General features: G+C 43.4%; 6 protein-coding genes, 1 long non-coding RNA gene and 1 pseudogene across 9 annotated transcripts; 3 read left to right on the top strand and 5 right to left on the bottom strand.

Annotated features, from left to right (window-relative positions):
- The first annotated feature begins 4,477 nt into the window (after positions 1–4,477).
- Positions 4,478–7,190, top strand: LOC121550369 (ferritin, middle subunit-like). Its single transcript, XM_041862596.2, has 4 exons — positions 4,478–4,783; positions 5,304–5,450; positions 6,258–6,383; positions 6,702–7,190. Exons 1-4 carry the CDS (start codon positions 4,682–4,684, stop codon positions 6,855–6,857), a joined length of 531 nt encoding a protein of 176 aa, XP_041718530.1. The 5' UTR covers positions 4,478–4,681; the 3' UTR covers positions 6,858–7,190.
- A 487-nt stretch (positions 7,191–7,677) lies between these two features.
- On the top strand, positions 7,678–26,570 carry LOC121550368 (synaptotagmin-2-like). Of its 2 annotated transcripts, XM_045210756.1 has the most exons (10): positions 7,864–8,006; positions 21,650–21,813; positions 21,954–21,968; positions 23,146–23,324; positions 23,524–23,613; positions 24,261–24,428; positions 24,591–24,758; positions 24,881–24,998; positions 25,554–25,687; positions 25,898–26,570. In XM_045210756.1, exons 2-10 carry the CDS (start codon positions 21,660–21,662, stop codon positions 26,105–26,107), a joined length of 1,236 nt encoding a protein of 411 aa, XP_045066691.1. In that variant the 5' UTR covers positions 7,864–8,006; positions 21,650–21,659; the 3' UTR covers positions 26,108–26,570. The 2 variants fall into 2 exon arrangements, with proteins under 2 accessions (XP_045066692.1, XP_045066691.1); XM_045210757.1 differs by lacking the exon at positions 21,954–21,968 and having other exon boundaries at positions 7,678–8,006.
- Positions 26,571–45,077: 18,507 nt separating this feature from the next.
- On the top strand, positions 45,078–46,494 carry LOC121550375. Its single transcript, XM_045210755.1, has 3 exons — positions 45,078–45,600; positions 45,846–46,064; positions 46,159–46,494. Exons 1-3 carry the CDS (start codon positions 45,398–45,400, stop codon positions 46,364–46,366), a joined length of 630 nt encoding a protein of 209 aa, XP_045066690.1. The 5' UTR covers positions 45,078–45,397; the 3' UTR covers positions 46,367–46,494.
- LOC121550376 (G2/M phase-specific E3 ubiquitin-protein ligase-like) lies at positions 46,489–49,613 on the bottom strand. 2 transcript variants are annotated; one of them, XM_045210753.1, is made up of 4 exons: positions 49,523–49,613; positions 48,796–48,968; positions 47,432–47,646; positions 46,489–47,356 (listed from the first exon to the last, which is right to left on the bottom strand). In XM_045210753.1, exons 1-4 carry the CDS (start codon positions 49,562–49,564, stop codon positions 47,121–47,123), a joined length of 666 nt encoding a protein of 221 aa, XP_045066688.1. In that variant the 5' UTR covers positions 49,565–49,613; the 3' UTR covers positions 46,489–47,120. The 2 variants fall into 2 exon arrangements, with proteins under 2 accessions (XP_045066688.1, XP_045066687.1); XM_045210752.1 differs by lacking the exon at positions 49,523–49,613 and adding an exon at positions 49,198–49,515.
- Positions 49,614–49,667: 54 nt separating this feature from the next.
- On the bottom strand, positions 49,668–53,030 carry LOC121550374. Its single transcript, XM_045210754.1, has 9 exons — positions 52,775–53,030; positions 52,490–52,669; positions 52,069–52,375; positions 51,902–51,981; positions 51,408–51,460; positions 50,295–50,331; positions 50,149–50,216; positions 49,937–50,026; positions 49,668–49,837 (listed from the first exon to the last, which is right to left on the bottom strand). Exons 2-9 carry the CDS (start codon positions 52,529–52,531, stop codon positions 49,756–49,758), a joined length of 759 nt encoding a protein of 252 aa, XP_045066689.1. The 5' UTR covers positions 52,532–52,669; positions 52,775–53,030; the 3' UTR covers positions 49,668–49,755.
- A 796-nt stretch (positions 53,031–53,826) lies between these two features.
- On the bottom strand, positions 53,827–60,127 carry LOC121550874 (troponin T, slow skeletal muscle-like). Its single transcript, XM_041863270.1, has 10 exons — positions 60,093–60,127; positions 56,789–56,810; positions 56,598–56,658; positions 56,321–56,437; positions 56,033–56,110; positions 54,934–55,047; positions 54,649–54,761; positions 54,408–54,498; positions 54,234–54,274; positions 53,827–54,082 (listed from the first exon to the last, which is right to left on the bottom strand). Exons 3-10 carry the CDS (start codon positions 56,652–56,654, stop codon positions 54,037–54,039), a joined length of 657 nt encoding a protein of 218 aa, XP_041719204.1. The 5' UTR covers positions 56,655–56,658; positions 56,789–56,810; positions 60,093–60,127; the 3' UTR covers positions 53,827–54,036.
- A 15-nt stretch (positions 60,128–60,142) lies between these two features.
- LOC121550875 lies at positions 60,143–69,029 on the bottom strand. Its single transcript, XR_005996995.2, has 4 exons — positions 68,925–69,029; positions 60,975–61,007; positions 60,787–60,803; positions 60,143–60,167 (listed from the first exon to the last, which is right to left on the bottom strand). It is a non-coding gene; the product is annotated as an uncharacterized LOC121550875 (long non-coding RNA).
- Positions 69,030–73,813: 4,784 nt separating this feature from the next.
- LOC121550808 lies at positions 73,814–81,678 on the bottom strand (annotated as a pseudogene).
- Between the last annotated feature and the right edge of the window lie 62,111 nt (positions 81,679–143,789).

The raw sequence follows: 143,789 nt of genomic DNA, 5'->3' as shown, positions 1-143,789 counted from the left end.
CTGCCCAATACCATAACCCCACCGCCATCATGGGGCACTCTGTTCACAACTTTAACATCAGCAAACCGCTCACCCACACAATGCCATGCACACGGTCAGCGGTTGTGAGGCCGTTTGGACGTACTGCCAAATTCTCTAAAACAATGTTGGAGGCAGCTTATGGTAGAGAAATGAACATTAAATTCTCTGGCAATAGCTCTGGTGGACATTCCTGCAGTCAGCTTGCCAATTGCCCACTCCCTCAAAACTTGAGACATCTGTGGCATTGTGTTGTGTGACAAAACTGCACATTTTAGAGTGGCCTTTTATCATGGCCAGCACAAGGTGCACCTGTGTAATGATCATGCTGTTTAATCAGCTTCTTGATATGCCACACCTGTCAGGTGGATGGATTATCTTGGCAAAGAAGAAATGCTCACTAACAGGGATGTAAACAAATTTGTGCACAACATTTTTGAGAAATAAGGTTTTTGTGGTATGGAACATTTCTGGGATCTTTTATTTCAGCTCATGAAACATGAGACCAACCCTTTACATGTTGCGTTTATATACTTGTTCAGTGTATAACGGACAAACATTGGAATTAGAGAAAATACATAACTTGAAGCAACCACATATTTAGCCATGAAGCACATTCTGATTGGCCAGTAAGGGGCAAGCCTCGACACACCCACAACTGGTTTATTCAGCCCTTTCGTGCAACTGCCAGCATCACGGCGATCATTTTTGGTTGTGAAAATAGCAAATATATTTCTGACACATCCCCAAACCTATAGCACTACCGCCAGCGCTTTATAGTACCATTGCATTAGGTTTGATAATCGATTACAAATTACCTGACCCTCTCCTGGACTAAATAAAAAAATACTAAACCCTCCCCCTCACTGAAATTGAAAAAGCATGACCCCCTCCCATTTTCCTCCGGGTAACAATTGTGTACATTTTGACCACTCCCCTTGTCTTTCCACTGGTCCAAAGTTGGCATCGATTTGATTTATATTGTTTTTCTATCCTAGTTCACTTTCACTACAACAAAGTAATCAGCTTCTCTGTTTCCAGGTAGACCTACACAATACTTGTGAATCTTCAGCCTATCAGGACTGGACATGATTTCCTACATGACTAATGTATATATACTGCATATACTTTTTTATGGATTGATACTGTAATTAAAATGTGTAACCAAGTCAACAGTTTGTTGACTTAGATTGCCTCGACTCCTTTTAAGTTAATTGGGTTTTAGAAATTAGCAATTTTGTGCCAGGTCCTGGTCTTGTGGTAGCGCTGCTGACTCCAGACCACGCATTGCCCTTTGAGGCCCATGGGTTCAAATCCTGCCTGTGCCCTCATATCTGTATGTCTCTCATTCATAACTGTATATCTCAATAAAGAGAGAGAAAATACTAATAAATATATATTTTAAAAAACATTTAATTTCAAGACAATGTACTAGGTAAATGTGAAGGGGACAGAAATAGAAAACTGGGTTTTGACATTTAAATGTTGTTAAATTAGGAGTTTGGTGGTGACTTTCTGAATTGTTAGAGTTAGACCAACAGTTTAAAGAAATACAGAAAATATTGGTATTTGAGTTGTGATTGTGGTATATTGACCAAATTATCAGGAAACTTGTTGATGTATTTTCCCTCCAAAATTAAACAGAAACAATCATTTCAGAGCTATTTGTTAAAAAATGCCTTACACAGTATATAGAAGTTGCATAGTATAGTATATGTTCCTGCTGTTCCCTTCTTCCCTTTTTCAATTTCTTCAAATCTGGTCTCAGCCGGTCTTCACCCTCTCACCACCTACTCACCACCGCTCAAGTCGGTTTACGCACAGTCATGAGACCCAGCCTCCTTCCACCATTGTCACGGTGATAACAGAATAGAATGGCCTTGAGACCAAATATGGTGGATAATGAAGATAGTTCACTCAGGCCGTTTATCGTTGTCTGCTTAAGGAGGTGGCTGTCCCATAGATACCAAACAGAAAACATTAGGGAGTGGGATGTTTCACTTCCTCTTCCGTCTCTGCTTGAGACTCCAGAATGCTGAGTCACAATGACAAGGCAGAAATACAGCCAGGGCATAGCCTGAGTCAGTCCACACTGTAGTAGAACAAACAGGAGGTTATGATAGGAAAAATAGTGGGATGGAGGGAGAGAAATAGGGAGAGGGGGGAAAAGTACAGACTAAAAACGTTGTGTCACCCTTCAGAACTGAAATAGAAATAGTTTTGTAATGGTTAATCATTTACTGTATTGGTATCACTTCTGTTTATAACTTTGTGCGGCTGGTCACATGATGGACCTGGTTGTGACTTTAACAACTTAACACAGGTCCCAGGGGTTTTAATGCTATGTTTGCCCTTCTGCTAAAACAAGGTCACTTTGAATGAGTGAGGGTTGCTGCTGACTAACAACAGTTCATAAGGTTTGCTGCTGACTAAAAACAGTTGACATGACAGAAATGAGAGGGACATTTGTGCTTTTGTGACACTATGAAAATGACTCTCAAAATCCTCCTGATCTGAACCATGGATTACAGTCTTTCCTGTCCCATAGACTAGGTCTACTGTCAGGGTAAGGATTTATATCTAGGCCTATATGCTTGACTATTCGCAAAAAAAGGAATGCTAAGTATGTCACAGCCCTTTTGTAACACCGGTTTAAGCATACGTCTACTGTCACTCCCAACACTCTGAAGGGGCTTTGTCTCATTGTCTCCTAAACGTTGTTTTCGCTCATAATGAAAACATAAAGTGAGGTTCAGTCTAGAACAGGTTGTCAAACAGAGAGCACACACTTCAAGGGATATCTATGTTCAAAGACCCTTACCCCATTTGAAGCAGCTTTATCATTTTTCAACAAACAATAAACCTAGATAGTAGCGCCTGATAGATAGAGCCTGTTTTGGGTTACATACTAGGAAAAGGGGGTTCTGTTCTCAAACAATTGGAGTAGAGTTGCTACCTTACATACTAGGCCAGTACAGACCAGGGTCCGTATAACATTTAGCAAGCCTGTTGTCAGAGTAGGAGTGCTGATCTAGGATCAGGTCCTCCCTGTCCACGTACTCTTGGGTACATTACCTGTAAAAAATATTATGTTTATATGACTCCATTTCAAACTGCCCCTTATTTACCACTTCCTTGCAGGTATACACTTTTTATACATATCAGTGGGTAACTGGCAAATTGGGAGGGGTGGGAGCAGGGGGGTGTTGTTAAACCATGGGGGCTGTTTGCATCAAATTAGGGAGATATTAAACAATGGAAATGTTAATGAATTTACCAGCAAAAAAAGCAGAGAACCATTCACACAGACCTGATACCTTTATTTTGGTTACAGGGTCTGTGAAAATGCAGGATTCATGACTAGGTCTTTAGGTGGGTTTTATTTTTCCTTGTTTTTTTACCACCTACCCCGTTCACAAAAAATCAGGCAAAAAGGAGCAGACATGGTCAATTAGTGGGATTCGGTTTATGTATGAAAGGGATATTATTCAATAAGATCTAAAAGGCAAAACTGATCCTAAATCAGCAATCTTACTCTGAGATGCTTGATGCATACTGCCCCAGAAGACCTAGTTCTTATGAATCCCAATGATGTTGCAACTACATGGCTGTATTGAGCAATAACCCAGCACCGTGAAAGCACCATGTCAGCAGTTGTGGAAGATCAGGTCATGTGAACTGAAGTTGTTAGGAAGGTTACCTTATTACTGTGGTCTGTTATTTCATTAGCTGATAACTGTTTTCCACTTCACCGTTTTAGCTTAATAACCTGTGTATGGTTATTGGTATGGTACTAATTTTGTGTAGTTATTGGAGGCTAATGTGATCAACTTTGATAAACCATTTGTCAACTACAATATGCCATTTCAAAACCGAAAGGTGTATTGTCGAATAAAATGTATACAAAAGCCATCATATCTGTCCCTTTCCACGTACTGTATTCCCATACTTCATACTGCAAATTGAGTTTATATAAAAAAAGTGTGATAAACCCTACAGTTTTTATTTTGACTGCATTCTGAAAAAGGTAACTAATTAAGCTACATATGCTATTGAAACATGCGCAATTACAGAATGAAACAGAAGTTTCAGAACTGCGTCACAACCATAGAGGAGCAAGTTCAATTCCTTTCATAGCCTAAATATTTATTAATTAGCCTATTATCAGAAATAACTGTCAAATTACTACTATTTTCTTCAAAGGATATAATACACACACATTTTGCAACAATAACAGCTGTATTTAAACTGTAGCACTGCTTTTGGTTGATACTGTTTTAGATGTTACTAATAAAATGTTACTTTGTAACAAACATTGATTTGTGTATGAGTGGGTGAGATCATCGTCAAATGATCCGCCTATTTGCTGTTGAAATTCTAAACGTGATTGGCTGCGCTCTGTGAGACTCGATTTCACTGACGCATTCTGTTTGGAACAATAAATAGAGCGAACAAGGCTCCTTCCATTTCACAACTCTGGGAAGACGCATCTAGAAGTTCTTGCTTCAACAGTGATTGAACGGAACTCTTCTGCCATCCTCCAGCACTATATAACATTCCGGATTTATAACTTAACACGTACTTGAACTCTAATAGCAACATAGTCTAAGAAACTCTATTTTTGTACCGTTCAGTTTGATATAAAATAAGAAAATCTGCCAAAATGGAGTCTCAGATCCGTCAGAACTATCACCGCGACAGCGAAGCTGCCATCAACCGGATGATCAACATGGAGATGTTTGCCTCTTACACCTACACTTCAATGGTAAGGAGACTACAATTGGCTACCAAGAGGACAGTTTTCTTGCTCTACGCAGTATTGTGTATTGCGTCTGGGTCTAAACGTTATTTTATATTGACCTGTCTGTAGGCCTAGGCAATAGCCAAGTAAAACTGAACTCTGGAGTACACCCTTACGAAAAAAGATTGCAGTGCAATACACTGCTCTTACTGCGTCTAAAATACCACAGTCGAGAGCAGTTACTGCACTTTTACTGCAGTTAAAAAATGTGCCATCTTTTTTTTGTAAGTTGTGTGGTTGTTTTAGTTGGCTAGACAATTATCAACCTTGAGGTAGACCTATCCATTCAAATTAAACTGAGATCTATCCTAGGACGGAGTGTAACATCTTGACAGGTTAATTGGCAGGTTACCAAGTAGGCTAATGACTTTTCGGATCGTATTGCTGTGTTCGTCATGCTTAGTTGCCACAACAAGAACGGAATGCTGAGTCATGTTTTGGCATGTTTTTTTCTAACCACACTGTTTTATGTCTATCCACCCAGGCTTTCTATTTCTCCCGTGACGATGTGGCTCTGCCTGGCTTCGCTCATTTCTTCAAGGAGAACAGCGACGAGGAGCGCGAGCACGCCGACAAGCTGCTCTCCTTCCAGAACAAGAGAGGTGGACGCATTTTCCTCCAGGACATCAAGGTGAGTGTTGAAACACTAATTTACATTGTAGACTGTTAGATGGGCAAAAAGGGTTCTTCAACTTCTACATAGAGGGTTGTCTGAAATCTTCTCTATGGTAGAAAGAATCCTTTAAGAACAAGATCTCAGTTGAAAAGGTTTTACCAGGAACCAAATGGTTAATCTAGAATCTATAGGGACAAGCTGATGAACCCTCTATGGCTCTAGATATAACTTTTTTCTAATACTGTAGACTTTATGTATTGGTGTCATTGTTTTGAGTGAGTATTCGTGTTAATGCAGAGTTCATTGTAAGGCACGCCCTATGTAGCTGCCCTGGTATTACAGCAAGGTGCTCAGATGAGAAATGGCCTGACTGCGTATGTCTAAATGCACTGCCTCCATAACCACTGAATTAAAACAGCCTGAGGGGTATAACTATCCATGACTCTGCCAATGTTAATATATAGGCTTACTCCATTTAGGAGGTGCTTTTTTCCAAAGTGACTTAGTCATGCGTGTATACATTTTACATATAGGTAGCCCCAGCAGGAAGTGAACCAATTACCTTTGGCGTTGAAAGTGCCATGCTCTACCGACTGAGCCACACCGGATCTGTGATTTGTGCTTCATAAACTCAAGCATGGGGTTTTTCCTATTGACTGTGTTAAAATGACCCCATCTTGACTTTTTGCTTCATTGGTTCCAGTTTGTTTTAGCCCCCTATGTGCCAGATATACTGGCTAACTGTGGTGACTGTTAGTAGGTATACATAGGAATGTCTGCTAGTAGTCCCTAACCCTCCTGTGTTCCCTCTGTCCTGTGTAGAAGCCAGATCGTGATGAGTGGGGCAATGGCCTGGAGGCCATGCAGTGTGCTCTGCAGCTGGAGAAGACAGTCAACCAGGCCCTGCTGGACCTGCACAAGATTGCCTCCGACAAGGTCGACCCCCATGTAAGTAATGTCCCCCTCTTTATGGGGGAACTACACGTCACATGTATACATCACATAGAATACTGTACTGTCCCAGGAGCTGATCAGGTTGTTGTAGCTCTGCTAACTAATGACACAGGCTTGTGTGACCTGCCTCTTCACCCAAACACAATAGCCCACAGATGTACAAGAATGCCTACTATACAAAAAATGCAGCAAATACATAAGTTGGACAGCTGCAAACACTTACTTGAATTGTCATTACCACCAGGCTGTGATACTGCATCTACAGTAGTGTCTGTAGGCATTCTCTTGTCTGACGTGTTTTCCCTCCTTTAGCTGTGTGACTTCCTGGAGTCCCACTACCTGAATGAGCAGGTGGAGGCCATTAAGAAGCTGGGCGACCACGTCACCAACCTCACCAAGATGGATGCTGTCAAAAACAAGATGGCAGAGTACCTGTTTGACAAGCACACCCTGGGAGGCCAGAGCTAAACCACATCCAGGCTACAGCCTCCAGCCTCATACAAGGACTCCTGGCTTCTCTGCTCTATTCTGATGCCTTTGCATCTATAAGGAGGAGAAGGCGTTGAACTGGGACAGAGCAATGCAGCTGTTAAATTTGACTACACTGTACTAGGTTTGGGAGGCAAGGCATGTGAAACAAATGAGTAAAAAGATCACAAAACTATTGCTGTGGAGTAATGGATGTTGTATCAGTTTATTCTGGTGCTTTGTTTAATACCCAACACAAGCATACTTTTCACTAAGTATAACTGGTCATTTCAATCTGCCCTGAATCTGAAGAATAAAACATTTTGAGCTGGATTGACTGTTCGTTTAATGCAAATGCTGGTTGCCATGAGCCCAAAGCGTACTTCATGAGTGTGCATTTTTTTCTTCATAGAAATGATAAATACTGACAATTGTAGGCCTACTACAGTGACTGAGGGTCATAATGGGGAAAGGTTGACATTAGGTTTGTAAGGGACACTCCCTCTGATGACCACAGAGGGGCGCCATTACATATCGTCATAGTGTGTTAATACAGGGCCCATAAAACAACCGTCAACTAGGGTAACCACATTTACTAGAGCACCTAGTGGTCTGTGGAAACGTATATTACATGCATAAAACAATTTGACAACTATATATTTACATGATACCAGACATCCTTTGAAATTGGCTATCAATAACTTGGGCTCTTTACCCAATTCATTGGTTCCCACAGTCTGAAGATGAACCATGACACAGTAAGGATGACCATAGACCAAGGAAAAAAAGCCCAGACTGACAAATGGCCTTTGAAGTAGTTTTGTTCTCTTTCAAAGCAATGGATAGTAGTTTCCAGGCATTGCACGCGATAAATAATAGCCAAACAGATGGGGATGGAAAGCTTAATTTGAGTGAAGTCGGGTTTTGGTGTTTCACATGCGTTTCAAGTGAGGGAGAGCAATGGTGACCAATGGATTATAACGTGGATGGTAAGTAGTTGGCACGGCGAGATTAACGGACAGGGGGAGGGAGAAAGAGCGACGATAGTGGGTGGTGCGCAGCGCAACAGTTCTCTCCAACACGGAGTCCACAATTCATCGTTTTTAACAAAAGGAATACGTTTGGGTTTAAATTGGGGATTTCAATCGGGTGAGTTCTGTTGGTGTATGTTCGCGGCGTAGCCTATACTCTACACTGCATTTTAAAAGTGTATAATTAGATGGCCATTCAAACCCTTGCTATGTTCGGTAAATCCGCAAGCGAGCGGTTATGGCGCATGGGACGTCCGGGGTTACCGGTTGATGGGCACAATATTTGCCATATCTGATTAATATATATATTTTTAACTGACATATGCTACTGCTTCTTTGAATTAATACTTGAGTAGCCTACCATTCACATTCTATTCCATATTCTGAGCCATAGGCCTATCCAAGCCTTTACGCATAATATGCTTAGCCGTTTCCACTGGTCCAAAGTTGGCGACACTTCTTTAATTGGATTGATCATGTATTTTTATCCCAGTTTACTTTCACTAGGTGAAAAACAACTCTGAACAATTATTTTACCGTAGCTACCTCACCTCTGATTTTCTGTCTGCATGTGTCTAATGTCCACCCCCTCCCCCCTCCAAAGCTCCCTGCGTGCGTGACAATCAGCCAATATGAAATATTGAAGTTGGCGCTTATTTTGGGTTTTAATAATTTTGGACGGGTACATTTGTGTCTTGTGCCATGTTTGCTTGGTAAGCCGTTAAATCCCGTAGTTGTATCTGTTAGTGGGGGCAAAAGCACCAACTTAGAGGAGATGTACAGCTATGATGTTGGATACAGTTTGCACCATGCATGCGCTGTGCACGAGGCAGGCTTGATGATGATGACAATGGTGATGATGAAGATGAGACAGTGCATTCCAGTCTCAGATGGTCAACTTCTATTTTATTTCACTGACTTGCACAAAAGAGAGGGCCATACAGTCAGCCATAAACATCCTGACCATAATGGAACTGTCTTTAGATCACCACATAGGTCCTCCTACTAAGCCTTGAACCCTCTCAAAATCCCACTGCCAGCTGTTCACCTCTCCTGTCATCTCTCTAACAAAACTACTAGGCTACTCTGTCCTCAGTTTCCATGTTTGTACCTACTTGTTTGGCATTGTCTGGTCTGTTCTCCCATGGAGATATGACCCAAATCACTAATCCCCAAACTAGTCCCTCCCCCTGCAGTTAAAAGACAGCTGGATGGGTGTAAACAATAGCAGCATCCCCTATACCAGCTGTCAGTAGCCTGGGGACCAGGGTACCTGAGGACTAACCATATCCCTGATAGCCATCCAATTCTTTCAGGTCTGCAGAAAGGTGTCGGTAAATGCCTATTATTAGGGGTGAGGAATCAGTTTGGGATTGGGCCTAGGATGTTACCACCTGTAACAGATGGCCCAGTACAGGCCTACTGCAGTGTTTCCCAATTCTGGTCCTGGGGACCCCAAGGGGTGCACATTTTAGTTTTTGCCCTAACACTGCACACCTGATTCAAATAATCAACTCATAATCAAGCGTTTACAACATGTAAAGTATATACTTTAAAATATATTTTGAATTGTTTAACACTTTTTTGGTTACTACATGATTCCATATGTGTTATTTCATAGTTCTGATGTTTTCACTATTATTCTACAATGTAAAAAATAGTAAAAAAAAAAAAACTTGAATGAGTAGGTGTGTCCAAACTTTTGACTGGTACTGTATGTATATATAGTATGTCATGTGAGGTATTGGTCACAATATCAATCTTCGCATCCCCAATCCAAACCTTAACCTTTGTGAACTACAAATTTACAGCTGAATCTAGACAGGCACTTTCCAACATGAGTTCATCAATCCAAATTCTTAAGGAGATTATTTTATCTGAATTTCATTCCAGAATAACTTTAACTGCCTATTGCCCAATAGAATCAACCATTAACCTGTTTAGCTAGGCCTATTCCAATGACCTTGGCCAGCACAAACCAATGCAAAGGCTTATACTAGTATGTGACCATAAAACCCTTGGAATAACAGTGACTTTCGCCAAGACCGGAAGTGAAGAAAGAACCCTCCAACAGAGTGGTCAGTCAGGCATGAAAGCCCCAAATCACTGACACAGTGATCTACCAGTTAACCCGTATTTAATCATTAAGGTCCGGCCCTGACTCCCTGCATTCTGCCACCATGATCAGCTTAAGGGGGTATACCACAGTGAGTGAGAAGTATGCTACTCAACCAAGCTAGCCCCCCTCTCACCGCACTGTGCGTTTGTGTGTTAGCGTGCGTGCGCGTGTGTGTGACCTTCACCGGTGAAGTCACAAGCCTATTAGCCAGCAGTCTCTTATGTTTGCCTCCCCTCACTCACCGTCACATAGCTGTGCTTCCTAATCCTGCGCTTATTCACTCTATCTGCTGGGATTTAACAGGTTCATTTGACAAGCCACAAATTAGATATTGTTATGGAAATGTGATTGTTGGTTGGATAACTAGGTGGGATCTGTCTGTGTGAAGCAGGTGATGTTGTGGGGGTTAATGGTAGTGGCTTAGGATGGATAAAGGATAGTAGTGGATAGGAGAGGGACGGGAGTAGAGAGCGAACTGAACTGTCCCTAATTGAGTTAAGCTCTGGGATTTGGGGATTACCTTTGGCAATTCATCTTGTTACGTGTCTGTGCACAGTGAGAGGAGGACAGCAGATGTAGCAGGGTCGGAGTGTGTGGGGGATTAGTGATGGACACAGTGGGCACAGGAAGGAGAGTTTCACTGTACCTCGACACACTCACGCCATGAACCAAGGGAGGAAGGAGGGAGGGAGGGAGAGAGGGAGGGAGAACGAGATAGAGGGACATGGAAGGGAGGAGAGCGATAGAGAGCGTAACTGATGAAAGGAAGGGGTGGTGAGAGGGAGGCATGGAGGGAGTGAGGGGATAGGGGACACAGATGGGAGGAGAGCGAGGGAGTAGATAGAGAGAGTAACTGGTGAGAGAAAGGGGTGGAGTGAGAGGGAGGCAGTGGGTGAGGATGGGGGAAGAAAGTCTCAAAAGGGATGAGTATGTAACACTCTGGCTCTATGGACGTTTATATTGAGCCAGGGTTGTTCATTTTCTTGTGTTGGGTGTATTTCATTTGGTGGTGTTGGGGATGGGTGAGTTTCATTTTGTTTGTGTCATGTGGTGATTGGTCGATGACTCCCAATCAGAGGTAACGAGTGTCAGCTGTCGGCTCGTTGTCTCTGATTGGGAGCCATATATATTCTGTGTGTTTTCTCCTTTGTTTTGTGGGTTATTGTTTCTGTGTTGCTGTTAGTGTGGTTCAGTATTTGAACTTCACGTTTCGTCATTTGTTGTTTTCTTCGTGGTTGCTTTAATTTAATAAAGTCATCATGTTCACTCGCAACGCTGCGCATTGGTCTCCTCCTTCAGACGATCGTGACAGAATAACCCACCATAAAAGGACCAAGCAGCGTAACAAGCGGCAACAGGACCTACCTACACAGGAGTTATGGACGCCTCCTAAGGATTTTTGGACATGGGAGGAGATTCGGGCTGGAAAGGGTCCTTGGGCACAACCAGAGGAATATCACCGCCCTCGTGAAGAGCTGGAGGCAGCCAAAGCCGAGAGGAGGTGGTATGAGGAGGCAGCAAGAAGGCGAGGCTGGAGGCCTGTGGACGAGAGGCAACCCCAAGAAATTTTTGGGGGGCACATGGCTTGGGCGACTGGGCAGCAGGAGGCTGCCACAGGGAGAAAAGGAGAGAAGGCTAACGGAGTACGGGAGCCATTGGCGAGTGGAAGGAGGGAAGTTGTTGTGGCACGGCATGAGAGACTGAAGTGTGTTACCAGTCCGGTCCGGCCCGTTCCTGATCCGCAGTTAAGGCCATTGGTGTGTGTTCCCGGTATGGACCGGCCTGTTCCTACTCCACGCACCAGGTCCACGATGTGCGTCGCCAGCCGGCCAGAGTCTGCCGTCTGCCCTAGGGCGTCTGAACTGCCCGTCTGCCAAGCGCTGCATAAGCCGCCCGTCTGTACTGAGCCTGCAAAGCCGTCCGTCTGCCATGAGCCTTCAGAGCCGTCCGCCAGATCGGAGCCGCTAGAGCCTTCCGCCAGACAGGAGTCGCTAGAGCCTTCCGCCAGACAGAATCATACACCTGCTATGGAATCAGCAGGAGCCGACGCAGCCCATACTAGACTGGAAGCTCGGGTTCGGGACCAGAAAGAGCAGCTCCTGCAGATAGGAGCCGCCCTGCTGGAGGTGATGACTGCAATCCGAGGCTGGGGTCCGCCTCCACCGCCAGCCTCCCAGCCAGCACCATCAGCTAGCCATGAGCAGCCAGACCCGTCAGCCAGCCATGAGCAGCCAGATCCGTCAGCCAGCCATGAGCAGCCAGACCCGTCAGCCAGCCATGAGCAGCCAGATCCGTCAGCCAGCCATGAGCAGCCAGATCCGTCAGCCAGCCATGAGCAGCCAGATCCGTCAGTCAGCCATGAGCAGCCAGATCCGTCAGCCAGCCATGAGCAGCCAGATCCGTCAGCCAGCCATGAGCAGCCAGATCCGTCAGCCAGCCATGAGCAGCCAGATCCGTCAGCCAGCCATGAGCAGCCAGATCCGTCAGCCAGCCATGAGCAGCCAGATCCGTCAGCCAGCCATGAGCAGCCAGATCCGTCAGCCAGCCATGAGCAGCCAGATCTGTCAGCCAGCCATGAGCAGCCAGATCTGTCAACCAGCCATGAGCAGCCAGATCCGTCAGCCAGCCAGGAGCAGCCAGACCCGTCAGCCAGCCATGAGCAGCCAGATCCGTCCAGCCAGCCATGAGCAGCCAGATCCGTCAGCCAGCCATGAGCAGCCAGATCCGTCAGCTAGCCATGAGCAGCCAGATCCGTCCAGCCAGCCATGAGCAGCCAGATCCGTCCAGCCAGCCATGAGCAGCCAGATCCGTCAGCCAGCCATGAGCAGCCAGACCCGTCAGCCAGCCATGAGCAGCCAGATCCGTCAGCCAGCCATGAGCAGCCAGATCCGTCAGCTAGCCATGAGCAGCCAGATCCGTCAGCCAGCCACGAGCAGCCAGATCCGTCAGCCAGCCATGAGCAGCCAGATCCGTCAGCCAGCCATGAGCAGCCAGATCCGTCAGCCAGCCGCGAGCAGCCAGATCCGTCAGCCAGCCGCGAGCAGCCAGATCCGTCAGCCAGCCACGAGCAGCCAGATCCGTCAGCCAGCCATGAGCAGCCAGATCCGTCAGCCAGCCATGAGCAGCCAGATCCGTCAGCCAGCCACGAGCAGCCAGATCCGTCCAGCTAGCCACGAGCAGCCAGATCCGTCATCCAGCCAGGATTCGCCAGAGCCGCCGAGCCAGGATCCGCCAGAGCCGTCCAGACAGGATCAGCCAGAGCCTTCCGCCAGACAGGATCAGCCAGAGCCTTCCGCCAGACAGGATCAGCCAGAGCCTTCCGCCAGACAGGATCAGCCAGAGCCTTCCGCCAGACAGGATCAGCCAGAGCCTTCCGCCAGACAGGATCCGCCAGAGCCGTCCAGCCGAGATCCGCCAGAGCCGCCCAGCCGGGATCCGCCAGAGCCGTTCAGCCGGGATCCGCCAGAGCCGTCCAGCCGGGATCCGCCAGAGCCGTCCAGCCAGGATCCGCCAGAGCCGTCCAGCCAGGATCCGCCAGAGCCGTCCAGCCAGGATCCGCCAGAGCCGCCCAGCCAGGATCCGCCAGAGCCGTCCAGCCAGGATCCGCCAGAGCCGTCCAGCCCGGATCCGCCAGAGCCGTCCAGCCCGGATCCGCCAGAGCCGTCCAGCCCGGATCGCCAGAGCCGTCCAGCCAGGGATCCGCCAGAGCCGTCCAGCCAGGATCCGCCAGAGCCGTTCAGCCAGGATCCGCCAGAGCCGCTCCAGCCCCGGATCCGCCAGAGCCGTCCGCCAGGATCCGCCAGAGACGTCCCGGCCAGGATCCGCCAGAGCCGTCCAGCCAGGATCCGCCAGAGCCGTCCAGCCAGGATCCGCCAGAGCCGTCCCGCCAGGATCCGCCAGAGCCGTCCAGCCTGGATCCGCCAGAGCCGTCCCGCCAGGATCCGCCAGAGACGTCCCGCCAGGATCCGCCAGAGCCGTCCCGCCAGGATCCGCCAGAGCCAGCCAGCCAGGATCCGCCAGAGCCAGCCAGCCAGGATCCGCCATCTAGTCAGGTGCTGCCCCTTAGCCCGGTGCTGCCCTTTAGCCCGGTGCTGCTCCTTAGTCCGGGTGCTGCCCCTGAGTCCGGTGCCGCCCCTTAGCCCGGTGCCGCCCCTTAGCCCGGTGCTGCCCCTTAGTCCGGTGCTGCCCCTTAGTCCGGTGCTGCCCCTTAGTCCGGTGCTGCCCCTTAGCCCGGTGCTGCCCCTTAGTCCTGTACTGCCCTTTAGTCCGGTACTGCCCCGTAGTCCGGTGCTGCCCCTTGTCCCGGTGCTGCCCCTTATCCCGGTGCTGCCCCTTATCCCGTGCTGCCCCCTTAGGCCGATGCTGCCCCTTAGTCCGGGGTTGCCCCTTAGTCCAGGTGGGGTTAGGTGGAGGGTGGTCATTGGGAGGAGGCTACCGAAGCAGGTTGTGACTGTGGTGGGGTGGGGATCACGACCGGGGCCAGAGCCGCCACCATGGACAGACGCCCACCCAGACCCTCCCCTAGTCCTGATGTTGGTGCGCCCGGAGTTCGCACCTTTAGGGGGTACTGCAACACTCTGGCTCTATGGACGTTTATATTGAGCCAGGGTTGTTCATTTTCTTGTGTTGGGTGTATTTCATTTGGTGGTGTTGGGGATGGGTGAGTTTCATTTTGTTTGTGTCATGTGGTGATTGGTCGATGACTCCCAATCAGAGGTAACGAGTGTCAGCTGTCGGCTCGTTGTCTCTGATTGGGAGCCATATATATTCTGTGTGTTTTCTCCTTTGTTTTGTGGGTTATTGTTTCTGTGTTGCTGTTAGTGTGGTTCAGTATTTGAACTTCACGTTTCGTCATTTGTTGTTTTCTTCGTGGTTGCTTTAATTTAATAAAGTCATCATGTTCACTCGCAACGCTACGCATTGGTCTCCTCCTTCAGACGATCGTGACAGAGTAGGAAGTTTAGTATCGGAGGGGGGAAAGAGTGTATAGGAAGTTGGGAGGTAAAGGGAGAGGGAGTATGAGGAAACAGAGAGGAGAAAGAGAGATATGTTGATGAGCTGGATAATGGATTGCAAGAAAGGGGACCGCAGACTAAAAAAATCATAGAGAGAGAAGGAGAGAGAGACAGAGAGGGAGATTTTATTTAGGATCCTACTTACTGGGGTCTGACACATAATGAAAAAGACATTACAGACAAAAATACTTTACAATCTAGGTACATTTAAAACCATTAACATGTAGACATTCCAGACGTGTGTGTGTGTATCTATCAGTTACACATACATGTCAGTATATACACACAAATAGTAGGCGAGAGAGAGATAGAAAGAGAGCTGGAGGGAGACAGATTGGAAGCCAAGGCAAAGCCTTATCCCTTAGGCTTTGCTTTAAATGAAGGGACAACACGAGCGCGAGAGATGGTTGCCTTACAATTGTACGTTGAATCAACCTCAATGCCATTTTGTTGAGCAAACACACAATCCTATTGCAGCTGGTTGCCTTACACTGTACATTTATTCAAACCTCAATGCTGACTTGCAAAGTCATGTGTAGTTCCTATTGAAATCTAGAGTGAGGATATCCAACAACTGGAATGTTTAATCACCCGCAACCTACATTGAGAATGACTGCCGGGGTAAGGAAGATTAATTATTGACACTATCGAAATCATCTAAACTGGAACAGCCATTTCAGTGACGGGTGCAAAAAGTCCAACTACTAACAGATTTAATTAGTTTAGAAAAATGTACACTGCTCAAAAAAATAAAGGGAACACTCAAATAACACATCCTAGATCTGAATGAATGAAATAATCTTATTAAATACTTTTTTCTTTACATAGTTGAATGTGCTGACAACAAAATCACACAAAAATTATCAATGGAAATCAAATGTATCAACCCATGGAGGTCTGGATTTGGAGTCACCCTCAAAATTAAAGTGGAAAACCACACTACAGGCTGATCCAACTTTGATGTAATGTCCTTAAAACAAGTCAAAATGAGGCTCAGTAGTGTGTGTGGCCTCCACGTGCCTGTATGACCTCCCTACAACGCCTGGGCATGCTCCTGATGAGGTGGCGGATGGTCTCCTGAGGGATCTCCTCCCAGACCTGGACTAAAGCATCCGCCAACTCCTGGACAGTCTGTGGTGCAACGTGGCGTTGGTGGATGGAGCGAGACATGATGTCCCAGATGTGCTCAATTGGATTCAGGTCTGGGGAACGGGCGGGCCAGTCCATAGCATCAATGCCTTCCTCTTGCAGGAACTGCTGACACACTCCAGCCACATGAGGTCTAGCATTGTCTTGCATTAGGAGGAACCCAGGGCCAACCGCACCAGCATATGGTCTCACAAGGGGTCTGAGGATCTCATCTCGGTACCTAATGGCAGTCAGGCTACCTCTGGCGAGCACATGGAGGGCTGTGCGGCCCCCAAAGAAATGCCACCCCACACCATGACTGACTCACCGCCAAACCGGTCATGCTGGAGGATGTTGCAGGCAGCAGAACGCGTTCTCCACGGCATCTCCAGACTCTGTCACGTCTGTCACATGTGCTCAGTGTGAACCTGCTTTCATCTGTGAAGAGCACAGGGTGCCAGTGGCGAATTTGCCAATCTTGGTGTTCTCTGGCAAATGCCAAACGTCCTGCACGGTGTTGGGCTGTAAGCACAACCCCCACCTGTGGACGTCGGGCCCTCATACCACCCTCATGGAGTCTGTTTCTGACCGTTTGAGCAGACACATGCACATTTGTGGCCTGCTGGAGGTCATTTTGCAGGGCTCTGGCAGTGCTCCTCCTGCTCCTCCTTGCACAAAGGCGGAGGTAGCAGTCCCTGCTGCTGGGTTGTTGCCCTCCCTACGGCCTCCTCCACGTCTCCTGATGTACTGGCCTGTCTCCTGGTAGCGCCTCCATGCTCTGGACACTACGCTGACAGACACAGCAAACCTTCTTGCCACAGCTTGCATTGATGTGCCATCCTGGATGAGCTGCACTACCTGAGCCACTTGTGTGGGTTGTAGACTCCGTCTCATGCTACCACTACAGTGAAAGCACCGCCAGCATTCAAACCTGCAATAGTGACCAAAACATCAGCCAGGAAGCATAGGAACTAAGAAGTGGTCTGTGGTCACCACCTGCAAAACCAGTCCTTTATTGGGGGTGTCTTGCTAATTGCCTATAATTTCCACCTGTTGTCTATTCCATTTGCACAACAGCATGTGACATTTATTGTCAATCAGTGTTGCTTCCTAAGTGGACAGTTTGATTTCACAGAAGTGTGATTGACTTGGAGTTACATTGTGTTGTTTAAGTGTTCCCTTTATTTTTTTGAGCAGTGTATGTTATTTATGTTTGGGTAATCAACCAATTAATGTATATGCAAAAACACAGGTATTGAAACAAACAATTCTGAAAATCAACCTGCAATAGAGCATGCTGGAAAACATAACGATGGTCGTGGTTTTGAGCAAACATACTGTACATTTGTAATCTTACTCAACAAGCTTTTTCAAATTCAGCTCACTTATAGAAACGTTTGTAGAGTGAACAAACGTTCACATATTAGCTACATTTCTTGTCCACCCAACTCACAGAATAATGCTGATTAAGTTAAGTTGGTTTTTCTACATTGAAGACAAACATGAATTTGTATTTTGACTCACACGTTAGCTCAATTTATTGTCTTTCTTATGTCCACCAAACTCACAGAATAATGCTGATTAAACAATTGGTTAAGTTGGCTTTTTTACAGTGTGTTACAAGTACAACCCCTGGACAGGACGCTATTCTATCACAGGGCCTTACCTACCAATCTGTCTCTTTAAAGCTGAGTGCCAAGCAAAGGTGCATTTGGTCTGACTCAGTTTACTTACTTACTTACCATGTTCCGGGAAAAATGGCATGACTCAGCAGGGTACACTCTTTAAAATAAAGGTGCAAGTTGGAACCAAATAAGGTTATTGAGAGCGATTTCATAGGGGAATTATTTTATGGTCTCTAGAGAACCATGAATTTGATGGTTGTTTGAAGAATCATACAAAAATCCAAATCAGAAATGTTTCAGCCCTCAAGGACCTGAATTGAATAGCCCTGCTGTAGGGTTTAAGACTTATTTCCCAGGGTGCCTTTCCAGTGAATTGTAGTTACCAGTACCACCTATGACGGTGTTTGCTGGTGACAGAGACGTGGTTGTTGCATTCATTAATTTTCAATCCTGTGGCCTTCAACAAGTGAGATCCTAAGTTAATATTTTGTCATTAAAATACAATTATTTAAGACATAAGAATACGTATTTCATAAGGTTTTCTTCTGAAGACCTAGTTTTATCCTAATAAAGTGGCCTAGAATTCATTGTTTTCAGGCCACATCAGGCCTGCATGACACATTATGCTGCCTTGCAAAGTGATGTGTAATTCCTATTGGAATCCAGCCAGACTGAGGATATCCAACATTCCAATCCGCAACCTGCATTCAGAATGACTGCCACGGTTGGGAAGACTAAGATATGAGACTACCTTAAACATCTAAACTGGAACAACCATTTCAGTAACGGGTGCAATAAGTCCAAGTAACAGATTGGAATAGTTTAGAAAAATGTATGTTATTTATATTTGAGTAGCATAAGATTAATTAATTAATCAATGTTCATGCAAAAATGTACCTGCAATAGAGCATGCTGGGAAATATGATAATAATACCAACACTGGGGTTCCTTTACACCACATATGTCAGAGTCAAGGCCCGCGGGCCACATCCGGCCCGCGAGAAGGTTTTTTACGGCCCCTGGGATGATCTTGATTTATTATTAGAACCGCCCGCAGACCGCAGCAAGCCGGCAGCCCGCAGATCTTTTACACGCACCAATACTACATTTCCCACAATGCAACGGTGACGTTGCATTTCCCACAATGCAACGGTATAATCTGAGACGACATTATGAAACGAAACACGCGGACAAAAACAAGAATATGGACATGGAACAAAGGCTACAAAAGGCAGAGGAATTAAAACGAGGCCTCAAATCTCGACAGGCTCTGTTCAAAAAGCCAAATCACAAGGCCAGGCTGCTGTCAAGGCCAGTTTTATTTTGGCAGAAGAGATCGCTAAATCAGCCCGGCCATTTACGGAGGGGGATTTCATCAAAAACTGCATGATTAAAGTTTGTGACGAAGTTTGCCCAGAAAAAAGGCAACTCTTTTTAAATGTGAGTCTGAGCAGAAACACCATTGCCGAGAGAGTAGACCAGTTGTCCATCAATCTAAAAGAGCAGCTTGTGAAAAAGGGAAAAGATTTCATTGCATATTCCTTGGCTGTGGATGAGAGCACCGACATTTCTGACATTGCCCAGTTGTCAATTTTCATCCGTGGAGTGGACTCCAGCCTAAAGCGTGACAGAGGAGTTTTTGGCTTTACGTCCTATGCATGGCACAACTACGGGGCATGATTTGTATGAAGAGGTGTCAAGATGTGTAAATGAGATGGAGCTGCCTTGGGAAAAACTCGTGGGTTTGACAACCGACGGAGCACCTGCGATGTGTGGACACAGGAGCGGACTGGTGGCGAAGATACGGGAAAAGATGCAAGAGGAAAACGCGACAGGTGAGCTGACAGCTTATCATTGTATCATACACCAGGAAGCGTTGTGCGGTAAAGCCTTGAAAATGGAGCATGTAATGAGCATCATCACGCGCACAGTTAACTTTATCAGAGCCAAAGGTTTGAATCACCGCCAGTTCAAGGCATTTCTGACGGAGTTAGAAACGGAGCATGGTGATTTGCCTTATCACACAGAGGTGCGATGGCTAAGCCAGGGAAAGGTGCTTCAAAGATGTTTCGAGCTTCGTGAGGAGATTTGTCTGTTCTTGGACAGCAAAGGGAAAGACACAACACAACTCCGAGACGAAATGTTTCTATGTGAAATGGCTTTTCTGTGTGACATTACGAGTCATCTGAATGCAATGAACTTGCAGCTGCAGGGTCGGGATCATGTCATCTCTGATATGTACAGTACAGTGAAGGCATTTAAAACCAAACTGACTCTGTGGGAGACGCAGATGCGGAAAGAAAATTTGAGCCACTTTCCCAGCTGCCAGACCATGAAAGAGAAGCTCTCTACCAGTGCGTTCCCGAGCGCACAGTTGGCTGATAAAATAGGTATGCTTGCCGCTGACTTTCGACGCTCGATTTGCTGACTTTGAAGCACAAAAAAGCAGGTTGGAACTGCTCGGTAACCCATTTGCTGTTGACGTGGAAAGCTCACCACCAAACCTCCAAATGGAGTTGATTGACCTCCAATGCAATGATGCACTGAGGGCAAAATATGCGGCAGTGGGTGCTGCGGAGTTCGCCCGTTTCCTCCCGACACAATGCCCCAGCTGCGCATCCAGGCTGCTCAAACGTTGTCTATGTTTGGCAGCACATACCTGTGTGAACAACTGTTTTCTTTGATGAACCTGAACAAAACATCACACAGAAGTCGACTTACTGCTGAACACCTCCACTCAATTCTGAGGATTTCCCTCAGCTCAGAGCCTTACCCCGAACATTGATGAACTTGTGGAAAAGATGGGACACCACCAAGTATCACCCTCAACCTCAAACAAGTGAACATTACTGTGCAATCACATATTTAGAGTTTTTACTCAGTTCAAGTTTAAAAGTTAAAGTTTAATATTTGTTTTCACTGCATGTTACTTCTCCTTAAACAAAGTGTTGTTTTTGATTAATAGATTTTTGCACTTTATTTTATTGTATTTCAATCCAATTATATTTTAAAAATATTTCAGTTGAGTGGATGATAGAAAATTGCTATTATTGTTTTTTTCTTTGAAGTAAATTTAGCCCACTTTTGCTAAAATAGAAAATATAGGCTACTGATGGTGCCTTGAATACCGGTTTCTTTCATTTAATGTTCATGTTATGGGGATTTTTATATAAAGGAAATTTGTCTTTTGTGTCTGTTGAAAATTAAAGATTACTGACAGAGCCATAAGAAAATATTGCTTTATTTATCTGATCATATTGGAATATATTTGTTAGGTTTTCAGTAGGTTCAATTAGGTTCACTAGACTATATGCGTCATTTAAAAATTTTTCAATGAACATTCGAACAGTCCGGCCCTCGGCTTGTAGCTAAATTTTTTATTTGGCCCTCCGTCCATTTGACTTTGACACCCCTGCTTTACACCAATGAGTGTTAATTTAACTCTTGAATCAACACTAGAAATGTTACACTGGAAAATAAACAGTTAGTTAACACTAACCAATTTGCTGTGAATGGGACACATCTGCAGGCTTCCACACATTTCAAGAACCTTTCAGAATTCTGAAGAACTGTAGATGCCAGGTCAAGGACCCCACACTTGACTCAAAGGTTCTTTAACAGGCAAAAGTTCTCCAAGGAACCTTAAGAGCTGAGGAAGAACCATTTAAAAACCTTTATTTTCTTCAGTGTATCGAACTCCCAACCTTCCAGTCTCAGGGCGGACACTCAAACCACAAGGCCACTGAGTTGGTTAGCCGCAACCCTAACCCTATCCAGTTTACTTACTTACCAGGATGTTTAGAATTCATGGCATATTAAAATATTTCTTACACTGCTCCAAAGTGATTGCTCTTCTGTCTCCTCTGCCTTTTAGCTAAGCTGCGATGCGATTGGCCAGTGTGCAAGCGCGGGCCCGTCGGGCGGCTGAGGAGAGAGAAGAGCCGCCCCCAGGCCCCGCCCCTCCCTCCACCCACCACTCTGACCACCAGTTCAAGAACATGAAGAGCAAGTTCTTCAACGAACTCACCCACATGCCAAGTGAGCCCTGAACACAATGAACACACACACACACACACACACACACACACATTCTGTGTGTGTCATTTCATTTCACATAATGTCCTCTCATCATTTACTCTCTTTCATTTCATCCCCTGCTTTTCCTCCACTTATCACAGATCATAAACTCAAAAGTAAGTTAATATTGTTTTACCATTGCTTGTTCTCTCCTTTCCATCCTCAAAATAACATCTCAAATATTATTATTCCATAACATAAGGCTACACAAGGCCTATGTATGTTGTGTTATACACTAAGTGTACAAAACATTAAGGACACCTGCTCTTTCCATGACACAGACTGTCCAGGTAAATACAGTTGACCGATATGATCCCTTTGAATGTTTGTAAGTTTTACAAAGTCTTTATATAATGTATAGTCTGTATTCCCTGACTGTTGTTTGTAATGTTTGGATACTCTGTAGTATACTCTTGTTTGTTTTTCTATATTGCACATTTTGAATTGCTTTACCAAAAAATAAAAATAAGCCATGATCCCTTATTGATGTCACTTGTTAATTCCACTTCTAATCAGTGTAGATGAAGGGGAGGAGACAGGTTAAAGAAGGATTTTAAAGTATTGAGACAATTGAGACATGGCTTGTGTATGTGTGCCATTCAGAGAGTGAGCAAGACAAAATATTTAAGTGCCTTTGAATGGGGTATGGTAGGAGGTGCCAGGCGCACCGGTTTGTGTCAAGAACTGCAACGCTGCTGGGTTTTTCACACTTAACAGTTTCCCATGTGTATCAACAATGGTCCACCACCCAAAGGACATCCAGCCAACTTGACACAACTGTTGGAAGCGTTGGAGTCAACATGGGCCAGCATCCCCGTGGAATGCTTTCAACACCTTGTAGAGTCCATGCCCCGACGAATAGAGACTGTTCTGAAGGCAAAGGGGGGGGTTGCAACTTAATATCAGGAAGGTGTCCTTAATATTTTGTACACTCAGTGTATATGTCATAACGCTACATAGGCCTATGTATGTTGTATAATAGATGTCATAAGGCTACATAAGTATTATATGTATGTTATATGTATGTTGTTATGTATGTTGTATTATAGATGTCATAAGGCTACATAAGTATTATATGTATGTTATATGTATGTTGTTATGTATGTTGTATTATAGATGTCATAAGGCTACATAAGGATTATATGTATGTTATATGTATGTTGTTATGTATGTTGTATTATATATGTCATAAGGCTACATAAGTATGATATGTATGTTATATGTATGTTGTTATGTATGTTGTATTATAGATGTCATAAGGCTACATAAGGCCTATGTCTGTCTCTCCCCCAGTGCCCATGTGGGCAATAGGAGCCATAGTGGTGGTGGTGCTGGCTCTGGTGGCCTGTCTAGGTTTCTGTATCTGGAAGAAGTGCATCAACAAGGGCAAGAAGCCCAAGAAAGTACGCGAGAGGAAAGGAGGCCGAGGCAGAAGGAAGAAGGAGGGAGGCGGAGAAGGAGAGGAGGGCAAGGTGAGAGGAGACAGAGGGAGGGAGGGCAATATAGTGGGTGGTGTAATGGGTTCAAGTACCTAATTTGCAACTGGTTTTCAAATTATCTGAAGTGATTTCCAGATGTAGTGACAGTATCTGTGTGAAGGGAGGGACTAATGCAGTGGCTGTGTAATGATACCTGTGATTAATGATTGATGTGATGTTCTCTGTCATGAAGGATGGAGAGGGTAAGGAAGGAGAGGAGGAAGAAAAAGAGAATTTTGGAAAACTGGAGTTCACCCTGGACTACAACTTCACTGACAACCAGGTGTGTGTGTGTGTGTGTGTGTGTGTGTGTGTGTGCCGTTCGTGTGCGTGTGTGTCTTGTCCTCCCTGACATTTGACCTTCTGGATGCGAAGTGTCTGACTATTGACATGTCTAAAGGCTCTCTGATCTCTGCTCTTTGTCTGCTCAGATCTCAGCTTTAACCTCTGACCTCTTATTTGTGTCTTCAGTGACCTTTGACATTTTCCTCTTAATGGCTCAGCTTTAAGCTGTGACCTTTACAGGGGACATTTTCTATCTGCTAAAACGCAGATGCGCAACATACCTGAGATTTTACCAAACACAAACGTAACACTTCAAAACAACGGCACAGCACTTGAGTTTGGAGTGCTGCTGCAGTACACATCTCATTTGCCACATATATGCAATGTTTACCGGGATTCAATTCAAGCCGCATAATAGCGCAGTGCACTTCAACTGACTTTTAAATGTAATTTCCGATTGAGACGTCATTTGTTGCGTTTATCATTCCCTTTAAAAGCAGAATCGCAATAGCCCTATATGGATTGAATCCAGGCCTACATTTGCCTAAATGATCACTGCGTTCAGTTCTTACGGACATTGTTAAAAATATTTGGAAGGCCATTGCTTACCTCTGACCTTTTACCCTTCTCTGCCCCCTCTTCCAGCTGATCGTGGGCATCCTGCAGGCTGAGAACCTGCCAGCCATGGACATGGGCGGCACCTCGGACCCTTATGTCAAGGTTTACATGCTGCCAGACAAGAAGAAGAAGTTTGAAACCAAAGTCCAGCGCAAGAACCTCTGCCCTGTGTTCAATGAGACCTTCATCTTCAAGGTCAGTCTGTGGTGCTGGAGAACAGATGGCGATAGTGAGATGTGGTATTCATTCATGTGTATATGTAAAAGCCTTAGAAAAGCACTTACAGTACTGAGGTTTCTGTAGTCGAGAACTCTCTGTCCTGACCGTCATCTCCCTGTTCTGTGTGTCCCTCCACAGATCCCCTACCAGGAGCTGGGCGGTCAGACTCTGGTCCTGCAGGTCTTTGACTTTGATCGCTTTGGTAAACACGATGTGATTGGACAGATCTCCATCTCCATGAACAGTGTGGACCTGGCTCAGCCACTCCACGAATGGAGGGATCTGGTTGGAGGAGAGAAAGAGGAGGTGAGAAAGGATGAATACAGTCTGTTTGGGTTTTGGGTGCATGTTTTTTTACATCTACCTGTCTGTGTCTGTCTGTCTGTCTCTGTATACCAACCTATAACTGTGTGTTTGTCTGGTCACAGGTAGAGAAGCTAGGGGACATCTGTATCTCTCTGCGCTACGTCCCCACAGCCGGTAAATTGACCATCAACATCATGGAGGCCAAGCACCTGAAGGCGATGGACTGTGGAGGCTTGTCAGGTGACCCTCTATTAGTCCTTACACTCTCCTAGTCAATACTAGCCATGCTGTGATATTACTGTCTCCTAGTCAATACTAGCCATGCTGTGATATTACTGTCTCCTAGTCTATACTAGCCATGCTGTGATGTTACTGTCTCCTGGTCAATACTAGCCATGCTGTGATGTTACTGTCTCCTAGTCAATACTAGCCATGCTGTGATGTTACTGTCTCCTGGTCAATACTAGCCATGCTGTGATGTTACTGTCTCCTAGTCAATACTAGCCATGCTGTGATGTTACACTCTCCTAGTCAATACTAGCCATGCTGTGATGTTACTGTCTCCTGGTCAATACTAGCCATGCTGTGACCTATTAATGACATCTGGTTGCCTACATTTTGTTGAAGTAATTAAACTTAAACCACTGGGAAGCATTACAGAGTTGCAGACGGTACAGATTAATCTACTGTACAATCATTTGACCGCAATCTTCTTCATCGAAGTGGCTCGCACTCTGTTTGACCTCTGTTTTCTGTAACTAACCTTCCTCTCTACCCCATGTCTTCTCCGACCAGATCCCTTTGTTAAAGTGGTGCTGCAGCACCAAGGCAAGCGGCTAAAGAAGAAGAAGACGACAGTCAAACAGAACACTCTGAACCCCTACTTCAACGAAAGCTTCAGCTTCGAGATCCCCTTCGGACAAATACAGGTATGTACACCAAACTTCCCATAAGACATCTTGGGGTCGTGATAACAGGTTTTCCTGTGGGTCGGGCGACCTGTGTTTGAGGACTCTCCCGTCGTTTCTCTAGAACATTGCACTCTCCCGCCATTTCCTGCTGTATGCTGAACAGCACTGTACATTTCAGCTGACTTTTTTAACTTGACGCTTTTTCCACTCTTCCTTTTCCTCTTGCAGAAAGTCCAAGTGTTGATCACGGTGTACGATTACGACAAGCTGGGCAGCAACGACGCCATCGGGAAGGTTTGGATCGGCTTCGGCGCCTCTGGGGTGGGCCTCCGCCATTGGTCAGACATGCTGGCCAATCCAAGACGTCCCGTGGCCCAGTGGCACGCCCTGTGTCCTGAGGAGGAAGTGGATGAGGCCCTGAAGAAACCTATCCGCTGAACGCACACCCAGCCACTGAACATTCCTGTACATGTTAAAACAAACAACATAAGACCTGAAAACTAAACAACAGTGGATAAGCTCCACCCGAAGACCACAATAGTGCTGATCATGACACAACACACTTCTCACGTAGAAACTCCAAGGAAACAAAATGTAACTACCGCCCAAACACTACAATCCACCTGTACATCGCTGCAGTGCTGGAATGACATTTCTGATACGTTTTTTGAGTACTCTCTCCTTCCTTATTATTCTCCATAGAAAATCTTTTTTGGCCTATTAACTAATTGTACTGTATGTTTTTACTATTGTGTCCATTTTGATGTTAAGTTATGAGTATGGCTGACTGTTTTCTGCTTTTTTTTGTGTTAAACCGTAGTACATGAAAGCTTTCTCTGTTTTACCTCCTGAATGTAATGTGAGTGGTTGTAAATAGCTAAATAAATATTTCAAAAAATTACCAGATGGATTGTCAGATAGATTTGGAAGCTTGAGTATTTATTTATTTAACCTTTATTACAGATGAGCGAGCCCTGAATTACATAAATGACAGAAAATACACATCAAAATATAAAAACAAAATGCAAGCAGAAAGAAAGGAAACCACAAGAGTATGAACACACGCTCAAGGTCACGCACACACCCCTTACGGAAAAAACACATGAATTTCACATGTGGTCTCATGTGATCTCGTGATCACATGTGATTTTAGGTGAAGTTAATGTGATAACGTGAAAACGATAGCACATGTGAAAAGATGATCTCATGTGAAATAAATGTGACAACATGGGGATGTAACATTTGAGCATATGTGAAAACCCAGATGTCAAATGTAATTGAGAATATTTTACATTAAAAGGCATCATTTAGTGTTGTAGGAGTTTAAGCTTTTGATGGTTATGCCGATGCAAGTTGAGCACATCCTTTGACACTGTCTGTGCTGCAAACTTTGTAAGAGCAGAGGTTAATGTGTATTTTCCAGTAATTTAACGGTAAGTTGTTGCTAGAAGTTGCTGTGAATTTGTAATTTCTTTAACTGGAAACCATTTCAAATCAAATCAATTTGTATTAGTCACATGCGCCGAATACAACAGGTGAACAGTGAAATGCTTACTTACAAGCCCTTAACCAACAATGCAGTTTTAAGAAAACTAAGTGTTAAGTAAAAAAATAGATCAGAGCAGTAAAATAACAATAGCGAGGCTATATACAGGAGTTACCGGTACAGAGTCAATGTGCGGGGGCACAGGTTAGTCGAGGTAATTGAGGTAATGTACATGTAGGTAGAGTTAAAGTGACTATGCATTGATAATAAACAGAGAGAAGCAGCAGCGTAAAAGAGGGGGTGGGGGGGACGACAATGTAAATAGTCTGGGTAGCTATTTGATTAGCTGTTCGGGAGTCTTATGGCTTGGGGGTAGAAGCTGTTAAGAAGTCTTTTGGACCTAGACTTGGCACTCCGGTACCGCTTGCCATGCGGTAGCAGAGAGAACAGTCTATGACTAGGGTGGCTGGAGGCTTTGACCATTTTTAGGGCCTTCCTCTGGCACCGCCTGGTATAGAGGTCCTGGATGGCAGGAAGCTTGGCCCCAGTGATGTACTGGGCCGTACGCACTACCCTCTGTAGTGTCTTGCGGTCGGAGGCCGGGCAGTTGCCATACCAGACAGTGATGCAACCAGTCAGGATGCTCTCGATGGTGCAGCTGTATAACTCTTTGAGGATCTGAGGACCTATGCCAAATCGTTTCAGTCTCCTGAGGGGGAATAGGCTTTGTCGTGCACTTTTCACGACTGTCTTGGTGTGTTTGGACCATGATAGTTTGTTGGTGATGTGGACACCAAGGAACCTGAAGCTCTCAACCTGCTCCACTACAGCCCCATCGATGAGAAAGGGGGCGTGCTCAGTCCTCGTTTTCCTGTAGTCAATATCATCTCCTTTGTCTTGATCACGTTGAGGGAGAGGTTGTTATCCTGGCACCACACGGCCAGGTCTCTGACCTCCTCCCTGTAGGATGTCTCATCGTTGTCGGTGATCAGACCTACCACTGTTGAGTCGTCGGCAAACTTAATGATGGTGTTGGAGTTGTGCCTGGCCATGCAGTCATGGGTGAACAGGGAGTACAGGAGGGGACTGAGCACGCACCCCTGAGGGGCCCCCGTGTTGAGGATCAGCGTGGCAGATGTGTTGTTAACTACCCTTACCACCTGGGGGCAGCCCGTCAGGAAGTCCAGGATCCAGTTACAGAGGGAGGTGTTAAGTCCCAGGGTCCTTAGCTTAGTGATGACCTTTGAGGGCACTATGGTGTTGAACGCTGAGCTGTAGTCAATGAATAGCATTCTCACGTAGGTGATCCTTTTGTCCAGGTGGGAAAGGGCAGCGTGGAGTGCAATAGAGATTGCATCATCTGTGGATCTGTTGGGGCGGTATGCAATTTTCTAGTGGGTCTAAATGGTGTTGATGTGAGCCATGACCAGTCTTTGAAAGCACTTCATGGCTACAGAAGTGAGTGCTATGGGTCTGTAGTCATTTAGGCAGGTTACCTTCGTGTTCTTGGGCACAGGGACTATGGTGGTCTTCTTGAAACATGTTGTTATTATAGACTCAGTCAGGGACAGGTTGAAAATGTCAGTGAAGACACTTACCAGTTGGTCAGCGCATGCTCGGAGTACACGTCCTGGTAATCCGTCTGGCCCTGCGGCCTTGTGAAAGTTGACCTGTTTAAAGGTCTTACTCACATCAGCTACGGAGAGCGTGATCACACAGTCATCCGGAACAGCTGATGCTCTCATGCATGCTTCAGTGTTGCTTGCCTCGAAGAATGCATAAAAGTAATTTAGCTTGTCTGGTAGGCTCGTGTCACCAGGCAGCTCGCGGCTGTGCTTCGCTTTGTAGTCTGTAATAGTTTGCAAGTCCTGCCATATCTGACGAGCGTCGGAGCCGGTGTAGTACTATTCAATCTTCATCCTGTATTGACGCTTTGCCTGTTAGGTGGTTCGTCAGAGGACATAGCGAGATTTCTTATAAGCTTCCGGGTTAGAGTCCCGCTCTACCCTTTAGCTCAGTGCGGATGTTGCCTGTAATCCATGGCCTCTGGTTGGGGTATGCACTTGCGGTCACTGTGGGGATGACGTCATCGATGACCTTATTGATGAAGCCAGTGACTGATGTGGTGTACTCCTCAATGCCATCGGAAGAATCACAGAACATATTCCAGTCTGTGCTAGCAAAACAGTCCTGTAGCTTAGCATCTGCGTCATCTGACCACTTCTTTATTGACCGAGTAACTGGTCCTTCCCGCTTTAGTTTTTGCTTGTAAGCAGGAATCAGGAGGATAGAGTTATGGTCAGATTTGCCAAATGGAGGATGAGGGAGAGCTTTGTACGCATCTCTATGTATGGAGTAAAGGTGGTCTAGACTTTTTTCCCTCTGGTTGCACATTTAACATGCTGGTAGAAATTAGGTAAAACGGATTTAAGTTTCCCTGCATTAAAGTCCCCGGCCACTAGGAGAGCCGCCTCTGGATGAGTGTTTTCCTGTTTGCTTATGGCCTTATACAGCTCATTGAGTGCGGTCTTAGTGCCAGCATCGGTTTGTGGTGGTAAATAGACAGATATATATGAAAAATATAGATGAAAACTCTCTTGGTAAATAGTGTGGTCTACAGCTTGTCATGAGATACTCTGCCTCAGGCGAGCAAAACCTCGAGACTTCCTTAATATTAGATTTCGTGCACCAGCTGTTGTTTACAAATATACACAGACCGCCACCCCTTGTCTTACCGGAGGCAGCTGTTCTATCTTGCCGATGCAGCGTATAGCCCGCTTAGCTGTATGTTGTCCATGTCGTCATTCAGCCACGACTCGGTGAAACATAAAATATTACAGTTTTTAATGTCCCGTTGGTAGGATATCCGTGATCGTAGTTCACAATAACTTTTACTGGCAAAATGTTGCCAGTAACCTACAAGCAACTTGGTGCCACTAGCAATACATGCCAGTAACCTACTGTGCCTTCACTGACTATTCTGTTGACAACATGCAACATTACTTGCTAATTGGCAGCATACTGTAGCAGCTGCAGCCTATCAGAATATTGCAGGTGTATCTTATTGGAGGCGTGGCTTCCAGATAGCTCTTTTTGGTCTCCCATGAGAGGGAATGTTATCCAAGTTAATGTGATCTCTTGTATTCTGGTCAAACAATACACCTGTACAGTGGAAGTTCTCAAGCCAATTCAAAGGCTGATGTAAGTGCATATGATATAAAAAGGCCAAACGATATATCTGGTCACCATGTCATTGTAATACACACTCAACTCAGTGATCATGACAAATTAGCTACAGTAAATTACTATGAACTTTACAGTAACTGACATACAGTAAGTTAATCACTTTTTTACATTAACTTTCCTTCAATCAGCTGCCATTAAACTACTGGAAAATAAACAGTAACCTCTTAACAGTGCAGCTTTTGATTGTCACAAGTTCTTACAAAGATTGCAGCACTGACAGTATAAAAGAGGTGCTCAACCTTCATCAACATAAAGGTAAACAACTTAATCTCGTACAACATTTCAGCTGACGGTTGGCACAAAATATAACATATGCCAGCACATTGCCCTCACCTACATTTGAAGTTCAGTAATGATTGTACCTTATATTTAATATAATGTGTAGACAAATTTACCATTATACTAGATTATCTGCACATGTATCCTTAAAGGTACCGACCGGTACCATGTGAATCCCTATGTGTACCTCTGAAGGTACCTTATGTGTACCTTTGACATTTTTGTAAACCAGGGAACTTTATTGTACCTTAACCATGCTCCTATTTTCAAGAGTGTGTGGATATATGTTCTTGGTAACAAATAACCATCTAGTGGCACTGCTGAGACATTAATGCCTGGACCAAAAGGTTGCAAGTTTAAATCCCGAGAACATTTGGGCACACTTAATGTCAAGTGTCCCTGAGCACTGCTACATTTTCGTTGGTGTTGTCAGATAATCACACAATTATTGAGTCGATTCTGGGCAACTTTTAGAAATGCAGAAATGTATTCTTGCCAATAAATCTGTGGCCGATCTCTGTCATGGCCACAGACCTGGTGGCATAGCAGGAAATTCAGATTGCTGGCATCCATCTTAAGGAAAAACCACATGATTTCACATGTGTAAAATCATAAGAAAATGTGGTTTGGAACACCTCACGTGAAATTTCACATGTGAAATCATGTGATTTTCCACATGTGAAATCATGTGGTTTTGGAACACATCGAGTGACATTTCACATCTGAAATCATGTGAAAACATGTGGTTTAGGAACACTTCACATGTGATATTTCACATGTGAAAACGTCTTTTTGGGAAACATCACGTGACATTTCACATGTGAAAACTTGGTTTTGGATCACTTCACATGTGAAAACATGTGATCATGTAAAATGTATGTGGTGTTTCCGTAAGGATGAGGAACATGTTACAATGTTTGTAAGAGCTTCTCAAGACATTTGATTTACCAGTCGTCAGGATTTGAGGTGCACTGATCTTTCTGCTGAACCCCAAATTCTGTAGTATTCCCATACACATTCATTACCATATGTAATTTACATATAATACATTTACATTTTAGTCATTTAGCAGACGCTCTTATCCAGAGCGACTTACAGTTAGTGAGTGCATACATTTTTCAAACTGAACCCCCATGGGAACTGAACCCACAACCCTGGCGTTGCAAGCGCCATGCTCTACCAACTGAGCAAAAGTGTGCCATCTGCACTGCTATTTTAGTTATCAGTTAATCAGACTATTCTCTCATCATTGATTTCATTTACTTGTTATTTCAGCAATTTGAGAGTTTTCTGTATAGTTGTCTAATATCAGTGGGGCATATTATTTTGTTTAAATGTTACTCCTGAATCAATATGATAAATATAATCGTTTTTCTTGAGTTTATTTTTAACAAAGCTGAGATTCACTTTGAAGCCTAAAGTGTAGGAATAGAGGTGTAATGAGTCATTAACAGAGGCGTGGTGGTGTAGCAGAAAGATCAGACTGTACAGTACCAGTCAAAAGTTTGGACACACCTACTCATTCAAGGGTTTTTCTTTATTTTTAGTATTTTTTTACATTGTAGAATAATAGTGAAGACATCAAAACTATGAAATAACACATGGAATCATGTAGTAACCCAAAAAGTGTAATATAATATATTTGAGATTTGAGATTCGTCAAAGTAGCCACCCTTTGCCTTGATGACAGCTTTGCACACTCTTGGCAATCTCTCAACCAGCTTCATGAGGTAGTCACCTGGAATGCATTTCAATTAACAGGTGTGCCTTGTTAATTTGTGGAATTTCTTTCCTTCCTTCCAATACACCTCCAGGCTGTGTAAGGGCTCTTTGACCAAGAAGGAGAGTGATGGAGTGCTGCATCAGATGACCTGGCCTCCACAACACCCCGACCTCATCCAAATTTAGATGGTTTGGGATGAGTCGGACCGCAGAGTGAAGGAAAAGCAGCCAACAAGTGCTCAGCATATATGGGAACTCCTTCAAGACTGTTTGAAAAGCATTCCAGGTGAAGCTGGTTGAGAGAATGCCAAGAGTGTGCAAAGCTGTCATCAAGGCAAAGGGTGGCTGCTTGAAGAATCTCAAATATAAAATATATTTTGATTTGTTTAACACTTTTTTGGTTACTACATGATTCCATATGTGTTATTTCATAGTTTTGATATCTTCACTATTATTCTACAATGTAGAAAATAGTAAAAATAAAGAAAAACCCCTGAATGAGTAGGTGTGTCCAAACTTTTAACTGGTACTGTATGTCAAATGTGTAAGTCGAAAACACTGTGTGTATCATAATGACATTTTCTCATGTGTAGTGTTCCAAAAACATGTTTTCACGTGTGAAATGTCACGTGAAGTGTTCCAAAAACACGTTTTCACATGTGAAATCATGTGTTTTTCTGTAAGGGGACACACAACACGCGCACACCCGCAGCCACACATGCACACGCTACACTGACATTGGACCAATCGCTAACGGGGGAACATTGCCTTTAAAAGTCAATCACGCTGTAACGCTGAATTCCCGCGATACGGATTGAATAGAGCCCGAATTTTGATGGATGGTTCAATCCATATCGCGGAAGTATTGCGGAAGATCCGCGTTAACATTTTAAGATAATTTCATATTATGCCGACTTATGCAGCCTTTACCATGAATGCAATCTCCACGAATGCGGGAACATTGCCTTTAAATTTCAATCGAGCTACAACACAGATCTTCCGCGATACTTCAGCGATACGGATTGAACCCAGCTCTTAATCTCACTGAAATAGAAATGATGTTCAAACTTACATTTGATCCAATCCCATATCATCATTATATTACTATTTCTCCTCTATTTCTCCAAGTAATCCCACTCAGATCAAAAAAGGAGGGATACCTCAACCAAAATGACAGCATTAAAACAATTTAGAAAGTGTGTTCAGTGCTGTATCTTATAGTATTTTCTATCTTGTTAAAAATGGGTGGTGAATTTTCCACAGTGGTCAAGTTGTATTTACAATTTAAGCAGCTGAGCGAAATCTGTGGGATGGCTGCAGGGGAGAGAGAAAAGACTGGATTATTTCTGTGTCCTCTTTGCTCTCTGTCTGTCTGTCTGTCTGACGCGCTGGACTGGCCTCAGCCAAACATGTGAGCAGGGATTTAGAGAGAGGGGGAGAGAGAGGAGGGAGGGAGGGGGGAGGAGGAGCTAGGGGGAGAGATAGAAATACCACGCATTCGGAAAGTATTCAGACCTCTTGACTTTTTCCACATTTTGTTACTTTACAGCATTATTCTAAAATTGATTAAATTGTTTTTTGTTTTCCCCTCATCAATCTACACACAATAACCCATAATGACAAAGCAAAAACATGTCTTTATAAATTGCTGCTAATTTATTACAAATAAAAAACTGAAATATCATATTTTCATAATTTTTTATTAAATTTTTTATTTAACCTTTAATTAACCAGGTAAGCCAGTTGAGAACAAGTTCTCATTTACAACTGCGACCTGGCCAAGATAAAGCAAAGCAGTGCAATAAAAACAACAACACAGAGTTACATATGGGGTAAAACAAAACGTAAAGTCAAAAATACAACAGAAAATATATATACAGTGTGTGCAAATGTAGCAAGTTATGGAGGTAAGGCAATAAATAGGCTATAGTGCAAATTATGTACAATTAGTATTAACACTGGAATGTTAGATGTGCAAGAGATGATGTGCAAATAGAGATACTGGGGTGCAAATGAGCAAAATAAATAACAATATGGGGATGAGGTAGTTGGGTGGGCTAATTTCAGATGGGCTGTGTACAGGTGCAGTGATCGATAAGGTGCTCTGACAACTGATGCTTAAAGTTAGTGAGGGAGATAAGAGTCTCCAGCTTCAGAGATTTTTGCAATTCGTTCCAGTCATTGGCAGCAGAGAACTGGAAGGAATGGCGGCCAAAGAAGGTGTTGGCTTTGGGGATGACCAGTGAGATATACCTGCTGGAGTGCATACTACGGGTGGGTGTTGCTATGGTGACCAATGAACTAAGATAAGGCAGGGATTTGCCTAGCAGTGATTTATAGATGGCCTGGAGCCAGTGGGTTTGGCGACGAATATGTAGTGAGGACCAGCCAACAAGAGCGTACAGGTCACAGTGGTGGGTAGTATATGGGGCTTTGGTGACAAAACGGATGGCACTGTGATAGACTACATCCAATTTGCTGAGTAGAGTGTTGGAGTCTATTTTGTAAATGACATCGCCGAAGTCAAGGATCGGTAGGATAGTCAGTTTTACGAGGGCATGTTTGGCAGCATGAGTGAAGGAGGCTTTGTTGCGAAATAGGAAGCTGATTCTAGATTTAACTTTGGATTGGAGATTCTTGATGTGAGTCTGGAAGGAGAGTTTACAGTCTAAGCAGACACCTAGGTATTTGTAGTTGTCCACATACTCTAGGTCAGACCCGTCGAGAGTAGTGATTCTAGTCGGGTGGGCGGGTGCTAGCAGCGTTCAATTGAAGAACATGCATTTAGTTTTACTAGTGTTTAAGAGCAGTTGGAGGCTACTGAAGGAGTGTTGTATGGCATTGAAGCTCGTTTGGAGGTTTGTTAACACAGCGTCCAATGAAGGTCCAGATGTATACAAAATGGTGTCGTCTGCATAGAGGTGGATCTGAGAGTCACCAGCAGCAAGAGCGACATCATTGTTATACACGGAGAAAAGAGTCGGCCCAAGAATTGAACCCTGTGGCACCCCCATAGAGAATGCCATAGGTCCAGACAACAGGCCCTCCGATTTGACACATTGAACTCTATCTGAGAAGTAGTTGGTGAACCAGGCGAGGCAGTCATTTGAGAAACCAAGGCTATTTAGTCTGCCAATAAGAATGCGGTGGTTGACAGAGTCGAAAGCCTTGGCCAGGTCGATGAAGACGGCTGCACAGTACTGTCTATTATCGATCGCGGTTATAATATCGTTTAGGACCTTGAGCGTGGCTGAGGTGCACCCATGACCAGCTCGGAAACCGGATTGCATAGTGGAGAAGGTACGGTGGGATTCGAAATGGTCGGTGATCTGTTTGTTAACTTGGCTTTCAAAAACGTTCGAAAGGCAGGGCAGGATGGATATAGGTCTGTAACAGTTTGGATCTAGAGTGTCACCCTCTTTGAAGAGGGGGATGACCGCGGCAGCTTTCCAATCTCTGGGGATCTCAGACGTTACGAAAGAGAGTTTGAACAGGCTAGTAATAGGGGTTGCGACAATTTCGGCAGCTAGTTTTAGAAAGAAAGGGTTCAGATTGTCTAGCCCAGATGAATTGTAGGGGTCTAGATTTTGCAGCTCTTTCAGAACATCAGCTGTCTGAATTTGTGAGAAGGAGAAGCGGGGGGGCATGGGCAAGTTGCAGCGGAGGGTACAGAGCTGGTGGCCGGGGTAGTGGTATCCAGGTGGAAAGCATGGCCAGCCGTAGCAAAATGCTTGTTGAAATTCTTGATTATTGTAGATTTATCGGTGGTGATAGTGTTTCCTAGCCTCAGTGCAGTGGACAGCTGGGAGGAGGTGCTCTTATTCTCCATGGGCTTTACAGTGTCCCAAAACTTTTTGGAGTTAGTGCTACAGGATGCAAATATCTGTTTGAAAAAGTTAGCCTTTGCTTTCCTAACTGCTTGTGTATATTGGTTCCTGACTTCCCTGAAAAGTTCCATATCACGGGGGCTATGTGATGCTAATGCAGTACGCCACAGGATGTTTTTGTGCTGGTCAAGGGCAGTCAAGTCTGAGGAGAACCAGGGGCTATATCTGTTCTTAGCTCTGTATTTTTTGAATGGGGCATGTTTATTTAAGATTGAGAGGAAATTACTTTTAAAGAACAACCAGGCATCCTCTACTGACGGAATGAGATCTACAGTATATCCATCCAGGATACCTGGGCCAGGTCAATTAGGAAGGCCTGCTCGCTAAAGTGTTTTAGGGAGCGTTTGACAGTGATGAGGGGTGGTCGTTTGACTGCGGACCCGTTACGGACGCAGGCAATAAGGCAGTGATCGCTGAGATCCTGGTTGAAGACAGCGGAGGTGTATTTAGAGGGTAAGTTAGTCATGTTTACGGATTTAGGGTTGTACCTGGTAGGTTCGTTGATAATTTGTGTGAGATTGAGGGCATCTAGTTTGGATTGTAGGATGGTCGGGGTGTTAAGCATATCCCAATTTAGGTCACCAACAGTACGAACTCTGAGGATAAATGGGGGGCAATCAATTCACATATGGTGTCCAGGGCACAGCTGGGGGCTGAGGGGGGTCTGTAGCAAGCGGCAACAGTGAGAGACTTATTTCTGGAAAGGTGGATTTTTAGAAGTAGAAGATCAAACTGTTTGGGAACAGACCTGGATAGTATGATAGAGCTCTGCAGGCTATCTCTACAGTAGATTGCAACTCCACCCCCTTTGGCAGTTCTATCTAGACGGAAAATGTTGTAGTTGGGGATGGAAATGTCAGAATTTTTGGTGGCCTTCCTAAGCCACGATTCAGACACTGCTAGAACATCAGGGTTGGCGGAGTGTGCTAACGCAGTGAATAACTCAAATTTAGGAAGTAGACTTCTGATGTTAACGTGCAGAAAACCAAGGCTTTTACGGTTACAGAAGTCAACAAATGATAGCACCTGGGGAGTAGGAGTGATACTGGGGACTGCAGGGCCTGGGTTAGCCTCTACATCACCAGAGGAACAGAGGAGGACTAGAATAAGGATACGGTTAAAGGCTTTAAGAACTGGACTTCTAGTGCGTTGGGTACAGAGAATAAAGGGGGCAGATTTCCGGGTGTTGTAGAAAAGATTCAGGGCATTATGTACAGACAAGGATATGGAAGGATATGAGTACAGTGGAGGTAAACCTAAGCGTTGGGTAACAATGAAAGAGGTTGGGTAACAATGAAAGAGATAGCATCACTGGAGGCACCGATTGAGCCAGTCTCGGCGTGTATGGGGGGTGGAACAAAGGAACTATTTGAGGCAGTTTGAGAGGGACTTGGGGTTCTACAGTGAAATTGTATAATAAGAACTAACTGGAACAGCAATCGGCATAAAGCAATCACAGGTGTTATTAGAGAGAGCTAAGACAACAACTGGTAATGGTGATAAAGTTTGGGCTGAGGCTAAACAGAATAAACAGGACAGGGTACCGTGTAAAGGAACAGTCCAGCAGGCATCAGCTGTGCAGCTGAGTGATCATAAGGTCCAGTGAACAGCAATATGTGAATCCGAGAGCAGTTCAAATTGGTGCTTCAGCACAGCGAGCAGGAAGCACGGTTGTAGTTTGCGTGTGCTAGCGGGCCGGGGATAGCAGATGGATCTTCGTAGTCGTCGCAACGGGAAGCCTGTTGAAACCACAGACGATTACGTTGGCAGACCAGTCGTGATGGATCGGCAGGGCTCCGTGTCGACTCTAGGAGGTCCCGTCCGGTTGACAGAGAGGTAGATAGCCGGGAGATGTGCTTGACTCAAGGCTAGCTCAAGGCTGATTAGCCAACAACAACGTTCATTTGGTTGCAGCTAGCTAGTTGCGATTATCCAGAGTTAAAGGTCCAGTGATTCAGTGATTCCGGCAGAAAATCCGATAGGTTCTGGGTCGATAACTCGCTGTGCAGACAGTGCAGACTGGCTGATAATAGTCTAGGCTAGAGCTGACTGGTAGGTAGTGCAGGCCACGGACAATGGAGAAAAAGCTGCTAACGGTGGCTAACAGCAAGTAGCTAGTTAGCTGGTTAGCTGGCTACTCCCATCCGGTAGACAGAGAGGAAAATAGCCGGGGCTAGCTCAAGGCTCAAGGCTAACTGGTGCTACGGGGGCAGTAGTGATTAGCCTACAGCAACATCCATTCGACATACATTCGGTTGCGGCTAGCTAGATCCGGTGTTAAAGTCCAGTGATTCAGTTATTCCGGCAGAAAATCTGATGTTCTGGGTGAAAACCGCTAACGGTGGCTAATAGCAAGTAGCTAGTTAGCTAGTTAGCTGGCTGGCTAGTTTCAACTGGAGATTCTAGATAAAGGTGAGTAAATAATATAATCCGTTCCACATTGAGTGAGGCGGGTTGCAGGAAAGTATATTTAGTAGAAGGATGAAAAGTGTGATATATATATACGTAAAATACAAAAAAAATACAAAAAACTGGCTATTTACATGGACACACAAGAGAACACGACCGCACTGCTACGCTATCTTGAAGCAGCTTTGACAGCGATTACAGCCTCGAGTCTTCTTGGGTATAAAGCTACAAGCTTGGCACACCTGTATTTGGGGCGTTTCTCCCATTCTTCTCTGCAGATCCTCTCAAGCTCTGTCGGGTTGGATGGGGAGAGTCGCTGCACAGCTATTTTCAGGTCTCTTCAGAGATGTTCGATCGGGTTCAAGTCCGGGCCACTCAAGGACATTCAGAGACTTGTCCCGAAGCCACTTCTCCGTTGTCTTAGCTGTGTGTTTAGGGTCATTGTCCTGTTGGAAGGTGAACCTTCACCCCCAGTCTGAGGTCCTGAACACTCTGGAGCAGTTTTTCATCAAGGATCTCTCTGTACTTTGCTCCGTTCATCAGTCTCTCAGTCCCTGCCGCTGAAAAACATCCCCACAGCATGATGCTGCCACCACCATGCTTCACTGTAGGTATGGTGCAAGGTTTCCTCTAGACGTGACACTTGGCATTCAGGCCAAAGAGTTCAATCTTGGTTTCATCAGACCAGAGAATCTTGTTTCTCATGGTCTGAGAGTCCTTTAGGTGCCTTTTGGCAAACTCCACACGGGCTGTCATGTGCCTTTTACTGAGGAGTGGCTTCTGCCTGGCCACTCTACCATAAAGGCCTGATTGGAGGAGTGCTGCAGAGATGGTTGTCATACTGGAAGGTTCTCCCATCTCCACAGAGGAACTCTGGAGCTCTGTCAGAGTGACCATTGGGTTCTTGGTCACCTCCCTGACCAAGGCCCTTCTCCCGCGATTGCTCAGTTTGGCCGGGTGGCCAGCTCTAGGAAGAGTCTTGCTGGTTCCAAACTTCTTCCATTGAAGAATGATGGAGGCCACTGTGTTATTGGGGTCCTTCAATGCTGCAGAATTATTTTGGTACCCTTCCCCAGATCTGTTCCTCGACACAATCCTGTCTCTGAGCTCTACGGACAATTCCTTCGACCTCATGGCTTGGTTTTTGCTCTACATTCACTGTCAACTGTGGGACCTAATATAGACAGGTGTGTACCTTTCCAAATCATGTCCAATCAATTGAATTTATCACAGGCTGACTCCAATCAAGTTGTAGAAACATCTCAAGGATGATCAATGGAAACAGGATGCACCTGAGCTCAATTTCGAGTCTCATAGCAAAGGGTCTGAATACTTATCTAAATAAGGTATTTCTGTTTTTTATTTGTAATAAATGTGCAAACATTTCTAAAAACCTATTTTCGCTTTTTCATTATGGGCTATTGTGTGTAGATTGATGAGGAACAAACAATTAATTTAATACATTTTAGAATAAGGCTGTAACGTAACAAAATGTGGAAAAAGTCAAAGGGTCTGAATACTTTCCGAATGCACTGTATACATATATATATATATACACACAGTGGGGAGAACAAGTATTTGATACACTGCCGATTTTGCAGGTTTTCCTACTTACAAAGCATGTAGAGGTCTGTAATTTGTTTCATAGGTACACTTCAACTGTGAGAGACGGAATCTAAAACAAAAATACAGAAAATCACATTGGATGATTTTTAAGTAATTAATTTGCATTTTATTGCATGACATAAGTATTTGATCACCTACCAACCATTAAGAATTCCGGCTCTCACAGACCTGTTAGTTTTTCTTTAAGAAGCCCTCCTGTTCTCCACTCATTACCTGTATTAACTGCACCTGTTTGAACTCGTTGCCTGTATAAAAGACACCTGTCCACACACTCAATCAAAGAGACTCCAACCTCTCATTTACATTTACATTTACGTCATTTAGCAGACGCTCTTATCCAGAGCGACTTACAAATTGGTGCATTCACCCTATAGCCAGTGGGTTAACCACTTTACAAATGTATTTATTTATTTATTTTTAAGGGGGGTAGAAGGATTACTTTATCCTATCCCAGGTATTCCTTAAAGAGGTGGGGTTTCAAATGTCTCCGGAAGGTGGTGAGTGACTCCGCTGTCCTGGCGTCGTGAGGGAGCTTGTTCCACCATTGGGGTGCCAGAGCAGCGAACAGTTTTGACTGGGCTGAGCGGGAACTATGCTTCCGCAGAGGAAGGGGAGCCAGCAGGCCAGAGGTGGATGAACGCAATGGCCTCGTTTGGGTGTAGGGACTGATCAGATCCTGAAGGTACAGAGGTGCCATTCCCCTCACAGCTCCATAGGCAAGCACCATGGTCTTGTAACAGATGCGAGCTTCAACTGGAAGCCAGTGGAGTGTGCGGAGGAGCGGGTTGACGTGAGAGAACTTGGGAAGGTTGAACACCAGACGGTCTGAGAGCTGTGTAAGGACATCAGGGATAAAATTGTAGACCTGCACAAGGCTGGGATGGGCTACAGGGCAATAGGCAAGCAGCTTGGTGAGACGGCAACAACTGTTGGCGCAATTATTAGAAAATGGAAGAAGTTCAAGATGACGGTCAATCACCCTCGGTCTGGGGCTCCATGCAAGATCTTACCTCGTGGGGCATCAATGATCATGAGGAAGGTGAGGGATCAGCCCAGAACTACACGGCAGGACCTGGTCAATGACCTGAAGAGAGCTGGGACCACAGTCTCAAAGAAAACCATTAGTAACACACTACACCGTCATGGATTAAAATCCTGCAGCGCAAGCAAGGTCCCCCTGTTCAAGCCAGCGCATGTCCAGGCCCGTCTGAAGTTTGCCAATGACCATCTGGATGATCCAGAGGAGGAATGGGAGAAGGTCATGTGGTCTGATGAGACAAAAATATAGCTTTTTTGTCTAAACTCCACTCGCCGTGTTTGGAGGAAGAAGAAGGATGAGTACAACCCCAAGAACACCATCCCAACCGTGAAGCATGGAGGTGGAAACATCATTCTTTGGGGATGCTTTTCTGCAAATGGGACAGGACGACTGCACCGTATTGAGGGGAGGATGGATGGGGCCATGTATCACGAGATCTTGGCCAACAACCTCCTTCCCTCAGTAAGAGCATTGAAGATGGTCGTGGCTGGGTCTTCCAGCATGACAACGACCCAAAACACACAGCCAGGGCAACTAAGGAGTGGCTCCGTAAGAAGCATCTCAAGGTCCTGGAGTGGCCTAGCCAGTCTCCAGACCTGAACCCAATAGAAAATCTTTTGAGGGAGCTGAAAGTCCGTATTGCCCAGCGACAGCCCCAAAACCTGAAGGATCTGGAGAAGGTCTGTATGGAGGAGTGGGCTAAAATCCCTGCCGCAGTGTGTGCAAACCTGGTCAAGACCTACAGGAAACGTATGATCTCTGTAATTGCAAACAAAGGTTTCTGTACCAAATATTAAGTTCTGCTTTTCTGATGTATCAAATACTTATGTCATGCAACAAAATGCAAATGAATGACTTAAAAATCATACAATGTGATTTTCTGGATTTTTGTTTTAGATTCTGTCTCTCACAGTTGAAGTGTACCTATGATAAAAAATTACAGACCTCTACATGCTTTGTAAGTAGGAAAACCTGCAAAATTGGCAGTGTATCAAATACTTGTTCTCCCCACTGTATATATATATATATATATATATATATACTACCAGTCAAAAGTTTGTACACACCTACTCATTCAAGGGTTTTTCTTTATTTTTACTTTTTTCTACATTGTAGAATAATAGTGAAGACATCAAAACTATTAAATAACACCTATGGTAACCATTAAAGTGTTAAACAAATCAAAATATATTTTATATTTGAGATTGTTCAAATAGCCACCCTCTCAACCAGCTTTTGTTTTTCAACAGGACAATAACCCAACACACCTCCAGGCTGTTTACAGTTTTTCTCGATTGCTAAGACACATTTCTTGAAAGCTGCTCTCCTTTTCTCCTTTTGTGAACACAAAACCCAATTTAAGCTACATTCACAAAACCTCAGACTCTTCTTGCAAAACCAAACTTTCACCTCAAAACAGTTCAATCTGTGCTCAAAACTGAACTATGTTGTCAAATCGTGCCCCGAGTCAATCAAAATAAAAAACACTACTGAACAGTCACTAAACACTACGTAGAAAAATAGAAAACACAATGCTCAGGACATGAAGCTGGAGAAATAAATGTTTATTGTTCACTGTAGGCTAAATGCATGTTGCAAAACAAAAAAAAACTGTGCATTTAGCACTTGTACAAAAAGACAAAACAGAAATCTTGTGCATTTACATGTAGCACTTGTAAAAACAAACAGAAATCTTATGCGTTTGCCACTTGTGTACAGTAAGCCCATGTAAAAATAAAGTACAAAAATATACAAATAAGTGCATTACTCAGCCACAGCATCATGTCTCCGTACTGGGTCAGGCCACAGGACTTCATCCACATCACAGGCCACATTTTGTCTGGCCAGGCAACGGGGAAAAAAACCCTGGCATGCCGTATCCAGGCTTGGCATGCCTCCACACCTATGTCACCACAGGCAAGTCCCATGGCTTGCAGGAGATTTACCCTGGTGTAAGGTTGGCGTTCATATACCTTCCACCGCCATGAGGAGAATAATTCCTCAATGGGGTTTAGGAAAGGGGAGTACGGTGGAAGGCAAAGATTGATAAAACCTTGGTTCATATTGTACCACTCTCTAACCTGGAGGGCTCTGTGAAAACTCACATTGTCCCAAACAACAACATAGGTGGGATGCTCATCCTGCTGCCCTAACAAAGCATCTCGCATGTGATTGAGGAAAATGAGGAGCTGGTGAGTGTTGTAGGGCCCCAGGTTGGCATGATGGTGGACAACCCCATGATTGCTGATGGCAGCACATAAACAGTATATAGTATGTCATACAGTAATTGCTGTCAACATTTACATACTGTACTATAATGTCAAAAAAAGGTAATTACCTGTTCTCTTCTCTAAATCTTCGGATTATGGTGGACACAGTGAATCTACTGATGTTTGGTTGTACCCTTTGTCCAGCCTCCCTCATGCTCATACCATGGACAAGAACATGGTCAATCACAGTAGCTCTGATTTCATCAGATATTACTGTTCTTTGTCTTCGCTGACCACCTCGACCACCTCGACCTCCTCTCACACAAACTCTTCCTCTCAGATTTCTATCCATTGTAGGGCCTCACAAACCAGTGCTCTCTGAACTGGCTTACTGTATATGTTCCCTCACATCATTAGCCACAAGTGTGATCAATTTTGAGTTGTTGTGTTCAAGTGGTGACACCTGTGCTCTAATTGTGTTTGTCTTTTGTCACCTGTGCTCACCATTATGCAGCACGGGTGCATCACAATGAAAATGTGTTGGCAAGTTATGTCTAAACAGGTGAAAAGTGCTTATGGTTTTGCCAAAAGAGTGATTGATTCAATCAGTGGGTTCAGGCAACTGAGCATTTGGTTCAGACAATAGGGTTTAGTGTTTTAGCAATTGAGAAAAACTGTAAGGGCTATTTTACCAAGAAGGAGAGTGATGGAGTGCTGCATCAGATGACCTGGCCTTCACAATCCCCCGACCTCAACCCAATTGAAGAGAGAGAGAGAGAGAGAGAGAGAGAGAGAGAGAGAGAGAGGAAGAGCTGGATGAAGAAAAGATGCAGGAGAGAGGAGATAATCGTTACTGTAAGAATGAAAGTAAAAAGAGATATGAATGAAGTTAGAGGGCAAATGGTGCTGTAGTTTCCAAGCTAACAAGTCATTCAACAAAACCACTGCTACTAGCATTCAGCAGTGGCAGTTTGGTGACAAGAGTTAAGGCTCTATTCAATCCGTATTGCGGAAATTCAGTGTTACAGCGTGATTGAAATTTAAAGGCAATGTTCTCGCGTTAGCGAAAACTGCATTCACGGTAAACATGTCGGCTCAATCGGAAATGACCTTTACATTTCTATTGCAGAATATGTTACTATGGTGGCCGGGAAGTGCAAAGCAACATTACAAAGAATGAAACACTTTTACAAAGCTCGAGACAAATTTACATTTTGGAAAACAAATTTACATTTTGGAAAACAAATTAACATTTTATAAAACAAATTAACATTTTAGAAAACAAATTTACATTTTAGAAAACAAATTAACAAGACGCAAAACACTTTTACCAGCCGAGGGATGTTTTGCCCGTTTTGTGGCAAACACATGAACAGCTTAACGCGGTTTTGCTTTACGTGTGGTCGGTGTTTGGAGTTTTTAAAGGACGCGGACCAGACGGAAACACCAGACATACTGCATCATTGCGTTCAATATTTTAACGAGGGTCACTCAGATGCGCTGTAATCGTGGACATGATGTCAAGTCTACACGGTGTAAACATCAGCTTGAGGACTCTTAAAAGTAAACTGAACGAAGCCGGGTTGTACCGCAGAAAGGATTATTCCTCGCCAAACGCCGTGAGTAACGCCATCAGATTTGAACTTCGTGGACCTGGACAACTACTCAATGGGACCTAACTATATGTGGCACGCAGATGGTTATGACAAACTTAAGCCATTCGGTTTGGCCATTTCGGGATGCATAGATGGATTTTCACGTTAAGTATTGTGGCTTCAATGTGGACCAACAAATAATAACCCAACAGTGATTGCTCACTATTTCATGTCATGTGTGCGAAACCTCGGTGTCATCCCCATGAGACTGAGGACTGATTGCGGCACTGAGAACGGCATAATGGCTGCAATTCAATGTACCCTACGCCACCATCACAGTGACCACTACTCTGGAGCGTCCAGCCGCATGTACGGCTCATCTATAAATAACCAGCGTATTGAGTCCTGGTGGTCTATATTTAGAAAGGGAAGGTGAGTTGTCTTCATAAAGGGTCATTGCATCTTTTGGTCATTCGATTTTCTTCTCAGGAACGATTAATGAAAAACGAGCACAATAATTATCAATACAAATTTGTAAAGCAAATCCTGCCCGTCAGGAAAAGTAGCTGTTCCTGAAAAGAAAATCGAATGACCAAAAGATGCACAGACCATACATTTCATTATAACTAACCTTTATTATTTATAGTATAACTAAACATTTGTATCCATTTCTATAGGTCTCAGTTCTGGATGGAGTTATTTGCCGACCTTAGAGATGCCGGATACTTCAACGGGAGTCATGAGCATCAATGCCTATTGAGATATTGCTTTGGTGATGTTATTCAGAAGGACTTGGATGAGTGTGTGAGACTGTGGAACAGCCACAGGATTCGCCCTTCCAGAACAGCAGCATGTCCAGGAGGAGTGCCCAATGAACTCTACTACTTACCACACAGGTGATACATTGGTGATAATAAACAGATAAAAGCATTAATGTAACGTTTTAGCTTAAATGAAAATAAATGCAATTATGTATTCTATTTAACATAGGTTTGGCTCCAGAGACTGCGGATTTCAAAGTGAACAAGCTGAACTGGATGCCCTTCCTGAGGCTAGCCTGTCAATGACTCCTTGTGGGGACCCAAACATGCAGGAGTACTTGGACTTTGCCATGGAACACAATCAGTTACAGGAGCCAGACAACTGGGAGTCTGCATCCGAACTGTACATGAAACTAAAAGAAATGGCTCAGCTATGAAATGATCAAAAAGGGAGGGTTTTTTGTAGTGGTGGAATACTGCTGTCTGTCTGAACACAATATTTATGAATCTGTCACCCAAAGCTTAATTGTTTTTAAGTGTGAAGTAAATTAATCAAAAATAGTAATCAGTATTTATTACACTTTTGTAGTATTGAGAGTAATGGATCTAAAACATTTTCAAAATGTTTACTGTGAGAAAAGAACATGCTCACATACAGTAACATTATAAAAACAACTTTGGCAACTGCACTTTAAAAGTGCACCTTTAATAGGGTTGGGCATCAAGAACCAATTCCTACTTGGAATAGTTTTAAAAAATTACGATTCCATCGGAATTGTTTCTTTATTGGAATCGTTTTGGAGGATTGGGTTTCAAATCTGATCATGTGTTCCAAATTTAACATGCGCAAGTTTTGGTTTCTGTAGCGGCCAGGTGCTTGTTGTGTTGCAGCCATGGAGCACAGTAAGCGGTGCTCTAGTGTGGCTTTATTTTACATTGAAAAAGCCCCGTCAAACTGCAACCCACCTTTGAATCAAAATAAAACTTTCCTCTTATTTGTGAAATAAGCATGTGACCCGTTTCAACTCCACCACTCAAAGAATCGGAATCGAGAATCGATAAGAACCGGAATCAAAAGGAAGAATCGGAATTGGAATCAGAATCGTTAAAATCTAAATGATGCCCAACCCTAACCTTTAACAACAACAACTTTTTCAGAGTCTTAACTCTAGGGGTCATCCATCATATAGCTTAGAAACAGCCGAATCCTGGACTATTTTGAATTCCAAAGTCCATTTGTGACTTAAACAAAGTGTATGAGTCTAGGAGTGGTAATCTCAAGGAGTTTGAACATGTATTTGCCATTGGGAACGAAGAGTCCTCCAGGAACTCTATTTGAGGCAGTGGTTCCAAGCCAGATGGGGGAAGTGAAAACAGCCCAGTAGCAAACATCAAAACATCTTCCACAGACACAGCAGCCTGGCCTTCTGCAAAGAAAAACAATTCAGATACATCACTGCCATGTGTTTTCTTAACTAGTTATAAAAAACAAACTAACAAACCTTCACAATCAAGGAGATAGTCTGCCCAGTAGGCCATGGTTTGACTTTCTTTAAGTCTTCGATTACTCCCCGAAGGACTGAGGTCAGGTTTGAAGAGTCTCTCAAGTTCAAAAGCAGTGAGTCGCCTTTCAGAGTGGCACATGACAGGGGCCAGCAAAGTAGGGTGTTGCTGTAGTGCAGTCAAAAACTCCAGGGTTGAAAGACCATCTCTGAATCTACAGAGTGAACACAAACATTGTTTCACTGCTGTGTAGTGCCAATTGAATTTAAAATTATCTAAAGAAAACTATTAAATATTCTCTTCTCTACAATTACTATCCACCTTAACATTGTTGAAAATTGATTTCAAAAACCCTATTTTTGCATTGCACATTAAACGTTAAATTGTTAAACTGTAAGTATAACACACAGAAACAAAAGACTGGAATGACACAGACGGATGGGTGGCTTGAGCACTCACACGATGCCTTCAGAAAGTCTACACACCCATTGCACTTTTTCACAACTTTGTTTCGTTATAGATTCAATTTAAAATAGTAATATTAATCTTTTTCCTCATCAGCCTACACACAATACATCATAATGACAAAGCAAAAACAAGTTTTTAGAAATTGTAGCAAATTTAATAAAAATTAAAAACTGGAATATCACATTCGCACAAGTTAATTAACCATTTTCTCAGTACACTGTTGAAGCACCTTTGGAAGTAATTCCATCCTGGATTCCTCGTGTATGAAGCTACAGGCTTTACACACATCACCACACTCTTTATATCTGATTTTCAGGGACATTTACAAGAGATACTAAAACCTCTCTGCATGTCAGGATCTCTATGAGAACTGAGGGCAGAAATAGATCCATATGTAAATGACACTGCTACAGTATGGAGCAGGTGGTTGGATAAACAGCAGCAAGTCATCAAGGGTTTGATGGGTAAAGTGAGCCTCAAACCATCACTCTGCTGCCAGATGTACAGCAGAGGTGGATGGATCACTTTAAGGGGTAACTGGACTGATTTTCCTCTATGGAAGAGTTAGTCAGGAGGAGAAACCTAATATCTAATTTCTGTTTTTGCTTTGTCATTATGATGTATTGTGTGTAGATTGATGAGGAAAAGGATTTAAATATATTTTAAATTGAATCTATAAAGGTGTGCAGACTTAATGAAGGCACTGTAGTTTGACACAGAATGAAGTGACATCACATATCCGTTGAAATACACTAAGGTACAAATTCTGATTAAGGACAAATTGATAACAGATATACATACTTGCATAAACCAAAGATGGGGACCATGAGGCATTTCAAACAAAAAATTCATACATAAATAAATAAAAATCTCATCACTACAAATATCATCTTACCTGTCAATTACAGATGAGTTGCGGTCAATGATATACCATTGGAGGTAGTCTGACACGATTTCTTTATTTTCTTCCACAGTAGCCACATGTCTCAGACAACCTGCTGTCTGTAACATTGTGCTGTGTCTCATCATACATTCTTGCAGAGCATCCAATGAAGCAGCATTCTCAATCTGAAAGACATGAAAATGGGCAAAAACACCCCAGTCAATAACTGTATGCACTGTATCTCCTTGCCTATTTTTTTAATAACGTACATAGCAAGGTGTAATCTTACACTATCAAAAACTAATAAATTAATTAAATATATTCCGTACGTGATATAGGAAGTAAACATTGTCTCAAAAACACTGCAGTAAGTATGAAAAACTCTGCCCTACCATACCCTTATGCTATTCTCACCTCTTGCAAAGCTTTCCCTATTTCTTCATCAGTTATTAAATTATTTGTTGCTTTGAATGAAGGCTGGCCTGCAAGATAATGTACAAGATCTTCTGACAGGAAATGGGGTCCTGGACCTCCATGCACAACTGACACAGCAATCATCTTTCCTGCCAAGTAGTATTCATCCTCCCTAACAGCTGTGAATGAATTCATATTGCAAAATTAAAACAATGCATTACTGTATATACTGTAATATGCAAGCATATGTCATGTGATATATATGGTCAATGAGCATTAACCAACCATTAGTAGCCTATAGTACACATCCAACCAATATGCATACCCTTTGCATTGTAGACCAAGAACCGATGTCCTTCTGGTCCATCAAAAATGGGCCGGTCTTTTAGGTGTTTCATCAGTAGAGTTAAAAACTCTCGTCTTGGACCACCAGTGTCAATTTCCTCTTCCAGAACACCAGTATCATCAGTAAATTTCACCAGCATGTCACAGGTTTCAGAATATGTTGTACGCTTGAAACCTCTGACTGCCCCATCCCAAACATTATCCCTTGAGATGTTAAACCGGCTGACTTTTTTTATGATCAATAGGAAGAGACAGGTTTGCTAAGATGTCAGGTAATGCAATGTCCGTCTCCTCCCTGTAATGACAAAAAGTTAATTCATTTGTGGATATTCCAGATATACAAGAACTATTGTACAGTGAAAAAACTGGAGTGCTATAGTCAAAAGCATATTACATTGCTGTGTGTTGGAAATTCTTCACATTGACAGCAACCGGCTCTTCGTCCTCCTGCTCAACATTTGGTGAATACAGGTCTGTGTATTTACTGTTGGGAAATTGCCATTTCCATGTTAAAACATCTTACAAACAAAAATGTCTTCCCCATGTAATCAGTTCAATACATTTAAATTATGTCAGTCATTATCTTTTCTTTTTTTTTTTACTTACCTGTAGCAAGACATTTTTTCTGGATTTGCTTCCGGTGGATCCAGATCCTCAGCATCAGATATTACTATCTGAAAAAAAGATTAAAATGTCTGAAACAACAACACTGAAAGCAAGAAATATCATGCTGCCACACTCTGCCTTATTACCTGTCCAGGCTGAATTGTTGATTGTCCTGGTGCATCTCTGAAACATGATAAAACATATTAAAATGATTAGCTCCATGATAAAGGCTATAATGTAGCTTTGAGTAGCATGTAGTAGTAGAGGGAACAGAAAGATGTATTTTAAAAAAAGATTATTTTGAGAACATGTGGATAGGAGCGCTTCCTGGACTCAAATCTGAGTTAGTTTGAGTTTCTTTTTTAATGGAAAAGGTATAAAATAAAAGAAAGCTCAAACTACTATTTTTTAACTATTAAAATGCTTGTATTGCAAGTGGCCAAGCCATACAGAACCAATTTAAAAGAACTTTAATGCGTTTTTGCATCTAGCCTTCGTCAGCGAGTCAAACAGATGAAATGAGAGACAATGGGTCTTTTCTAGTGTCCAAGGTGTTCTGGGCTAGAGTAGGTGTTGTAGACATCTTAAAACCAGTAGGTGTCCTTCAGGCCTACAATAGTCAAATCATGTAAACATTATGTATATGGATGTGTCCCATGTTTCCTATTGGTGGATTACCACTAGAAAAAACCCAGTGTCTCTCATTACATCTATTTGACTCCCTGACAAAGGCTAGATGCCGAAACGTGTTGGAGTTCTTTAAGTTGGTTCTGGATGACCGTGCCACTTCAGTAAAGGCCTATAGTACCTATGCAGGATCGACAGTGATGTGGGACATATGAATGGAGAGTGGATACCCCCCACTTCATTCTCACATGTTTTTTTTAATGGTTTGGTAAATTTTTGTTTATTCAACTGCAAGAGCAACTGTATTTCAGTGGGTTTATTCTGTAAAGCTCTGCTCACACAGGCAGCTGTGGGTCCTTTAGGTAGGGAGCGAGGGGGCACCGCAGTCAGTTACAGAAACAGCTGATAGCATGTAGCAACGTTGAGCTTATGTGCAGCAATATAAATGTATGTATAATGTGTATGTGAATAAGTAGTGAAATATCTGCTAGTAGTTTTATCAGTTTTGTGAGTTAAATAAAAAAAAGGTGAAATTGCACTTTACCTGGTAGTGAAAGCACTGTAGCCCAACAAAATATGAATTATTATTGCACGTGTGAAAATTCCTTTGTGTCCAAGTGTGCAACACCTACCTTTCATCGTCCAGCTTGTGTTTGGGAGTACTTCGATTTTGTGGTTCAAAAACCTGAGAGGAAACGGATAAAATGATCAACAACTTTCAACAGGTTCCATTATTTTTCCATTACCACATACAGTATATATCAATGCTGAATGGTTGTCTGTGTTACTGTATAATAGTTACTGCAAAATAATCAAAACAAGCCTTTTTCCACTAAAATATTGACCAGGACATTGATTTTATGCTTAAAATCCAATGTAATATAATAATATAATATGCTATTTCGCAGACGCTTTTATCCAAAGCGACTTACAGTCATGCGTGCATACATTTTTTTTGTGTATGGATGGTCCCGGGGATCGAACCCACTACCTTGGCGTTAAAAGCGCCGTGCTCTACCAGCTGAGCTACAGAGGACCACAATGTACATCTAATTAATAAATTATATGAAAATTAATAAATACAAACATACATAAACATTTTAAAAAAGAGAAATAACTGATGTACCAAAGTGTCAGCACGATTGAGTTCAGCTGTGCTCCTTGTTGTGATGACAATTTCAGAATCAGAGTCTGAGGTATCATCCACTGAAAAAAATAATTCAAACAACCATTATCTATCCTCCAGCAGAGTATCTAAATATGTAGAAATATTGAATCATGAGATCCACTAACCTCTTTTATAGTGTTTTTCTAGGCAAATGAAAAAAGTGATCCTGGAATATGCCTTTCCTATTTCCTTTTTATATTCTGCCAATTTGAATGGCCTTTCTGACCCAGGCACATGAACCACCTCTGAGCAGTCTGGATACAAAAGGACATAAGGTCCTTCGTGCATGTCCTTGTTAAATGTTGTCATTTTCTGGACAGCTTGTTTCAGTAGATCAGGTGCTGCTACCTCTGGGTCTGTAAATAACTGTAGTGTTTTCCCTCTTAGAGGTTTTAAATCAGTTCCACTTGGCACCATCAATCCAACGTTTATCTAGTAAAATAACAAAGATATAATTAATGTATACATAGATAAAATAAATATACACAAACACACAAATACATATAGAGCATTGCAAAATTGTATAGGACGGTCAGTACACCTTACCTGGACGTGTTTTCTTTCTTTATAATAATAATAATAAGCCATTTAGCAGACGCTTTTATCCAAAGCGACTTACAGTCAGCCCTATATCTTCCTTTTGGCCAATAGTTAAAAGACTGTCGTTCTTTTGATTTCGAGCTTCTGTACTGTACATGAACTGTTTGTATGATGGGCATGGTTGTTCTGCAGAAATGGACAAAGTTCCGAAACAGAAAGTTAGAAGCCGCTCAAAAAATCATTAGCGTTACTGTCCTTAGATAGCTAGCGTTTTGGTTTTGCTAAACTTACTTTGCATAGCACTGTCCGGCTGTCGAGACGTCCCCTGTGTTTCCAATGTTTCCGTCTTGTCCGCGTCCTTTAAAAACTCCAAACACCGACCACACGTAAAGCAAAACCGCGTTAAGCTGTTCATGTGTTTGCCACAAAACGGGCAAAACATCCCTCGGCCGCAGTCCATGTTCGGGCGGTCACCATAAACTTATTTGACGCCATAAACTCCACAACAACAACACGAAAAGACCACGCTTATCACTTCCGTGTCACTTCCGGTATATGGTACATTCCCTTTCCGTGACGAATCTGTCATTTGTAAATTTGTTTCGGGACTGGTAAAAGTGTTTTGCGTCTTGTTAATTTGTTTTCTAAAATGTAAATTTGTTTTCTAAAATGTTAATTTGTTTTCTAAAATGTAAATGTGTTTTCCAAAATGTAAATTTGTTTTCCAAAATGTAAATTTGTTTTCCAAAATGTAAATTTGTCTCGAGCTTTGTAAAAGTGTTTCATTCTTTGTAATGTTGCTTTGCACTTCCCGGCCACCGTATGTTACGCTTCAGTGATGCAGATTGAATGGAGCGTGTGTGTGTGTGTGTGTGTGCATGTGTGTGCATGTGTGTGTGCGTGTGTGTGTTTATGTGTTCCTCCACACATGTGAGACAATGTCATTACTGAGCTCTCTGCAAGTAGATCAGGTATATAACTCCCTTCTGCCTGTCTAGTATGTGTTGATGATTACTAGTGTGTGCTGTAATAATGGTTTCTAGTGTCAGGTAATATGTGTGTTGAGTGTGTTTAAACCAATGCGTGTGTCTAATTAGTGAAATCCGGTTGTAGCACACCTACAGTATCTAGCGCTACAGAGGGGGTTTCACATCTCTCCAGCAGAGGGCAGCGTTTCCCTAGTTGAGTAATGTTGGAGTAGGTTTAGGTTGGCCAGGCTAAGACACTGATCTAAGGTCGATTTTGAGTCATTATACTTTCTCCCACGCTCCAAATAAAGTAATAAACGTATTTGTGTGTGTGTGTGATAATTTCCAGAGGAACATCAAGCTAGCAACCTCAGCGAGTGTACACCGATTTTATTATCAATACATATTATTATAACTTGTATTTTGCAATGAAACACACGAGGACATGCCAAAGAAGAGGGTGGCCACAATAAGAGAGGAAAGATTGAAGAGGGGAGAGGGAAGAAGGGAGGGTGGGATCTCCCTCTTTTCTTCTTCCCTCCAAAGTCGTCTTCTCCCTTCTGCCCTATGAGAGTGGGAGTTTCTTTATTTCCAACGACCACCGACCTTCCCCTTACCATGGACCTTTTTACTACAGGGGAGTGAGATAGGGAGAAAGAGAGCTAAGTTCAGAAACAACTATTCGTAGAGAAATGCACATACCATACAAACACGTTACTGAAAAAGTGGCCAAAAAGTTCACATAAAGAAACCAAGAAATTGAATAGGGTTGCTGTACTTACAATTTCTGGGCACTCGTGATTCTGTTCAAGAGAACGATAATCTGCACACAAACAAATGACACAATTGCATCAGTGATTTCACAAATACTACACAACAGACGTCTACAGTCGCTTACACACAAGCCTAAACATCTACGGATTCTGCCTTTGGTACATGTGTCCAGGTCTTCCCACCTGATATTTCTGTTTCTTCATGTGATCGATGAAGTCAAACTTATCAGACTCCAGCGTGAAGATCCAGTTCCACATCTCCTGAGCTTGTTGCCTGGGAGACCAAGAGAGAGGGGGGGTTACAGGCGGTAACCATAGCAACACAGTTGGCAGCCAGGTGTGTGGGCTTTGGACATGTATTCTTGAAAACTGATGTGATGGTGTGAGGAAGATTTTGGCCCAGGTGTGATCGGCCGGGACTCACTTCAGGGCATCCTCTCTCAGGTTGTCGATCTCCAGTGTGGGTCGTCTCTCAGCCAAGGTCTTCCTCTTGATCTCTCTCCCCGTTAGACGCTTCCCCCTCCCACGATGCTCTGCCTGAAATACAATTACATGTTCTAATTCTATTTCTATGTTTAAAACAGTCTGACAGAACATGCACGCAACTCTAAATTGAGCAACCAAATAGATATTTATCTTAATGAAACACTGTATAAATCCAAAGATCTGTTCCTAAAGCTAACAAGAGAATGACAGTGGACATAAATACCTTTTGCAGGAAGCCCCCAAAGTTGGCCCCCATGTTGGAAAGAACCTTCTTCTTCTTGGCCTCATCATCGTTCTTCTTTTTAGCCTCCTCATCTTCCTTTCTCTGCCGTTCTTCCTGAGCACGAGAGAATGCTAAAGTTAGAAAGGAAAAGTACTAAGGGTACCACAGGGGTGTGTACCGAGCCCTACCACAATCCTGGGGTACCACAGGGGTGTGTACCTGGCCCTACCACAATCCTGGGGTACCACAGGTGTGTACCAGGCCCTACCACAATCCTGGGGTACCACAGGGGTGTGTACCCGGCCCTACCACAATCCTGGGGTACCACAGGTGTGTACCCAGCCCTACCACAATCCTGGGGTACCACAGGTGTGTACCAGGCCCTACCACAATCCTGGGGTACCACAGGTGTGTACCCAGCCCTACCACAATCCTGGAGTACCACAGGTGTGTGTACCCGGCCCTACCACAATCCTGGGGTACCACAGGTGTGTACCCAGCCCTACCACAATCCTGGAGTACCACAGGTGTGTACCAGGCCCTACCACAATCCTGGGGTACCACAGGGGTGTGAAGTTGACCCTACCACAATCCTGGGGTACCACAGGTGTGTACCCGGCCCTACCACAATCCTGGGCTACCACAGGTGTGTACACGGCCCTACCACAATCCTGGGGTACCACAGGTGTGTACCAGGCCCTACCACAATCCTGGGGTACCACAGGTGTGTACCAGGCCCTACCACAATCCTGGGGTACCACAGGGGTGTGTACCCGGCCCTACCACAATCCTGGGGTACCACAGGTGTGTACCCAGCCCTACCACAATCCTGGAGTACCACAGGTGTGTACCAGGCCCTACCACAATCCTGGGGTACCACAGGGGTGTGAAGTTGACCCTACCACAATCCTGGGGTACCACAGGTGTGTACCCGGCCCTACCACAATCCTGGGGTACCACAGGTGTGTACCCGGCCCTACCACAATCCTGGGGTACCACAGGTGTGTACCCGGCCCTACCATAATCCTGGGCTATCACAGGGGTGTGAAGTTGACCCTACCACAATCCTGAGGTACCGCAAGGATGTGTTTTGACCTACCGCAATCCTGTTCTGCCGGTCCCGCTCCTTCTCCGCTCGAACTCGCTGCACCTCTGCCCTCTCAAACCGACGCTTCTCCTGTGGGGATGAGAGAGGGAAAGGATGAGAGGACAGGACTTTAGACTTTTTTTATCGTGACTTGTCCACTTCTTGACCAGGGTTGTGTTCTGTTGGGACAAAACGTTAAATGAAAAAACCTGAGCATTGTTATTGTTCAGATAGTTAAGGTTGTACTTCCTCTGTTCCATTTCAACAATTCAACATGAAGTAAACAGGAAGTTGACTCACGATTCGGTCCTTCAGCCCAATGAGCTCCTCCTCCTCCTTCTTCCTCTGGTCAAAGTGGACGTCAATCAGACTCTGCAACTCCAGGAGGTCCTTCTCCATCCTCTTCCTGTGGATGTCCTGTGAGAGGGAGAGAGAGAAAAGGAGAGGATTGAGATTAAATAGATTCTTATTCAGAGATGTGGTGTAATGTTCAGTAGTGGATTTGGAAATCGAAGGGCAACAGCCAATCAGGACCCAATAGTGGGCCAATTCCTTGATATGAGATGACATCACTCACATCAAAGTCCACCCTATCCCCCTCTGGAATCTTGGGAGGGGCTAGCTGGGGCACCATGGGCCTTAGAGAAAGAGAGAGACGAGAAAGGAGGAGAGAAAATAAGTGAAATAGAGGATGAACAGAGAAATAAATGTTTTGACCTATTTGTCACATGCACGAAGCAAAATTGCCACACACAAAAGTGAACATACTTGGGTATGGGAAGTTTCTCCTCTGTAAGAGAGAGAGAGAGAGAGAGAGAGAGAGAGAGAGAGAGAGAGAGGGAGAAGTTTTAACACAGGAAAGAACAGAAATATAGCTTTTGTTCTCATTCTGTCAAATGAAATCCATAGTCCTGAAGAAAATAGAGGACACAATTCTCAAAAACAGGACAAAAAGACAAGGCAATACATTTTGCGTAAATCATAAATTGATGTCAGAAGGGTGTACAATAAAAAAGATTTGAGTTACGCCTGCAGATCTGAAGTTAGTATTTGACCTCCAGAGTACAACAGGAGCAATAGCATGCACCATCATCATCATCATCATCATCATCATCAATGAAGTGTCGGTGTGTGTAGCAACGGTACAGCTTCTGTTGATGATGCCATGAGTTAAAGAGTTAGCACATGATTCCTCCTTCATACAGGCATTTCAAATGTAGGTTAGATTTCATGTGATTAAAAACCAACTAAATCAATGTGTGCCTCAGGTGTGTTAGAATCACTCCCACAATCACTCTCACCTTCCTCCTCCTGAGCTTCCTGCTCTGATGTGCCAAAGGCAGAGAGAGCGAGAGAGAGAGAGAGAGCGAGAGCGAGAGCGAGGGAGAGAGAGCGAGAGCGAGGGAGAGAGAGAGAGTGAGAGAGAGAGAGAGAGAGAGAGAGAGAGAGAGAGAGAGAGAGAGAGAGAGAGAGAGAGAGAGAGAAAGAGAGAGATATATACAGTATATATTGAGAGAGAGAGAGAGAGAGAGAGAGAGAGAGAGAGAGAGAGGGAGAGAGAGAGAGAGAGAGAGAGAGAGAGAGAGAGAGAGAGAGAGAGAGAGAGAGAGAGAGAGAGAGAGAGAGAGAGAGAGAGAGAGAGAGAGAGAGAGAGAGAGAGAGAGAGAGAGAGAGATAGAGATGGGATAAAAGATTGAAGGAGAAAATTGAGAAAATAAAAAATGAGGTAAAGACAAGTGCAAATAGGAAAAACAGCGGGAAGGAGGGAGGTGCAAGAAGAGAGATATGGAACAATTGAAGAGAGAGTAAGTTTAATGCAGTGGTGCCAACAAGCTTAGGAAAACTCACATTTCCCATCATGCACTGAGGGCCACATCATTGACTACAACTGTGTGACCCCAACAGCTACTAAAGGGAAATGTAGTTTTCTGAGACTTGTACTGTACAAGCGTTCATAATTACGTACATACAAGAAGTAACTGCAAATGTTCCACATATGAGGATATACACTGAGTGTACAAAACATTAGGAACCCCTGCTCTTTCTATGACATAGACTGACCAGGTGAATACAGGTTAAAGCTATGATCCCTTATTGATGTCACTTGTTAAATCCACTTCAATCAGTGTAGATGAAGGGGAGGAGACAGGTTAAAGAAGGATTTTTAAGCCAATTGAGAGTATGTGTGCCATTCAGATGGTGAATGGGCAAGACAAAATATTTAAGTGCCTTTGAATGGGGTATGGTATTAGGTGCTAGGCGCACAGGTTTGAGTGTGTCAAGAACTACAACACTGCTGGGTTTTTCACACTCAACAGTTTCCTGTGTGTATCAAGAATGGTCCATCACCCAAAGGACATCCAGCCAACTTCCCTGTGGAACGTGTGACACCTTGTAAAGTGCATGCCCCTACGAATAGAGGCTGTTCTGAGGGCAAAAGGGTTGCAACTTAATATTATGAAGGTGTTCCTAATATTTTGTACACTCCATGTATATTGTACATTGTCTCCACATAAGGAAGTGCAGAGCATAAAAAAGTCAAAAACTAAGCAGCAAGCAACAAAAACAAGCAGTTGAACACTGAAAAGTACTGCAGCAATAACAACTGTGAAACCCATACCAAAAATAGATTGAGGCTAAATAGAATGGAATAACCCTATATGTAATCCGTAGATATAGATCATATAATGATTTTATATTTTATTAGCATTTATTTATTTTATATTTTTTGTTCTGCAAGCAATGGGTGGTATTTGAATAGATGGTATAATGTGTTCTCACCCTACTTGTGTACTCTTGTTGCTCTGATGGCCAGGACCAGCATAGGGTCAGCCAATGGAAGCAGGACATAAAGGATATTGACAGGTGTATCACCCACTAGTCAGGCATTATGATTAGAATACCTTATAATAATAATAATATGCCATTTAGCAGACGCTTTTATCCAAAGCGACTTACAGTCATGCATGCATACATTTTTGTGTATGGGTGGTCCCGGGGATCGAACCCACTACCTTGGCGTTACAAGCGCCGTGCTCTACCAGCTGAGCTACAGAGGACCACATTTGCTCATTAAGATTTACATTTACATTTTAGTCATTTAGCAGACGCTCTTATCCAGAGCGACTTACAGTTAGTGAATACATATTTATTTTTTTATACTGGCCCCCCGTGGGAATCGAACCCACAACCCTGGCGTTGCAAACGCCATGCTCTATCAACTGAGCTACATCCCTGCCGGCCATTCCCGCCCCTACCCTGGACGATGCTGGGCCAATTGTGCGCCGCCCATGAGTCTCCCGGTCGCGGCCGGCTGCGACAGAGCCTGGATTCGAACCAGGATCTCTAGTGGCACAGTTAGCACTGCGATGCAGTGCCTTAGACCACTGCGCCACTCAGGAGGGTTGGCGCAGTGGTACTACAGATGTCATCAGTGTCTCATCTGAGTGACCTCGGCTCTGAAGTCAGTCTGATTGGACAGACAGGTTCTGTCGCTGATGATGATTTGTGAGGTCTGTTCATCTCTAGATTCTGATTGGCTATTTCTAGACAGTGGGCTAATCATCATTTGGCATGACATCCTAGGCAATTCCCATGTGATCAAACCAAAGTTTATTGGTCGCGCACATAGTTTAGCAGATGTTGTAGCTGGTGTAGCGAAATGCTTATGTTACTAGCCCCTAACAATGCAGTAACTTGTCAAACAAGTACACAAATTATTTAAAAATATATATATATATAAACACAACAAGAAATCAAGAAAATGTCGGAACGAATCCAATTAAGAACCCAAATAGCACTAATGGACTAACTCTAGCCAAAGTCACATAGAGCAAGTCACATGGTTCTAGTCTAAAGTGGTGTAGTGTTACACAGGATATAGTGTGTCATTTGAGACAGCCATTGTTAAGTTAAAGTAGTGTTGTAGGGGATATAGGGTGTAATGTGGGACACGGCCAGTCTAAAGTACTGTTGTGTTGTAGGGGATATAGATTGTCATTTGAGACACAGCCAAAAGAAATGCAGTGTTATTGTACGTATAGGGTGTCATTTGAGTGACAACTAGTCTCACCTCCTCCATCCTCCTCCTGTGGTTCTCCTTCTGGCTCCTCCTCTGGCTCCGCCTCCTGCTCCTCCTCTGCCTCCTCTGGAGAGAGAGAGAGAGAGAGGAGAGCGAGAGAGAGATAGAGAGAGAGATAGAGAGAGAGAGAGAGAGAGAGAGAGCGAGAGAGAGAGAGAGAGAGAGAGAGAGAGAGAGAGAGAGAGAGAGAGAGAGAGAGAGAGAGAGAGAGAGAGAGAGAGAGAGAGAGAGAGCGAGAGAGAGCGAGAGAGAGATAGAGAGAGATAGAGAGAGGGGGGGGGAGCCAAATGGGGAGAGAGAAAGTCAGAGAGCAGTTCAAAAAAGAAGGGACATGGGGCAATGACAAAATCAAGGCAATGCGGTAGAAATAGGGAAAAAAACGAAGAAAGACAAGTGTGGAGAAGAAAAAGACACAAATGAGGGGATGGAGAGAGACATTAGAATGATGATTAAAGAGATAGAAGATTAAAGGAATGGAGGGAGATGAAAAGAGAGATGGAGAGCGTGTGGCTAATAGATGGCAGAGGCTTGGGGCTTTAAAAACCATTTGTCAGCAGTGTGCTGAAAGCAATAGGAGCTGAGAGCACAGGCTAATAACAACAGGGTCATAGACTTCCACATGCAAGGCCAAGTGTGGTCCAACATTAATAACAACACTAACGCCTCAGCACAGCAACCCACTCACCTTCCGCCTGCCCCTCCCTACCAGAGATAGAGAGAGGGGGGGGGGAGAGAGCAAAAGTGTGTATGTGTGAGAGAGAGCGAGAGAGAGAAATTCAGTTACCAATTCAGTTGGCAATAAATTCCAAATTTTAACCAGGAAAGTGGCCATCACAGCATTACATCGGTGATTTATACTATTTCCATACTCACTCGTATTCCTCCTCTACATCAGACATGGCTGCACTAAAAGAAGACCGAAAGGAGAGAATATAAATTTCACATATAATCACCAACCTCTTTACAATACAATACTCTGACTGATTATCTAGCAACTATCACACACTACCACTATAAACAAATAAAATAGGTGATTTCCGCCCTCTTTTGACAGTCAATTTGATGGCTTAACCATTTCCCCCCTGTGCTCGGTTAGGTTTAATTCAGTTCAAAGTCTTGCACAGAATTCACTACATCAAAGCAAAACGTTGTAATTGCAGTCTCACCAAAAGTAAAGCAGATGTTGTAGCATGCTGTAGCCCACCGACAGATCTTACTTAATTGGATGTCCTCCAAACCACCCACTGTATCAGCCTGGTTGAAGGACCTAATGTCTTTTATTCATTTCGAAAAAATGTAATACACTCAGAGGATGTACTGATTACATTTTCCTGAGATGGCGACCTTTAATTTCCTTTTTTAAACAATTACCCTCTGTTGATCAGGAGTAAGAATTTGGGCCAACAGGGAAAGGGAGGGGACAATATGTTGTGATGTGTTTTTAATATTGTTTTTTTTGTGTATGTTCCTTTTGTTTGTTTTCACTTTGTTGTTTGTTGTGGGGGAGGGCGGGGGTCTTGTTACAATAAGAAAATGATATATTTGTAGTTATGCCACGAATTGTAAATTGTATGCCTTTATATTTCCAATAAAAATCTATATATAAGAAAATAATGGGTGTTCACACGACATAGAGAAAGACACACACACACTCACAAGGGGATTGTGCATGTTGGACCATGGGGGTTTCTGCTATAAATTGTCCCATGGTGTTAACATCTTCCTGGCTGACAAGCAGAGAGATTGACAGTGTGAACAGGTGAGAATGTTACGGCCCTAAACACAGAGGGAGATACAGTTTCTATCACTTTCTTCAGTTCCCCTTCTTCATTTCTCTCTTCTATTTTCCATTCCTATTTGTCATCTTGAACAATATACCAATAGATGACTTTGGTGTGAAGGAGTAGAGAGTAAACTTGACGGGACACAGCAAATTGGCCAGTGTTAATTTTTCAGTGTAACATTTTTAGCATTGATTCAGGAACTAAATTCACTCTGTAAGCGTGAAATTATCACTCAGTGGTGTAAAATAATCCCCAGCATTGGTTTTTAATAACCAAAATGATTGTTTTACACTGTGGAGAGTGAAACAGTCCCATCAAAACCACGCCCATCATTATCATATTTCCCAGCATGCTCTACTTTTTTAGGATTGTTTTTAATATCTGTGTTTTTGCATGCACATTGATTGATTGATTAATCTTACGCTGCACAAATATAAATAGCATATTTTTTTCTAAACTAATCTAATCAGTTAGTAGGATTTATTAAACTCCTTACTGAAATGGTTGTTCTGGTTTAGTCTTTTTTTTTTATCAAGCTTCCTAACCCTGACAGTCATTCCGAATGCAGGTCTGTCACGATCGTCATAATGAGTGGACCAAGGCGCAGCGTGATATGCGTACATCTTACTTTAATAGTGTACTATAAACACAACAGCTGATTCTCGTTGCCTCTGATTGAGAACCACCCTAGAAAACACATGAACTAGAAACTGTACATAGAACACAAAACATAGACCCTACACACCCTGGCTCAACATATAAGAGTCCCCAGAGCCAGGGCGTGACAGTACCCCCAAAGGCGCGGACTGCGACCGCGCCAACATAAACCCAACAGGGGAGGGGCCAGGTGGGCATTCCGCCTCGGAGGCGGATCCGGCTCCGGACGTGACCACCACCCTCTAACAACCCCCCCCCCCCGTAGCGCCCCTGGTCTGGTCTGGCCCCGCTGGCTGGAGCTGGACTGGACATCGGTGGAGCGGATTGCTTAGGCTCCGGTGTGGAGCAGCTGACCGGTACCTGACCAGGCACCGGTGAAACAGGCACGGGCTGTGCCGGACTGACGACGCGCACCACAGGCTTGGTGCGGGGAGCAGGAACGGGCCGGACCGGGCTGACGTCGCGCACCACTGGCTTGGTGCGGGGAGCAGGAACGGGCCGGACCGGGCTGACGACGCGCACCACAGGCATGGTGCGGGGAGCAGGAACAGGCCGGGCCGGGCTGGCGACGCACACCATTGGCTTGGTGCGGGGAGCAGGAACAGGCCGGGCCGGGCTGGCGACGCGCACCATTGGCTTGGTGCGAGGGGCAGGAACAGGCCGGGCCGGGCTGGCGACGTGCACCATAGGCTTGGTGCGGGGAGCAGGAACAGGCCGGGCCAGGCTGGCGACGCGCACCATAGGCTTGGTGCGGGGAACAGGAACAGGCCGGACCAGGCTGTTGAGACGGACTGGAGGTCTGGAGCGAAGAGCTGACACAACCCGTCCTGGCTGAATGCCTATTTTTACACACTCTGTGTGAGGCATCAGCACAGGACGTACAGGGCTGTGTACTCGTACTGGCACTACAGCACGTGGCACTGGCGCAGGATATCCGGAACCGAGGAGGGGCACTGGAGGCCACGAGCGTTGAGCCGGCACACTCCGTCCTGGCTGCATGCCCACCTTAGCACGACACGTGTGTGGTGCTAGCACAGGACGTACAGGACTGTGCCGGACCACTCGCGGCACAGTACGCAGCTCCGCATACCTCGGAACCTGCCCAGTCTCACGCTGCCTAGCCTGAGTACGGGGAGTTGGCTCTGCTCTACCTCTAGGCTCCGCCAACCTCCCTTCCAGCCCCCCAAACCCGGTGGCCTCCTCTCCTAATCCACAAACTCGCCCAGTAGCTGCCTCCAGCAGCCCCGTCTTCCATGCCGTGTGCCCCCCCCAAAAAATGTATTGGGGGTGCCTCTCGCCTGTCCGACGACAGCCCGGTTGGCGCCGCTTCTCCTCTCCTGCCTGGGTCTCCCCCTTCATCACCCTCCGGTAACGGACGGCCTCCTCCTCTGTGATCTGCCCCCAACCGAGGAGGACATCCACTAACGTTACCTCCGGCGTTTGCTCCTGGACACGCTGCTTGGTCCTGTTTTGGTGGGATCTTGTTCCGTGTAGGTTTGTGTTATTGACCGAGGACTTCACGTATCGTTTTGTAGTTTTTTTGTTGTATTTGTAAAGTACCTATTAAAGTATGTACTCATATCACGCTGCGCCTTGGTCCACTTTTCATGACGATCGTGACAAGGTCAATAAAAATTCCAACTGTAGGATATCCTAACTCTTGCTTGATTCCAATAGGAATTACACATTACTTTGCCAGCCAGCATAATAGGACTTGGAGGCCTGATGTGGCCTGTAAACCAGGAATTTCCTAACATCACTGTGTTGGAGTAAAACTAGGCCATCAAAGTAAGGCTTTATAATATATGTAATGTAGTGTCATAAAGTTTAATTTGTAAAACATTCACCTAGGTACTCATTTGGTGAAAGCCACAGGCCTTTAAATAGAAATAATTCAACAAGAATTTAACACTAATCAGAGTTAACTCTAGATTAACACTAGTGATTAATAGAAATAACACTGATTGTTAATTACCCCATAGTGTTAAATTTGAGTAACACTGGCAAGTGTAATGCAGTGTTAATATTTTACACTACCAAGTGTTACATTAACACGCAAAATGTAACACTATAATCAGAGTACATTTTACACTCTGTAGAGTGGCCCCATATGTTATCTGAGGTAGTGTTAAAATGTACTCTAAGTGTTGATTTAATACTGCCAAATGTACTGTGATAGTCGTGGTTGGTTATACTTGGGTTTGTATAATCAAAACCTATAGGTCTAGTCCTCAGCAATACATGTTGTCATTGAATATAAGAGCTTTATAAAACTTTACACTTGGGGCCTGGGGTTGGTTCCAGCACATATCGGAGTTAATTAGATTGAATCCTGGTCCTTCTTTCCCCAGTCCTTCTTTCTCATCTTCCTCTTGTCTCTATCAACCCCTATTCTTTCTTGTGTCTATCAACCCCTATTCATTCTTGTGACTATCAACCCCTATTCTTTCTTGTGACTATCAACCCCTATTCTCTTCCTCGTCTGTCTATTAACCCCTCTTCTCTTTTCCCGGTGACATCTCTCCATAATGGTGTCATCCTGAAACAATTTATAGCATAGCATTGCCCAGGAAATATTTTTAGTGCACATAGCTGTGGTCGCGCCTCTCCCTCACTTGATTTTGTGCCTGAAACAATGTCGGCCATCCTAAAATGCCATCGGCGCCTCACGGAGATTAATCCATCCCCCTTTCCAACGGGTGTCACGGCTAATGAGTTACTCAGTGTGTTTACCCTGCCAACAGAAGGGACAATGAGACGCACTGACGGATGGACGAAGGGACACATGGCGGGTGACAACATTGGTGGAGGTCCAGTGCTGATAGAGTTGGTCCTGTCATTACTTTGCTTCCAAAGCTCCACTGTGTCCTGTTTGACTGCTCACGTTAGTTTGTGGTACTACATTGTCATGAGTTGATTGACATTGTTTCTTTTTTTCATCAGTAGACTGTGTTTTTCAATGTATTAGGTTAGTTTTATGATGTGCTCCTAAAAGCTGGTCCTGGATCTGCTTCCCTCTCCCTAACCATTACCACATTGACTTTAAGACAATTGTCAATGCTAAATCAGTTCTCCCTGTTTTTACCAAGCTACATATGAAATCCACCAGTGTTTTAGACCTGACTTATGATAAATCTAGGCCTACACCCAGTGGTGGAAAAAGTACCCAATTGTCCTAAAAGTAAAGATACCTTAATAAAAAATGACTCAAGTAAAAATGTTCCCTTGATAAGTGTAGGCCTAGATTTATCATAAGTCAGGTCTAAAACACTGGTGGATTTGTTACTTCTAGGTTAGACTACTGCAATGCTCTACTTTCCGGCTACCCGGATAAAGCACTAAATAAACTTCAGTTAGTGCTAAATACGGCTGCTAGAATCCTGACTAGAACCAAGAAATTTGATCATATTACTCCAGTGCTAGTTTCCCTACACTGGCTTCCTGTTAAGGCAAGGGCTGATTTCAAGGTTTTACTGTTAACCTATAAAAGCGTTACATGGGCTTGCTCCTACCTATCTTTCCGAGTTGGTCCCTGCCGTACATACCAATACATGCACGCTACGGTCACAAGACGAGCCTCCTAATTGTCCCTAGAATTTCTAAGCAAACAGCGGGAGGCAGGGCTTTCTCCATAGATCTCCATTTTTATGGAACAGTTTGCCTACCCATGTGAGAGACGCAGACTCGGTCTCAACCTTTAAGTCTTTACTGAAGACTTATCTCTTCAGTAGGTCATATGATTGAGTGTAGTCTGGCCCAGGAGTGTGAAGGTGAACGGAAAGGCTCTGGAGCAACGAACAGCCCTTGCTGTCTCTGCCAGGCCGGTTCCCCTCTCTCCACTGGGGTTCTCTGCCTCTAACCCTGTTACAGGGGCTGAGTCACTGGCTTGCTGGTGCTCTTTCATGCCGTCCCTAGGAGGGGTGCGTCACTTGAGTGGGTTGAGTTACTGACGTGATCTTCCTGTCTGGGTTGGCGCCCCCCTTGGTTTGTGCTGTGGTGGGAGACCTCTGTGGGCTATACTCGGCCTTGTCTCAGGATTGTAAGTTGGTGGTTGAGGATATCCCTCTGGTGGTGCGGGGCTGTGCTTTGGCAGAGTGGGTGGGGGTTATATCCTTCCTGTTTGGCCCTGTCCGGGGTTTCTTCGGATGGGGCCACAGTGTCTCCGGACCGCTCCTGTCTCAGCCTCCAGTATTTATGCTGCAGTAGTTTGTGTCGGGGGGCTCGGGTTAGTTGGTTATACCTGGAGTACTTCTCCTGTCTTATCCAGTGTCCTGTGTGAATTTAAGTATGCTCTCTCTAATTCTCTCGTTCTCTCTTTCTCTCTGAGAACCTGAGCCCCTAGGACCATACGTCAGGACTACCGGGCATGCTGACACCTTGCTGTCCCCAGTCCGCCTGGCCTTGCTGCTATTCCAGTTTCAACTGTTCTGCCTGCGGTTACGAAACCCCTACCTGTCCCAGACCTGCTGTTTTCAACTCTTAATGATCGGCTATGAAAAGCCAACTGAGAGACCTGAGCCCCTAGGACCATACGTCGGGACTACCGGCCGTGGTGACTCCTTGCTGTCCCCAGTCCGCCTGGCCTTGCTGCTATTCCAGTTTCAACTGTTCTGCCTGCGGTTATGGAACCCCTACCTGTCCCAGACCTGCTGTTTTCAACTCTTAATGATCGGCTATGAAAAGCCAACTGAGATTTATTCCTGATTATTATTTGACCATGCTTGTCACTTATGAACATTTTTGAACATCTTGGCATGGTTCTGTTATAATCTCCACCCGGCACAGCCAGAAGAGGACTGGCCACCCCCTCATAGCCTGGTTCCTCTCTAGGTTTCTTCCTAGGTTTTGGCCTTTCTATGGAGTTTTCCTAGCCACCGTGCTTCTACACCTGCATTACTAGCTGTTTGGGGTTTTAGGCTGGGTTTCTGTACAGCACTTCGAGATATTAGCTGATGTAAGAAGGGCTATATAAAATAAAATTGATTGATTGATTGATAAGTGTGTGAATTAGACCATGTTCCTGTCCTGCTAAGCATTCAAAATATAACGTGCACTTTTGGGTGTCAGGGAAAATGTATGGAGTAAAAAGTACATAATTTTCTTTAGGAATGTAGTGAAGTAAAAGTAAAAGTAAAGTACAGATACCACAAAAAACTACTTAAGTACTTTACACCACTGCCTATACCCAAGCTTATTCCACTCTAACCAGAAACAGGGTCATGTTCATTTGGCACCAAGGTAAAAAACAGACAAACGGGGAGAGACAACCTGGAATTGTCCAATAAGAAACATACATTTTGATTTTCTGTTGCAAAACATTTAAAAACATTTTCCATTGCGTGCCCCAATGACCGACCCAGGAGAAGCCAGAATGGATATGGAAAAGGGGTGTGAGCTCAGCTGCGGGAGGGAGGGTTAAGAATGCCGGCCCAGCAGTCGGCCTAACAGGTGAGGCAGCAGAAGCCCACCATTTGGAGCTAAATGGCAGTCCGCCAAGACAGACAGCCGGGATTTGAGGGAAGTGTAAAGTTACTCCGGGACATCAGCGGAGGGAGCATTAACGGTGGAATTCTGATGGGTTAATTTTAGTCAAGGACGCCGTGGGAGAGGATGGGAGGCAGGGTGGGAGATTAGGGTGAGTCACACCGGCTCATTATCACTGCTCTAGGGGAGAGGACCGTATTAATAGTCCTAGGAGGGAGGGAGAGCGGGGATCACTGCTCCTTGCCATCTGTCTGTCTGTCTGTCTGTCTGTCTGTCTGTCTGTCTGTCTGTCTGTCTGTCTGTCTGTCTGTCTGTCTGTCTGTCTATCTATCTATCCATCTATCCATCTATCTATCTATCTATCTATCTATCTATCTATCTATCTATCTATCTATCTATCTATCTATCTATCTATCTATCTAACCCGGTGGGAACGAGGAGGAGGGAGGAAGAAGAGACAGTTGGCACAGGATGACTGACTAGCTGATTGGACATTAGGGATGGCTACAAGTGCTACAAGGTCAATGAGGGGCCTTATCCCAGCCGCTGCTATTAAAGTACAATCCATAATCCTCCACAGAAGACAATATACTCAAAACACAAACCATCATACATGACCAGGCCTACTAAAAAACCCACACACACTGACATTGATCAGTAAATGCAAGAAATATATGCACCAACTAAAAACACTGACAGGGTATAAGTTTGATCTAACAGGTACAAAAACTGATCCCACAGACAGACAGATAAGATATTCATAGCAAAAAGATTCATAAGACGGCAGTTTCCCAGACACAGCTTAAACTGAGTCGAACTAAACTGAGAGAGCAGCATCAAGAGGTGAAAGGTCATTCAGAACCTGGATGTACAGGAGGAGAGTTGGAGAAAGACTTACCGAGAGCAAGGTGAGGTTTCAATGGTGTGACAGACAGATACACAGACAGACAGAGGAGCCCAGGAGAATGACTATTGTTGTGAGAGACAGTGGGAGTTTTATACAGGGGAGGGGTGGTGATGGGCAGTGTGTGTATGTGTAGGGCAGAGGGCCATGGGCGGATTAGGAGAGAACTTTGGGAGGGAAAGACAACCACCTCCTGGGATTAAGAAAACGAGGGAATGACCTCACTGAACAAAAGAGGGGCAGGTGGAGAGAGAGAGAGGGGGAGACACAGAGACACACAGAGAGCGAAAGGGGAGAGAGAGGGAGACCAGACACACGAGAGAGGAGAGAGAGGGGGAGACACAGAGACACACAGAGAGCGAGAGAGGAGGAGGGAGAGAGAGAGGGGGAGACACAGAGACACACAGAGAGCGAAAGGGGAGAGAGAGAGAGGGGGAGACACAGAGACACACAGAGAGCGAAAGGGGAGAGAGGAGGGAGACACAGAGACACACAGAGAGCGAAAGGGGAGAGAGAGAGGGGGAGACACAGAGACACACAGAGAGCGAAAGGGGAGAGCGAGAGGGGGAGACACAGAGACACACAGAGAGCGAAAGGGGAGAGAGAGAGAGGGGGAGACACAGAGACACACAGAGAGCGAAAGGGGAGAGAGAGAGAGAGGGGAGACACAGAGACACACAGAGAGCGAAAGGGAGAGAGAGAGGGGGAGACACAGAGAGCGAAAGGGAGAGAGAGAGGAGGAGACACAGAGACACACAGAGAGCGAAAGGGGAGAGAGAGAGGGGGAGACACAGAGACACACAGAGAGCGAAAGGGGAGAGAGAGAGGGGAGACACAGAGACACACAGAGAGCGAAAGGGGAGAGAGAGAGAGAGAGACACAGAGAGTGAAAGGGGAGAGAGAGGGGGAGACACAGAGACACACAGAGAGCGAAAGGGGAGAGAGAGAGGGGGAGACACAGAGACACACAGAGAGCGAAAGGGAGAGAGAGAGAGAGGGAGACACAGAGACACACAGAGAGCGAAAGGGGAGAGAGAGAGGGAGACACAGAGACACACAGAGAGCGAAAGGAGAGAGAGAGGGGGAGACACAGAGACACACAGAGAGCGAAAGGGGGAGAGAGAGAGGGGAGACACAGAGACACACAGAGAGCGAAAGGGGAGAGAGAGAGGGGAGACACAGAGACACACAGAGAGCGAAAAAGAGAGAGAGAGAGAGGGAGAGACACAGAGACACACAGAGAGCGCAAAGGGGGAGAGAGAGAGGGAGAGACACAGAGACACACAGAGAGCGAAAGGGAGAGAGAGGAGAGACACAGAGAGCGAAAGGGGAGAGAGAGAGAGGGGGAGACACAGAGACACACAGAGAGCGAAAGGGGAGAGAGAGAGAGGGAGAGACACAGAGACACACAGAGAGCGAAAGGGGAGAGAGAGAGGGGAGACACAGAGACACACAGAGAGCGAAAGGGGAGAGAGAGAGAGGGAGAGACACAGAGACACACAGAGAGCGAAAGGAGAGAGAGAGAGGGGGAGACACAGAGACACACAGAGAGCGAAAGGGGAGAGAGAGAGGGGGAGACACAGAGACACCAAGAGCGAAAGGGAGAGAGAGAGAGAGGGGGAGACACAGAGACACACAGAGAGCGAGAGGACAGAGAGAGAGAGAGAGGGGGAGACACAGAGACACACAGAGAGCGAAAGGGGAGAGAGAGAGAGGGGGAGACACAGAGACACACAGAGAGCGAAAGGGAGAGAGAGCCAGAGACACAGAGACACAGAGAGCGAAAGGGGAGAGAGAGAGAGGGGAGACACAGAGACACACAGAGAGCGAAAGGGGAGAGAGAGAGGGGGAGACACAGAGACACACAGAGAGCGAAAGGGGAGAGAGAGAGGGAGAGACACAGAGACACACAGAGAGCGAAAGGGGAGAGAGAGAGGGGGAGAGACACAGAGAGTGAAAGGGGAGAGAGAGAGGGGGAGACACAGAGACACACAGAGAGCGAAAGGGGAGAGAGAGAGGGAGAGACACAGAGACACACAGAGAGCGAAAGGGGAGAGAGAGAGGGGGAGACACAGAGACACACAGAGAGCGAAAGGGGAGAGAGAGAGGGGGAGACACAGAGACACACAGAGAGCGAAAGGGGAGAGAGAGAGAGGGGGAGACACAGAGACACACAGAGAGCGAAAGGGGAGAGAGAGAGGGGGAGACACAGAGACACACAGAGAGCGAAAGGGGAGAGAGAGAGAGGGAGAGACACAGAGACACACAGAGAGCGAAAGGGGAGAGAGAGAGGGAGAGACACAGAGACACACAGAGAGCGAAAGGGGAGAGAGAGAGGGGGAGACACAGAGACACACAGAGAGCGAAAGGGGAGAGAGAGAGAGGGAGAGACACAGAGAGTGAAAGGGGAGAGAGAGAGGGGGACACACAGACACACACAGAGAGCGAAAGGGGGAGAGAGAGAGGGAGAGACACAGAGACACACAGAGAGCGAAAGGGGAGAGAGAGAGAGGGAGAGACACAGAGACACACAGAGCGAAAGGGGAGAGAGAGAGAGACACAGAGAGAGAAAGGGAGAGAGAGAGAGGGGAGACACAGAGACACACAGAGAGCGAAAGGGAGAGAGAGAGAGGGAGACACAGAGACACACAGAGAGAAAGGGGAGAGAGAGGGGAGACACAGAGACACACAGAGAGCGAAAGGGGAGAGAGAGAGGGGGAGACACAGAGACACACAGAGAGCGGGGAGAGAGAGAGAGGGGGAGACACAGAGACACACAGAGAGCGAAAGGGGAGAGAGAGAGGGAGAGACACAGAGACACACAGAGAGCGAAAGGGAGAGAGAGGGGGAGACACAGAGACACACAGAGAGCGAAAGGGGAGAGAGAGAGGGGGAGACACAGAGACACACAGAGAGCGAAAGGGGAGAGAGAGAGGGGGAGAGACACAGAGAGAGTGAAAGGGGAGAGAGAGAGGGGGAGACACAGAGACACACAGAGAGCGAAAGGGGAGAGAGAGAGGGAGAGACACAGAGACACACAGAGAGCGAAAGGAGAGAAGAGAGAGGGGAGACACAGAGACACAGAGAGCGAAAGGGGAGAGAGAGAGAGGAGAGACACAGAGACACACAGAGAGCGAAAGGGGAGAGAGAGAGAGAGGGGGAGACACAGAGACACACAGAGAGCGAAAGGGAGAGAGAGAGGGGGAGACACAGAGACAAGTGAAAAGGGGAGAGAGAGAGAGGGGGGAGACACAGAGACACACAGAGAGCGAAAGGGGAGAGAGAGAGAGGGGGAGACACAGAGACACACAGAGAGCGAAGGGAGAGAGAGAGAGGGGGAGACACAGAGACACACAGAGAGCGAAAGGGAGAGCGAGAGGGGGAGACACAGAGACACACAGAGAGCGAAAGGGAGAGAGAGAGAGGGGGAGACACAGAGACACACAGAGAGCGAAAGGGGAGAGAGAGAGGGGAGACCAGAGACACACAGAGAGCGAAAGGAGAGAGAGAGAGGGGGAGACACAGAGACACACAGAGAGCGAAAGGGAGAGAGAGAGAGGGGAGACACAGAGACACACAGAGAGCGAAAGGGGAGAGAGAGAGAGGGGGAGACACAGAGACACACAGAGAGCGAAAGGGAGAGGCGAGAGGGAGAGACACAGAGACACACAGAGAGCGAAAGGGGAGAGAGAGAGAGGAGACACAGAGACACACAGAGAGCGAAAGGGAGAGGAGAGCGAAAGAAGAGAGAGACACAGAGACACACAGAGAGCGAAAGGGGAGAGAGAGAGAGGGAGACACAGAGACACACAGAGAGCGAAAGGGAGAGAGAGAGGGGGAGAGCCAGAGACACAGAGAGCGAAAGGGGAGAGAGAGAGAGGGGAGACACAGAGACACACAGAGAGCGAAAGGAGAGAGAGAGAGGGGGAGACACAGAGACACACAGAGAGCGAAAGGGGAGAGAGAGAGGGGGACACAGAGACACACAGAGAGCGAAAGGGGAGAGAGAGAGAGGGGGAGACACAGAGACACACAGAGAGCGAAAGGGGAGAGAGAGAGGGGGAGACACAGAGACACACAGAGAGCGAAAGGGGAGAGAGAGAGAGGGGGAGACACAGAGACACACAGAGAGCGAAAGGGGAGAGAGAGAGAGGGGGAGACACAGAGACACACAGAGAGCGAAAGGGGAGAGAGAGAGGGGGAGAGACACAGAGAGTGAAAGGGGAGAGAGAGAGAGGAGAGACACAGAGAGCGAAAGGGGAGAGAGAGAGAGGGGGAGACACAGAGACACACAGAGAGCGAAAGGGGAGAGAGAGAGAGGGGGAGACACAGAGAGTGAAAGGGGAGAGAGAGAGAGGGGAGACACAGAGACACACAGAGAGCGAAAGGGGAGAGAGAGAGGGGGAGACACAGAGACACACAGAGAGCGAAAGGGGAGAGAGAGAGGGAGAGACACAGAGACACACAGAGAGCGAAAGGGGAGAGAGAGAGAGGGGGAGACACAAGGGGGATGAGAGGAGCAGACCAGGGACAGAAATAAAAGGCCATAAATAGGTGGGATGAGTATTTTCTTCCCTCTCTTTCCACGAGTAGGGTCTTCCGTTCATAGAGGGACTCCGGGAAACAAGTAGTTAAACAAGTAAAACCCATACTAAAGAGACAGTTGAATGGGGTATTGTTGGGATACATGTTGATTAACTGCAAGAGTGTTTGAATGATTATTATGGCTTAATATGGCTGGTGTGATAATGATGATGCATGGCTAATGTTTAGTGTGATAACTCTTCATTTATCAAAGACGAACTGAAGTGATTTGAACATAAGCACTCACAGACCGTGATAATAATAACAGTTTTATTTTCATATACAACAAATGGATAAATATCTGACATTCAGTTTCTTCATGAAGACACCACTGGCATTGTCACCGTGAGAATCTGTAATGAGAGAAAGGGGAGGGAGAGAGGAGAAGAAAAGAGTGTCAATATCAGAATAGCTGTACTGTGTTTTAGAATGTGTGTGTGTACCTGTGTGTTGGTGTTGTACTGTGCTACGCTGCCCTCCTGGTCAATGAAGAAGGGAGTGAAACAGTCTAGATGAAAGAGGGAGGGCCGGGCATTCAGAACCAGCCTGTCCTCCCCAAGGTCCAGAACGAGGGAGAGAGAGAGGAGGCCTGGAAAGAGGGGGAGGGAGGGAGTGAGGACAAGAGAAGGTTGCTGGATTATGTATTCATGTCATAATAATCACCCCAAGTTTTCCCTGACTGCGCTTGACTTGAACAGAAAAAAACTCTGGGCCCTATTAGTCACTGCCACTTACAGTGCCTTCGGAAAGTATTCAGACCGCTTGACTTTTTCCACATTTTGTTAAGGTTACAGCCTTATTCTAAAATGGAATAAATCTACACACAATAAGCCATAATGACAAAGCAAAAATAGGTTTTTAGAAATGTTTGCTAATTTATTACAAATAAAAAACTGAAATATCACATTTACATAAGTATTCAGACCCTTTACTCAGTACTTTGTTGAAGCACCTTTGACAGCGATTACAGAGTCTTCTTGGGTATGAAGCTAAAAGCTTGGCACACCTGTATTTGGGGCGTTTCTCCCATTCTTTTCTGCAGATCCGCTCAAGCTCTGTCGGGTTGGATGGGGAGCATCGCTGCACAGCTATATTCAGGTCTCTCCAGAGATGTTTGATCGGGTTCAAGTCTGGGCTCTGGCTGGGCCACTCTAGGACATTCAGAGACTTGTCCTGAATCCACTCCTGCGTTGTCTTGGCTGTGTGCTTAGGGTCGTTTTCTTGTTGGATGCTGCCACCACCATGCTTCACCGTAGGGATGGTGCCAGGTTTCCTCCAGACGTGACGCTTGGCATTCAGGCGTTGAGTTGAATCTTGGTTTCAAGAGTTGAATCTTGGTTTCATCAGACCAGAGAATCTTGTTTCTCATGGTCTGAGAGTCAAAGGACTCTTTTGGCAAACTCCAAGCGGACTGTCATGTGCCTTTTACTGAGGAGTGGCTTCCGTCTGGCCACTCTACCATAAATGTCTGATTGGTGGAGTGCTGCAGAGATGGTTGTCCTTCTGGAAGGTTCTCCCATCTCCACAGAGGAACTCTGGAGCTCTGTCAGAGTGACCATTGGGTTCTTGGTCACCTCCCTGACCAAGGCCCTTCTACCTCGATTGCTCAGTTTGGCCGGGCGGCCAGCTCTAGGAAGAGTCTTGGTGGTTCCAAACGTCTTCCATTTAAGAATGATGGAGGCCACTGTGTTCTTGGGGACCTTCAATGCTGCAGAATTGTTTTGGTACCCTTCCCCAGATCTGTGCCTCGAAACAATCCTGTCTCAGAGCTCTACGGACAATTCCTTCGACCTCATGGCTTGGTTTTTGCTCTGACATGCACTGTCAAATGTGGGACCTTATATAGACAGGTGTGTGCCTTTCCAAATGATGTTCAATCAATTACATTTACCACAGGTGGACTCTAATCAAGTTGTAGAAACATCTCAAGGATGATCAATGGAAACAGGATGCACCTGAGCTCAATTTCGAGTCTCAAAGCAAAGGGTCTGAATACTTATGTAAATAATAAATTATTTTTAATACATTTGCAAACATTTATAAAAACCTGTTTTTCACTTTGTCATTATGGGGTATTGTGTGTAGATTACTGAGGATATATATATATATATATATATATATATATATATATACAGTGGGGAAAAAAAGTATTTAGTCAGCCACCAATTGTGCAATGCCAAGTTCTCCCACTTAAAAAGATGATGAGAGGCCTGTAATTTTCATCATAGGTACACGTCCAACTATGACAGACAAATTGAGGAAAAAAAATCCAGAAAATCACATTGTAGGATTTTTTATGAATTTATTTGCAAATTATGGTGGAAAATAAGTATTTGGTCACCTACAAACAAGCAAGATTTCTGGCTCTCACAGACCTGTAACTTCTTCTTTAAGAGGCTCCTCTGTCCTCCACTCGTTACCTGTATTAATGGGACCTGTTTGAACTTGTTATCAGTATAAAAGACACCTGTCCACAACCTCAAACAGTCACACATCAAACTCCACTATGGCCAAGACCAAAGAGCTGTCAAAGGACACCAGAAACACAATTGTAGACCTGCATCAGGCTGGGAAGACTGAATCTGCAATAGGTAAGCAGCTTGGTTTGAAGAAATCAACTGTGGGAGCAATTATTAGGAAATGGAAGACATACAAGACCACTGATAATCTCCTCGATCTGGGGCTCCACGCAAGATCTCAACCCTGGGGTCAAAATGATCACAAGCAAAAATCCCAGAAGCACACGGGGGGACCTAGTGAATGACCTGCAGAGAGCTGGGACCAAAGTAACAAAGCCTACCATCACTAACACACTACGCCGCCAGGGATTCAAATCCTGCAGTGCCAGACGTGTCCCCCTGCTTAAACCAGTACATGTCCAGGCCCGTCTGAAGTTTGCTAGAGTGCATTTGGATGATCCAGAAGAGGATTGGGAGAATGTCATATGGTCAGATGAAACCAAAATAGAACTTTTGGTAAAAACTCAACTCGTTCGTGTTTGGAGGACAAAGAATGCTGAGTTGCATCCAAAGAACACCATACCTACTGTGAAGCATGGGGGTGGAAACATCATGCTTTGGGGCTGTTTTTCTGCAAAGGGACCAGGACGCACTGATCCGTGTAAAGGAAAGAATGAATGGGGCCATGTATCATGAGATTTTGAGTGAAAACCTCCTTTCCATCAGCAAGGGCATTGAAGATGAAACGTGGCTGGGTCTTTCAGCATGACAATGATCCCAAACACACCGCCCGGGCAACGAAGGAGTGGCTTCGTAAGAAGCATTTCAAGGTCCTGGAGTGGCCTAGCCAGTCTCCAGATCTCAACCCCATAGAAAATCTTTGGATGGAGTTAAAAGTCCGTGTTGCCCAGCGACAGCCTCAAAACATCACTGCTCTAGAGGAGATCTGCATGGAGGAATGGGCCAAAATACCAGCAACAGTGTGTGAAAACCTTGTGAAGACTTACAGAAAACGTTTGACCTGTGTCATTGCCAACAAAGGGTATATAACAAAGTATTGAGAAACTTTTGTTATTGACCAAATACTTATTTTCCACCATCATTTGCAAATAAATTCATAAAAAATCCTTCAATGTGATTTTCTGGAATTTTTTTCTCATTTTGTCTGTCATAGTTGACGTGTACCTATGATGAAAATTACAGGCCTCTCTCATCTTTTTAAGTGGGAGAACTTGCACAATTGGTGGCTGACTAAATACTTTTTTCCCCCACTGTATATATATATATTTAAACAATTTTAGTATAAGGCTGTAACGTAACAAAATGTGGAAAAAGTCAAGGGGTCTGAATACTTTCCGAAGGCACTGTATGTTGATTGAATAATTATTTGAAAAAGCTGTGTTGGTGCTGGGCTGGAACAAACCCCAGAATTTCCTGTGGGTCGCCAGGACCAGCTAAGAAGAACATTGGCATAGAGTATAGGGAGGGAGTGAGGAATCAGTTTAACACATTGAGTATATGGAATTAAGAATGGGTTTACAAAATAGTATATAGATACAGGGTGAGGAAACGGTTTGAGTATAGGTGGTGAAGGATGCGTTTAGGACGTAGTCTATAGGGTAGGGGTGTCGAAACGGTATAAATGATAATGATGTGGCTTGCAAGGGGGTATAATCCGGCCCCCGGGTGGTTTGAGTAAAATAAAAAACAAACACAATATACTTTAAAATGACTCAAACCAAATTGAAACTGTGCAGAAATGATAATGGACCTATATAAACAATTTTCTGTGCAGCCCTCTGAATGCGGCCCCTGGGGCAAAATGACTTTGACACCCCTGCTATAGGGAAAGAGGTTAAACACAGAGTATAGGGGGAGAGGGATGTGTTTAGGACTGGGCTTCTGTCTCACCACTCCAGGCAGCTGTATCTCTGCTATCATAAACTCTGGATCACCTACAGGGGGCTCCACCAGCAGACAGAACTCTGGCCTGGAGATGGATGGAGAGAAGAGAGGAGATGAGAGGAGAGGAGAGGGAGAGAGAGGTGGGTTAGAGCAAGAGTGAGAAAGAAGGAGAAAATTAGGATGTTCCAGTTTGGTATGTGACAATCAAATCCACAGTGGACAACTCAGACAGACCAACCGTTTGGCTGGTTCTGGGGGTGTGTGAGTATCCCTGTGGAGAGTGAGAGTGAGAGAGAAAAAGAAAGATTGAAGGGGGAGGGAGGGAGAGAGAGGAGATTGAACTCTTCCACATACAGACTGTAGTAAACTCTACACCACACTCTAGTGGAAAAGTATTGATAACAGAAGAAGTGAGTTTTGAGTGACGTGTGTGTGTGAGTGAGAGTGCTAGAAAGAAAGCGAGAGCGCGCAAGAAAGAGAAAGCGAAAACATACTTGGGGTGTATTTCCTGAATCACAGGTTTTCTCTTGGTGCGAATAATCTGTTAGTTCACAGAGCCCAGAAACTTCCTGTTCTTCAGAACCTTCCAGTCTGGGAGGGAAGTAGAGAAATACACATGAAGTAAGGAGAGAAACAAAGGGATATTACCTCAGCTGGCGCAGAACACTTGTCTGATTAATGTTCACTCACTCACACACACACACACCCACCCACCGAGACACACACATGAAAAAATAAAATACATCCATATTCAAGCTTACACACACACTAAAGATACAGGCGCACACAAACACACACACCTCGGCTGAGCTCCAGGTTGTATTTGTTCTCCAGCCCCTCTAATGATACAGCGATCAGAAACTGCTGGAATAGAGGATCCTTGTACAAAGGAGTTACACACACACCCCCGCAAACACATGCGCAAAAACACACACACCTGGCATTTATGGAAGAACTCTTCACTGATGACCATGTCGTAGGCTGTGCAGCCTTGGGAGTCTGTGGGGACAGGACAGAACCAGAGGTGGGACCAAGTCACTATTATTCGAGTCACAAGCAAGTCTCAAGTCACAAGGTCCGAGTCTCAAGTCGAGTCCCAAGTAGAACAGGTCGAGTCTCAAGTCAGGTCCAAGTCGTTCATTCTAAGAGCAAGTCAAGTCACACGTTTTTTCAAGTCTCAAGTCAAGTAAAAAATTATCTATACATGCAATGACTGAAAATCTTATTTATTGAGGCTACCAGACAGCCTTTTCATTATTTTTGTCCACAACACATTTTGATTATGTAATTGTAAAATAGGGACCTTGTAGCAGTGGTAGGGGCATGCAATCAGCAGAAGGCAGGCAGGTTGACGTGCTCAGAGATGGTGTTAGACCTGTGATGAGTTGTGCCTGGTTTTCTCCAGACATTTGCATTCAGGCCAAACTGTTCACTTTGTCTCATCTGACCACAGAATCTTTCGCCTTATGCTCTCAGGGTGGGTTGCACCACCATAGTTTAAATTAATATAGGATTAGAGCTAATCTAGGTTTTGTAAATCTAGGTTTATAATTAATCAGAGATGTGTTGCACCACTTAATTTTAAATCTGTATCAGTAAATCTATGATTAACGGTTTTAAACTATGATTAGTGACATATTACACCAATATATGAGGTATTTCGTGAGTTGAAACGAAGTAGCTAGCCTACTTGACAAATGAGGCCACAAAGTTGCTGTTCCTTTATAAAATAATAACAATGTAACGTTAGAACTACTGCAACTCCATCTTGAAAGGTTCTCATGAGTTGGCTGATTTGAAATAAAATCCGTTATTTACCAGTACTAGACAGAATACTAATTTGTTAGCTAACGTTAACTACTGTAGCTAGCTAGTTTATAAACCAAGCTAGTGTTAGAAATAGTGTTAGTTCAAATCTGGTATTGGAATAAGAGAAAACATAATCAAGAGATATTCAATCCAAGCGTAATTTATTATATGCAAAATGTATGTATGATAAGTATGATGGTTCGTATACAGGCTCACTGAAATACCACGCAGGGCAGACAGAGAACTAAGTTCCTTATTACAGGCTCTTCTTTAAATACCCTGACAGTGATAGTTCCCGCTCCTTGCTGGGCCTATCAGGGTAGAGGCTGAGTGTGGTTTAGACTTACTCAGCCTATCGTTGGCGCACAGGCTGGTCCCAGTCCCTTGGCGCTTCACTGTTGCCAGGCATTAATTGTTATCTCCACAACTTGTCCCGAGTCAGCACTTTTGCAGTACACATGTCCTTGAGTGCGGTTTAACAAAGAGGCTGTGTTTGTGTCTGTGTGAGACACACAAGTCTTATCTCCCCCTACTCCCCAATAGTTCCCCACATTAATCACAGCTTGTTATATTAAACAGTCTAGATCAGTACAGCACAAACTTATTATGTTTAGTCATTAATGCATTCTTTCTAAGCTAGGCATCACATCTAGTTATAAGAAAATAGATCCCCACACTAGCTAGCATAAAATATAATTTATTGTCTTTTAGCCATTTATTATTTGTCCGCTAGCCACCTGATCATGGCACGTCAAAGTTCTTCAAATTTCTCTGCTTATGAAAAAACCTTGTCGGAGCTGATGGAGGAATTTAGTAACGTACTGGAGGATAAAAAGACACACAACACGACTGTCAAAGAGAAGGAAGAAACCTGGGCCATTTTATGCAACAGATTTAATGGATCGACACGGATTAAAGAGAAGAGGGCCTCACATCGGATGAAGGCCTGCTGGAAAAACTTGAAAGCGAAAGCCAAAAAGGATGCAGCAGAGGAGAGGCGGGGGCTATTTCAGACCAGAGGGGAGCCTCCGTCCAAGGGAATTGATCCTCTCTCCCAGAAGATATGAGAGATGATTCCCCAGCAGTTTGCCCCTCTCCTTAACCCATATGATGACGACGGACAACTCGACCCACCAATATTTAGTAAGCATAAATAACTGGTAAATATCAATGACTATAATGCACGTTAAAACTAACATTAATGCTAGCTACTTCACTACAATGTTACCGTTATCAGGCCCATTACATCATGTTGCATAACATCATCATTCGTACCAAGGCTGGGCATATCATACGCCCCAATTCAATTGTTGTACGTAAATAGCCTTCTAATAATGAGTTAATTTTCTGTCTTTCCTTTCCTTTAGTTGAGCTGACACCCTATGCCGTGGAGAACCAGCAGTGCCTGGACAGGCCAAGCAAACGCCCCAGAACTGACATGAACCAAGCTCATATTGATGTTTTGGAGCTGGAGAGAGAGAAAAATCAACTGCAGATTGAGGTCCGGAATTTACAAAAAGAGCTACTGCAAATTCAGAAACAGAAACTGCTTCAGGGAAACAAATGGCCACTGTGTAAAGAATGCTGATCTTTTTATTTATTTAAGCAATTATTTATTAAAACAATTATTTATTAAAACAATGCTTTCCCAAGCAATGTGGTGTCCTCCAGTCTTGTCCCCACTCTTGTGTTCTGGTGCTTCCAGTTCCACCCTGTATGGTATTGAGAATAACAAAGTCTAAATAATACATTTGAATACAGATAGCCTAATTATGAATTGTGTGTGTCGATCAAAGTATAATATTGCTTTTTATATGTTAACAATGTTACATTATATACACCTTAGGCTGCAAAATGGTTCTCAATCAAGGTTCTCCTCACAGCATTCCCATTTGCATTGGCAGCATGTTGCACCTGGCCATCTTCTGCATTCTCCTCAGGTAGGTCCTCCTCAGCCTCCTCAGGTAGCTCGTCTCCTTGTCTCTTGCCATATACAGAACTGCCACCGCAATAATGATCGTCAGTGTAGTGTCCATCTTTGTGCGGAGCCCCTCCTCTAGGCACAGGAATCTTTTTTTCCCCCACACTCCAAAAACTCTCTCTGTGAGACCTCTTGCCAGGATATGAGAGGTGTTGTATTCTCTCTCTTCATGTGTCTGGGGGTTTAAAAGGGGAGTATAAGGTATCCACGACAGGCATATCCATTGTCACCTAGTATGTGGCCTTCATATGCCCCCCTTTCCAGCATTGCACACAGACGACTATTGTCAAAGATTCTGCTGTCATGGGTGGATCCTGGCCATCTAGCTACGATGTTGGTGAGCTGACCTTTGTCATCATAGACAGCCTGCCCGTTGATGGAGCGGTAACCTTTCCGATTACGGAATAGTTCTCCATTCTCGGCACCAGGGTTGGGAATAGGAATGTGTGTACAGTCTGTCGCCCCTAGTACACCTGGGAATCTAGCTCTCCTGTAAAATCCAGCTGCTGTTTCCTCCGTAGGCTTGAACCTTATGTACTGGTTCTTCAGACTGGCAATAGCACTGGAAACTCTGACTTGTGGAGTCCAAAAAGGTCCCCATCCACCATCTGGATACATCCAGTTGCGTAGAACCGTAGGGTCACCAAGAGCTGAAGTAGTGGGAGTACAGCCATATTCCTATCCATGCTTAATGGTTGGTCCAACCTTTCTTTTCAGTTGCATTACAGAGTCCTTGGAGAAGCGGTATCGTCTTGAAAACTCATCATTATCATAAAATTCAACAGGATTTAACCTGTCTCTAATTATTCTCTGAGGAACTCTGTCGTTTTGGTCTCTCCACAGTAGATATGCTGCCATTTGATCAGTTAAACCATCTCAAGTGGCAGTTTAGAATTAATCTCAAATCTAAATGTAGCAACAGGCTTAAAATTAATCTAGGTTTAAAGTGAAAACTAAACTTAGATTAGAGGAAGGATTTAATTTAACTAGGATTAATTTAAAATCTAGGTTTAAAATGTGGCGCAACTAGATTAATTGATAAACCTTGATTTAACCCAGTTTAAGAGTTAATCCATGTTGGTGCAACCCACCCTCAGAGTCTTTCACTTTCCTTTTTGCAAACTCCAGGTGTTCTGTCATGTGCCTTTTTCTCAGGAGTGGCTTCCATCTGGCCACTCTCCCATAAAGGCCAGATTGGTGAAGTGCTGTAGAGACTGTTGCCCTTCTGGCAGGTTTTTCCATCCCAGCAAATTAACTCTGTAGTTCTGTCAGAGCGGTCATTGGTTTCTTGGTCACCTCCCTGACCAAGGTCCTTCTTGCCCGGTTGCTCAGTTTGGTTGTTCAACCAGCTCTAGGCAGTTCCATATTTCCCAATGATGGAGACCACTGTGCTCTTGGAAACATTCAACACTCTAGAAATAGTTTTATACCCTTCCCCAGATATATGCCTCATCACAATTCTATCTCGGAGCTCTCCGGACAGTTCCTTGGAATTCATAGTATAGTTTCTGCTCTGACATGCACTGTCAACTGTGGGACCTTATATAGACAGGTGTGTTTTTTCTAAATCATGTCCAAACAATTGAATTGGCTACAGGTGGACTCCAATCAAGTTGTAGTGACATCAAGGATGATCAAAGGAAATTGTATGCACCAGAGCTCAATTTGAGTGCCACAGCAAAGGGGTGTGAATACTTATGTAAATTAGATATTTCCGCATTTCATCCATTTTGAATTCAGGCTGTATCACAAGAAAATGCGGAATAAGTCAAGGGGTATGAATACTTTCTGAAGGCACTGTATGACAAATGGGTACTTTTTCCACCACTGAACATTTCAACAAGAGAACAAGCGCTCTCCACTTGTGGGAGTTTGGAGAGCGCAAGTGGAGAGACGCACCTATTGCAATTTTGAAATACCAAAAACCAGTAGGCCTATACTAGTAGGCCTAATTGTTGCTTGATGCTCCATTGCTGGTGAGCTTACAAAGTAAACAGTTAATGTTCTAGATCACCCAACTGCATATTAATTTATTATGGCAATCCTCTCTCCCCACAATTTGACGTTTGCGCTGCACCCGATCCTATAGCTGTACAGCAAATCAGCAATCTGTTCACTAGCTCACCCAATCTGTGTTGATTGACCGTTTGCAGATCCAATCAGAGGGCCATATGTGCGTTACACTAGCCAATCTGTTGCAAGTTTTTTTTGCAAGGGAGATGCTGCGGCTACTGTCTCTGGATGCGTGGAGAGTAATCCATGGAGACTGTGCCACAAAATACGTGACAAAACCTGGCCAGATAATTTCAAGTCATCAGTCTCAAGTCAAAGAGGAGTCCCGAGTCTTGAGGCTCCAAGTCCAAGTTATTTTATCTTCTATCAAGTCGAGTCTCAAGTCATCAAATTTATGACTCAAGTCCACAACTCTGTAAACTCTAACATAAACCAGAGTTCCATCCAACCATTTAATGCAGATGAATTACCTGACACATGAAAAATGTCACGACTTTGCTGATTGAAACAGGAAATGCAGGTACAATTTTATAAATGTCAACAAACTATTTGTTTGTTCGATATGGTGGGATCTTTGTCTGTAAAATTAATTATGTGAGAAATGGCGTTGGAAAAGCATTTATGCGCAAATTAGGCCTGACCCCATTTAGTCGACTGGTCGATTGTTGGTCGAGCAAGATTTTTTTTTGTTGAGCAGTCGCAAATATATATATTTTTCATGGCACACGAGACACCTGTCTGATTCGCGCCTGTGTCAGTAGACTAATCCATTGCGGGGGCCGCGGGGATATCACGGTCCAAGAACAAGGGGAGTGTGGCTAAGATGCACTAGGCACGTCTCTCTCCAGAATGCGCTCTCTCCCGCCATTTTGTGCACATTTATTGTTTCATAACTTCATTGTGTGAATTGTTTGCCCTTTGATTGTTAGTGTATATCAATTCCCCATTACATATCACCAGTACTACATTTACCGTTAATTCCCATCATTTCTAATTTACAATGTTTGTTTGGCTACGGTAATTTCTGTTAATGCATTCAATATATTATTATTACAGTCGTTTACCAGTCCCATTGTCGGAGTGAACACATTGTTTGCAGAGCTCACAACCTATGCTATACTTGTGAGAAACAAGTTTTGGTTTATTTCATTCCATTTACGAGTTTTGTCAATTTATTCATTGTCTTTTGTTTGGAGTGCTCCTGTCAATGTTGAGTAAGGACGCGCACCTGATTATGCATATAGAAGTAGGCCTAGGCTACCTGACCTGTGCGCAAATGTAGGCCTATAAATGTGCCCATTTGGGGATGTCTAAAAGTATTTCTGATTGTCTTAACTCATCACCCCTAATGAGCTGTGGAGCTTCTGAAAGTAATTTTTTCTTCACCTCAAACAGCAAGTAAACAAAGTCTGTTTTTAGAATCCATTGAGAATGACAATAGTTCCTTAATGTATTTGAAAAATATTTTAATCTCTCTCCCTTTCGATAATCATTCGGCATGAAAGGGAAAAATGTAATGCTCTGATACAGTGGAAACATCATAAAATACCTGATGACTTCTTATCGCTTGCACGGAAACTCTGAGGGCCCCAGAATATGTTATACAATGTTGCAAGTTTGCTAGGGCGAGCTTAGGGCCGGACCCATTTGACAGTTGATACAATGTTTCAAGTTCGTTGCAGACAGGCCATGCGTAGCCAATTTGATTTATAGGTTATTTAGTTTTATCAGGATATGTTCTACTTGCAGGATGCAATGTTTTTATTTGTTGGCTTTATGTAGGCTATTTTATATAGTTGAAATAATTCATAATAAATATCGAGGGGTCTTATTCTGGTGACACGATGATTGATGCTTGGCTGCCGTTTGACAAAAAAATATAATCTTGCTCTCATAATGATCTCATCATGTAGGTAGACTACCCATGCCAGGCCCAGAATGGGCATAATTGTGTATAGTATTCAGACCCCTTGTCTTTGTCCACATTTTGTTACATGAGAGCCTTATTCTAAAATGGAATAAATAAATAGCCTCGGCAATCTACACACAATACCCCATAATGAGAAAGCGAAAACTGGTTTTGAGAAATGTTTGCAAATGTATTAAAAATAAAAAAACATCAATACCTTATTTACATAAGTATTCAGACCCTTTGCTATGAGATTCGAAATTGAGCTCAGGAGCATCCTATTTCCATTGATCATCCTTGAGATGTTTCTACAACTTGATTGGAGTCCACCTGTGGTAAATTCAATTGATTGGACATGATTTGGATAGGCACACACCTGTCTATATAAGGTCCCACAGTTGACAGTGCATGGTATGATGAAACCAAGATTGAACTCTTTGGCCTGAATGCCAAGCGTCATGTCTGGAGGAAACCTGGCACCATCCCTACGGTGAAGCATGGGGATGGCAGCATCATGCTGTGGGGATGTTTTTCAGCGGCAGGGACTGGGAGACTAGTCAGGATCGAGGTAAAGATGAACGGAGCAAAGTACAGAGAGATCCTTGATGAAAACCTGCTCCAGAGTGCTCAGGACCTCAGACTGGGGCAAATATTCGCCTTCCAACAGGACAACGACCCTAAGCACACAGCCAAGACAACGCAGGAGTGGCTTCGGGACAAGTCTCTGAATGTCCTTGAGTGGCCCAGCCAGAGCCCGGACTTGAACCCGATCAAACATCTCTGGAGAGACCTGAAAATAGCTGTGCAGCAACGCTCCCCATCCAACCTGACAGAGCTTGACAGGATCTGCAGCGAAGAATGGGAGAAACTCTCCAAATACAGGTGTGCCAAGCTTGTAGCTTCATACCCAAGAAGACTCTGTAATCGCTGTCAAAGGTGCTTCAACAAAGTACTGAGTAAAGGGTCTGAATACTTACAGTTGAAGTCGGAAGTTTACATGCACTTAGGTTGGAGTAATTAAAACTCGTTTTTCAACCACTCCACAAATTTCTTGTTAACGAACTATAGTTTTGTCAAGTCGGTTAGGACATCTACTTTGTGCATGACACAAGTCATTTTTCCAACAATTGTTTACAGACAGATTATTTCACTTATAATTCACTGTATCACAATTCCAGTGGGTCAGAAGTTTACATACACTAAGTTGACTGTGCCTTTAAACAGCTTGGAAAATTCCAGAAAATGATGTCATGGCTTTAGAAGCTTCTGATAGGCTAATTGACATCATTTGGGTCAATCGGAGGTGTACCTGTGGATGTATTTCAAGGCCTACCTTCAATCTCAGTGCCTCTTTGCTTGACATCATGGGAAAATCAAAAGAAATCAGCCAAGACCTCAGAAAATAAATTGTAGACCTCCACAAGTCTGGTTCATCCTTGGGAGCAATTTCCAAACGCCTGAAGGTACCACGTTCATCTGTACAAACAATAGTATGCAAGTATAAACACAATGGGATCACGCAGCCGTCATACCGCTCCGGAAGAAGACGCGTTCTGTCTCCTAGAGATGAACATACTTTGGTGTGAAAAGTGCAAATCAATCCCAGAACAACAGCAAAGGACCTTGTGATGATGCTGGAGGAAACAGGTACAAAAGTATCTATATCCACAGTATAACGAGTCCTATATCGACATAACCTGAAAGGCCGCTCAGCAAGGAAGAAGCCACTGCTCCAAAACCGCCATAAAAAAGCCAGACTACGGTCTGCAACTGCAGATGGGGACAAAGATCCTACTTTTTGGAGAAATTTCATCTGGTCTGATGAAACAAAAATAGAACTGTTTGGCCATAATGACCATTGTTATGTTTGGAGGAAAAAGGGTGTTGCTTGCAAGCCGAAGTACACCATCCCAACCGTGAAGCGGGGGTGGCAGCATCATGCTGTGGGGGTGCTTTGCTGCAGGAGGGACTGGTGCACTTCACAAAATAGATGGCATCATGAGGAAAGAAAATGAAGTGGATATGTTGAAGCAACATCTCAAGACATCAGTCAGAGAGTTAAAGCTTGGTCGCAAATGGGTCTTCCAAATGGACAATGACCCCAAGCATACTTCCAAAGTTGTGGCAAAATGGCTTAAGGACAACAAAGTCAAGGTATTGAAGTGGCCATCACAAAGCCCTGACCTCAATCCTATAGAACATTTGTGGTTAGAACTGAAAAAGCGTGTGCGAGCAAGGAGGCCTACAAACCTGACTCAATTACACCAGCTCTGTCAGGAGGAATGGGCCAAAATTCACCCAACTTATTGTGGGAAGCTTGTGGAAGGCTACCCGAAACATTTGACCCAAGTTAAACAATTTAAAGGCAATGCTACCAAATACTAATTGAGTGTACGTAAACTTCTGACCCACTGGGAATGTGATGAAAGAAATAAAAGCTGAAATAAATAATTCTCTCTACTATTATTTTGACATTTCACATTCTTAAAATAAAGTGGTGATCCTAACTGACCTAAGAATTTTTACTAGGATTAAATGTCAGGAATTGTGAAAAACTGAGTTTAAATGTATTTGGCTAAGGTGTATGTAAACTTCCGACTTCAACTGTATGTAAATGTGATATTTCAGGGGTTTTTTAAAACCTGTTTTTACTTTGTTATTATGGGGTATTGTGTGTAGATTGATGAGGGGAAAAATCAATTTTAGAGTACGGCTGTAACGTAACAAAATGTGGAAAAAGTCAAGGGGTCTGAATACTTTCCGAATGCACTGTATAATGCAACAGTTTTTGTGACAAAATCATCAGTAGAGTTGAAAACCAATTTAACTTGTATGTTTTTATTAGGTGCATGAGAATTGACATGCAAAAGTTATTATGTGCACCATGTCATCACGCACAGCCTTTTATTCGCAATAAGTCAGTTCAGGGCCTGAAACTAACTTTTTGGTCTACCAGCCACTCACATTATTTACTAGCCAAACTATTTTTTACATAAAAAAAAAGAAAAGAGAATGCTTTGTAATGTTTCTACACCAATAAATGTAATAATAATAATAATATAATATGCCATTTAGCAGACGCTTTTATCCAAAGCGACTTACAGTCATGCGTGCATAAATTTTTGTGTATGGGTGGTCCCGGGGATCGAACCCACTACCTTGGCGTTACAAGCGCCGTGCTCTACCAGCTGAGCTACAGAGGACCAGTAAATGTGTTACTAGGTAAAACTGATTTGGTATATTGCTACATTATATTTCATTTTTTGTGACCTAAGTCTTTTAACCAAAATATCACAGATGAGACAAAAATGTTCAGCTGCCCCTTTAAGGGCAGAAGGTTACCATGGCCATGAGGGGCACTCTGAGCAGCTCTAGTCATCAGTGACAGTGTGCCTGTGAGAGTCAGACTAGTAGCAGTTGAAGCAAATTCAAACATTGAAAAACAACCTAAGAAATGTAAATTGACAAGAAACAAGGACAAAGTCTCACTTTAGTAGACTTTCAAGTAAATTAGACCAACTTTTATGCCTGTGCACAGCGCTTCTAAAAAGGAATCTTCAGCACTTCAATCACAGTGCGCTGCGAATAGCGCGAGGTGGGATATATTGTAGGATTCGTAGTGCTTTGTGTGATTAGCTACCAACTATGAAACAAAAAGACATAAAAACTTTGAAAACAGCTACTGCAGCATTTAATTTGCTATACTGTATATGGTGTAGCCGATTGAATACCCCCGATTTAGGGTAAAGGTTTGGGTGAAAAAAAACCTAATGGTTGGGAAAAACTGTTCTGGTACAAGTGCACACTTCAGGGATAAGTGAAGCGGGTTGAAGGAGAGTATTAAACAAGGACAGGAAGTCATGCAGGAATATTGGGATTCATGGCTGCGTTCCAATTCTCTACTGTTCTCCAGAAGTGTGCACTCCTCCCCTCCCTCTCTTGCTTTGAAAAGCAAGCAAGGCTGGAGATAGTTTCCACCATGTTCCTCACACCAGTCCATTCTTAAATCCAAGAGGGGCAGTGTACGAGTGCTGTTGATAAAACAAGTTTACTGGAGAACGGAGACCAAGTAGAGACTTTTGGACGAGGTGGATAATTGTATAATATGAGGCAGTTTATTCAGAGGTAAAGATATCTGTAAATAGCGTGCACGGACCCGTTCGTCAACCTCGTAGGGAGATATCTGAGAGCGCGCCCTAAACATTGTGTGCTGACATTTTATACAATAAAATAAAGTAGGTTGATTCTAGGAGTTCTGATCTTCTGATTGGTCCTGATGAGTTGGTCGAGGTCACTTCCATTGCATTGGCTCTGAGTCGGGTTGTCTGTCTTCAGATGTTCAGCCTAAAAGAAGGGATTTTGTGTGTGCGTGTGTTATCAGTAATAATGTGTGTGTGTGTAATAATGTGTGTGTGTGTGTGTGTGTGTTTTTGGGAAAATGTTCAGCCGAAAGAGGGAATTTTGTGTGTGCGTGTGTTATCAGTAATAATGTGTGTGTGTGTGTGTGTGTTTGTGTTTGTGTGTGTCATGGGAGAACTCGTGAGTTGGAAGGACTGAGAGACCTATGGCGTGGGTGTTGTTCTTAGCCACCTGCTGACAAGGCCGACAAGATAGAAGTCTTTGTCCATTGTATTAAATCCGAAGGCCCAACACAAGATGGGTCATGCACAAAATTTTAGCCAGACCAAGCTATAACATAATATATTTACTACGACAAATCCCTCTCTTCACGTCTCCCCAGAGACGTGACCAAGTAACAGTAAAGAAGGAAAACTTAAGACGTGACACAAGCTAACAGTGTAATTGGCAAAATAGGGAAAACTTTATCAGAAGATAAAGTTTTACATTCCCCCTCTTCACGTCTCACAAGAGACGTGACATAAAGCTAAATGCTGCAATTTGGCAAAATAGGGAAAACTTTATCAGAAGATAAAGTTTTACATTCCCCCTCTTCACGTCTCACAAGAGACGTGACAAGCTTAGATGCTATTCATCATCCAGATATCCTTGGTCAGCATCGTCAATAGCAAGCAAAGGGAAACATCTGACCGTTATCTGCAGGATGCGGATCAATAGCGGTGGTTATAATCCTGGTTGTCAGCGTCCGTATGCATGGAATGCAACAGCATCCACAAAGCACTAGAATTGCAGCAAAAACAGAGATGGATACAAGTATAGAAGAAACAAGCGTTTTATATTTACCAACGCATCCATCCAAGAGTCCCACATTGAAGTATCCACCCCTGAGTGGCTCTTCATTTTGCCATTAAGAGTTCAGTAACCCTTCCAGGGCGACAGTCAAGCTGCCATCTGTGGCTGTATTGTTGGGAATAAAGGTACAACATTGTTCACCAAACATAGCACATACTCCTCCTTTTTCAGCCAGGAGCATGTCGACAGCAATACGATTTTGGAAAGCCATGAGAGAGGTCGCAGCCAACTGGCCATGCACCGCCTCAAAACCTTGTTGTGTCCAATTGCCTAATTTTTGAACATTAAAATGGACATAATTGATTCTGTCAACATTTTTATTAATTGTGCACCACCAGCAAAATGAAGATTCAAAACCTGCGGCTACTTGGTCAATCAATTTATACTCATCTGGTACCCCCTAGGGACCCCAATTGCATCAATGTAGGTTGGGTCCCCATGAGTAGAAACCCACAGCGCCTGGTCCTGGTAGGAATTAAGTCAGACACATGGGTCACCAGCTCCTGAACACCTGTTGGATACACAGAAATTGGTAGCAAAAGAGAGACTAGTGCACAGGTGCCTGTGGCATTTCCAGGCAGTCCATCAAACAGATGAACGCCTCCACACCACCACCAGACATCAGCCCTGGAAACAGGTATAAACTCAGCATTAGGCGTATAGATAAACCGACACCATCCAACAGGTACCATACCCAACAATGGTAGACCTTTCGTGAGATTAACACAGGTAAAGTTAGCTCTAGCCACCTGATAGGAAAAAATTGGTTTCTTAGTTGCTTTAGTAACCAAGGGATGAACTACGTCCCATAGTGTACAATTGGCGGAAGGGTTGTCATGTTTCATGACAGACAGGAAGCATTCTGGCGTAATGGCGGCAGGGATAATGCGAAGCAATGGCCGTGCCTCCATACAAACCACACAACTCTGATGGAGTCACCTTTGCCGCTTCCTCAGTCAACAAGAGCCAGTTGTTAGAAAGGCCGGAGACACCTGTAGCGGTCAGGATTACATCATCCAAAGTAGGTGGAGTGGTAAGTAAAATAATAGAATTATTCTTATTACCATTTTCATTAATAGCCTGTGCTTTTTGTGTTATTAATATGACAAATTCGAACCTTCCAATAGACTGGTGCAGTGGTACAGCTTACATAAGGAGCAAGTCTAAAGTCCTGGCAGCCTAATGCAATACCAGGATAGATAGTAAATTTGAGTCCTTTAGAGCTTTTTGTCAAAGTCAAGAGTTTCCTCCATTGTTTTCCTAATGTAGTAGAGGTGCAACTGGACCAGTCATAATTAGTCTCACATACCAAGTTTGTCCAAGTCCAATCGCTATGGGTGTCCCCCACTGTCATATACCAGTCCCAGTCACGGTAGTAGGAAAGGTCTCTGAAGTCTACCCACGGCACTGTCGCAGTAGTGGTAACATTAAAGGGTATACATAATGTGGTGCTTCTATACAATTGTCTGGGCCCACAGGAAAGGGTGTTAGAGACAACTTGTCGTTTATTTACGTGGTGGCTGTGGCTTACATTCTGATCTGGGCTCAATGTGTCGGAGTGCAGGTTGATCGGACGTATGGTTGTGGCATTGAATGTGTCGTTAGGTTTACTAGTGGGTGTAATGGGGTGTCTGTGTCATGTGCTGTACTGACCAGAGTATGATTCCTAGAGTAACCCCAATAGTTACAATCAGCAAAACAAGGAGTGGAGCAGAGCACCCCAGTCTCTCCCATGGTGGTCTGTCCTCCTCTGTCTTTCCCCTCCAGTATCTGAAGATGGGAGTCTCCTCCACATATTCAGATAGTGTTGATGTCAAGAATTTGATCCGAATTTAATGTGATTAAATCACTTCTGACTTCAGTCAGGGTTCTGGAAGGAGTTGGTGCTGGTGTACAATGTGTCAAGTGGTGCCAAGGTGCGCCTGATTTACCTTTGACCTGGACTGAGTGTGAAGTAACCTCCTTCACTTCGTACGGTCCAGTCCACCTGGGATCTTGCCACTTTCTCTTGTGAACCTTGATCCTTACCCAGTCGCCAACTTTTACCTTCAGCAGCGCCGGATCTCCCGTCAGCTCCCCCTCTTGGACCTTGTGAATCTGTTTGGAGAGAGCTGCAGAGAGTTCCGTTAGTTTTCTCACATATTCAGACATTACAATTTGTTTGTACATCAAGGCGGGCATATGACCTCCCTCCCTTAGTGGACCAGGCATGACTCTACCAGTCATAATCTCATGTGGAGAGAGATGGGTGCCTGCTCCTGGAGAGGCTCTCATGGCCATCAACGCCAGGGGCAGAGCTTCAACCCACGTCAACTTTGAACCTGCACATACCTTGGCTATCTTAGCCTTCAAAGTTTGATTGGCGCGTTCCACGAGGCCCTGAGATTGCGGCGGTACACAGACCCAAACTTGTGCACAATGCCGAACCTCTCCCTCCACCTGTCTCAGGTGTTGGTTACTGAAATGGGACCCGTTGTCGGATCGAATTTGTCTTGGAACCCCATACCTTGGTATGAGTTCAGTCTGCAGCCACTTAATAACTGACCTAGCATCCTCACGTGCTGTTGGTATTGCCTCAACCCATTTGGAGAATCGATCTACCATTACCAATAAGTACCTTTTCCCATTAGTTACATTATCAGCCCCCATGTCAGTGTAATCTATGCTAATGTCCTGAAAACATGCATTAGGTACTGGGTATGAACCCATGGGTGTTTGGAAAGGTTTCTTTGGGTTGTGGCTGCCACAAATGCTGCACTCATCACAAAACAAGTCTGTCATGTCCTTAATGTGTGGGTGCCACCAAATATGGGAAACCTTCTGTAAAGTTTTGAGTTTCCCTTCATGGGTGGGCCCATGAGCCTCACGTATCAGCTCGGGGCAGAGATTAGCTGGGGGCCACCAACCTGCCGTCATGGCATCTCCAAAGTTCATCAGGTCCTTTGGTGGCTCCCATCTGTCCCCATACCGAGTGCTCATACGGGCCCGCTGTGAATTGTAGTTCCTTTATGTGTTGGTCTGTGAGTTCTGTTCTAGCTGGTTGAGTCTGCAGCACCATCTGTCTTGGAGTGTAGCCCCCAGCTTTCTTGGCTGCTTTGTCAGCTGCGTCATTTCCTCGCTGACTTTGTTCTTGAGTTGCTGATGTCCTTTGCACTTCATGATGGCCACCTGCTCAGGTAGTGAGACTGCTTTTATCAGTCTCTCCATTTGTGCCTTGTGTTTGATCGGAAGGTTTCCTGTTGTGGTGAAGTTCGTCTGACCCATTGTGGTCCATCTGTATGGACTGCTCCATGAGCATATGCTGAGTCAGTGTAGATGTTCACAGTCTTTCCTTCAGCCTTTTCCAGGGCTTGAGTCAAACCAATGATCTCGGCTAGTTGGGCTGAGGCAGGTTGTGGGATGATGTCTGATTCCAGGGTCACGTGTGACCCGTCTGGAAGCTGCTGTACCACTGCATATGCTGCTATGTTCCCTTCTTCTCCTCTATAGCAGCATCCATCGGTGTACAACCATAGATCAGGATTGGTAAGGGGTTCGTTTCCCAAGTCTGGTCGCAGTTTCAGTTCCTGTGCCGCCCTCTCCTCGCAGGAGTGTGCCAACCCTTCTTCTGCATTGAGTGCGTCTGCCATGTTTTTGTTGGTGTTGACAAAAGTAATGTGTGATTGGGTGCATTTATTCTGGATTTTGTTCTTTCTTTCAGCGCTGAACGTGAATTCCTTGCTCATCAGATATGCTGCAACCCCATGGTGCGTATGGATTTCCAATTTGTGGCACATTACCAGGTGGGCGGTTTTTCAATAGCTTTTGCCACTGCAGCCACGTACCTGGAACATGTTGTCTGACCTGCTTCAATATGGTCCAACTTAGAGGAATGATACATCAGTACTCTTCTCTCCCCCTCTTGTTTCTGAAAAAGGATGGAAGAAGTGAACCCCTCCTTTTCAGAAACATCAAGATGAAATTTGTTTTTGTAGTCGGGTGCTGTCAGAGCTGCTGCCACCGAGAGATCGGTTTTAGGAGAGCAAACGCTGTTGATGCTTCAGGTGTCCAGGTAAGTGAGGAGTGTAAGTTTCTTGGTCCTGCTTCTCTCACTATTTCTCTCAGTGGTTCAGTCCTGGATGTGTAGTCAGGGATGTGGGTACGGCTGTACCCTGTCAACCCCAGGAAGGACAACATGCCTGACACTGTGGTGGGACGTGGATGATGGAGTATGGAATCTCGGTGGGATTTCGAGAGACCAGCACCTTCTCCTGAGATTTCTCTGCCAAGGAAAAGGACAGTTCTGCGACAGGACTGGACTTTGCTCATTTTGACCTTGTAGCCTTTGACAGCCAAGAAGTCAAGTAGGGTTTTTGTCATTTGTAGACAGAGATCAGATGTGGGAGCCCCCAGCAGAAGGTCATCTACATATTGGATGAGTATCACTCCTTCAGGGATTTTCAATTCAGCCAGGTGTGTCTTTAGGATATGATTGAAGATTCCGGGAGAACACCTGTAACCCTGTGGAAGAACCGAATACGTATACTGTTGATGTTCATATGTGAAGGCAAAGAGAGGCTGTGAAGCCTCATCCAGTCGAATGCTGAAGAAGGCATTAGCCAGATCCACAACGGTGAAGTATTGGTGTTTTGGTGAGAGATTACTCAGTGTAATGTGAGGGTCAGGGACAGGTAGGTCAATGGGTGCAGTGGCGTCGTTCACTGCTCGGAAGTCTTGTACCATCCGGTATGTTTCACCTCCTGTTTTCAAGACTGGTAAGATTGGTGTGTTCCATGGAGACACAGTGCGATATATGACACGAAGCTCCCAACAACCCATCTATGGTTGGTTTGATCCCCATGGTCTGTTCAGGTTTCAGACGGTACTGTGTTCGGTAGATAGGAATTTGATCAGGGTTGAGTAAGGTGATGGTGACTGGTGCCACCTGTAGTTGTCCAACATCAAATGGGGTGTGTGTCCATATGCCTTCATCAATGGTGGAAAGCAGTGCTTGTGATGAGGGGTGGTCTGTGTAAGGGTTTACCATGGTGTCTTGGGAGCGTCAAACGTTCAGGAAGGCAATGTTCCTCTGTGTCAACTGTCATAAACCTCCACATGTTCTCAGTGGTGGCTTTGGTTATTCCTGGAGTTTGGGTGGGTTCCCACTGGAGTTTGGATGCTCTTCTGATCATAGGCCCAAGGCTCCTTGCTTCAAAACCGTTTCCAACTGCCAGTGTAACATGGGGAGCAGATTCTTCGCCCAGTAGGTACCAGGATTTCAAATGGGAAGGTAGGATAACCGGAGCAGCCACTCCTTCCTGTCCACACACTATGGTACAACATCTGATTGTTGGTGTCAGGTGCATCATGTTTTCATCCCAGTCATTCGGTATATGGGTTGACATCATTATCGGTCACATTAAGTGTACAGTGGATTTCAGCTTGAGGAGTCTTGTATGGGTGAAATGTGTAAATGAGTTGTCTCAGCTGGTTGAACTTGAATTGAACCTCAGGGGTTCCTTGGCCGGATTCGATGCACTTCAACCAGTATATTTCTTGGGTCAGGGAGAGCACTGGAGTTGGGATGATGGGTAGCATCAGCACCTAACTGGATGAACTGGTGTGGAGGTAATGGGATCAATGGAAACCTCCACACCCTTTTCGGTAAGGTAGATTGAACATTTCAGTTTGCACAATAGGTCCCTTCCTAATAGGTTGATTGGACAGTTGGGACAATATAGGAATTGATGCTTCAAATTGGAAGGGCCCCATTGGAAGAGCAATGGTATGGTCTTAGTGCCATGTTCCCCACTAGGTGTCCTCCTTGCACCACGAACACAGGCGCTTGTACCACTGCAGGACTTAGGAATGGGTTATAAGGGTTAGTTGGAGGAGTGGGTGTGTATGCGGGTGGTGTGCTCTTCGCTTCCTGTGGCAGGGTCGGATACAGTGGTGCTGAGGGCGCTGGTATGTCACTCATGGACTGTGTCCCCACTATTGGTGTTGTCTCAGTTGTGGGTTCAATCACCACACCCATCATGTCTGGTTTTCTTGTATGGGTGTGCTCGTCGTGTTTCCTCAATTGCCCACGTACCTATCCTTAGCTCAGCCTCTGCTCTCTCTCTGTGTTTAGTCCCTTCCTTCTTGAATAAGTGAGACTTATTCCTTTTCACTTCACTTTCTGTTCCTTCCCTCACTGCCTCCCCTAGCTCTATCTCCATAGAGATGAGTTGCCCTTTAGGCAGGGCACCCCGCTAAAGTAACCTGCCTGTGTCCATTTGAGTCTCACTCCCTCCCACACTTTCTTTACTGTCTTATACTGTTCTTTCCCTCCCGCTCTATCCTGTATTCTTTGATCTAGATATTCATTAAATTTGAGTTTTGGGACGGTAGTGGTTGCCATGGTTATACAGTTTATTAGACTATCTTGGTGCTCTTAGCCCGTCACTGGCCGAATCCAGCAATGTATTCCTGGCGCTGACTGAGATTTATCTCTGATGTCCCACCCTCGTACACAAAAAATGTTCAATGCTTTATTATTAGGAATTATTTTGCAAAAGGTATTATTGTTTTTCAATTATTCGAATTATTATATATTTTCCCAAAAGGTATCAGAACCGCCCTTTTGGAACAATATATTAACAAACCCGAGCGCTCCCAAAACAATCATCAATTTAATCCCATGAATTATTTTGCAAAAGTTATTATTGTCTTTCAGGTACTCGAGCTATTATATACTTTCCCAAAAGGTATCAGAATCGCCCTTTTGGAAGAATACATTAACAAACCCAAGCGCTCCTAAAATAATTATCAATCTAATTCTAGGGATTTATTTAGCAAAAGTTATTATTGTTTTTCAGGTATTCGAGTTATTATATATTTTCCCAAAAGGTATCAGAATCGCCCTTTTGGAACAATATATTAGCAAACTCGAGCGCTCCCAAAATAATTATCAATTTAATTTTGGGAATTATTTTGTAAAAAGTTATTATTGTTTTTCAGGTATTCGAGTTATTATATATTTTCCCAAAAGGTATCAGAATCGCCCTTTTGGAACAATATATTAACAAACTCAAGCGCTCCCAAAATAATTATCAATTTAATTTTAGGAATTATTTAGCAAAAGTTATTATTGTTTTTCAATTATTCGAATTATTATATATTTTCCCAAAAGGTATCAGAATGTAACCCTTTTGGAAGAATATATTAGCAAACTCGAGCCTTCCAAAACAATTATCAATCTAATTCTAGGAATTATTGAAATACCAACACCGCAAGAGGGAAAAAGTTCAAGTCAGCTTTTAGCGCAGCGTGCTACATAACAGGCAAAATAGGACTCGGTGGTCCTCTTAAAAGTTATCAACTAGTTAGTCTCATGAACGGCCAATCTTACACAACATTCAGGTTATCATTTCAACAATTACATGTTTCATTACATATCAGCATCAACACGAATTCAGTTTAAGTTCCTCACAGTACATACAGTTGAGTGCCACGTCAACCAAATTGCCCGACTATCTGAACTTGTATTTTTTTATTATATATTTTTGATTCTCCTCAAGGAGACTCCCAGTCGTTTAAACCATTCAACTGGCGTCTAGTCGGAGAACCTTTTCTGGACTTGGATTCTCACGGAATTAACTCAACCCGACTATCTGAATCTTTTTATCAAGTCACCAGATCCTTCTCTTGTGGATCAAATAAAAGGGTCCATCGCTTGTGAACCAAAAACTGTAATAGGCTTCTCACTAGAAAGCCGCATTTCAACAGGAAATAAAACCACTGTAACTAGACTTCTTCTCTTAGAGTCACATTTCAACAGTAAAAACCTAAGATTTCAGATATCAACAGCAAAAAAAAAAGGGTCCGTCTCTCGTGAACCTCAACCTCTGTAACTAGACTCCTCCCCTAGAGAGTCACATTTCAACAGTAAAAATAAAAGGGTCCATTTCTAGTGAACCAAACCTCTGTAAATAGACTCCTCACTAGAGAATCACATTTCAACAGAAAATAAAAGTCGGTCCTTCTCTTGTGAACCACTGTAACTAGACTCCTCTCTGAGAGTCACATTTCAACAGTAAAAACCTAAAGAATTCAGATATCTTTACATATGTGCCTTTTGAGTCATAATAGATATGTTATAAATTTATCAGTAATCCATACTCACGCCCAGTACTACTGATCATAATTTGGGTTTATCCTACAATACAATATGCAGATTTTGTTTTAACAGGTTCTGCTTACCTTTGTATTGACGGCCGTCTAGATCAGTTTCCTGAGGCGAGCTGGATTCCCGGCTGCTCCTGCGGATCAGGTCACCCGTCCTTTCAGATCCGTCTCTTACTTGTCTCCTGTCTCTATCAACTTTTATGGACCGAATTCAGAGTTAGAAAACCATCCTCTGCTACCAAGTTTTGTTGATAAAACAAGTTTACTGGAGAACGGAGACCAAGTAGAGACTTTTGGGACGAGGTGGATAATTGTATAATATGAGGCAGTTTATTCAGAGGTAAATATCTGTAAATAGCGTGCTCGACGTTCGTCAACCTCGTAGGGAGATATCTGAGAGCGCGCCCTAAACATTGTGTGCTGACATTTTATACAATAAAATAAAGTAGGTTGATTCTAGGAGTTCTGATCTTCTGATTGGTCCTGATGAGTTGGTCGAGGTCACTTCCATTGCATTGGCTCTGAGTCGGGTTGTCTGTCTTCAGATGTTCAGCCTAAAAGAAGGGATTTTGTGTGTGCGTGTGTTATCAGTAATAATGTGTGTGTGTGTAATAATGTGTGTGTGTGTGTGTGTGTTTTGGGAAAATGTTCAGCCGAAGAGAGGGATTTTGTGTGTGCGTGTGTTATCAGTAATAATGTGTGTGTGTGTGTGTGTTTGTGTTTGTGTGTGTGTCATGGGAGAACTTCGTGAGTTGGAAGGACTGAGAGACCTATGGCGTGGGTGTTGTTCTTAGCCACCTGCTGACAAGGCCGACAAGATAGAAGTCTTTGTCCATTGTATTAAATCCGAAGGCCCAACACAAGATGGGTCATGCACAAAATTTTAGCCAGACCAAGCTATAACATAATATATTTACTACGACAGTGCACACATCGGGAGAAGCGTAGAGAATCAGCGCATGTCTATAATTTACACTAACAGTGCCTTCAGAAAGTATTCATACTCCTTGGCTTATTCCACATTTTGTTGTGTTACAGCCTGAATTCAAAATGGATTAAATATAAAAAAAATCTCACCCATCTAAACACAGTAAACTATAATGACTAAGTGAAAACATGTTTTTAGATTTTTTTTCTAATTTGTTGAAAATGAAATACAGAAATATTTGCACCCCGCACCCCTACTTCCGCCGTCTCTGGCTACAGTTATGCTAACCCTTTTGCTATCCCTTTAACTGCTAGCTAGCTGGCTAGCTACAGAGGTTAGCTGGCTAGCTAGCTACAGTAGTTAGCTACTGCTATCAAGTTGTTGTTGTGTTATTAGCAATTGTTGCCTATCCATCGTTTGCAGAATGCATACTGGCATTTGAATATAGCGCGGGAAAAGTGAATCCAGACACAATGTGGACCAGGTAGACACATTTAAATGTACACTACCAGTCAAAAGTTTTAGAACACCTACTCATTCAAGGGTTTTTCTTTATTTTTTACTATTTTCAACATTGTAGAATAATAGTGAATACATCAAAACTATGAAACAACACATATGGAATCATGTAGTAACCAAAAAAGTGTTAAACAAATCAAAACATATTTTATATTTGAGATTCTTCAAATAGCCACCCTTTGCCTTGATGACAGTTTTGCACACTCTTGGTATTCTCTCAACCAGCTTCACCTGGAATGCTTTTCCAACAGTCTTGAAGGAGTTCCCACATATGCTGAGCACTTGTTGGCTGCTTTTCCTTCACTCTGCGGTCCAACTCATCCCAAACATCTCAATTTGATTGAGGTCGGGGGATTGTGGAGGCCAGGTCATCTGATGCAACACTCCATCACTCTCCTTCTTGGTAAAATAGCCCTTACACAGCCTGGAGGTGTGTTGGGTCATTGTCCTGTTGAAAACCTGGTTCAGTCTGCTTTCCAACAGACACTGGGAGACAAATTCACCTTTCAGCAGGGCAATAACCTAAAACACAAGGACAAATAAACACTGGAGTTGCTTACCAAGATGACATTGAATGTTCCTGAGTGGCCTGGTTACAGTTTTGAATTAAAATCGGCTTGAAAATCTATGGCAAGACTTGAAAATGTCTGTCTAGCAATGATCAACAACCAACTTCACAGAGCTTGATGAATTTTAAAAGATGAATGTGCAAATATTGTGCAATCCAGGTGTGCATCGCTCTTAAGAGACTTACCCAGAAAGACTCAAAGCTGTAATCTCTCAAACAATCGAGTGTGTCACGCCCTGGCTCTGGGGACTCTTAAATGTTGAGTCAGGGTGTGTTTGTTCTATGTTGTGTTTTCTATGTTTAGAGTCTAGATCGTGTTTTCTATGTTGGCCGGTTGGTTCCCAATCAGAGGCAGCTGTAGCTCGTTGTCTCTGATTGGGGACCATACTTAGGTAGCCGATTGGCACTAGTTAGTTTTGGGATCTTGTTCCGTAAGGTTTGTTTTGGTGTTAACCTAGGACTTCACGTATCGTTTGGTTTGTTGTTTTGTTCGTGTGTGTACTTTAATAAAATAATGTACGCTTATCACGCTGCGCCTTGGTCCGCTTCTTATAACGACCGTGACAGAAGATCCCACCAAAATAGGACCAAGCAGCGTGTCCAGGAGCAGACAGCCTGGACTTGGGAGGAGATCCTGGACGGGAAGGGATCCTGGACTTGGGAGGAAATCCAGGCCGGAATGGATCGCCGTCCGTGGGAGGAGACTGTGGAGGCGCGCCATAGAGAGGAGAAGCGGCGCCAACCGGGCCGTCATCGGACAGGCGAGAGGCAACCCCAATAATTTTTTTGGGGTGGGCACACGGCGTGGACGACGAGGCGGCAGGAGGCAGCGACAGGGCGAAACTGCAGACTAGGAGAGGAGGCCACCAGGTTACGGGGGCTATTGGTCCAGAGGGAGCAGGAGTTAATTGGTCAGAGGGAGGAGCTACAGGAGGCGTTAAGGGAGAAGGAGAGTGTAGAGGCACGGCGAGAGGAGCTGGTTAGGTAGCAGAAGGAGCGGAGGTTTATAGGGAAACCCAGTCCCGCTCCTCGCACCAAGCAAGTGGTGTGTGTCACCAGTCCGGTCCGGCCCGTTCCTGATCCCTGCACTAAGCCAGTGGTGCGTGTTCCCAGTACGGCCCGACCCATTCCTGCTTCCCGCACAAGGCCAGTGGTGTGTGTTCCCAGTACGGTCCGGCCCGTTCCTGCTCCCCGCACTAAGTCAGTGGTGCTCGTCGTCAGCCCGGTCCGGCCCGTTCCTGCTCCCCGCACCAAGCCATAGGTGCGCGTCGCCAGCCCGGTCCGGCCTGTTCCTGCTCCCCGCACCAAGCCAGTGGTGCGCGTCGCCAGCCCAGTCCGGCCCGTTCCTGCTCCCCGCACTAAGCTAGTGGTGCGTGTTCCCAGTCCGGCCCGGCCCGTTCCTGCTCCCCGCACCAAGCCAGTGGTGCGTGTTCCCAGTCCGGCCCGGCCCGTTCCTGCTCCCCGCACCAAGCCAGTGGTGCGCGTCGCCAGCCCGGTCCGGCCTGTTCCTGTCCCTCGCGCCAAGCCAGTGGTGCGCGTCTCCAGCCCGGTCCGGCCTGTTCCTGTCCCTCGCACCAAGCCAGTGGGGTGAGAATACTTTCTAGGGATGTAGCTCAGTTGGTAGAGCATGGCGTTTGCAACGGCAGGGTTGTGGGTTCGTTTCCCACGGGGGGCCAGTATAAAAAAAAAATGTGGTGTGTGTCACCAGTCCGGTCCGGCCCGTTCCTGATCCTCGCACTAAGCCAGTGGTGCGTGTTCCCAGTACGTCCCGACCCATTCCTGCTTCCCGCACAAGGCCAGTGGTGTGTCTTCCCAGTACGGTCCGGCCCGTTCCTGCTCCCCGCACTAAGTCAGTGGTGCTCGTCGTCAGCCCGGTCCGGCCCGTTCCTGCTCCCCGCACCAAGCCATAGGTGCGCGTCGCCAGCCCGGTCCGGCCTGTTCCTGCTCCCCGCACCAAGCCAGTGGTGCGCGTCGCCAGCCCAGTCCGGCCCGTTCCTGCTCCCCGCACTAAGCTAGTGGTGCGTGTTCCCAGTCCGGCCCGGCCCGTTCCTGCTCCCCACACCAAGCCAGTGGTGCGGGTTCCCAGTCCGGCCCGGCCCGTTCCTGCTCCCCGCACCAAGCCAGTGGTGCGTGTTCCCAGTCCGGCCCGGCCCGTGCCTGCTCCCCGCACCAAGCCAGTGGTGCGCGTCGCCAGCCCGGTCCGGCCTGTTCCTGTCCCTCGCGCCAAGCCAGTGGTGCGCGTCGCCAGCCCGGTCCGGCCTGTTCCTGCCCCCTCGCACCAAGCCAGTGGTGCGCGTCGCCAGCCCGGTCCGGCCTGTTCCTGCCCCTCGCACCAAGCCAGTGGTGCGCATCGCCAGCCCGGTCCGGCCTGTTCCTGCCCCTCGCACCAAGCCAGTGGTGCGCGTCGCCAGCCCGGTCCGGCCTGTTCCTGCTCCCCGCACCAAACCTGTGGTGCGCGTCGCCAGCCCGGTCCGGCCTGTTCCTGTCCCTCGCACCAAACCTGTGGTGCGCGTCGCCAGCCCGGTCCGGCCTGTTCCTGTCCCTCGCACCAAGCCAGTGGTGCGCGTCTCCAGCCCGGTCCGGCCTGTTCCTGTCCCTCGCACCAAGCCAGTGGGGTGAGAATACTTTCTAGGGATGTAGCTCAGTTGGTAGAGCATGGCGTTTGCAACGGCAGGGTTGTGGGTTCGTTTCCCACGGGGGGCCAGTATATATTTTTTAAATATATAATAATAACAATAATAATAATGAATGCACTCACTAACTGTAAGTCGCTCTGGATAAGAGCATCTGCTAAATGACTAAAAATGTAAAATGTAAATGAAGGCACTGTAGGCCAGAGTCATATATGACTCTGGGCCTACCCAATGTGTATGCCCTCTTGGCAGCAATTGGATGTCAATCCTGTTCATCTTTCATAAGTTGCACACTTCACATTGCTTTTAACACATTTACATTTTAGTCATTTAGCAGACACTCTTATCCAGAGCGACTTACAGTTAGTGAGTGCATACATTTTTTTTCATACTGGCCCCCCGTGGGAATCGAACCCACAACCCTGGCGTTGCAAGCGCCATGCTCTACCAACTGAGCTACATTAATCCAAACCTGTAGCAAAAGTTGTTGGTAGAGCTCCTCTTGCTGCTGCAGATTCATCTCCAAGCTCAGGAGAGAGTCTGCCTCCATCTTCTGTTCTACGAAGAAAGAGCAAGAGATTAATCTGGAAGAATCTTCACAAGATCCAAAAGTCTACTTCTTAGGTCTGTTGGGTTCTAGTTTAAAATACTTGTTATACTAGAAGTTTAATGGGTACATGTATGAGGAATGTATATGGTGGGGTCAATGGAGGTTGGATAAGAGCCAGGGGCTTGGAATGTTTCTAAGTAAGGGAAAAGGCAATCGCATGGTTGCGGTCACTGATAAGAGTGGATAGCTGTGGATTAGTGAGGAATGTGGGCCGAGGTCAGGTAAGGTCACATGAAGGGAGAAGGAACAGTTTATAACCCACATCACGTACCTTCCTGCCTAGCAACAAAGATGTAGTGTTTAGAGAAAAGGAGGTGACTCCGCCTAAAGGGGGGTATAAATACTTGTGATGGTGGAAACATGTTTTTGTCTTATGCAGCTGTGTGACACAGTGGGTGAATAAACTTGGTTTGAGCTTTACTAGTCGTCCGTGAGTTTTACTCTGTTTATTTAGAATCTAACAGGTCCAAGCACTGATATTAGAAGATATGGCATTATAGTAGCTAGCTAGTTAGTTAGCTTCCTAGGCTAAGTATTCATTTCTAAACGTTATTAGCTGGGCCAAACATGGGCAAAGTCTGTCAACAGGGGACTCATTTATAAAAATTGCGTACGCACAAAATTTGTCCGAAGACATGCGTGAGCCAGTTCACGCAAAAGTTGGCATTTATAAAACCTGAACATGACATAAGAATGTGCTTATCCTCCCACAAGCTTTAGACCATACAAACAGTTTTTAGTGGTTAAAGTACTGCATTGCAAGAAGGCAAAAGTAGACTAGTACACTTGTGCAGGAATATATTACACTCTTACTCATTACGAAAAAACTGGTAGATAAATATATTAACAAAATGCAATCATTTGCTGTTAGTGAGAAGAGCGAAAATCTATATATTATATCTTTGCATTCTAAAATAATTAGAACTAGGCATCCATTTCCTATTATTTATTTAATTTCCATGATCATTGCAGAATAAATTCTGCACCTATTCTGACTGGGATGTTTTCACACTCGTGAAATAGCCTATAGGCCTACAACACGCACCACCGCTTGGTATGGCAACTGCACGGCATCCGACCGCAAGGCACTACAGAGGGTAGTGTGTACGGCCCAGTACATCTCTGGGGCCGAGCTCCCTGTCATCTAGGACCTCTATACCAGGTGGTGTCAGAGGAAGGCCCTAAAGATTGTCAAAGACTCCAGCCACAGTCTGTTCTCTCTGCTACCGCATGGCAAGCAGTACTGGAGAGCCAAATCTGGGACCAAAAGGCTCCTGAACAGCTTCCCCCCCAAAGCATAAGACTGCACAACAGTTAATTAAATGGCTACCCAGACTTTCTGCTTTTCACCCCCTACCTACATGTACATAGTACTTCAATTAATCACCGAACCAAAACTACAAGTACATATTACCTCAATCAATCACCCGGCACTCCTTGTATATTAGACTGTATATAGCCTTCACTGGAACTAAGAGGCCTAGCCAAACCATGAAAAACAGTCCCAGACCATTATTCCTTCTCCACCTAACTTTACAGTTGGCACTATGCATTGGGGCAGGTAGCGTTCTCCTAGCATCCGCCAAACCCAGATTCGTCCGTCGGACTGCCAGATGGTGAAACATGATTCATCACTCCAGGGAATGCGATTCCACTGCTCCAGAGTCCAATAGCGGCGAGCTTTACACCATTCCAGCCGACACTTGGTATTGCGCATGGTGCGCTTGTGTGCGGCTGCTCGGCCATGGAAACCCATTTCATGAAGCTCCCGACGAACAGTTATTGTGCTGACGTTGCTTCCAGAGGCAGTTTGGAACTCGGTAGTGAGTGTTGCAACCGAGGAGATTATTTTTACCCACTACGCGCTTCAGCACTAGGTGATCCCGTTCTGTGAGCTTGTGTTGCCTAGACATTTCCACATCACTATAACAACACTTACAGTTGACCGGGGCAGCTCTAGCAGGGCAGAAATTTGACAAAATTGACTTGTTGGAAAGGTGGCATCCTATGACGGTGCCACGGTGAAAGTCACTGAACTCTTATGTAAGGCCATTCTACTGCCAATGGCTGTGTGCTCAATTGTATACACCTGTCAGCAACGGGTGTGGCTGAAATAGCTGAATCCACTCATTTGAAGGGGTGTCCACATACTTTTGTATATATAGCGTACTACAAACCCCCGAGATGCCTTATTGCCATTATAAACTGGTTACCGACATGTAATTAGAAATGTTTTGTCATACCTGTGGTATGTGGTCTGATATAACACGGCTTTCAGACAATCAGCATTCAGGGTTGGAACCACCCAGTTTACAATTTAGAATGCATTGTTTTGAATTATAATGACCCAACTTGTCACGATCGGCTTTATGGATGGGGACAGTATATCCCAAGAGAGCCATGTTTCCATGAAACAGAGTATGTTACAATCTCTGATGTCTTTCTGGAAAGCAACCCTTTCCCTGATCTCGTCAACTTTGTTATCTAGGGACTGGACATTAGAAAGTAATATACTCGGAAGCGATGGGTGGTGTGCGCGCCTCCTAAGTCTGACTAGAAGACCGCTCCGGCGGCGTTGTTTTGGGTCGGCATCTGGAATCAGTTCAAATGCCCTGGGTGGTGCGGACAAAGGATCCGCTTCGGGAAAGTCGTATTCCTGGTCGTAGTGCTGGTAAGTTGATGCCGCTCTGATATCCAATAGTTCTCCCGGCTGTATGTAATAAAACTTAACATTTTCTGGGCTAACAATGTAAGAAATAATACATAAAAAATTAAATACTGCAAAGTTTCCTAAGGACTAGAAGCGAGGCATCCCTTTCTCTCGGCGCCATTTTAGTAATTTTAAGTGTTGAACAAATCGTTATATTTACTACGTCTGTCCTAGCTCGCTCAATGTCTTAATCAAAATTATGGATTGCCTCTTATACGCTCGTCGTCCCCTTATGCCATAGTTTGTACATCTCAATTGTCAGTAGAAACCACATTTGTTTAAGCAATTCAGCCATATCAGCTATGTTTTTTAAAAAGGCAGTAAATGAGGCTGAATTAACTGTTTTGCAGCCAGACAAGGCTCCGCTGATAGCCAGGTGTAGCAGTGGTAAGGATTCACTCCATGGGGCTGAAAAGGAAGCTCTGCTGTTGGGACAGCTTTATGTAGGCCTTAACAGTTTGTGGGCGCCGTTTTTCACCGTTATTGTGCAATTAATGTATTGTTTAGTGTTGTGTTGTGTTGTGTAGTGGCTTAGCTGGCGTGCATCCCAAAAAATTTGGGGGAGTTTGCCCCACCAAGATTTACATGCTAAAATCGCCACTGGCGTATACAGTTGTAGCTGTTTGAGAAGGCATGCAAAATTGAGCAATAATGGGGAGATTTGATTAACCAATGTCTAGTCCTAGCTGATGGAGCTCGGATACACCCCTTTCCCCCGAAACACACACACGCTGGTCTCCCTTTGTGACCATTTTCATTAGATTATTTTGTGCCGCCAGGGCCACAATAATTTGCCCCCTCTCTGATTGTCCGAGTGTGACCCCCTAAACATGGGTTACTGCAGCTAGTGTTGCCAGGACTGCCACTACCTGGGTGGGGTACTCCACCGCAATTCCCACCAGCTAGGTATGATGTCGTCAAGGTTGTCATTAGCAGCTTTGAGAGATTCCTTGTATATTATGCTCAGCAATCTGGGGGCTTTGGCTTTGTTGGACCAACCCTGCCAGGCAGGCTAAGACTCTTGAGGGGCGGTGCTGCTTTAGTGGGTCTCTTTCTGTCTTGGCTACGTATAGGCTACTTGCAGTAGGCCAATAAAACAGATAAGGACTTTTCCTTAGTGTATGGGTTGCTCTGGTGGGTGTCTAGGGTATAGGGTTGTCTTAATTATAGGCTACCCCGCCTTTCTCTGTTTCCTATTTCTATCATGTTAAATATTAGCCACTATCAGTATCGACCATCAGTAGACCTAATAACAACACATATTCAACTGCCAATTTACTGTTCGTTCCCTTCAGTTGGTACAGCCTACATTATCATTCCATTTAATTACAATGTTTAATTTACCTTCATTTTCGTCCTCTGTAAACATCGTCATGGCCATGTGGTTGTTGCTGAGGAGCATTAGTAATAGTTGATAATATATACTAAGTGTACAAAACATTAGGAACACCTTTCCATGAAATAGACTGACCAGGTGAATCCAGGTGAAAGCTATGATACCTTATTGATGTCACTTGTTAAATCCACTTCAAATCAGTGTAGATGAAGGGGAGGTTAAAGAAGGATGTTTAATCCTTGAGATAATTGAGACTTGGATAGTGCCTTTCAACGGGGTATGGTAGTAGGTGCCAGACACACCGGTTTGAGTGTGACAAGACCTGCAACTCTGCTGGGTTTTTCATGCTCAACAGTTTCCCGTGTGTATCAAGAATGGTCCACGACCCAAAGGACATCCAGCCAACATGACACAACTGTGTGAAGCATTGGAGTCAACATGGGCCAGCATCCCTGTGGAACACGTTCGACACCTTGTAGAGTCCATGCCCCCAACAAATGTAGTCTGTTCTGAGGGCAAAAGGGGGTGCAACTCAATATTAGGAAGGTTGTTCCTAATGTTTTGTACACTCAGTGTATATAAAAAAGACATGTAGGCGCAATACTTGGCTGTCATCACACAGTTCCATGGTTAGTGCAGGCAATGGACAAGGGTATAGGCTACTATTGTACACCTGTCTCCCTTTTATAATTCTATGTACACTAATATTCCAACATTACCATGGGTTAAATAACTGAATGTGGCAATGTTCAGAATGAATCAAACCACCGGTTTCTTTCTTTTGTGCATAAAGGCTGTCACGCCCTGACTCAGAGGACGCTTATATGTTGAGTCAGGGTGTGTATATTCATTGTTGTGATGTTCTATGTTGTATTTTCTATGTTTAGATCTAGGATGTCTAGATCTATGTTGGCCGGTGTGGTTCCCAATCAGAGACAGCTGTCGCTCGTTGTCTCTGATTGGGGCCGATACTTAGGCAGCCTATTGGCACTAGTGGGTTGTGGGATCTTGTTCTGTGTTAAGGTATGTTGTGTTGTGCTGCCTTGGACGTCACGTTTCGTTGGTTTGTTGTTTTGTCGGTTGTTTATTCATTCAAATAAACATGTATGCATATCACGCTGCGCCTTGGTCCGTCCCGTCTGTAAACGAACGTAACAAAGGCTCTCCAAACTTGTTTTTAATTATTCATAAATACTTTCCTAACTGTAAATAATCTACAAGATCAGAGTATTTTTAAATCTACTAATTGGTGCTGAAACGGAGAAGAATATGCATACAGTGGGGAAAAAAAGTATTTAGTCAGCCACCAATTGTGCAAGTTCTCCCACTTAAAAAGATGAGAGAGGCCTGTAATTTTCATCATAGGTACACGTCAACTATGACAGACAAATTGAGGAAAAAAAATCCAGAAAATCACATTGTAGGATTTTTTATGAATTTATTTGCAAATTATGGTGGAAAATAAGTATTTGGTCACCTACAAACAAGCAAGATTTCTGGCTCTCACAGACCTGTAACTTCTTCTTTAAGAGGCTCCTCTGTCCTCCACTTGTTACCTGTATTAATGGCACCTGTTTGAACTTGTTATCAGTATAAAAGACACCTGTCCACAACCTCAAACAGTCACACTCCAAACTCCACTATGGCCAAGACCAAAGAGCTGTCAAAGGACACCAGAAACAAAATTGTAGACCTGCACCAGGCTGGGAAGACTGAATCTGCAATAGGTAAGCAGCTTGGTTTGAAGAAATCAACTGTGGGAGCAATTATTAGGAAATGGAAGACATACAAGACCACTGATAATCTCCCTCGATCTGGGCTCCACGGAAGATCTCACCCCGTGGGGTCAAAATGATCACAAGAACGGTGAGCAAAAATCCCAGAACCACACGGGGGGACCTAGTTTATGACCTGCAGAGAGCTGGGACCAAAGTAACAAAGCCTACCATCAGTAACACACTACGCCGCCAGGGACTCAAATCCTGCAGTGCCAGACGTGTCCCCCTGCTTAAGCCAGTACATGTCCAGGCCCGTCTGAAGTTTGCTAGAGTGCATTTGGATGATCCAGAAGAGGATTGGGAGAATGTCATATGGTCAGATGAAACCAAAATATAACTTTTTGGTAAAAACTCAACCCGTCGTGTTTGGAGGACAAAGAATGCTGAGTTGCATCCAAAGAACACCATACCTACTGTGAAGCATGGGGGTGGAAACATCATGCTTTGGGGCTGTTTTTCTGCAAAGGGACCAGGACGACTGATCCGTGTAAAGGAAAGAATGAATGGGGCCATGTATCGTGAGATTTTGAGTGAAAACCTCTTTCCATCAGCAAGGGCATTGAAGATGAAACGTGGCTGGGTCTTTCAGCATGATAATGATCCCAAACACACCGCCCGGGCAATGAAGGAGTGGCTTCGTAAGAAGCATTTCAAGGTCCTGGAGTGGCCTAGCCAGTCTCCAGATCTCAACCCCATAGAAAATCTTTGGAGGGAGTTGAAAGTCTGTGTTGCCCAGCGACAGCCCCAAAACATCACTGCTCTAGAGGAGATCTGCATGGAGGAATGGGCCAAAATACCAGCAACAGTGTGTGAAAACCTTGTGAAGACTTACAGAAAACGTTTGACCTGTGTCATTGCCAACAAAGGGTATATAACAAAGTATTGAGAAACTTTTGTTATTGACCAAATAGTTATTTTCCACCATAATTTGCAAATAAATTCATAAAACATCCTACAATGTAATTTTCTGGATTTTTTTTTCTCATTTTGTCTGTCATAGTTGACGTGTACCTATGATGAAAATTACAGGCCTCTCTCATCTTTTTAAGTGGGAGAACTTGCACAATTGGTGGCTGACTAAATACTTTTTTCCCCCCACTGTATGGTTTTCTTTCATTGATCCCTAATATTCTCAACCCGTTCTCTCGATATATTCTATTGAGTCTGTCGACAAAATTCAAGCTAAAAGGTACACCGTATTTAAAGGGATGGCTTAAGATAAATGTACTAAAATACTTGATAGAAAACTCCACTAGAAAATCTGTTGGTGAGCAAGTGGGAGGGTTTTCAGCCGTTGAATTACATTCAGTCAGCGCGCGCAAGAGAACCACAACGTTATGCACCTTCATAAGGTAAGTCTCAATACCAACTACTGAATAGTTAGAAGGAACAGCGCATGTAAGAAAGGCGTGATTACATAAATCGGAATCGGGCCCTTAATGCTGTTCCCAATCCAATTTTCTGTTCAAAAGACAATCCACATCTCAGTCTCAGTCTCACCAGACTGATTTCTACTTCAAATCAGAATTCAACTCTGACTCAGCTATTCCCTTGTTCACACCGGACACTATTCCTTTGTTTCATGGGCTACCAAAACCCGTAGCTGTATTATGACATTTTGAAGCCACTTATTTATGTGCTGAAGGTTGCTAACTGACTGAGTGTCTGCTAAACTAACTGACTACAATTCCCCCCAACCTTCTATTATACAACTGACCAGTTTCCAAGAGAGGGATGCATATGTAGTGTGCTTAAATACATTTGAGTAAGGAATGGCTCACAAAACAAAACATGTCTAGCTAAGAAAGCAGTACTAGGCCATATCAAGTATTTCCAAGCAGTGTCCCTCAAAGACCTGAGGAAATTGAAATAATCACTGAAATTATTACATGTAGCTCCTTTAAACCAAAATATAGTAGCACCGCTGATCTAATTCCATTATGACCTCATAGGGACCATAGATCACTGGCAGTGAATGCATTTTGCAAGTTACACCATCAAAGCATATTTTTTTGAACTGAAAATGTGGATTTGGGAACAGGATTACGTTCTTGATGACTTAGGCCAGGGGTATGTGTTTGATGATACGATTATACCCCACAATTCATCATAACATAAACTTTCTTTACAACATCATATGGTACAGTAACATTTGTGGACAAATAAAAAAAATGAAAAGGCTCCAACCTTCTCAACCACACATTTTTTTTTTTTTAAACAACAACAATTCAACACATTGTTGCCTCAATCATACAATAACTTCCCCCTTCCTTTGCTCAATGTTAAAGAACAATTGGAATGGCCACAAAAACATTTACCCTTGGACCTCAATCTCTAGCTTCATTGAGAGCCAAAGTCCAAATCAACATTGTGTTACAACCAAGTAACTATGTCATTTTTTCCTTTCTTTTTTTACAGGGTAGATCAGCTTTAATATTGCAGATAGATTGTAACTTCCATCATATGTTTTTTTCTCTCGCAAATATATATATATATATATATATATATATATATATATATACACACATACACATATGTGCTTAGGCCTCTACTCTACATGCTTAGGCCTCTACTTCCAGCTTATACATACTATATACATTTTATAGACACAGTCAATTTTACAATAATTCTATTTTGTTTGGTTTTACTCCTGAACTTCCTCTACCCTCAACCTCTCCGATCATTTTCATGATGTCCATCCGGGTTGCTTCTATATGCCATATCTTTCTAACTGTGCTCATTCACAAAAGCGCTCAACCTATAACCTATATAATTATTATGGACACAGTATGCTTTACATTATTAGTTATCTTGTTGTTATTAGTTGTTGTTAGTTGTTATTAGTCCCATCCTTCAACTTCATTCAACACCACCCATCTACAGTTGAAGTCAGAAGTTTACATACACCTTAGCCAAATACATTTAAACTCAGTTTTTCACAATTCCTGACATTTAATCCTGGTAAAAATTCCCTGTCTTAGGTCAGTTAGGATCACCACTTTATTTTAAGAAAGTGAAATGTCCGAATAATAGTAGAGAAAATGATTTATTTCAGCTTTTATTTCTTTCATCACATTCCCAGTGGGTCAGAAGTGTACATACACTCAATTAGTATTTGGTAGCAATGCCTTTAAATTGTTTAACTTGGGTCAAACGTTTCGGTAGCTTTCCACAAGCTTCCCACAATAAGTTGGGTGAATTTTGGCCCATTCCTCCTGAGAGAGCTGGTGTAACTGAGTCAGGTTTGTAGGCCTCCTTGCTCGCACATGCTTTTTCAGTTCTAACCACAAATGTTCTATAGGATTGAGGTCAAGGTTTTGTGATGGCCACTCCAATACCTTGACTTTGTTGTCCTTAAGCCATTTTGCCACAACTTTGGAAGTATGCTTGGGGTCATTGTCCATTTGCGACCAAGCTTTAACTTCCTGTCTGATGTCTTGAGATGTTGCTTCAATATATCCACATAACTTTCCTTCCTCATGATGCCATTTATTTTGTGAAGTGCACCAGTCCCTCCTGCAGCAAAGTACCCCCACAGCATGATGCTGCCACCCCCGTGCTTCACGGTTGGGATGGTGTCCTTCGGCTTGCAAGGAACCACCTTTTTCCTCCAAACATAACAATGGTCATTATGGCCAAACAGTTCTATTTTGTTTCATCAGACCAGAGGACATTTCTCCAAAAAGTACGATCTTTGTCCCCATGTGCAGTTGCAAACCGTAGTCTGGCTTTTTTATGGCGGTTTTGGAACAGTGGCTTCTTCCTTGCTGAGCGGCCTTTCAGGTTATGTCGATATAGGACTTGTTTTTACTGTGGATATAGATACTTTTGTACCTGTTTCGTCCAGCATCTTCACAAGGTCCTTTGTTGTTGTTCTGGGATTGATTTGCACTTTTCGCACCAAAGTACGTTCATCTCTAGGAGACAGAACGCGTCTCCTTCCTGAGCGGTATGACGGCTGCGTGGTCCCATGGTGTTTTTACTTGCATACTATTGTTTGTACAGATGAACGTGGTACCTTCAGGCATTTGGAAATTGCTCCCAAGGATGAACCAGACTTGTGGAGATCTACAATTCTTTTTCTGAGGTCTTGGCTGATTTCTTTTGATTTTCCCATGATGTCAAGCAAAGAGGCACTGAGAATGAAGGTAGGCTTTGAAATACATCCAAATGTACACCTCCAATTGACTCAAATGATGTCAATTAGCCTATCAGAAGCTTTTAAAGCCATGACATCATTTTCTGGAATTTCCCAAGCTGTTTAAAGGCATAGTCAACTTAGTGTATGTAAACTTCTGACCCACCGGAATTGTGATACAGCTAATTATAAGTGAAATAATCTGTCTGTAAACAATCGTTGGAAAAATTACTTGTGTCATGCACAAAGTAGATGTCCTAACCGACTTGCCAAAACTATAGTTTGTTAACAAGACATTTGTGGAGTGGCTGAAAAACGAGTTTTAATGACTCCAACCTAAGTGTATGTAAACTTCCGACTTCAACGGTATCTCTTAACACCATCCATATTGGATTTCTATTTGCCATATATTTTTCAACTGTACTGTGATGTTTTACAAAAGTTCTGAACCTTTCTATTCTCATTGTTTCTACAGATTGTAAATTGAAAATAAACATTTTTGCTAAAAGTATTATTATGTTATTGATCGATTGACTATGACTTTTCAGATCACCCAGTAATGCTATCTGCAGGGTTAGCTCCAGGTAAATATTACAATCCTTTAGCCATTCCTGGACCTGTGTCCAAAAACAGGCTACAAATGGACAGTACCAAAACAAATTATCTAATGTTTCTGTCTCTTCGCAGCAAAATCTGCAGAGCTGGGAAGATTGTATCCCCCATATAAATAACATTCTCTTGGTAGCAAGAATTTTATATGATAATTTAAATTGAAACATTCTAAGTTTTGAATCCGGTGTCGTTTTGCGTATCAGTTCATAAACACTATGCCATGGAATCGGTACGTCAAAAATCTCTTCCCAACTATTTTGCAATCTATATGGGATGGCTGTCAATCCTTTAGTCCTTAAATGAAACTGGTATACTTTTTTATTTATCACAGTTTTCTTTAACCAATTATGTTCTTTAATGCAAGGCCGACAGACAAGTTCCTTACTTTTTCCCCCTTCCACTTTCCTCTTCAATTTTTGCGGTAATGCTGCAATTATTTGGTTGTCATTTTGGGTAGAGCAGACATTTCCATATGTTTGTGTTAGCTGCATGTGCGACATAACTCCACCAGTCCTACCGATGATATCATTTACGAAGATTATACCTTTTTTTAACATTTTGTCAAAACAAAATGGTTTTTTATCAAGTTGTGGATTTAAAAGAAAACATCATCAGCGTACAATTGTTTTTAAGCCCTGGATTTCTAATCTCTTGATATTATTGTTGGATCTGATTTTAATAGCTAACATCTCGATTGCCATAATAAATAGATATGCCGATAGTGGACAACCTTGTTTCACTCCTCTTGACAGTTTAAAACTTTATGAGAAATAGCCATTAATTACTATTTTACACATAGGGTTACTATACATGATTTTAACCCAATTTATAAGAGATTCTCCAAAATTGAAATGCTCCAGGCATTTATATATAAACCCCAGTCGTACTTTATCAAATGCCTTTTCGAAGTCTGCTATGAATAGCAGGCCTGGTTTCCCAGATTTTTCATAATGTTCTACTGTTTCCAGTAGTTGCCTTATATTATCTCCAATGTATCGTCCATGTAAAAAACCTGTCTGATTAGAATGAATAATGTCCGACAATACCTTTTTAATTCTATGTGCTTTACATTTTACTAGAGTTTTTGCATCACAACACTGAAGTGTAAGGGGCCTCCAATTTTTGTTTTACTTTATATTTTCCACTTGTATCCTGTTTCAGTAAGAATGACATCAGACCTTCTTCTTGAGTGTCTGATAATCTACCATTTACATGGGAGTGGTTAAAACATGCTAATATCGTTCCTCTGAGTATATCAAAAAAGGTTTGGTGTACCTCGACTGGTATGCCATCCAACCCTGGAGTTTTCCCAGACTTTAAGTCTTTAATGCTATCCAGAAGTTCCTCCAATGTAATTTCACCTTCACATGAGTCTTTCTGTATGGCTGTTGATTTTACATTATCAATAGAAAAAAAATCTCTACAATTAGCTTCAGTTAGAGGAGATAGAGGCGACTGAAACAAAAACATATGCTTAAAGTACTTTGTTTCCTCCTTCAAAATATATTTTGGTGAATCATGGGTGACTCCGTCATTTGTAACCAGTTTCAGTAAATTATTTTTGGAAGCATTCCTATGTTGAAGATAAAAAAATAATTTGGTGCATTTTTCCCCATATTCCATCCAGCTTGCTTTATTTTTATAATGTATTACACTTGATCTTTCTTGAATAAGTTTCTCAATATTTTTTGTTTTTCCTCTAATTTATTCTGAGCCTCTATGTTACAGTTTTTATTGCAATTTAAATAAAAAATGTTTTGTCATTTAGCAGACGCTCTAATCCAGATTGAATTACAGGAGCAATTAGGGTTGAGTGCCTTGCTCAAGGGCACATCGACAGATCTTTCACCTAGTCAGCTCGGGGATTAGAACCAGCGACCTTTTGGTTAGTGGCACAACACTCTTAACCACTAAGCTACCTGCCACCCTGCTATATATCTGTTCTGTTAGACCTTCTATTTCTTTTGTTAGTATGGACTCTTTTGACCTAAATTGCTTTTGTTTTCGAGATGAGTGCTGAATTGCATGGCCTCTAAAGGCAAATTTAAAGGTGTCCCATACAATAAGGGGATTTGCTGTACCTATGTTATGTCGGAAAAAATCAGTTATAAATTCCTCTGTCCTAGTTAAAAACAAGTTATCATCCAATAGGCTTTGATTCAATTTCACACACGCAATACTCTAACACACTCAACCCCTTTCCTCCACAATCAACCATAAGATCAGATGCTCAAAGGGTGTTACATCCCAGAGCCCAACTCAAGAAAGGACCTGATTTACGAATGCATATACAGTTACAGCTGTTTGAGAAAGCATGCAAGATTGAGCAAAAATTGACAACAATGTGAGATTTGATTAATCTATTTAATCTATGTCAAGTCCTAGGTGATGGAGATCAGATCCACCCTCTTCACCTGAGACACAAACACTCTAGTCCCCCGTTGTAACCATTTTCCCAAGCATCTCCGTGCAGTCAGACCTTTGATTATTTTGTGCCACCTGGGCCACAATAATAAGCCCCCTCTCTGATTGTCCGAGTGTGACCCCCTCCCCATGGGTTACTGCAGCCCGTGTTGCCAGCACTGCCACTACCTGGGTGAGGGTACCCCACCGGAATCCCCACCGGCTAGGTACAACGTCGTCAAGGTTCTCATTAGCAGCTTTGAGAATTTCCTTGTATATTATGCTCTCCCATCAGGGGGCTCTGGCTTTGTAGGACCAACCCTGCCAGGCAGGCTCAGAATCTTGAGGGGGCGGTGCTGCTCAAGTAGGTCTCTGACCGCATTTATTATTTATTTAGTTTTGGCTGCATATAGGAAACAGATGGGGACTTCTCTTTGGTGTATGGGTTGCTCAGGTGGATGTCTAGGATATAGGGTTGGGGATCGTTCCATCATGATAGGACAATAAAAAAATTGATTCGATGTATGCTATATTTTAAAATGTATATCCCTAATCTGCACAAAATTGAAAGCTCTCTCTCACAACCCCTGCTCACAAACACACGTTGGTTCTGGGATATGCAACCATTTCCTTTCTCACTCACTTTCTACACTTTTCCAAAGACACCTACCATCACAATTCATCAACACATACCCACATACTGTGCCTTCTGTTTGCTATGTTTTTATCTCCACTATGTTGATTGAGTACTTGTGTTCTAATTTAGTTGTATGTAAAGATGTATTATTTTGCTTGTTATCTTTTCTTGTAATACCGTCTTATCCCTTTATAAAATACTATACATACTATAAATGTGCTTTATTATTACAATCCCTACCATGGCTAGTATTGGGTGTTCCATTATTCGACTCCTCTATTAGAACTTTCAGAATAGCCATGGAGTAGTCTTTGTGTCGCAGAACATTTGGTTGTCAATATACAGTTCATCGACAATGAGAGCTACATGCTTCCCTTTCCTAAAAAAAATTATTCAAGATTGGGTACAGAACTTTGCGCCGTTCTGCAATCTCCCTCGGGAACTGATCATTCATGCCTATTTTCGTGCCAGCAAGTCTTTTACCTAGGCTTTTAACCATAACTTTATCCTTAAAAAAAGAAAATTTGGCAACGATTGGACGCTCATATCTCTGTCCTATTTGTCCGAAACCGTGTACACGTTCAAGTTGGATTTTATCGACAGCCTCGAGTGGGATTTGAAGCGATGTAAGAAAGAAGTCCTTCACAATTTTTTCGGTAATCTCTCCTTCTTTTTCCTGGATACCCGTAAGTACTAGATTTTCTCTCATCGATCTAGTTTGTATGTCTAGTAAGGCTTCTCTCAGAAAGATGTTCTCCTTTTTAATTTCTGTAACGTCCGTTTCTATCTTCGTGACTGTCCCTTTTAATTTGTTTTTGTATCGTTCTCCATTATCACTCATTTCAAGACTCGCCTTCAACTCTTTTACATCATTACTGACCAACTCTAGTATGCCCAGTTTGTCATTTATCGACTTCAACAGGTCGCTTTCCACACTTACCAGTCCCATTGGTGAAAAGCATAAATCATCTGTATCAGTCGAGGAGTCGCGTTCTCTCTTGGATATTGATTCTCCTCGTTTATCTTCCGTCATGTTTGGGTGTTGCGTGTTGTTGTAATATTTGTCGATACATTTCTCTAGCCTTAAAATTTGTTTTGTGTTATTATCCAGATTGAATGTTATTACCCTCGAATATATGAAGTGCTAATATTTAGTCTAACTTTCTGATACTGAATATTATGTTTTTATCTTGAGGTGATTTGTACCACTGTGTATTCAATACGCCATCTTGTATCTGAAACCTAACTATGTCTTGCTCTAACTGTGCTATTAAAATTCAGTTGAACTATGTTCTTTCTGACTCAAGAACGTGTGGAGCGCAAAGAGCAACAATTGTGTTTCTGGGTAATGGGGAAAATATATATAATAATAGTTCAATTATTGTATTTTCACTATATGACAGACTTAGAACCTATAAGGAATATACAAAACATTAAGGGCCAGTTTCCTGGACACAGATTAAGGCTAGTCCTGTACTAAAAAGCATTTTAATAGAGAATACTAGGCTTAATTTGTGTCCAGCCCTAAAACAATATTATGTGAATGGGTGGGTGGTGGTTGCAGGATCTATATAGATAACATAGTTATAATTAAAGTAAAGTAATTAAGTAAGCCTTGTCCAAGCCAGAATGGCCCATAGGTCAGGAGCCTATCTCCAGATTCTAATGCATGAGGCAGCTTGATGTACAAGTAGTACACCCCATGGACAGGACACTAGTCTATTGTAGGGCCTTACCCCAAATCCATCTCCTTAAAGGGATAGTGCAACATTTTACAAAGGGACATATTGGTTTCCTTACCCTGTAAGCAGTCTATGGACAAGGTATGACAGCAATCCATGCTTTGGTTTTATTTACCTGTCTTTTTAGCATTTCTGGCACAAATGGGAACAACATAAGCATTTTCGTTCTTCATGTCCAAATAATCTCTAAGTAAGAGCTACAAAATCCATTTTTATATACTTTAGGAAGATGATTTGGATATGAAGCTTTAAAATGCTAATGTTGTTCCCATTGACTTGCATTGGATTTGTGCCACAAATGCTACATAATTAGCATTTGAAACAGTGGAAACAAAGCATTGATTTCTGTCATACTTTGTCCATAGACTGCTTACTTCCTAAAAATTAGGGGTTCAACAAGGGTTCTTCTAAGATCCTCAAAGTTCTTCGAAGAACGTTAGGGTTCTTGGCACTGAAAATGGCTCTAAAAAAGTTCTTCCAAAACCCCCATAGTAGGTGGGGTTCATCGAGGAATCTCCTTAGTTGGTGGGGGTTCTTGCAGGAACCTAACTGCACAACTGAAACACTTGGATTTGAATTTGAAAGGACAGCAGGTGCAAGCACTTAACTGAAAAATCTAAAGATCTCAATTTAAGGTAATATTTGTCCCTTGTATGATCTAAATTGATATTGTTTATGATGATACCATCTATCTTTTTATATTTGTGCCAATCTTTCTAAAACAGAAAATGGACACAATTCAATGGATATCAATCAACAAAGAGGTAAGAATATGTTGAAGGCTAGCTGTATTTCGTGCAGATGACTGAACTGCTCACTTTTGTGTCTGTGTCTGCAGGTATACAGATGAGGAGGCATACAAAGGTATGTCAATTGGTATTAGTATGTTATGCAGAACACATTTACCATCCTCCTCCCTTACCTCTACAATGAATATCCCATAGGCCTCTACATTATGGACAAGGTATGTGTTTGAAAATCAAAACAGTTTTTTTAATTCACATTCACCACAAAAACCAAGGTAGGAATTCTGTCGTGTGCATGTTTTGTTAATCATCTGTATAATTACTATTTTTTGGATTCACAGACTTCACCCTCCCTACACCTCTGATGAATATAACAGGAAACCTGTTCGATCACCATGCACTTCAAAATCATTCTGGCTATGGATACAGAGAACATCAACACATTAACATCAACATGCCAGAGGATATATATTTACATTTTATTCATTTAGCAGACTCTCTTATGCAGAGCGACTTTACAGTTAGTGAATGCATACATGTTTTTATTTTTATATTTTTTTATACTGGCCCCCCGTGGGAAACGAACCCACATCCCTGCCGGCCAAACCCTCCCCTACCTTGGACGACGCTGGACCAATTGTGCGCCGCCCATGGGTCTCCATGGCCCCCTTTAGGGGTTCTTCGAAGAACTTATAGGGATTCCCCCACAGTTTCAACTTGAAGAACCCCTAAAGGATACTCCAGGAACCTTTTATTTTCAGAGTGTGGGTAAGATTTCACAGACAAAGACTAAGGGCTCTATTCAATCTGTATCACTGAAGCGTTACAGATTGCGCGAAATAAATGTTAAGGTAATTTCAGATTGAGCCGACATATACAACATTTACCGTGAATGCAGTCTCCGCTAACGTGGGAACATTACCTTTAAATCTCAATCATGCTGTAACGCTGAACTTCCGCGATACAGATTGAATAGAGCTCTATGCCTAGTCCTGGAGTAAAAAGCATGCTCAATGGAGAATCTCCATGGAAATACATTTTTAGTCTTGGACTAGACTTAATCTGTGTCAGGGAAACCGGACCACAAAGTATGTTAAACAGATCCTGTGTATAAAACACTTATTAACAAACATTTTAGATGTAAAGATTATTTACAAATTGCATACAGCACGCCAGTAATGTACCCGTCAATGAAAAATTGTTGGGGCTTTTGAGCCACACCTATAAAAATATGTCTTGGGATAACACTGATAAGGAAACAACAGCATCTCTCACTGTACCAAAAGAGAACACACACACACACACACAATTTGTACAGTCTCTGCAAAACATATAAATGATACCAACCTTTTATGATGTTGCTAGTAATGCTTATCATAAGGTGCAGATAAAGCAAATAGTTAAATAGAAAAAGAATATATATATATATATATATATATATATATATATATATATATATATATATATATATATATATATATATATATAAAGTGCATTCGGAATGTATTCAGACCCCTTGACTTTTTCCACATTTTGTTACGTCACAGCCTTATTCTCTAAAATTGATTAAATAGTCCCCCCCCATTAATCTACACACAATACCCCATAATGACAAAGTAAAAACGGGGTTTTAGAAAGTTTTGCAAATGTATATTTAAAAAAAACTGAAAATCACATTTACATAAGTATTGAGACCCTTCACTCAGTACTTTGTTGAAGCACCTTTGACAGCGATTACAACCTTGTGTCGTCTTGGGTATGACGCTACAAGCTTGGCACACCTATATTTGGGGAGTTTCTCCCATTCTTCTCTGCAGATCCTCTCAAGCTCTGTCAGGTTGGATGGGGAGCGTCGCTGCACATGTTCGATCGGGTTCATGTCCGGGCTCTGGTTGTTGTCCTGTTGGAAGGTGAACCTTCACCCCAGTCGGTCCTGAGCACTCTGGAGCAGGCTTTCATCAAGGATCTCTCTGTACTTTGCTCTGTTCATCTTTCCCACGATCCTGACTAGTCTCCCAGTCCCTGCCGCTGAAAAACATCCCCACAGCATGATGCTGCCACCACCATGCTTCACCGTAGGGATGATGCCAGTTTCCTCCAGATGTGACGCTTGGCATTCAGGCCAAAGAGTTCAATCTTGGTTTCATCAGACCAGAGAATCTTGTTTCTCAAGGTCTGAGAGTCCTTTAGGTGCCTTTTGGCAAACTCCAAGTGGGCTGTCATGTGCCTTTTACTGAGGAGTGGCTTCCATCTGGCCACTCTACCATAAAGGCCTGATTGGTGGAGTGCTGCAGAGATGGTTGTCCTTCTGGAAGGTTCTCCCATTTCCACAAAGGAACTCTGGAACTCTGGAGCTCTGTCAGAGTGATCATCAGGTTCTTGGTCACCTCCATGACCAAGGCCCTTCTCCCCCGATTGCTCAGTTGGGCCGGGCGGCCAGCTCTAGGAAGAGTCTTGGTGGTTCCAAACTTCTTCCATTTAAGAATGATGGAGGCCACTGTGTTCTTGGGGACCTTCAATGCTGCAATGTTTTGGTACCCTTCCCCAGATCTGTGCCTCGAAACAATCCTGTCTCAGAGCTCTAGCGACAATTCCTTCGACCCCATGGCTTGGTTTTTGCTCTGACATGCACTGTCAACTGTGGGACTTTATATAGACAGGTGTGTGCCTTTCCAGATCATGTCCAATCAATTGAATTTACCACAGGTGGACTCCAATCAAGTTGTAGAAACATCTCAATGATGATCAATAGAAACAGGATGCACCTGAGCTCAATTTCGAGTCTCATAGCAAAGGGTCTGAATACTTATGTAAATACGGTATTTCAGTTGTTTATTTTTAATGCATTTACAAACATTTCGAAAAACCTGTTTTCGCTTCGTCATTATGGGGTATTGTGTGTAGATTGATGAGGAAAAACATTTAATCCATTCTAGAATAAGACTAACGTAACAAATGTGGAAAAAGTAAAGGGGTCTGAATACTTTCCGAATGCATTGTATATAAATATATATATATATATATATATATATATATATATATATACATTCACTTTCCAGTTTCCAGTGATATTTTCTGATGTCCCTCTGCATCATAACATCCCCTTTCATCTGGTAACACAGCCACATCAGCCAATAATACTCAATTTCGAACCATCTTGGTTCCAATATACGCCCCTAAAAGGTTAATCTTGTTGTTCATCGCACATCGTTTTCTTCCCATTCACATGAATATATTATCTTTGGCCTGAATGGACAGCTGAAGGCAGGGGATGGTCATTCAAGACCACCGTGTTCCCTTAATCGAAGTCTTGTTTTTAGAGACTCTTGACAGACAAATATTTATTAGTTCTCCCATTCTCCTCATTGAAACACAAGGAGGGGAGCTTTTATTATAAAGTTCATAGGCTTTTATAGTGAAGTCCATAGGCTTTTATTATGACGTTCAAATGCTTTTGTTCTGAAGTCCAAAAATGCTTTTGTTGTGAAGTCTGCAACAGTATCTCCAGATTGCAGGAGAAGAAGAGTTCTGGCCTCAGCCCTGGAAGTGTGAACTGTGTGTGTGACAGAGAGACAGGACTGTTGTCTCCATTTCTCTGGCTCAGGACATATATTTGTCCATTGTCATCTGGGAAAGCAAGAGGGAAATGGCGGCAGATGGAAGAGAGATGGATTATTCCTCTGAATGGGGTCAGTGCTGCAAAGCATCTCCGTTGCCATTCTTAGAGAGAGAGAGCGAGAGAGACTTTGTTGAGTACATGCAAATCCAACCACTCTTGGGTTCGATTGAATAGTGCCCTAAATCATCAGTCATCAAGCCGTGGCATTCTGAGAATATTACCTGCATCAGACTATGTACCTCTACTGCATTCAATACTGCCAGTTCAGGCATTGCAGGAGACTGAAAAATACAAGAAGCACTTTAGCCACAGAAAGCACACATGCACGCATGCACACACACACACACACACACACACACACACACATACACACACACACACACATACACTCACCAGGCCTTCATGCTGGCGTCTCCCCCGGGTCCACAAGTAGACAACATTTTGTCTGTCATAGTTGACGTGTACCTATTATGAAAATTACAGGCCTCTCTCATCTTTTAAAGTGGGAGAACTTGCACAATTGGTGGCTGACTAAATACTTTTTTTCCCCCACTGTATGGTTTTCTTTCATTGATCCCTAATATTCTCAACCCGAAAGGCGTGATTACATAAATCGGAATCGGCCCTTAATGCTGTTCCCAATCCAATTTTCTGTTCAAAAGACAATCCACATCTCAGTCTCACCAGACTGATTTCTACTTCAAATCAGAATTCAACTCTGACTCAGCTATTCCCTTGTTCACACCGGACACTATTCCTTTGTTTCATGGGCTACCAAAACCCGTAGCTGTATTATGACATTTTGAAGCCACTTATTTATGTGCTGAAGGTTGCTAACTGACTGAGTGTCTGCTAAGCTAACTGACTACAATTCCCCCCAACCTTCTATTATATAACTGACCAGTTTCCAAGAGAGGGATGCATATGTAGTGTGCTTAAATACATTTGAGTAAGGAATGGCTCACAAAACAAAACATGTCTAGCTAAGAAAGCAGTACTAGGCCATATCAAGTATTTCCAAGCAGTGTCCCTCAAAGACCTGAGGAAATTGAAATAATCACTGAAATTATTACATGTAGCTCCTTTAAACCAAAATATAGTAGCACCGCTGATCTAATTCCATTATGACCTCATAGGGACCATAGATTACTGGCAGTGAATGCATTTTGCAAGTTACACCATCAAAGCATATTTTTCAGCAACAGGAAGGAAATGTTTGAACACTGGACTTTTGAACTGAAAATGTGGATTTGACTTTTGAACTGAAAATTGGATTGGGAACAAGATTACGTGCTTGATGACTTGGGCCTGGGGTATGTGTTTGATGATACGATTATTCCCCACAATTCATCATAACATAAACTTTCTTTACAACATCATATGGTACAGTAACATTTGTGGACAAATAAAACAAATGAAAAGGCTCCAACCTTCTCAACCACAAAAACAATTAAAAAAATAAAAAATAAATTCAACACATTGTTGCCTCAATCATACAATCACTTCCCCCTTCCTTTGCTCAATGTTAAAGAACAATTGGAATGGCCACAAAAACATTTACCCTTGGTCCTCAATCTCTAGCTTCATTGAGAGCCAAAGTCCAAATCAACATTGTGTTACAACCAAGTAACTATGTCATTTTTTCCTTTCTTTTTTTAGAGGGTAGATCAGCTTTAATATTGCAGATAGATTGTAACTTCCATCATATGTTTTTTTCTCGCAAATATATATATATATATATATATATATATATATATATATATATATATATATATATATATATATATATATATATATATATATATACACACATACACATATCCTTTAAAAAAATATATTAACTTTCCATCCCCTCCACCCCTTCCCTAATTGGAGTAAACTAGTGAACAACAATGCTTAGGCCTCTACTTCCAGCTTATACATACTATATACATTTTATGGACACAGTCAATTTTACAATAATTCTATTTTGTTTGATTTTACTCCTGAACTTCCTCTACCCTCAACCTCTCCGATCATTTTCATGATGTCCATCCGGGTTGCTTCTACAGTGGGGAAAAAAAGTATTTAGTCAGCCACCAATTGTGCAAGTTCTCCCACTTAAAAAGATGAGAGAGGCCTGTAATTTTCATCATAGGTACACGTCAACTATGACAGACAAAATGAGAAAAAAAAATCCAGAAAATCACATTGTAGGATTTTTAATGAATTTATTTGCAAATTATGGTGGAAAATAAGTATTTGGTCACCTACAAACAAGCAAGATTTCTGGCTCTCACAGACCTGTAACTTCTTCTTTAAGAGGTTCCTCTGTCCTCCACTCGTTACCTGTATTAATGGCACCTGTTTGAACTTGTTATCAGTATAAAAGACACCTGTCCACAACCTCAAACAGTCACACTCCAAACTCCACTATGGCCAAGACCAAAGAGCTGTCAAAGGACACCAGAAACAAAATTGTAGACCTGCACCAGGCTGGGAAGACTGAATCTGCAATAGGTAAGCAGCTTGGTTTGAAGAAATCAACTGTGGGAGCAATTATTAGGAAATGGAAGACATACAAGACCACTGATAATCTCCCTCGATCTGGGGCTCTCACGCAAGATCTCACCCTGTGGGGTCGAAATGATCACAAGAACGGTGAGCAAAAATCCCAGAACCACACGGGGGACCTAGTGAATGACCTGCAGAGAGCTGGGACCAAAGTAACAAAGCCTACCATCAGTAACACACTACGCTGCCAGGGACTCAAATCCTGCAGTGCCAGACGTGTCCCCCTGCTTAAGCCAGTACATGTCCAGGCCCGTCTGAAGTTTGCTAGAGTGCATTTGGATGATCCAGAAGAGGATTGGGAGAATGTCAGATGAAACCAAAATAGAACTTTTTGGTAAAAACTCAACTCGTCGTGTTTGGAGGACAAAGAATGCTGAGTTGCATCAAAAGAACACCATACCTACTGTGAAGCATGGGGGTGGAAACATCATGCTTTGGGGCTGTTTTTCTGCAAAGGGACCAGGACGACTGATCTGTGTAAAGGAAAGAATGAATGGGGCCATGTATCATGAGATTTTGAGTGAAAACCTCCTTCCATCAGCAAGGGCATTGAAGATGAAACGTGGCTGGGTCTTTCAGCATGACAATGATCCCAAACACACCGCCCGGGCAACGAAGGAGTGGCTTCGTAAGAAGCATTTCAAGGTCCTGGAGTGGCCTAGCCAGTCTCCAGATCTCAACCCCATAGAAAATCTTTGGCGGAGTTGAAAGTCCGTATTGCCCAGCGACAGCCCCAAAACATCACTGCTCTAGAGGAGATCTGCATGGAGGAATGGGCCAAAATACCAGCAACAGTGTGTGAAAACCTTGTGAAGACTTACAGAAAACGTTTGACCTGTGTCATTGATAACAAAGGGTATATAACAAAGTATTGAGAAACTTTTGTTATTGACCAAATACTTATTTTCCATCATCATTTGCAAATAAATTCATTAAAAATCCTACAATGTGATTTTCTGGATTTTTTTTTCTCATTTTGTCTGTCATAGTTGACGTGTACCTATGATGAAAATTACAGGCCTCTCTCATATTTTTAAGTGGGAGAACTTGCACAATTGGTGGCTGACTAAATACTTTTTTTCCCCACTGTATATGCCATATCTTTCTAACTGTGCTCATTCACAAAAGCTCTCAACCTATAACCTATATAATTATTATGGACACAGTATGCTTTACATTATTAGTTATCTTGTTGTTATTAGTTGTTGTTTGTTGTTATTAGTCCCATCCTTCAACTTCATTCAACACCACCCATCTACCGTTGAAGTCAGAAGTTTACATACACCGTAGCCAAATACATTTAAACTCAGTTTTTCACAATTCCTGACATTTAATCCTGGTAAAAATTCCCTGTCTTAGGTCAGTTTGGATCACCACTTTATTTAAAAAAAGTGAAATGTCCGAATAATAGTAGAGAAAATTATTTATTTAAGCTTTTATTTCTTTCATCACATTCCCAGTGGGTCAGAAGTTTACATACACTCAATTAGTATTTGGTAGCAATGCCTTTAAATTGTTTATCTTGGGTCAAACGTTTCGGGTAGCTTTCCACAAGCTTCCCACAATAAGTTGGGTTAATTTTGCCCATTCCTCCTGAGAGAGCTGGTGTAACTGAGTCAGGTTTGTAGGCCTCCTTGCTTGCACACGCTTTTTCAGTTCTAACCACAAATGTTCTATAGGATTGAGGTCAGGGCTTTGTGATGGCCACTCCAATACCTTGACTATGTAGTCCTTAAGCCATTTTGCCACAACTATGGAAGTATGCTTGGGGTCATTGTCTATTTGGAAGACCCATTTGCGACCAAGCTTTAACTTCCTGTCTGATGTCTTGAGATGTTGCTTCAATATATCCACATAACTTTCCTTCCTCATGATGCCATCTATTTTGTGAAGTGCACCAGTCCCTCCTGCAGCAAAGCACCCCCACAGCATGATGCTGCCACCCCCGTGCTTCACGGTTGGGATGGTGTTCTTCGGCTTGCAAGGAACCACCTTTTTCCTCCAAACATAACAATGGTCATTATGGCCAAACAGTTCTATTTTTGTTTCATCAGACCAGAGGACATTTCTCCAAAAAGTACGATCTTTGTCCCCATGTGCAGTTGCAAACCGTAGTCTGGCTTTTTTATGGCAGTTTTAGAGCAGTGGCTTCTTCCTTGCTGAGCGGCCTTTCAGGTTATGTTGATATAGGACTCGTTTTTACTGTGGATATAGATACTTTTGTACCTGTTTCATCCAGCATCTTCACAAGGTTGCTGTTGTTCTGGGATTGATTTGCACTTTTCGCACCAAAGTACGTTCATCTCTAGGAGACAGAACGCGTCTCCTTCCTGAGCGGTATGACGGCTGCGTGGTCTCATGGTGTTTTTACTTGCGTACTATTATTTGTACAGATGAACATGGTACCTTCAGGCATTTGGAAATTGCTCCCAAGGATGAACCAGACTTGTGGAGGTCTACTATTTTTTTTCTGAGGTCTTGACTTATTTCTTTTGATTTTCCCATGATGTCAAGCAAAGAGGCACTGACTTTGAAGGTAGGCCTTGAAATACATCCACAGGTACACCTCCAATTGACTCAAATGATGTAAATTAGCCTATCAGAAGCTTCTAAAGCCATGACATCATTTTCTGGAATTTTCCAAGCTGTTTAAAGGCATAGTCAACTTAGTGTATGTAAACTTCTGACCCACCAGAATTGTGATACAGCTAATTATAAGTGAAATAATCTGTCTGTAAACAATCGTTGGAAAAATTACTTGTGTCTTGCACAAAGTAGATGTCCTAACCGACTTGCCAAAACTATAGTTTGTTAACAAGACATTTGTGGAGTGGCTGAAAAACGAGTTTTAATGACTCCAACCTAAGTGTATGTAAACTTCCGACTTCAACTGTATCTCTTAACACCATCCATATTGGATTTCTATTTGCCATATATTTTTCAACTGTACTGTGATGTTTTACAAAAGTTCTGAACCTTTCTATTCTCATTGTTTCTACAGATTGTAAATTGAAAATAAACATTTTTGCTAAAAGTATTATTATGTTATTGATCGATTGACTATGACTTTTCAGATCACCCAGTAATGCTATCTGCAGGGTTAGCTCCAGGCAAATATTACAATCCTTTAGCCATTCCTGGACCTGTGTCCAAAAACAAGCTACAAATGGACAGTACCAAAACAAATTATCTAATGTTTCTGTCTCTTCGCAGCAGAATCTGCAGAGCTGGGAAGATTGTATCCCCCATATAAATAACATTCTCTTGGTAGCAAGAATTTTATATGATAATTTAAATTGAAACATTCTAAGTTTTGAATCCGGTGTCGTTTTGCGTATCAGTTCATAAACACTGCCATGGAATCGGTACGTCAAAAATCTCTTCCCAACTATTTTGCAATCTATATGGGATGGCTGTCAATCCTTTGGTCCTTAAATGAAACTGGTATACTTTTTTATTTATCACAGTTTTCTTTAACCAATTATGTTCTTTAATGCAAGGCCTTACTTTTCCCCCCTTCCACTTTCCTCTTCAATTTTTGCGGTAATGCTGCAATTATTTGGTTGTCATTTTGGGTAGAGCAGACATTTCCATATGTTTGTGTTAGCTGCATGTGCGACATAACTCCACCAGTCCTACCGATGATATAATTTACGGAGATTATACCTTTTTTAAATTTTTTAATTTTGTCAAAACAAAATGGTTTTTTATCAAGTTGTGGATTTAAAAGAAAACATCATCAGCGTACAATTGTTTTTAAGCCCTGGATTTCTAATCCCTTGATATTATTGTTGGATCTGATTTTAATAGCTAACATCTCGATTGCCATAATAAATAGATATGCCGATAGTGGACAACCTTGTTTTACTCCTCTTGACAGTTAAAAACTTTATGAGAAATAGCCATTAATTACTATTTTACACCTAGGGTTACTATACATGATTTTAACCCAATTTATAAGAGATTCTCCTAAATTGAAATGCTCCAGGCATTTATATATAAACCCCAGTCGTACTTTATCAAATGCCTTTTCGAAGTCTGCTATGAATAGCAGGCCTGGTTTCCCAGATTTTTCATAGTGTTCTACTGTTTCCAGTACTTGCCTTATATTATCTCCAATGTATCGTCCATGTAAAAAACCTGTCTGATTAGAATGAATAATGTCCGACAATACCTTTTTAATTCCATGCGCTTTACATTTTGCTAGAGTTTTTGCATCACAACACTGAAGTGTAAGGGGCCTCCAATTATTTTTTTACTTTATATTTTCCACTTGTATCCTGTTTCAGTAAGAATGACATCAGACCTTCTTCTTGAGTGTTTGATAATCTACCATTTACATGGGAGTGGTTAAAACATGCTAATATCGTTCCTCTGAGTATATCAAAAAAGGTTTGGTGTACCTCGACTGGTATGCCATCCAACCCTGGAGTTTTCCCAGACTTTAAGTCTAATGGTATCCAGAAGTTCCTCCAATGTAATTTCACCTTCACATGAGTCTTTCTGTATGGCTGTTGATTTTACATTATCAATAGAAAAAACATCTCTACAATTAGCTTCAGTTAGAGGAGATAGAGGCGACTGAAACAAAAACATATGCTTAAAGTACTTTGTTTCCTCCTTCAAAATATAATTTGGTGAATCATGGGTGACTCCGTCATTTGTAACCAGTTTCAGTAAATTATTTTTGGTAGCATTCCTATGTTTGTCACACCCTGGCTCTGGGGACTCTATATATTGAGCCAGGGTGTGTAGATTCTATGTGTTTTGTGTTCTATGTTAATTATCTAGTTGTTCTATTTCTATGTTGGCCAGAGTGGTTCTCAATCAGAGGCAACGAGTGTCAGCTGTTGCTGGTTGTCTCTGATTGGGAACCACATTTAGACAGGCTGGTTTCCCACAGTAGTTGTGGGATCTTGTTCCGTGTTGGTTGTATTTTGTAGCCTAGGACTTCACGTGTCGTTATCGTTTGTTGTTTTGTTCTTGTTATCACTATTGATAATAAAGTATGTTCGTTCATCACGCTGCGCCTTGGTCCACTCCGTTCAACGATTGTGACAATGTTGAAGATAAAAAAAAATATTTTGTGCATTTTTCCCCATATTCCATCCAGCTTGCTTTATTTTTATAATGTATTACACTTGATCTTTCTTGAATAAGTTTCTCAATATTTTTTGTTTTCCCTCTAATTTATTCTGAGCCTCTATGTTACATATTTTATTGCATTTTAAATTAAAAATGTTTTGTCATTTAGCAGACACTCTAATCCAGATTGAATTACAGGAGCAATTAGGGTTGAGTGCCTTGCTCAAGGGCACATCGACAGATTTTTCACCTAGTCAGCTCGGGGATTAGAACCAGCGACCTTTTGGTTACTGGCACAACACTCTTAACCACTAAGCTACCTGCCACCCTGCTATCTATCTGTTCTGTTAGACCTTCTATTTATTTTGTTAGTATGGACTCTTTTGACCTAAATTGCTTTTGTTTTCGAGATGAGTGCTGAATTGCATGGCCTCTAAAGGCAAATTTAAAGGTGTCCCATACAATAAGGGGATTTGCTGTACCTATGTTATGTCGGAAAAAATCAGTTATAAATTCCTCTTTCCTAGTTAAAAACAAATTATCATCCAATAGGCTTTGATTCATTTTCACACACGCACATACTCTAACACACTCAACCCCTTTCCTCCACAATCAACCATAAGATCAGATGCTCAACGGTTGTTACATCCCAGAGCCCAACTCAAGAAAGGACCTGATTTACGAATGCATATACAGTTACAGCTGTTTGAGAAAGCATGCAAGATTGAGCAAAAATTGACAACAATGTGAGATTTGATTAATCTATTTAATCTATGTCAAGTCCTAGGTGATGGAGATCAGATCCACCCTCTTCACCTGAGACACAAACACTCTAGTCCCCCGTTGTAACCATTTTTCTCAAGCATCTCCGTGCAGTCAGACCTTTGATTATTTTGTGCCACCTGGGCCACAATAATAAGCCCCCTCTCTGATTGTCCGAGTGTGACCCCCTCCCCATGGGTTACTGCAGCCCGTGTTGCCAGCACTGCCACTACCTGGGTGAGGGTACCCCACTACCTGGGTGAGGGTACCCCACCGGCTAGGTACAACGTCGTCAAGGTTCTCATTAGCAGCTTTGAGAATTTCCTTGTATATTATGCTCTCCCATCAGGGGGCTCTGGCTTTGTAGGACCAACCCTGCCAGGCAGGCTCAGAATCTTGAGGGGGCGGTGCTGCTCAAGTAGGTCTCTGACCGCATTTATTATTTATTTAGTTTTGGCTGCATATAGGAAACAGATGGGGACTTCTCTTTGGTGTATGGGTTGCTCAGGTGGATGTCTAGGATATAGGGTTGGGGATCGTTCCATCATGATAGGACAATAAAAAAATAGATTCGATGTATGCTATATTTTAAAATGTATATCCCTAATCTGCACAAAATTGAAAGCTCTCTCTCACAACCCCTGCTCACAAACACACGTTGGTTCTGGGATATGCAACCATTTCCTTTCTCACTCACTTTCTACACTTTTCCAAAGACACCTACCATCACAATTCATCAACACATACCCACATACTGTGCCTTCTGTTTGCTATGTTTTTATCTCCACTATGTTGATTGAGTACTTGTGTTCTAATTTGTTGTATTTAAAGATGTATTATTTTGCTTGTTATCTTTTCTTGTAATACCATCTTATCCCTTTATAAAATACTATACATACTATAAATGTGCTTTATTATTACAATCCCTACCATGGCTAGTATTGGGTGTTCCATTATTCAACTCTATTAGAACTTTCAGAATAGCCATGGAGTAGTCTTTGTGTCGCAGAACATTTGGTTGTCAATATACAGTTCATCGACAATGAGAGCTACATGCTTCCCTTTCCTAAAAAAAATTATTCAAGATTGGGTACAGAACTTTGCGCCGTTCTGCAATCTCCCTCGGGAACTGATCATTCATGCCTATTTTCGTGCCAGCAAGTCTTTTACCTAGGCTTTTAACCATAACTTTATCCTTAAAAAAAGCAAATTTGGCAACGATTGGACGCTCATATCTCTGTCCTATTTGTCCGAAACCGTGTACACGTTCAAGTTGGATTTTATCGACAGCCTCGAGTGGGATTTGAAGCGATGTAAGAAAGAAGTCCTTCACAATTTTTTCGGTAATCTCTCCTTCTTTTTCCTGGATACCCGTAAGTACTAGATTTTCTCTCATCGATCTAGTTTGTATGTCTAGTAAGGCTTCTCTCAGAAAGATGTTCTCCTTTTTAAGTTCTGTAACGTCCGTTTCTATCTTCGTGACTGTCCCTTTTAATTTGTTTTTGTATCGTTCTCCATTATCACTCATTTCAAGACTCGCCTTCAACTCTTTTACATCATTACTGACCAACTCTAGTATGCCCAGTTTGTCATTTATCGACTTCAACAGGTCGCTTTCCACACTTACCAGTCCCATTGGTAAAAAGCATAAATCATCTGTATCAGTCGAGGAGTCGCGTTCTCTCTTGGATATTGATTCTCCTCGTTTATCTTCCGTCATGTTTGGGTGTTGCGTGTTGTTGTAATATTTGTCGATACATTTCTCTAGCCTTAAAATTTGTTTTGTGTTATTATCCAGATTGAATGTTATTACCCTCGAATATATGAAGTGCTAATATTTAGTCTAACTTTCTGATACTGAATATTATGTTTTTATCTTGAGGTGATTTGTACCACTGTGTATTCAATACGCCATCTTGTATCTGAAACCTAACTATGTCTTGCTCTAACTGTGCTATTAAAATTCAGTTGAAGTGTGTTCTTTCTGACTCAAGAACGTGTGGAGCGCAAAGAGCAACAATTGTGTTTCTGGGTAATGGGGAAAATATATATAATAATAGTTCAATGATTGTATTTTCACTATATGACAGACTTAGAACCTATAAGGAATATACAAAACATTAAGGGCCAGTTTCCTGGACACAGATTAAGGCTAGTCCTGTACTAAAAAGCATTTTAATAGAGAATACTAGGCTTAATTTGTGTCCAGCCCTAAAACAATATTATGTGAATGGGTGGGTGGTGGTTGCAGGATCTATATAGATAACATAGCTATAATTAAAGTAAAGTAATTAAGTAAGCCTTGTCCAAGCCAGAATGGCCCATAGGTCAGGAGCCTATCTCCAGATTCTAATGCATGAGGCAGCTTGATGTACAAGTAGTACACCCCATGGACAGGACACTAGTCTATTGTAGGGCCTTACCCCAAATCCATCTCCTTAAAGGGATAGTGCAACATTTTACAAAGGGACATATTGGTTTCCTTACCCTGTAAGCAGTCTATGGACAAGGTATGACAGCAATCCATGCTTTGGTTTTATTTACCTGTCTTTTTAGCATTTCTGGCACAAATGGGAACAACATAAGCATTTTCGTTCTTCATGTCCAAATAATCTCTAAGTAAGAGCTACAAAATCCATTTTTATATACTTTAGGAAGATGATTTGGATATGAAGCTTTAAAATGCTAATGTTGTTCCCATTGACTTGCATTGGGATTTGTGCCACAAATGCTACATAATTAGCATTTGAAACAGTGGAAACAAAGCATTGATTTCTGTCATACTTTGTCCATAGACTGCTTACTTCCTAAAAATTAGGGGTTCAACAAGGGTTCTTCTAAGATCCTCAAAGTTCTTCGAAGAACGTTAGGGTTCTTGGCACTGAAAATGGCTCTAAAAAAGTTCTTCCAAAACCCCCATAGTAGGTGGGGTTCATCGAGGAATCTCCTTTGTTGGTGGGGGTTCTTGCAGGAACCTAACTGCACAACTGAAACACTTGGATTTGAATTTGAAAGGACAGCAGGTGCAAGCACTTAACTGAAAAATCTAAAGATCTCAATTTAAGGTAATATTTGTCCCTTGTATGATCTAAATTGATATTGTTTATGATGATACCATCTATCTTTTTATATTTGTGCCAATCTTTCTAAAACAGAAAATGGACACAATTCAATGGATATCAATCAACAAAGAGGTAAGAATATGTTGAAGGCTAGCTGTATTTCGTGCAGATGACTGAACTGCTCACTTTTGTGTCTGTGTCTGCAGGTATACAGATGAGGAGGCATACAAAGGTATGTCAATTGGTATTAGTATGTTATGCAGAACACATTTACCATCCTCCTCCCTTACCTCTACAATGAATATCCCATAGGCCTCTACATTATGGACAAGGTATGTGTATGAAAATCAAAACAGTTTTTTTCATTCACATTCACCACAAAAACCAAGGTAGGAATTCTGTCGTGTGCATGTTTTGTTAATCATCTGTATAATTACTATTTTTTGGATTCACAGACTTCACCCTCCCTACACCTCTGATGAATATAACAGGAAACCTGTTCGATCACCATGCACTTCAAAATCATTCTGGCTATGGATACAGAGAACATCAACACATTAACATCAACATGCCAGAGGATATATATTTACATTTTATTCATTTAGCAGACGCTCTTATGCAGAGCGACTTTACAGTTAGTGAATGCATACATGTTTTACATTTTAATTTTTTTTATACTGGCCCCCCGTGGGAAACGAACCCACATCCCTGCCGGCCAAACCCTCCCCTACCTTGGACGACGCTGGACCAATTGTGCGCCGCCCATGGGTCTCCCGGTCGCGTCCGGCTGCGACAGAGCCTGGACACGAACCAGGATCTCTAGTGGCACAGCTAGCACTGCGATGCAGTGCCTTAGACCACTGCGCCACCCATTGGACTTGGGGCTCTGCTGGGAGTTAACCTTATATTTTGTTTTTTTATTCTGCTTTGCCACTAAAATCATAATAAACACTGAGAACTAAAATATTGTGTTATCGTTATACTATAATAATAATAATAATAATAATAATAGGGGAGGGGGTGGTATTTCAAAACTTAACCCCAAAAGGGTTTTCAAAAGGTTCTTCAAGGATCCATTAAAAGGGGTTATTTGAAGAACCCTTTTAAACATTTACATTGACATTTTAGTCATTTAGCAGACGCTCTTATCCAGAGCGACTTACAGTTAGTGAGTGCATACATTATTTTTTTATTTTTCATACTGGCCCCCTTTAGGGGTTCTTCGAAGAACTTATAGGGATTCCCCCACAGTTTCAACTTGAAGAACCCCTAAAGGATACTCCAGGAACCTTTTCTTTTCAGAGTGTGGGTAAGATTTCCCAGACAAAGACTAAGGGCTCTATTCAATCTGTATCACTGAAGCGTTACAGATTGCGCGAAAGAAATGTTAAGGTAATTTCAGATTGATCCGACATATACAACATTTACCGTGAATGCAGTCTCCGCTAACGTGGGAACATTACCTTTAAATCTCAATCATGCTGTAACGCTGCACATCCGCGATACAGATTGAATAGAGCTCTAAGCCTAGTCCTGGAGTAAAAAGCATGCTCAATGGAGAATCTCCATGGAAATACATTTTTAGTCTTGGACTAGACTTAATCTGTGTCAGGGAAACCGGACCACAAAGTATGTTAAACAGATCCTGTGTATAAAACACTTATTAACAAACCTTTTAGATGTAAAGATTATTTACAAATTGCATACAGCACGCCAGTAATGTACCCGTCAATGAAAAATTGTTGGGGCTTTTGAGCCACACCTATAGAAATATGTCTTGGGATAACACTGATAAGGAAACAACAGCATCTCTCACTGTACCAAAAGAGAACACACACACACACAATTTGTACAGTCTCTGCAAAACATATAAATGATACCAACCTTTTATGATGTTGCTAGTAATGTTTATCATAAGGTGCAGATAAAGCAAATAGTTAAATAGAAAAAAAGAATATATACACACACATACATATATATATATATATATATATATATATATATACATATACACAGTGCATTCGGAATGTATTCAGACCCCTTGACTTTTTCCACATTTTGTTACGTCACAGCCTTATTCTAAAATTGATTAAATAGTCCCCCCCACATCAATTTACACACAATACCCAATAATGACAAAGTAAAAACGGGTTTTTAGAAAGTTTTGCAAATGTATATTAAAAAAAAAGTATTGAGACCCTTCACTCAGTACTTTGTTGAAGCACCTTTGACAGCGATTACAGCCTTGTGTCGTCTTGGGTATGACGCTACAAGCTTGGCACACCTATATTTGGGGAGTTTCTCCCATTCTTCTCTGCAGATCCTCTCAAGCTCTGTCAGGTTGGATGGGGAGCGTCGCTGCACAGCTATTTTCAGGTCTCTCCAGAGATGTTCGATCGGGCTCTGGTTGTTGTCCTGTTGGAAGGTGAACCTTCACCCCAGTCGGTCCTGAGCACTCTGGAGCAGGCTTTCATCAAGGATCTCTCTGTACTTTGCTCTGTTCATCTTTCCCACGATCCTGACTAGCCTCCCAGTCCCTGCCGCTGAAAAACATCCCCACAGCATGATGATGCTGCCACCACCATGCTTCACCGTAGGGATGATGCCAGGTTTCCTCCAGATGTGACGCTTGGCATTCAGGCCAAAGAGTTCAATCTTGGTTTAATCAGACCAGAGAATCTTGTTTCTCATGGTCTGAGAGTCCTTTAGGTGCCTTTTGGCAAACGCCAAGCGGGCTGTCATGTGCCTTTTACTGAGGAGTGGCTTCCATCTGGCCACTACCATAAAGGCCTGATTGGTGGAGTGCTGCAGAGATGGTTGTCCTTCTGGAAGGTTCTCCCATTTCCACAAAGGAACTCTGGAGCTCTGTCAGAGTGATCATCAGGTTCTTGGTCACCTCCCTGACCAAGGCCCTTCTCTCCCGATTACTCAGTTGGGCCGGGCGGCCAGCTCTAGGAAGAGTCTTGGTGGTTCCAAACTTCTTCCATTTAAGAATGATGGAGGCCACTGTGTTCTTGGGGACCTTCAATGCTGCAATGTTTTGGTACCCTTCCCCAGATCTGTGCCTCGAAACAATCCTGTCTCAGAGCTCTAGCTCCTTCGACCCCATGGCTTGGTTTTTGCTCTGACATGCACTGTCAACTGTGGGACTTTATATAGACAGGTGTGTGCCTTTCCAGATCATGTCCAATCAATTGAATTTACCACAGGTGGACTCCAATCAAGTTGTAGAAACATCTCAATGATGATCAATGGAACAGGATGCACCTGAGCTCAATTTCGAGTCTCATAGCAAAGGGTCTGAATACTTATGTAAATACGGTATTTCAGTAGTTTATTTTTTATGCATTTACAAACATTTTGAAAAACCTGTTTTCGCTTTGTCATTATGGGGTATTGTGTGTAGATTGATGAGGAAAAACATTTAATCCATTCTAGAATAAGACTAACGTAACAAATGTGGAAAAAGTAAAGGGGTCTGAATACTTTCCGAATGCATTGTATATAAATATATATATATATATATACATTCACTTTCCAGTTTCCAGTGATATTTTTCTGATGTCCCTCTGCATCATAAAATCCCCTTTCATCTGGTAACACAGCCACATCAGCCAATAATACTCAATTTTGTACCATCTTGGTTCCAATATACGCCCCTAAAAGGTTAATCTTGTTGTTCATCGCACATCGTTTTCTTCCCATTCACATGAATGTATTATCTTTGGCCTGAATGGACAGCTGAAGGCAGGGGATGGTCATTCAAGACCACCATGTTCCCTTAATCGAAGTCTTGTTTTTAGAGACTCTTGACAGACAAATATTTATTAGTTCTCCCATTCTCCTCATTGAAACACAAGGAGGGGAGCTTTTATTATAAAGTTCATAGGCTTTTATAGTGAAGTCCATAGGCTTTTATTATGACGTTCAAATGCTTTTGTTCTGAAGTCCAAAAATGCTTTTGTTGTGAAGTCTGCAACAGTATCTCCAGATTGCAGGAGAAGAAGAGTTCTGGCCTCAGCCCTGGAAGTATGAACTGTGTGTGTGACAGAGAGACAGGACTGTTGTCTCCATTTCTCTGGCTCAGGACATATATTTGTCCATTGTCATCTGGGAAAGCAAGGGGGAAATGGCGGCAGATGGAAGAGAGATGGATTATTCCTCTGAATGGGGCCAGTGCTGCAAAGCATCTCCGTTGCCATTCTGAGAGAGAGAGAGCGAGAGAGACTTTGTTGAGTACATGCAAATCCAACCACTCTTGGGTTCGATTGAATAGTGCCCTAAATCATCAGTCATCAAGCCGTGGCATTCTGAGAATATTACCTGCATCAGACTATGTACCTCTACTGCGTTCAATACTGTCAGTTCAGGCATTGCAGGAGACTGAAAAATACAAGAAGCACTTTAGCCACAGAAAGCACACATGCACGCATGCACACACGCATGCACACACACACACACATACACACACATACACTCACCAGGCCTTCATGCTGGCGTCTTCCCCGGGTCCACAAGTAGACAACACCCAAGAGAAGGATGATATTAGCTATCAGAGAGATAGCTAACAACGTACTGACTGATATGACCTCCCCTAGGAGAGAACAAAGAGGAGAGAGATGAGTATACAGTATTTATCTATCTATAGTATCAACAGTGTATTAGTAAAGTATTCGGACCCCTTGTCTTTTCCACATTTTGTTACGCTAAAATGGATTAAATAAAATGTCTTCCTCACCAATCTACCCACAATACCCTATAATGACAGAGCGAAAAGTATTACTTTTTTCGAAGCAAAAAGGTGGACTCCAATCAAGTTGTAGAAACATCAAGGATGATCATTGGAAACAGGATGCACCTGAGCTCAATTTCGAGTCTCATAAGTATTCAGACCCTTTGCTATGAAACTCTAAATGCATTCTTTTTCCATTGATCATCCTTGAGATGTTTCTACAACTTGATTGGAGACCACCTGTGATAAATTAAATTGATTGGACATGATTTGGAAAGGCACACACCTGTCTATATAAGGTCCCACAATTGACAGTGCATGTCAGAGCAAAAACCAAGCCATGAGGTCGAAGGAATTGTCCGTAGAGCTCCGAGACAGGATTGTGTCGAGGCACAAATCTGGGAAAGGGTACCAAAACATTTCTGCTGCATTGAAGGTACCCAAGAACACAGTGGCCTCCATCATTCTTAAATGGAAGAAGTTTGGAACCACCAAGACTCTTCCTAGAGCTGGCCGCACAGGCAAAATTAGAAATGGGGGGAGAAAAGCCTTGGTCAGGGAGGTGACCAAGAACCCAATGGTCACTCTGACAGAGCTCCAGAGTTCCTCTGTGGAGATGGGAGAACCTTCCAGAAGGACAACCATTTCTGCAGCACTCCACCAATCAGGCCTTTATAGTAGAGTGGCCAGACGGAAGCCACTCCTCAGTAAAAGGCACATGACAGCCCGCTTGGAGTTTGCCAAAAGGCACCTAAAGGACTCTGACCATGAGAAAAAAGATGATCTGGTCTGATGAAACCAAGATTGAACTCTTTGGCCTGAATGGGAGACTAGTCAGGATAGAGGGAAAGATGAATGGAGCAAAGTACAGAGAGATCCTTGATGGAAAGCTGCTCCAGAGCGCTCAGGACCTCAGACTGGGGGCGAAGGTTCACAAGACAACGACCCTAAGCACACAGCCAAGACAACGCAGGAGTTGCTATGGGACAAGACTCTGAATTTCCTAGAGTGGCCCAGCCAGAGCCCGGACTTGAACCTGATCGAACATCTCTGGAGAGACCTGAAAATAGCTGTGCAGCGACGCTCCCCATCCAACCTGACAGAGCTTGCGAGGATCTGCAGAGAAGAATGGGAGAAACGCCCCAAATACAGGTGTGCCAAGCTTGTAGCATCATACCCAAGAAGACACAAGGCTGTAATCGCTGCCAAAGGTGCTTCAACAAAGTACTGAGTAAAGGGTCTGAATACTTATGTAAATGTGATATTTATTTTTTATAAATTTGCAACGTACTGCCAAATTCTCTAAAAAGACATTGGTAGAGAAATGAATATTACATTCTCTGGCAACAGCTCTGGTGGACATTCCTGCATGTGTGACAAAACTGCACATTTTATTTCAGCTCATGACACTTTACAAGCAGTGAATAATTCTCAGCCCAGCCAAGAGCATACTGTAACTAACGAGAGAGAGAGAGAGAGAGAGAGAGAGAGAGAGAGAGAGAGAGACTAATCCCTTTGAGACTGAGACTGGATCAGACACACACAGATTCCACACCCATTACTTCCGTACACACACAGCGGCTACACACACACAATGACAGTACACACACATAGTGGCAGGCTTTCTGGCCACGAAAGTGGTGAAGAATTCTCAGCCCAGCCAAGAGCATACTGTAACTAATTAACGAGAGAAGAGAGAGAGAGAGAGAGAGAACAAGAGAGAGATATGTGACAGTATAAGGATGTCATGATGGCTAACAATATGGTTTGTATAAACCTGATGTCTGTAGGGTGTCCAACCACTCTATCTAGAGTGGGTGAAAACACGCCTTGGTGATCGTATCGTAGTATCTATCTATCTATCTATCTATCTATCTATCTATCTATCTATCTATCTATCTATCGTATCTATCTATAGTATCTATATATCTACACTATATATATACAGTGGGGAAAAAAAGTATTTAGTCAGCCACCAATTGTGCAAGTTCTCCACCTTAAAAAGATGAGGCCAAAATACCAGCAACAGTGTGTGAAAACCTTGTGAAGACTTACAGAAAACGTTTGACCTGTGTCATTGCCAACAAAGGGTATATAACAAAGTATTGAGAAACTTTTGTTATTGACCAAATACTTATTTTCCACCATAATTTGCAAATAAATTCATAAAAAATCCTACAATGTGATTTTCTGGAATTTTTTTCCTCAATTTGTCTGTCATAGTTGACGTGTACCTATGATGAAAATTACAGGCCTCTCTCATCTTTTTAAGTGGGATAACTTGCACAATTGGTGGCTGACTAAATACTTTTTTTCCCCACTGTATGTACAAAAGTATGAGGCTGAATGGAAGCAAGTCCCCACAGCAATGTTCCATAGCAGCAAAGGGGGATGTTCAACGAGCAGTTGTCCACATACTTTTGGTCATGTAGCATATCTATAAACAAAGCTAAAACACTTACTTTGTAATTGCTTCTCTTGTGATGATGATGGTGGTTGTGTTGTTGTTGTTACTGTTGATGTTGACGTTTTGGGTGGGATCGATGATGTTTCTAAAATAAATGTCAGAAAAAATATTGACTTTCACCTAAAATATTATTTTATCAAGATTTTGAATAAAGAAGTTACATCATTGTATGACAAAATTTATAGAGATGCTTACTGTAATTTATGGTGTGTAACTTGGTTGTATATATTGTTGTAGTTTTTGTATCTAAAAAGATGTAAAGAAAAAGGTATGTATACTGAACAAAAATATAAACGCAACATGCAACAACTTCATTGAATTTAATGAGTTACAGTTCATATGAGGAAATCAGTCAATTGAAATAAATTCATTAGGCCCTAATCTATAGATTTCACATGACTGGTCGTCATGGTATTTTTGTGCATTCTAATTGCCATTGATAAAATGCAATTGTGTTCGTTATCCGTAGCTTATGCCTGCCCATACCATAACCCCACACGACACCATACACGTGGTCTGCGGTTGTGAGGCCGGTCGGACGTACTGCCAAATTCTCTAAAACGACATAGGAAGCGGCTTATGGTAGAGAAATGAATATTCCAACACTTTACATGTTGCATATATATTTTTGTTCAGTGTAGTTAACATAATTATTCACTAATCATTGATCCCTTTGAGACTGAGACTGAGATTGGATCAGACACACACAGATTCCACACCCGTTACTTCCGTACACACACACAGCGGCTACACACACACAATGACAGTACACACACATAGTGGCAGGCTTTCTAGCCACGAAAGCGGTGAAGAATTCTCAGCCCAGCCAAGAGCATACTGTAACTAATTAACGAGAGAAGAGAGAGAGAGAACAAGAGAGAGATATGTGACAGTATAAGGATGTCATGATAGCTAACAATACAGTCCTTTGATAATGTGTAGCCCCTGGTCATCATGGAAAGGGCACCCTGGACAGACTAACGCTGCCAAATAATGTGCGGCACACACATACTTTTGTGTAATCTATAGGCCTTTTCACACTGCATTGTTCTTAGCCCGGCCTAAGGATTCAACCTTGTATTCCAAAGGCCTGGACTAAAGGACAAACACACATGCGACCAACATTCTATCTCTGCCACGCGACCAGTGTTATAAGAAATAATTTATTAACACATTATTTCCTAATGATTCTTGCCTTGA

Source organism: Coregonus clupeaformis, chromosome 35 (genome assembly GCF_020615455.1).
Source record: "Coregonus clupeaformis isolate EN_2021a chromosome 35, ASM2061545v1, whole genome shotgun sequence".
Taxonomy (NCBI): Eukaryota; Metazoa; Chordata; class Actinopteri; order Salmoniformes; family Salmonidae; genus Coregonus; species Coregonus clupeaformis.
The sequence above is the reverse complement of the archived record's forward strand: the minus strand, read 5'-3'. Positions and strand labels throughout refer to the sequence as shown.

Excerpts from the sequence above, each read along its gene's own strand:
- LOC121550374 (XM_045210754.1), bottom strand. The coding sequence starts at position 52,531 with ATGGCTTATTATTATTATTATAAAGAAAGAAAACACGTCCAG. Across the intron at positions 50,332-51,407 it reads CACAAGCTGGACGATGAAAG|AGATGCACCAGGACAATCAA; the intron begins GTAGGTGTTGCA and ends ATCATGTTTCAG. Across the intron at positions 49,838-49,936 it reads AATTTCCAACACACAGCAAT|GGAGGAGACGGACATTGCAT; the intron begins GTAATATGCTTT and ends TTGTCATTACAG.
- LOC121550369 (XM_041862596.2), top strand. The coding sequence starts at position 4,682 with ATGGAGTCTCAGATCCGTCAGAACTATCACCGCGACAGCGAAGCTGCC. Across the intron at positions 4,784-5,303 it reads CTTACACCTACACTTCAATG|GCTTTCTATTTCTCCCGTGA; the intron begins GTAAGGAGACTA and ends CTATCCACCCAG. Across the intron at positions 6,384-6,701 it reads CCGACAAGGTCGACCCCCAT|CTGTGTGACTTCCTGGAGTC; the intron begins GTAAGTAATGTC and ends TCCCTCCTTTAG.
- LOC121550375 (XM_045210755.1), top strand. The coding sequence starts at position 45,398 with ATGTCATGTGTGCGAAACCTCGGTGTCATCCCCATGAGACTGAGGACT. Across the intron at positions 45,601-45,845 it reads TCTATATTTAGAAAGGGAAG|GTCTCAGTTCTGGATGGAGT; the intron begins GTGAGTTGTCTT and ends CCATTTCTATAG. Across the intron at positions 46,065-46,158 it reads CTCTACTACTTACCACACAG|GTTTGGCTCCAGAGACTGCG; the intron begins GTGATACATTGG and ends TATTTAACATAG.
- LOC121550376 (XM_045210752.1), bottom strand. The coding sequence starts at position 49,392 with ATGAATTCATTCACAGCTGTTAGGGAGGATGAATACTACTTGGCAGGA. Across the intron at positions 48,969-49,197 it reads TAGGGAAAGCTTTGCAAGAG|ATTGAGAATGCTGCTTCATT; the intron begins GTGAGAATAGCA and ends CATGTCTTTCAG. Across the intron at positions 47,357-47,431 it reads CTATCTCCTTGATTGTGAAG|AAGGCCAGGCTGCTGTGTCT; the intron begins GTTTGTTAGTTT and ends TTTTCTTTGCAG.
- LOC121550368 (XM_045210756.1), top strand. The coding sequence starts at position 21,660 with ATGCGATTGGCCAGTGTGCAAGCGCGGGCCCGTCGGGCGGCTGAGGAG. Across the intron at positions 23,325-23,523 it reads GAGAAGGAGAGGAGGGCAAG|GATGGAGAGGGTAAGGAAGG; the intron begins GTGAGAGGAGAC and ends TCTGTCATGAAG. Across the intron at positions 24,999-25,553 it reads GGACTGTGGAGGCTTGTCAG|ATCCCTTTGTTAAAGTGGTG; the intron begins GTGACCCTCTAT and ends TTCTCCGACCAG.
- LOC121550874 (XM_041863270.1), bottom strand. The coding sequence starts at position 56,654 with ATGGTGCCCCAGCTAGCCCCTCCCAAGATTCCAGAGGGGGATAGGGTG. Across the intron at positions 55,048-56,032 it reads ACCGGCAGAACAGGATTGCG|GAAGAACGGCAGAGAAAGGA; the intron begins GTAGGTCAAAAC and ends TCTCGTGCTCAG. Across the intron at positions 54,083-54,233 it reads ATCACGAGTGCCCAGAAATT|TAAAAAGGTCCATGGTAAGG; the intron begins GTAAGTACAGCA and ends ACTCCCCTGTAG.